Source organism: Cryptomeria japonica, chromosome 5, assembly GCF_030272615.1.
Source record: "Cryptomeria japonica chromosome 5, Sugi_1.0, whole genome shotgun sequence".
In the NCBI taxonomy this organism is placed as follows: domain Eukaryota; kingdom Viridiplantae; phylum Streptophyta; class Pinopsida; order Cupressales; family Cupressaceae; genus Cryptomeria; species Cryptomeria japonica.
The window spans coordinates 863,504,749-863,648,927 of record NC_081409.1 but is presented as its reverse complement, the minus strand read 5'-3'; the positions used below and the strand labels follow the sequence as shown (position 1 = coordinate 863,648,927).

General features: G+C 37.1%; 2 protein-coding genes across 6 annotated transcripts; one reads left to right on the top strand and one right to left on the bottom strand.

Moving 5' to 3' along the window:
• Nucleotides 1-51,431: 51,431 nt before the first annotated feature.
• LOC131036385 (uncharacterized) lies at nucleotides 51,432-54,274 on the bottom strand. 2 transcript variants are annotated; one of them, XM_057968259.2, is made up of 3 exons: nucleotides 53,985-54,274; nucleotides 53,806-53,900; nucleotides 51,432-52,172 (listed from the first exon to the last, which is right to left on the bottom strand). In XM_057968259.2, exons 2-3 carry the CDS (start codon nucleotides 53,895-53,897, stop codon nucleotides 51,737-51,739), a joined length of 528 nt encoding a protein of 175 aa, XP_057824242.1. In that variant the 5' UTR covers nucleotides 53,898-53,900; nucleotides 53,985-54,274; the 3' UTR covers nucleotides 51,432-51,736. The 2 variants fall into 2 exon arrangements, with proteins under 2 accessions (XP_057824242.1, XP_057824241.1); XM_057968258.2 differs by having other exon boundaries at nucleotides 53,806-53,891; nucleotides 53,985-54,272.
• Nucleotides 54,275-56,228: 1,954 nt separating this feature from the next.
• On the top strand, nucleotides 56,229-140,902 carry LOC131036384 (uncharacterized). Of its 4 annotated transcripts, none has more exons than XM_059221809.1 (6): nucleotides 56,229-56,633; nucleotides 56,822-56,983; nucleotides 81,331-81,561; nucleotides 139,443-139,640; nucleotides 139,974-140,068; nucleotides 140,261-140,902. In XM_059221809.1, exons 1-6 carry the CDS (start codon nucleotides 56,573-56,575, stop codon nucleotides 140,369-140,371), a joined length of 858 nt encoding a protein of 285 aa, XP_059077792.1. In that variant the 5' UTR covers nucleotides 56,229-56,572; the 3' UTR covers nucleotides 140,372-140,902. The 4 variants fall into 4 exon arrangements, with proteins under 4 accessions (XP_059077792.1, XP_059077791.1, XP_057824239.2 ...); XM_059221808.1 differs by having other exon boundaries at nucleotides 56,230-56,633; nucleotides 140,265-140,902; XM_057968256.2 differs by having other exon boundaries at nucleotides 56,234-56,633; nucleotides 81,331-81,501; nucleotides 140,265-140,902.
• The last annotated feature ends 3,277 nt before the right edge of the window (nucleotides 140,903-144,179 follow it).

Here is a 144,179-nt window from a genome sequence, read left to right as displayed (position 1 = left end):
AATGTAGTCACATAAATCTGTCCACTTAATTAAATGAATACTTAGTATTTATTTGATTATTTAACCATCAATTAATGAATCAATTAAATTAATATTTAATTAATTCATCTTAACCCTCTTCTCCTATTAATTAAATAAATTATTCAATTTATTTGATTTAATTCACTTAACCAAATTCAGACTATTAATTAAATAAATAAATCATATTTGTTTAATTAAATCTTCTCTCACATTTAAATAAATTAATATTTATTTAAATCCCCCAAAATCCCACCTCTCACATTTAAATAAATTAACATTTATTTAAATCACCTTTATCCTCTACCCACTTGTATTTTCCTACAAAAGCAAGTTGCACAATTATTTTAAATAAATAATTTATTTAAATCACCTTTATCCTCCACCCACTTGTATTTTCCTACAAAAGCAAGTTGCACAACTATTTTAAATAAATTATTTATTTAAAATCCTATTTATCCTCACCCACTTGAAACCTTTAATGGTTTCCCTTAAAGTATTCAAACTTGATGGCTTTAAAGTCTTCAAACTTGATGGCTTCCTTCTATAGTCTTCTTAAGACTTTAATGGTTTTCCTTAAAGTCTTCAAGCCTTTAATGGTTTCCCTCAAAGTCTTCAAGCATTTTAATGCTTTATCTTCATTTTTCTCATTTAAATAAATTAATATTTATTTGAATATTTATCCAAATGCAAATTACACCATTTAATTGAAATAAATGATTTTATTTTAATTGAAAATACCAAAATTTCTCCCACTTGCATTTTCCTACAAAATCCACTTGCATGCCTAAACCCTTTCTAGAATTTTCTAATCACTTCTAAATAACCTAACCTTTTCTCTAAACTTTGTCACATTCCTAAGCAAAAGGGAAGTCACTTCTCAAACCCTCAAAGTCTTTGATAACTATTAAAGGCTTTCAACCTTCAACCACTAAATGGTTCAAAGTCTTTGATAACCATTGAAAGCTTTCAACCTTCAACCACTTAATCCCCAAAGTCTCCAATAACCATTAATGGTTACCTCAAACCCTCCCACATGGTTAAAACATTTGTTTTGACTCAACCTCTACCCAACCCAAAGGTCTCATCAGGCCATTAATGCTTTGACCATGATTATCTCTTAAACATTTGCACAAAGGTTTATCCTTGGATTAACTCTTAATCCAGTGGGTAATTTTAATTTGGACTTGACCCTTAGCCTCTAGATAACCATGAGGTCTTCTCAGGCCTTTAATGCCTCCAACCTCTTCTCTCAACCCAATCCTATGTTGACACTTGTCACCATTTTATTGGTGCCAATTGTGCACATGGATCCCCAACTTTCAAACTTGGCCCTTGATTAAACCATTCAATCTTAACCCTTCATTTTCTCATTTCTTCTATAAATAGAACCCTTCTCCTCAAGCAAAAGAGAGAAGCATTAGAGTATTGTTGTTATACTGACATTAGCATAGAGCTTTCTCATAGCATCACTATCTACACTTGCATAGCATTTGCTTATCATATTCAACCATCTTGAATCTCCATATGACATCCATGGATAGTGCTAAAAGTTGAAAGCTACACTCATTTGGGACTTGGAGAGGAGAGGAACAAGGGAGGAGCAACTATGAGCATCTTGATTAGCTATTTTATTCTATGTTTATATGCTTTCTATTTCATGCTTAATATCTTTCTTGATATGCCTGTTTAGGATAATCTTTTGTTGCTAACACTAACATTTGTTTCTTGTGCTCTTGTGTGTGTTGCCATCAAACAGATTTTCTAATCCTTTTTGCAGAGCATCACTAATAAACATGTGTTAAATTTGCAAATAAAAATCTTTCTTTTTTATTGTTCTTCTATGAGAGTCAAAAATGGTCTCGGTTTGGAGAGCATAACTTTTTATTGAACCGTTGGATCTTAACCAATTTGTGATATGTTTTGTAGAATCAAGTTGTCTACAGAATCACATAAGGGATTTTCCTAAATATTTTGGATTTGAAAGTTATGATTGACAGAGTGCAGGACTGTTATTTTACTCATTCTTCTATGACAGTAAAAAATGGTCTCGGTTTGAAGAGCATATCATTTTTGTTAACCGTTGGATCTCAACCAATTTTTGATATGTTGTTGAAAAAAACGTTTTCTACAGGTTCACTGAATGGATTTGCCTAAATATGTTGGGTTTGAAAGTTATGATTGACAGAGTGCAGGACTGTCATTTTACTCATTTTTCTGTGATAGTAAAAAATGGTCTCGGTTTGGAGGGCATAACTTTTTATTGAACCGTTGGATCTAACCCAGCGTTTAATATGTTTTGTAAAACTAAGTTTTCCACATTTCCACCGAAGAGATTTTCCAAATTATATCTGGTTCAAAAGTTATAAACGACAGAGTGCAGTACTATCAAAAATTGTCATAACTAGGATAGTCATAAAATGGAAATTCTTGTTAGATTAGTTTAATTTACAGTTTACATGATATAATTTTCTTTTGATGATTTTTTTTATGTTATTTTGGCAACTAATTTTGGGTTTTTAATGTTTGCAGGACGCTTGCCAAAGAATCTATCAATCAAACATATGCTTGCCAAAGAATCAAGAAGAAAATGACTACTGACATATTGGTTTTGCAGGTTGCCTAAGGAGAATCGACTAAACATTGTGTATTCATTTAGCAATTTCTTAGACACTTAAATTGCTATCTGGTTAAAGAAAAAATTTGTCTTTCATGTTTTCAGAAAAATCTAAGAGGTAGGAGAGTATGCTCTTGTGTTTTATAGACAATCAGAAATCTAGACCCTCGAAGCTTTTTTCTAAGTTTTGAGATTTGTGTACCTTTAGCGGGCCTGTCACAATGGGAAAAAGTAATCACCCTGTAAGAATGACCCAAGTGAGTACAGCTGCACCTGAGCATTCCAACTCACTATAATAAATAGGCCTCTGGTGATTAAAGTCTCAGAGGATGGGATTATTTGAGTTTTCTCTTTGAGATCTCTCATATCGAGCATTTTGTAGGGCCTCGCGGTCTCAATCACGTTTACGTGACTACAACTTGTTTTGGTACCTTGTTGGGCTATAGGCCTCAATCATGCTTGCGTGACTTCAAGGGGTAATTTCAAACAGAATTCCTGACTAAGAACTATAAGATAGAAGCTACTTGATTCACCTTCGAAAGGTTGATAATCTTTGTGCAAGAGAGATAGTAACTCTCCCAAGACACTTGCCATATCGTGCCCCCATTAGCGTTTGGAGTCGGCTAATACGGCGTTGAGAATCCATTGCCTGAGACTCAACGACTGTATTCTGATTAGCTATTAGGTGTGTACCTAAGTCAGCAAGCAAATGTTTTCTTCTCTAAGCCAACTTCCATAGGGTTACCGTGTTGTGACTGAATTACTATATATCTTGCGTGTTTTCTATGTTTTCATCCCTAAAACTAAAACTGGAATACCAAAACTGGAGAAAACAACAAATAAAATCAGTGATAAACTCAGTCCATTGAAATATTAATCCTTATCAAAAAATGTTAGTCGTCAGTCATTGAAACTGTCTGTCAGAATCTCGTCTCTGTCCAATCCTCTGTCATACGAATTCCTGATCTTATCATTCAAAATTGTCTAAAACAGTCTACAGCGAGCCTAAAATTGGTTATCATCTTCTTGATCATAAACAACCTTGATAGTGTACCCCTGTCGTTGCGTTGCACGATTTTGTCGATCATCTTTAAGCTAGTTCAAACAACATATTATCAAACCTAAGTTAACTTAGATAACGTCTTACACAGGATCGATCATTCCTGAAACCAGACCAGTTCTTAAGTTACTTCCCTCAATCACCACGTTAAATGAAACTACTAGCTACAATTTGATTTTGACTTCTGCAACACATCTCGCTCTCAGTCCTGTCCGTTAAAAATGCCTGTTCAAACCAAAAGCTCTTCTAATTTTTTTGACAAAAGTAAGAATCTCATGGATACCTTAGCTCCAATTCCTATGGCTGCCTATGCTCAAATGCTTCAAGATATAAAGAAAGAAATATATGACATGGAAATCCAACAAAATAAATCAATGACTCCATTTGAAAAACAAATGTATGATATCAAGTGTGAGAAACTTCAAGGAATGCTAAAACAATTATATGATTTGACAATTAGATACCAATGAATAATTGACGATCAAAAGCCAAATCTCAAACAAGATCACAAGACACCTTCACCAAGACAAAAAGACATCTATTCCCTAGATAGACAGTTTACACCTTTGGGGCAATCTATTGAGTCCGCTTTGGAAGAGCTTATTAAGAACAATCTTATCATATTGCCTAAAAAGACCACATGGGGATGGGAATTTATGAGTAAGTATTGTGCATATCATAGAAAAAATGAACATAAGACTTCACATTGCATAGAATTAAAACATAAGATTCAAGATCTCATTGATAATGGTGTCATTGAAATTGAAGATCCTAATGACTCACCTAAAGAAAAAGAAGGAACTACTTCTAAGCATAATCTAAATCATGAAACTATGTCTAGCAAGACTCCATATGTAGCCTCCATCCCTTCCATGATGCCTTCATCGCCTAAAACTTCTCAGCAACAATCCATACCATCTCCTTCAAACAATGAAACTTCTCATGTTGACCTTCAAGGGCTATCTCCTAAGGAAATCCAAGTTAATGCCAATATTGATACAAGTTCCTCTAAAGATTTAAAAATCCCAGATCCTATGCCATCATACACTTCAATTCCAAACGTACCCACTCCAGAAGGCCATTTCCAAAATGCTTCCCCATCATGTCAAAATATGGAGACCTTCCAAGAATCCCCTATGCCTATGAAAAAGCCTATCCCTTCCTTAGAAGTGACTCCATGTCAAGAGGATAATCTAGAAAATAAAAAAATAAGTCCTACCATAAATCAAGATCAAGACAGCAAAACTCCTCAATCCCACCTAATGATTGAAAAATATCCTATTCTCCTAGAATCCCATGATGATCCCCTTATACCTTTCCATTTCTTCCAAGATGATCCCCTTCCATCTCAAGAACATAGCATCCTTCCTAAGCAAGAGCATGATGCCTCTTCCACCTTTTCAAATGGTCATATTCAAAATGAAGAGTCAAACACCCTTCCTACTCTATCCAATGGTCCTCTTCCATGTCAAGATCAAAGTATCCCTTCATCTCCTTGTCATAATCTTCCATGTTTAGCTCAAGGATCCATCATGCCCATAAAGCCCTCTCACGATCCTATTATTCCTTGCAAGACACCTCCACCTCAAAATGAACTTGCCTCTAGCATCAAAAGTAAGAAGAAACCCTTTGTTAAAAAGATCTTTCAAAGCATGCATTATCAAAGAAAAGGGTTAGAAATTCATGAACAAGGTATATTAGAACCCCCTGCTATTAAAGAAAACGTTAAAGGTCATGGCCTCAGGGAAATTTCTCAAGATGTTGGTATCTCTCATAAATCCTACATTTCTCCGTCATCACTTCCATCTATTCTAGGTCCCTATATCCCTCCATCCCTTATGCAGGATCAACAAAGGCACACATCTTTGAGTACCTTCCATCCATCTAAAAGACCTCCATATCATTCCTATCTATCCACGCATCTCCCTCCAAGCAATTTGGATGCCAAGCATAAAAGTCATAAGTCAAGCAATCCACATGCATTCAAGGATCAACATGTCCCATCTAATCAACATGTCAGAACAAAGCTAAATATGATCCAAAAAGGAAAAGAAAAATACAAAACGCCACAAAGGCCAACAAAGAAAGAAGAAAAGTCAAAAGTTATATGGGTTCCTAAGGCACTTGTACAAGCAATGCGCTCCAAGGAACTACAAAAGAATCAAAAATCAAAAGCCATGTGGATCCCTAAGCGGCTACTTGAAGCACAATAGTCTAAAGAAAAATCAAAATTGGCATCCAAAATTGTTGTTCCTCCATCCAAACCTTCCGAGTCTATTCCTCCATCACCTCCTTCATCCATTTTGGGTTCTTATGCCCCGAAATCTGTAACCTTTCCTCCGTCCAAATCTCAAAATATGAGATTCACTTCTCCTCCATATGTCCACCATTCCTCAAGGCATGTGCTAATGTTGATCTTTCCAGCATTTCCATCTATCGATACACAATTCTTCCAACATCCCATCCATTATCCAACACCTCTTTTTCACCCTTCCATCCCTCTTATCCAATCCTTTGCATAAGTCCTTTCCCTAGTTTCATTTCATTATCCTGCCAACATCTTTGAGCATACCTTCATAGCCATGGTCTATTGCAACTCATATTCTAAGGGTACCATCCAAAGCAGTGAGACGTTGGGGTCCTTCTTCCATCCCCTATCATGCCTCCATTATCTTCCAAAAGAAAAAAAAATGATGAAAAAAGGTGAAAAAAAAAAGTAAAGAGAAATAAATTCGTCTTTGTGTGAAAACCACTTCTTGTGGCGCCTTGGGCAAGTACCATGATGAAAACCTGGTAAACAGGTGTCATGCGTAATCCATTATCCTTTTGCACTTTACACTGGGGGAAAGTTCCATCAATGTACATCCATCTATTATCCATCTTCCTCCATTATCTTTCATCCTCCATTATCCCTCATTCACTCTATCTACATTCATATCCCTTTTCCACCTTTGATCTTGACAAGGTTAAGGATCTTTGCAGGCTTAATGTGACCAATCTATTACACTTGATCCAGACCCTTTAGCTCCTATCCATTGCTCACTTACATCCTTCATTACTCCCTTGTGATCTTGCTTATCATATCTGCCTCCTATCCAAACCTATCACTTGATCTTGATCAACATTATGGAAAAAATGCAAAAACATGCTTTCCACAAACCTCTTGACATGGCCACTTCTTTGGACCATATAGCTTCGTTACGTTATATCCTTGCTTCGCAGTGCTATATCCTTGCTTTACATTGCTATATCTGGACCCTGTGCTTGGATTAACATTGTGAGATAGTCCTTGAAAGCGTCCACCACCATTCGCTTATCCATTCATGTACTCAAAATCCCTTTTGCCTTGCTAGACACCAGGGGAAAACATAAAAAAAAAAAAAAAAACATAAAATGTCCTGAAAACAAAATCCTAAAAATCAGAAAAAGACCTGAAGAAAAAGAAAAAAAAGGAAAAAAGAGAGAAAATGCTTTGGTGAAAGCTTGGTAAACAGACACCTTGGTAAAAAAAAAAAAAGAATCTTTGCCAAGCAGGTGAAAACCTGGCAAACAAGCGCCTCTTGTACTCAAGCGCTCCATCTATCAATGACAAGATAATTAATATTGCACATGAAAAGAAATGAACTCTACTCTGCCTGCTATAATTGTAAAATGCTCAATGATGACAATTAAGCTTTTCAAAGTCCAGTGACTAGGTTTAGGTTGCATCTCATTTTGCATCTCATCTTGCATTTCATTCTGCATTTTGTGAATTTGGAGTGATTTCGATATAGTAACAATGCTTCCTCTTTGTCTGCTGAATGAGAGTTGGAGCGTCATCATTTCTTCGCTAAGTGGTCTCTTTTCATCATTTCTTTGATCGAGTACTTGTGTTTTGAGATGTTTAGTTGCATACATAAGCATATTATATAGATTCATACATTCACTATCATTCATTTGCATTCATCTTATTGCATAGAAAAACGAATTTTTTTTTTGCATTACTCATTCACATTCATTTATTTGCATATGAAAAGAAAGAAAAATAGACACCAATACTCATTCACATACATTCATGCTGAAAAGAAATGCATACATATAGAATAAAGCATATAGAACAACATCTCATAATCCATCAACACAAGTACGATGAAATCAAATCACGAGCTTGTAAATCGGTTGTCCTGAGTCCATTTTCGGGATCAAAATCGAAAATCAAGATCATTTTTCTAGTCAATTTCAAAATTTGGACCACTTAGCGCTCTTTTTATCAAAAGTTCATTCTCTCTTCTAATTGCGCTCAATTTCTCGTGAATCTATGCTGAATCTCAATTTAAATTCCTACAAATCAACTTTGCGCTCAATTTCTCACTAAAATTTCAAAAATTCCTCTGAATCAATTTATGCTCAAATCATTTTCATCACTCAAAATTGCCTATCATCATGTACCCTCTCTATCTTTTGATTTCGCTCCCGAGGGGGCATACTCATGACCTTATGATCTCACATCTTCAAATGTCGATGAAAATTTTCAAATCTTCATCGAAAGTCGAGCAAAAATATTTTCAACTAAAGAAAATCAATCAAATAAGACCTCATCGCTAGGGGCATCTCAACTTCATCGCTTTATATCAAGTTGAGATTTTTCGATCATCTAAACCAAATCAATCTCTAGGGACATATCAGTTTCATCGCTTCATATCAAGCTGATATTTATCTTTTATCTGAATCAATCTCTTTACGTTAATCAGTTCCATCGGTTTTCATCAAGCTGATTTTTCGTTTAAAATCAATCAAGGCTTTAAAGAGTATCTTCGATCATGCCAAATTTAAACAGGTGTTATGTTTTATTTGTTTCTTGATCAAGCTGAACAATTTATCTTCATCGTATCTTGATCAATCAAGTTCAGGATCGTTTTTTATCATCACTCACTGTATCTAAGTTCAATCAAGTTCTAGATCAGTAAGATCTGCTTCTTGATCAATCAAGTTCAAGTTCGATATCTTTTGTTTTCTATCGTTCCCAAGTTCAATCAAGTTCCGGAACGGTATCACGTTAATCAGACTTTATTCAGCTTTGTCGCTTCAAATCAAACTAAACACCTCGCTTTTTTATGTAGTTCGTGATCAATCAAGTTCAGAACTGACATCTCCTAGGCATCAAATTTTCTTTGAACCAACGCGCTGCTCGCACATTAATTCAAAGAGGGGCAAATGTAATACCCTAAAAATGGTCATCTAAACCATGGGCCCCTAATCTTGACAACGTCACCAAGGTCCTAACCAAAGGCAATTAAATCAATCTTGAGCACACAATTAATTCCTAAAATCATTAAATGTCACATGGCAAAATCAATCACCCAAGATTAATTAAATATTTATTTAATTAATTAAATCATTCCAAGTAAATCATTTTAAATAATTATCTTATTTATTTTAATTAAATATCCTAGCATATTTAATTAAATAAATCAAATTGCCATAAATCTTCAAAAAAGGAAACAAATCAAGAAAGAGGAATTAATTCAATTAAATAAATCAATTGAGCACAAATCTTCAAAAATGGAAATAAATCAAAAAAAGGAATTGATTGACCAAAAAATGAATTAATTGAGAAAAGAAATCAATTGGGAACAATCTTGAAAAAACAAATTAAAAATTGATAAATAATCTCAAAGAAAGCAATTAAAACAATTAAATATTAAAATTGAATGAAATAGAGAATAAATCAGTTTTTTCTTGATTTTATCTTAATTTTAGTTCAATTTCCTTTAAAATTGAGAAAAGCATCCAATCACATCAATTCACCTGGATTGTGCTTCCTCTTGGAAAATCTTGAGCGCTCATCATCAGTTGATCTTAGCCGTTGGTTTCTTTCTGAATTTTCTATATATTCAAGCTCATCTCTCATTCAAAGAAAGGCTGAAGAATATATTGTTATTATACTATTTGCTCTAGACTCATTGATGTATTGCATATTAATTGTTTCATATTGATTAACTCATTTAGCTTAATATTGCTTAAATCTTGTTAGATCAATATTGCATCCATCTAGCATTCATCATGCTCATATAGATTAAAATCCTTCGTCTTGATGTTGTCTAGTAACTGGTATTGCTAATAATCTGAGAGCAATCTTATACTCGCATCTTTTAGAAGGCAATGGGTCGATTTGTTATGGTTTATTATTCATTGATTATATCTGATTAACCATGCATGTAATGACTTGATTGAAGTGCTGTGCTTATAGATACAGGTCCACTTTTCACACACCACACACTTCCTACTAAGATTAGGGAACACCTGCCAGAATTTAGTGGGAAAATATCATAATCAACATGTCAGCATTTGCAGGAGTTCTCTGAATTAATGGGAGATTTTGAGATAAATCAGGAAGATGTCTTCATGAAGCTGTTTGTTCAATCTTTGAAGGAAAATGCCAGAGATTGGTTTTCTTATCTACCAACATGTTCTATCTTGTCATGGGATGAACTAAAGGTAGCATTCATGGAACAATTTGGCGAAAGAATTAGTCCAATCTCAGTCATGAAAAGATTCATGGTTATTCAGAAGGAAGAAGATGAGCTAGTTCCTACTTTTAATCTCAAGTTTGCTACAATATTGGATGATATTCCTAGCAGTTATAGACCAAATGATGCAGTATGTTTAGTTGTTTACTTGGTTGCATTTGATGAGCAAGAGAGTTATCTGCTGAGAGACAAGGAACCTAAAACATTGCATCAGGCTTATAGGATAGCAATGAGTATTGAGAATAACTTGAAGTATGGAATCCCTAAGGGTTATCTATCTGCAAGGGTATGCTATCCAAAGATGTTAAAATTTAAAGAGAGGCATGAGCTAGAAGATAAAGATCAGTGTTTGAGCATCTACATCCCTGATGATCACATTAACTCTGTTATTGATTATGATTTAAGCAGAAACATGAGTGAAGAGAACTTGTCACAGACAGTGGTTATTCCTCATATTAATGAAGAAAAGGTTAGTGAGAAATTGTGTGACATAATTGACATAGAGATGGAGATGATGTCAGTCACTCCACCAAATGACAACAGCAATGGTTGTTCTAGGAAGGAGATCCCACAAGAGATTCATTTGAAGTCTTGTATTTCAGATAGATCGAAGAGTGAGTATGAAGAATTGGAAAGTTTTTGGTCTAAAGCGCGAGATTTTGATGATATGAATTCAATTTCTCAGGAATTAGTTATATATGGTAACAAAAATTCAAATGATGAGATGCCATCATTTCTTGATGATAACGTATGTGAGAGACAATTGTGTGGTGTATTCAAATGATGAGAGTAGGTAGCAACTTGTATCTATGCCACAAAGATCCATCTAGAATAATGTGCATGAAAGGTTGATTGAGATGTGTGTCCTTGGAAATAATGGTTTGAATAGTTACAAACCAATTGTTCCATTACAAATAGTTGTGTATGAAAGGACTCAAAAATCAATAAATAGTGAGGAGAAGCAATTACACCAGTTTAGGGATCAACCATATAGTGAATTGGCTTTGTGCGAGGAGTCTGCTTCATGTAAAGAATGGGGGATTGAAGAAGATGAAACAGGTTATGCGGAAACCTGTTGTCTTGATGATTTTGCGGATTTCTCTAAAATTGATCTAGAAACATTTGTGATTAGCGAATGTGAAGGTGATTTTCTTTATGATGTTACAAATGTTGACATCGAATATGAGAGTGTGGAGCTCATTGATATTGACCAAGGCTACGAAATAGATAAAGAAGATTGTTGCTTTGTTGTTCCACATGACATTTTGAAACCATAATTGGAATGTTTTATTGTACATGAGGATAATTTTATTGAAAAGATGAATGATGATGTTTCTTCATCATACAGTGATCTGAATGTACACAATGTTGATCAAGAACCACTGGTTACGACAATGGGAAACAGAAGTGAATTAGAATGGTTTTCAAGTATCGACTATTCAAACATAGATGTTTGTAAAACAGTTGTGATGTTGGATGGACCAGCATATGAGAGATTTTTCTTTGATATTTTTAATGAATTTTTAATATGTTGACAAGAATGCTTTAATGATGAACATGTTATAGAGGTGCAAACATATGAGGAAACCAATTTTCATTCAATGACAGTTGCATAACAGAGTATGAAGCATTTCACTTCCCTTTTCAAGTTGATGGGGCTGTCATGAAAATTGTTGAATGTCATTATCAACATATCTCAGTTTTAGACATTGAGCATGGGTTTTATTTATTTCAAGAAATGCCTGATGACGAGGTTTAGATTAATGGAGAGTGCTCTGAGATAAAGGTTTTCTATAACATGTTGAAGAATGAACAGTTATGTAGAAGTGATGTCTCTAGATTGTTCAAGATGCAATGTGATCATAACTACATTTTCAACAGAGGAAAACAATGGTTGATATTGACAGATGGCATTGGGCCATCACAAGTATTTTGACCTACAGGCCACAAGCAACTTGGGGTAGAGTAATTTTTTTCTGACTCTATGCCAAATGGAATAATTAATAATTCCCTCTTGAATTGCCTATTCATGGACAATTTTTGAGGCTCTACTTTTCTTAAAGTAGTTGTTATCCATGAGCATTAGTTAGGTTTCTTTGGTAGTCTAGTTTCCTTTTCTGTTGAAGTTACCCTGTCCAGGTAATTTCTTTTTGGTCTTCTCTGCAATTGGTCTGCTTCACCAAATATTCTGGTTTCTCGCCTCATTCCTGTGAAATGGACGTCCCCAACTAGAGCCATTGATAGCCTTGAAAATTGATTGCATAGGAACTTCCAATCTTGAGCTTGAAATTTTAGTCATTCTGGTTTCATTATGTCCTCTGTCAAGGTTTAATGTCTAGGGTGTAGGGTTTCTCAAGTTTTTCTAAGCTTTGTGAAGAAAAACCCTAACCTTGTTATATCTCGTCGTTGTTACTTTTTACCACCGAGGTTGAGGGTAGTTTGTCATTGGTGGGGCTATTTTATATCCTAAGTGCTAAATCAAGTTCGACCGATTTTAAAAAATGATTTTCCTAAAGCCACATGAAAAATTTCTTCATAGTCGGTCTCATTTAATATTTGTGCATACGCCTTAAATTTTCCTAAGTCTAAAACCCTTAAATATTTTGGTTCGTTGATAAAAGAAAAATGGATCTAATGGTCTGCGCGTCCCTGTGGTTGAAAGTGCAGTGAAGATAAAGACCGTAGCATCATGAGATTATGCCACGTGCCTTCAATGGAAGAGGGGCGAGCTAGTGGTGTAACTTTCTGAAACCTTGTGTTACCGGTTCTCAGGTAGTAAAGACCGGTTTATTGATGGTCCCATCAATTGGCACATGTTCAAGATGAACGGTGATGTTATGTTCGAGGTGAAAAGGTGCGAGACTTTTAATTCTGAAAAGGTTAACGTGCATTGTGTTGAAGCGATAAAGTGCAAACATATCTGATGGCCCCCATATCCCTGTGATAGAAATTGCAAGAAGGTTATGGACCGTGGCATCACGAGATGACGCCATGTGTCCTGGGCTAACCAAGAAGACTGATGGTGGGGTCACTGATAGAGTTAGGTTGAGAGATGATATGGCGTTGATTTGTCACGATTTTATGGGTCCACAAATACAGAATGAAGGTCAATTGCCACTTCGATCAACAATGATGGTTTGATTTGCCAGGTTGGGTAAGATCTACGACTAAGTTTCAAATTTGAAATTAGAAGGGATCATTAAAGACATTGGTCGTAGCTCACACAGGAAAGATAGGATGAATAGGATACAGACTTGTCGACTTAAGATAGAAGACGATAAGTTTGAAGTTTGGAATGTCGACTCACCCCTAAGGAAGCTTGTGGGATTAGGACTTTGTTGGTTAAAGGATTGATTAGAAAAGTAAGGATGATATCTCAAAGATGTGAAAGGATTGGGATTGCTTCAGGGTTAGATATCATGGAACACGGGTTCTCGGATGGATTCAGACATTGCCTGTTGACAGGGATCCTGAAGCAGAAGATTGTACACTCAGTAAGGAATAAGATCAGAACAAAATCATTCATGCAAGATGAACATATGCGGGTGGCAATGGAGTGATGGCCTAGAGATGATAGTGACCTGAGTTATAAGCATGATTATTGGAATCCATAGCTGGCAAGATGAGCAAAAAATATCAGGATGATGATTCTTCACATGGATTAGCATCGCCACTTTGAGTTGAATACTGATTATAAATTTACTAAGATGGTGATAGAATGGGTAGAAATGGATACAAACTTCTTCAAGTTTATGAGAATGATTTTTCATCACTAAAAGGATGATGTTTGAACAAAATTATGCATGGAGTCGTTGCATGTTTTTTGACACTGGATGGATGTGTTTTCTCTGGTATGAGGTTGCTCATTGTCAGAGGGGTTGTGAAAGTTCAGAGGATTGTCAGAGGGGGCGTGAAAGCCTTTTCTTATCAGGAAATTACACCCATGACAAATCCTCTGTTCTTACTCTGCAAATTGTTGGCAGAGTATTTCAAGAGGAAGCTCGTGGGGAATTGAAAGAAGGATTTGTTTGAGTAAGGAGTGAAAGCCAGTTGTCTCTGTAACGACATGGAAGCTACAATGCCTTCTCAACATATTATATTTACCCCCAAGCTCCTCTTTCCACTTCCTCTGATCTGAGGCATAAAGGTTTGAGATTTTCCTCTAATTCGTGGGAAATTTTATTTCTTGTTGGGATTTGTTTTCCTTTTTAAGAAGGGAAACACTATGTAGAACAGACTAAAAATATCAGGGTACATCCGGAAGTGTCAGGGTGATATCAATACGGCTCAAATGATTTTGTTTCTACTGATAATCAGTTGAAGATTTTGGTTCCACCTCATCACGGGCACCAGCATGTGGATAAGGAATATTTTGTAACAGAATTGTGTATAGCCTCCTAGGCTTGGTTTTGGTCACATGTGTCTTTAGGTTTGAAGCTTGTCGCTCCCTTGTTTTCTATAAAAGGGAAATCAAGGCCATAAACTAGGGTTCCGAAATTTATAAGAAGGGTCTCTGTAAAGTAGGTCCAGTTTGCAAGGTTAGGTTCCATATAGTTTTAGGGAGTCATAGAAAAACAGGAGGAACTGTAATGTCATTCTGTAGAGCAGAAGTAATGAAATAGTTACTAGTTTCGTTTTCAAGGAGGTTATTCTATACATGAAATTGTTTTCTGTTATTTGATAAAAGATAGCTTATGAGATTAATACTGATATATTCTCAAATCTTTACTCTCCCGTGTACAATTTTCTTTTATTTTGAGTTAATGGGATCAAGGGTTTCGTTTACTTATTGCATTGTTATGATGTATGTAGTTCTCCATTATATGCTTTAATCCAAGGGGTTAATTAAAAATGCTTGAATGAAATTACAGAGAGATAAGACTCGTACTAGGATTTGATAAGTAGTTCGGGTAAGGGATTGTAGATGGAATGATATTGTAAGGCATTATTGTTTAAGACTAAATTAGCTATTAGATGTATTTTTATTAGATTTCAGTAACGTTTCAGAGACTCTGTAGCCCCAATGAATAATGCACTAGCATTTGCTAGCAGATGTCATTAGGTTTTTAGTTTCTTGTCTATTTTCTTTGTGACTTCTCAAACAATCTTTTAAATATCATAACATCATTGTTAAGTTTTCATGTATTTTCTGAGTTATTCCGCCCATCTCATGCTCTAGCCTAAGGTCGAGGATCACTGAAGGATTTTCCATCCTTGAGCATTCTCCCTTTCTATCGAGTCCTCTTTATGAGATAATCTGCTTTGTTTTCAGTGAATTCCTAAGTGTGGTGCACAGATCAGAAGATTCACTGAAGGGATTACCCTCTCGGGTTTTGCAGAGCCTGAAGTGTAGAAGGATCTTGTATCCTTGTTGCAGTTGGTCCAAGCCTGAAGGATATTGATAGTTGGAAGTGGCTTTCCATAGGTTTATTCGGAGGAATCGGCTTGGTCTCTACCCTATGGCAGTTTAAACCAGTTTATTTTGGGAACCAACATTGCCGAGGGCAACCTTTACCTTTGTACTTGTTGAATTTCGGCATTTCAAAACTAGGGGGTATGGGGCCATTGGGATGGAGGGATCATAAGGAAAAGGACAAATTTCCTCAAAGGTATATGATTTCTTGTGAATCCCATCTCTTAAGTTCTTAATAAGATCCTCCATGTCCTTAATTTCCCTCAAAAGGTTAGCCTATTGATTTTAAACATTAGGGATGTGTTGGTCTAAGTTAAATCCTAGGATATGTGTGCACACAACCAATATATCAACACAAATATACTGATACGAAGAGATGGGGACTTGGGGAGTGATCAGAGGATACAAGGTGACAATTGCACCAATGGATGGCAAGCTAGCATTGATGTAGTCTATAAAATTATGGAGGGGTGTGGATGATCTAGGTGATTGAGATAAAGGAGTTTTGGAAGTGCTAGTAGGAGTGGAGGTGTTCAGTTATGGATTGAGAATGGGGTTTTGAAGAGGCCAATCAATGAAGTCGCCTTCTATTGAAGTGTCAAGGATGGACCAGTAAAAGTCAGGAGGTAGTCAGACCCTCTATCTAATAATATCAATTAGAAATACAAATCTAGGGAAAATCGATCCCTATTAGGATAAAAAATCCTAACAAAAATTTCTTTAAACCTTGCACAAAAGCCTCTAGGGAAAATCGATCTGTGTCTGGAGTGAAAATCCAGACTAAATTACATCACTTAGCTCAAAAAGTCACCTTGGGGGAAAGTCGACCCCTATCTAGACAATTATCCAGACCTAAAATCATTAAAATCATCACTTGTGGAAATTCGCCTAAGGTCTAGAATCAATATCCACATTAAAATCCATGAAATCTTGTCAAAAAAGTCCTGGTGAAAAATCGATAGGCAGTAGGAATCATCATTTTAGTCCTCACTAAATTCATTCGCAGTCCTGGTGGAAAATAGTGGGTTGTCAGGAAGAATTCCCACACTTTGTCAAATTTTGAGCATCCTGGAGGAAAATCGTCCCATGTTTGTTAGGATAATCGGTGAACAACTGAGGGGGGGGGGGGGGGGAATCAGTTGTTAACAGATTATAACATTTAATCCACTTAATAACCTTTAACTGGATTAAGTACCGGTAAAGCAGAAACAAATATTGGTAAGCAATTAAACTTAACAATGAAACAGATAATCAACACAATGCAATCATGCCACATAACACCATGATTTGTACGCGGAAAACCCAGAAAGGGAAAAACCATGGTGGGAAGCCTAGCCACAGTCAGATGATACTTCTGTAGAAAGTATGTGATACAATGAGGGTCCTGCACATGCAGGAAGGCACACTACCTAGAGCGTACTACTCATTACAAAAGAGTCTCACTGACTACAAAGAGGCAACAACCATCTCAAGATAAATGGACAACAATCCATAATGAACTGCCAGAGATAGCATCTACCATGCCTGATTACAGTCCCGGTTAAGCTCAATATTGGAGGACTTTGACCTCTTCCTTAATCCCAATTTGATCACCTATGATCGACCTAATCCTCTGCTTGAATGATATTACAATATTTGTACATTACATTTCATATTGTTTATCTACAATGAGATCTTACATCATTTTATAGTAACCCTAAGGCCTAAACCAATTAGGTCAGCCACCTAAAAGATATTACAATAAGATCATTACATAAATCCATATTACAATGATATGCCAGGTCGGCTTAAGACCAAAACAACAATAACAAATCCATAAATCATCCCGAAAGATCCCGGTAACGTGTAGAGTACATGTTAACATGATACCGGTCCATAACCCAGATAGGCACCAGACCTATTCCGGGTCCACCACACCAAAGCAATGTCTTCAAGTAGTTGAACCATGATCAAAGAACATCTTCAACATCTTGAAAACCATTTAGAAGCCGTACCAACACCACTTATGCATCCTATCAAGATTCCTTAGTGACAGCTCTGTCGGTAAAACCTTAAACCAATGTCGATAAGGGTTTACAAGAATGTATGATAGCATCTGATTACCAAGTCAATACCTACTGACCAAAATATGTCACAAGAACATGTAACACATAAAATCAAACATACTCCATTGATCCAAACATGCTGGAAGTGTCCAACGGATAGTCTCTTCTGCTGGTAACACTAGATCTTCTACTGGTAACCAAAACCTGTTTGTCGGTAACAATCCATAACAACTAGTGTTGACATCAATGAAAAAACATCAATGCAACACATAATCAATTCATCCATAATGCTAACAATCTCCCCCTTTGGCATTGATGGCAACACTAGATGTGAAAAACATCTAAGTACCAAGAAATGCCAAACAAGTCTCCCCCTGTAGAAGGCTACCAACAATCTCCCGAATATTAGTAACTCTCCTCGTCTGAATGATATCTCTGTAAAGTTTTGAATATATCTCTCCCCCTAATGTATAAAAATCCTTTTTATTTTTCACATCAATATATCTCCCCCTTTGACATCAATGCTATAAACCTGACAAAAATAACAAAGCAATAATGTAATCCTCAGAATCTCAAAGCTGACTACTCCTCCTAAGTAGTAGCACCACTCATTAGTGTCGGAATGAATAATATTTCTGATAATGCATGTCAGACTGATGACAAACTGCATCAATCAAGTCTCTATCCGAGGGGCAGAAACCCCTAGCCTGTCTATCAATTACTCAAATGATTCTTTAGATAGTGGTTTAGTGAATATATCTGCAATCTGTTCTTTAGTGTTCACATAAACCAATTTGACTTCCTTTCTTTCTACCTTGTCCTTCACAAAGTTATACTTTATTGATATATGCTTAGTCTTAGAGTGAAATACCTGATTTTTAGACATGTCAATAGCTATAGAGTTATCATAGTAGATAACTACCGGTTCACTACAATTTACATTGATATCCTTCAACATTTGCTTCATCCACAAGACTTGAGTGCAATTAGTTGCTACTGCAACATACTCAGCTTCTGCAGTAGATAAAGAAATGCATGATTATTTTTTGTTGATCCATGAAACCAGTTTCTTTCCAAGAAAGAAAGCTCCGCCAAAAGTGCTCTTCCTGTCATCAGTATCTCCTACCCAATCCGAGTCAATATATGCACATAAAGTGAAATCATCATTTTTAGAATACCATAAGCCATATTATGTTGTTCCTTGCAAATACCAGAATATCGTTTTTACTGCACATTCATGATTTTCTTTAGGATTACTTTGATATCTTGAAACAATACTTACTACATTCATAATATCTAGTCTAGTTTGAGTTAGATATAACAAACCACCAATCATAGACTTATACCTTGTAGGATTTACCGGTGTAGAAGTATCCTTGATAGATAATTTATCACTTGTCACCATATGAGTACTTATCGGTTTGGAATTATCCATACCAAACTTCTTCAACAATTCCCTTAGATACTTAGTTTGACAAATAAAAATGCCTTTGTCAGTTTGAGCAATTTGCAAACCTAAGAAAAATTTCATCTCACCATTCATGGACATTTCAAATTCATTCTTCATATTGTTAGCAAATTCCATGCACAATTTATCTTCTCCTCCAAAAATGATATCATCAACAAATACTTCACTAATCAGAATATCATCATTAGTAATTTTGTAATGCAAATTACTGTCAGCATTGCCTTTAGTAAAACCAAGCTTCAAAAGATATTTATCCAACCTTGCATACCAAGCTCTAGGAGCTTGTTTCAAACCATATAAAGCTTTCTTCAATCTACAAACCATATCTTTATCATCTATCAGTGAAAATCCATCAGGTTGTTCAATGTATGCTTCTTCCTCAAGTTCACCATTCAAAAATGCACATTTAACATTCATTTGATAAACCTTATAGTTCTTATAAGTCGCATATGCAAGAAATAGTCTAGCAGCTTAAATTCTAGCTACAGGTGCAAATGTCTCACCATAATCAATTCCTTCCATTTGAGAATATCCTTTACAAACCAATCTAGCCTTGTTTCTTACAACTTGACCATCCTCATTCAGTTTATTCCTAAAAACTCATTTAGTTCCAATAACATTCTTATTTTTAGGTTGGGGAACTAAAGTCCAAGTTTCATTCTTTAACCAATGTTTATCCTTACAAGCTTCAATAACAGTTGCCGGTTCAACTTGAGAAATAAGACACACCTCTTCATTTGTCAGTCTTCTTCTAGTCATAACTCCCTTGTTCCTATCTCCAATGATTTGATCTTCAGAATGATTTAATCTTACATACCTTGGTGTATTCTGAACTTCAGGTTCACTGCTCTGATCATCAGTCACAGTTGAGTTTTCTGATTGTGTTGGTGTAACTGTCTCAGTTTCCTGTACCGGTTGAGGTATTGATGGTTCAGTTATGATCATTTCCACTGTCGGTTCCCTATCATATGATATAGAATAATTTCTGTACTGCTCATCCACTTTCACATTATCACTCTCCTCAATTTTCTATAATATTTTGTTATAGCATCCATATGCTTTTCTTTGAATTGAATAACCAAGAAATATCCCTCCATCACATCTAGGATCAAACTTACCAATTGAATCATCTCTTTTGATATAGCATTTACTTCCAAAAATTCTGAAATACTTAACAATAGTTGTATGTCCAAACCATAATTCATAAGGGGTTATACCGATTTGACCTTTGATGTGAACTATGTTGAATGTGTAGACTGTTGTACTCACTGCTTCTCTCCAGTTGATATGAGACAATTTGGCTTCCATCATCATAGATCTTGCTGCATCCAAAATGGTTTTGTTCTTTCTTTTCACTACTCCATTCTGTTGAGGAGTCTTAGGTGCAAATAATTGTCTCCTGATTCCATTTGTCTCACAATAACTGTTAAATTCATTAGAAGTGAACTCATCGCCTTGATTTGATCTTAGACACTTGATTTTCAATCTAGTTTCTGTTTCAACCTTTGCTTAAAAGATCTTAAATTTCTCAAAAGCTTTAGACTTCTCCCCAAGAAAAGTCACCCACATCATCCTAGAATAGTCATCAATAATTAGCATGAAGTACCTATCACCTTGAAAGGTTCTAGTCCTTGCTGGACCACATAAGTCAGTGTGAATCAAATCAAGTACATCATTAGATTTATCATTTATCCTCTTAAAAGAACTTCTAACTTTCTTTCCCAAATGACATTCCTTACATACCAGATTATGAGGCTTCATAATCTTAGGTATATCTCTAACAGCCTTAGTTGAAGTGATCTTAACAATACAATCAAAATTAGCATGACACAACCTCTTATGCCATAACCAACTCTCATCAATATGAGCAATCAAACATGTCTTATTACCAATGTTCAAGTGAAAGATATTACCTCCAGTCTAAGTACTGGTTGCAATCTCCAAACCAGTCTTGTTAATGATTTTGCATTTTCTATCTTTAAACTGAAGTTGGAAACCCTTGTCCACCAATTGACCAACACTCAAAAGATTATGCTTTAAACCTTCTATATAATAGACATTATCAATGTTATGCTTGCCATCCAAAGAAATAATACCTCTACATTTGATCATACATGCTTTGTCATCTCCAAATCTGACTTGACTGCCATTGTATTCTTGCAGGGACAAAAACTTCCCTTTATCTCCAGTCATATGATGTGAGCATCCACTATCAATTACCCATTCATCCTTATCTTCAACTTTTGCTGCTAGGGCCTTTTCTTTATTTTTGATAGCCGGTTCAGGTTCATCTTCCTTTAAAGCATAGAACACCCATTCCTTTCCATTGTCGGATCCACTAGCAGAGTCTTATGGCGGTTCATCCCCAGAGTCATCAGTTACTCCTTCCTCATCTGCTATGTAGCATTGTTTACTTTTCTTGAATCTATATCTATTTTGGTTAGGCTTAAATGATTTCTTAACTTTTTCCTCAAACCTTGCATTCCTTTCAGAACATCTAGATTCAAAATGACCAATCTTATTACATGCAAAACATTTAAAAGGTGTTTTTCCTTCATACTTACTTCCCGTCGGACCTTTAGGTACTCTTCTAGCAAATAAGCCTTCAAGTTGCTCAAATTCTTCATCTTGTTTTCTCATGTCTTCCAATTCTTTTTCATATAGGACTTTCCAATCACTTTTGCCGATAGATGATGATGATGATGATGCATGAAAAGAAGGTTCAAACTTTACAGCTCCAGAAGATCCAAATTCTTCAAGCTCAAAGGCAGATAATTTTCCAATCAGAATGTCTCTGTTAATTCAAGTGTTTGCCATTGTTCTCAACTCATTAATTGTAGTTGCCTTCATCTTGTAAGCCAGTGGAAGGGCTCTCAAGACTTTGGAAACTATTTCATCTTCACTCAGAAATCCTCCACAACATTGAATTCCCATAACAATCTCATTTACTCTTTCCATAAACACAAAAATTCTGTCATTATCTTCCATTTTCAAGTTTTCATATCTTACTCGGTAACCATCAAGTTTAGCAATTTTGATAGTAGGATCACCTCATTCTGAGTTTGCAATTTGTCCCACATAACCTTTGTCGATGATTTATCAATCAATCCCATGATCTATTGATCAGTAAGTGCACATAAGAGTTCTCTAGCTCTGCAATCATTCTCAGTATTCTTATCCAAGTCTGCAGGAGCAGGATTGCCAGATGTTGGATCATAAGGTGTGTATCCTTTCTCAGTGATCTCCCAAATATCCTTGCTAAGACATATAAGATGAGTCTCCATTCGAATCTTCCATATCCCATAATTTGTTCCATCAAGCTTAGGGATTTCTCTTCTGAAAATAGTTTTCGGTGGATTAGAAGTGTTAGCTGTCAGAGGATCTACCTCAAGCGGTTAAGCTTTTGCAAAAGAGGACTAAAATTCTGATACCAATTATTAGGATAACCGGTGAACAATTGAGAGGGGGGGGGTGAATCAGTTATTAACAAATTATAACATTTAATCCACTTAATAACCTTTAACCAGATTAAGTATTGATAAAGCAAAAACAAATGTCGGTAAGCAATTAAACTTAATAATGAAACAGATAATCAACACAATGCAATCATACCACATAACACCATGATTTGCACGTGGAAAACCCGGAAAGGGAAAAACCATGGTGGGAAGTGTAGCGTCGTAAAATTGCGACACTTGCAATTTCGACTGCATTTGGGTCTTCACGATGGCGGCGCAACGTTGAACCTGAATGGAGACCCCGAAACCTATTTACGACATCAAAAACTGCATCTTTCTGCACCTTGGCCTGATCCTCCTTGCACCCTGCTGTCCCGGGAGGTGGGACCATGGCACCCAGCACCCTAGTCCTTCAGGACCATGGCGCCTAGCGCCCTGGTCCCTGGCCCTATTTTGGGCCCGGTCTCTTGTTGGGCATCGAGTCTTCAAGTTTGCAATTTGGAAAATAATGCTCCTAGGTCGGCCTAAGGTCGGAAAAATCAGTCTCCTAACCCTAATTGACAAGTATATAAACTACATTTCCCCTCCCAGAAAGGGAGAGAGAAAAAAAAGGGAGGAAAAAACATATGTGTGCAAGAGACGGAAGCGATAGACAAACATTCAAGCATTCAAGCATTCCTTCAAGCAATTGAGCATTCTAGGTCTCCATTCAAGGCTAGGTGTTGCATTCAAGACAAGGATTCAACCATTGAAGAGGAGATCACCTACAACATACAACATACAACATCATTACACCTTTGCATGTAAGAATACAAACATTCTTACAACAAGGTATCAATACTTGATTACATCACAAACACTTACATTTACAACATTCTCATTTCTTGGTTAATTCCAAAACTGGGGTTTGACCCGAAGGCAAACCCCTAATCCCTAACCCCCCAATCATCCTCTCTTTTCTGTGTGTAGGTTGCAGGTACGCGGTTGTAATTGAAGATCTAGAATCCTTGTGCAGAGACGAACAGATCCCCCTTCGTTTCGCGGATTTTTCGGAGGACCGTGTGCACTTCGGGCGCCATCATCCCGTCAACTTTCGCTAAAACTTGCAGGACACCATCGTCTTGACATTTTACTGCTAATTTCAGGTCCGCAGCTTCATCCCGTGTCTCTATCTCCGTCTACAAGCGAATCTTTCCTACTTTTACATACACTCCTAGTTCAATCCTTCTATCTACATTCTTTACAAAAGAGGGTATCCTTGCTGTCTCAACCCTTGAAACTCATTTAGAATTCAATCTTGCATTGTGTGGGATTGGATCTTGTGAGTTTCAACCCCTCTTTTGAATGTAAAGTCTCTCCTAAGTGAAAACCGTCAATCCTAGTGACCTCCTTTCTCTCTCCTTGGAGTGAGGGAACATTTAGGGTTCGATTTTCCGCTTTACATTTTGGTGAACCCGACATGAAACATCCTAATTCTGATTATTCATGGTTAGACCTGAAATTGACTTCCTTAATTACATTTCCATGTTTGATCTTTTGCAAATTTTAGAGGTTAATTGCATAAAAACCCTAAATTTTCTTTTTAGTAATTGAGCTTGTGAAATGTTTAATTGTTAATGCTTGTTTCAGATCTACCCTTCTATTGCAAATTGTCAATTCATATTTGTGCTTTAATTCTGAAAATTAAGTGGTTAAGTGTCGAAACCCTAATTTTTAAAACCCTCTTGATTCAACATTTGACCAATGATTTCACTGATCAAAACACCTCCAAATCGGTTGTAACTTTGGATTCCGCAACAAAATCATAATATCTCTCATCCCTGGAAATTTTGAAAAAAGTTGCGAGGACCGTGTGCACCCCTAGCGCCATTGTCCCTGACATATTTTACGAAATTTCGGGAGCTAGATCTTACTGTATTTTTCTGCTAGAATCCAGAATCTTGGCTGATTTCATCAATTCTAACACTTTCAAAATTAAAGTCAAAGCTGGTCTAGTGATTGCTTGGATTAAGGCTTTTAATCATTCAAAAATTGTTGAAATTGAAATTCGTGTCAAAATTGTGTTTCTTACTGTCCTAAATCTGAAAAGTGTATTGGCATTCATTCGAAATTTCAGTGCTTTATTCAAATTTTTGCACTTTGTGACTTTTGAAATTAAGTGTTTAATTGCAACAACTTTGATTTCCGCTTTCAAAATTGAATTTTGCGTGAAATTGAGTCAACTGTTAAATTTCAAAGCTTGCATTGCTTTTAGTATTCCCTCTAAAATCATAAAATTCAAAATTTCAGTTTCTCTCTCTTTTTCAAAATTCAAATTTTGCATTTTTCAACAATCTTGGTAGGGTTCAATTTTGAGATTGCAATTTTAATTTGGCCTATCTACAGATTGTAAAATCACTCAATTTTTTCAGATTAGCTTTAAAATCATCATAACTTTCATCCCTGAAAATTTTGAAAAAAGTTGCGAGGACCGTGTGCACTCCATTCGCCACGGTCCCCGACATTTTTTTCGAAATTTCGGGAGATTGTCATGATTGCATTTAACAGCTTAAATCTAGGAGATTGGCTGATTTAATTGAAATTTGCTACCTCTAAATTCGAAAATAAATTCAAAATTCAAGATTTCAATTTTCAAGATAACAATTAAAATTAAGTGCTACCCCCTTGGCCCTAATTTTCAATTGTGCCTACCTTTCTTGGAAGTTGTGTTTCCCTCTTCTTTCACAAAGTTCAAATTGGATAATCATTATCTCATTGTTCAATTTTGCCAACTTTATTTTTTTCAAAATTCAAAATTTTCTTTCTCCCTCTAGTGCATGAGTTTTACAACAATAAGCCCTGCTTACACTATTCCCATTAGACGAAGCCTTAGAATTAAGTCTTTCCAAGGTTTAATTACCGAGGAGATGGAACCTAATTTGAATGGCCTTTTTAACGAGGACATGGGTAATTCCTCTAATCCTCTTAATGATGAAGAAGCTCTCCATGAGGTTTCTGTAGAACAACTTTCGAAATTAGATAATCAATTTGATGATTTTCAACAATGGATGTCTCAAGAATACCCCGATAGTCAAGCTCTTTCATTAATTGAGGGTCTAAAACGTATGGTTCAAAGCGATAAGAATGGAATTGATATTTTGCGTAGTATTGCACACATCGTGGATTCGAATGTGATGCCTATGAAGAGTTGTACCGAAACTTTAGGTTATACACAACCTCCTACTCACATCAATCATTCTATTCCTTTAACAACTTCTATTGCTAGTATACCTACTTTTACATCAAACATAATGACTACTTCAATACAAAACATTCCACCTATGATCACCAGTCATGGGGGCAATCCTTCTTCTTCAATCAACCCTCTTCCTTCATTCAATCCGACTTCTTCATTCATTCCTTCAATGAGTGTCCCTATTACATCTCCACAAATGAACATGATGCAAGGGGGCAAGTCATTTAACCATTCCATTCCTCTTTGTAGTGTTCCTTCTTTCCAATCATCTCCTATGACTAACTATTATAGTGTCTCGCCACCTTACTCTCAATCAATACCTTCTTTCAATAACATAATACCTCCATTACAATCTAACATGTCTAATATGAACTCTTCAACTGAAGCGACCATTAACAATCTTGCTCAAACTGTCTCTTCTTTACAACAACAAATTGCCTCTATGAATCAATCTAAGTTTAGTGCGCCCACATTTGATGTTGCGAGCCCACTTTCTCTTGACATTGTTCGAGCTATCCCCCCTAAGCATGTTGAGATCCCGCAGTTGGAGCTTTATAATGGTAAAGGTGATCCTCTAACACATGTTAAGACCTTTCAAACAATATGTACCGATTTTGCTCATGACCAAAGGTTGCTTGCAAAACTGTTTACTAGAACATTAAGAGATAAGGCTCTACAATGGTATTGCTCGTTGCCTTCCTATTCTATTACTTCTTTCCAACAACTCGCAAATGCTTTTATTCAACAATTTCAAAACAATATAAGTCCTAAAGTTACTTTGATTGATTTAATGCATTGTAAACAAGGTGTTAAAGAGAAAGTGACTGATTTCATTGGTAGATATAAGCATTTGTGTGCTCAAATTTCTTTTCCAGTACCTGACAATGATATTCAAAGAATCTTTATTTCTAATTTACAAAAAGATATTAGAGAAAAACTTTTGTTTTCTGAGTTTACTTCTTTCCAACAGTTGTGCGCAACTCTTCACAATTATCAACTGACTGTGAGTCAAATGGAACAAGCAAATCCTATGGCTCCGAGTGATAAGGGTGATAGTAGTCAACAACCATTTGGGAAGTTTAAACCGAACAGAGAGTTCATTAAGTTCAATGAAAACATCACCAACAACAATGTGAATGCAGCATCAGGTGTGCCTCCTATTTCTAAGTTTTTCAAGAAAGAAAGAGAGTTTACTCCTTTGAATGAATCATTGCATAGTATTATGAATAAGTTATTGGAACAAAATGTGCTTACTCTCCCTCCTATAAAGTAAATAGATCCTGCAAAGGTGAATTCACCCTATTTTGATAACAAATCTTTTTGTCAATTTCATCGTCAACCTGGGCATGATACTGAAAAATGTTTTGCTTTAAAGGGTAAAATTCAGGATTTGATTGATAATAATACTATCTCTGTTTCAGGTGTGAATGATAAAGGCAACACATCTGTAGCTCTTCCTAACCAAAATCTTAAGATTTTTACTGATCCATTACCTTCTCATACCTCTAATGTGATTGAGACTAATGATTCCTCTTTCTCACCTGATGGTCTTGTGTCTATGACTCCGAATGTGATTAACTTTGTAGAGCAACAGAAAATCCTTAAAGAGCCTTCCATCACATTTGATTCCAGTGAAACTATTAGGGCACCTAATGGTCCTTTATATATAGTTGCAAAAGTCAAGAATACACATTGCCGTGGAGTGCTTATTGATCCTTCTTGCATGGTTAATGTCATTACTGAAGAATTTCTTTTTACTTTGCAATTGAATCAAGTGATCTATGACAAAACAAATGTGGTTGTGAAACTATTTGATGCATTTTCTTCTCCTGCAATTGGTTCTATTACATTACCTATTGAGGTCCATAACAAATCCCTTGATGTGAACTTTGCTATTATTCCATCATCCGAACAATTTCGTGTGAAGCTAGGCTATCCTTGGTTATCTTCCATGAAAGCTATTGCTTCTCCTATTCACAAGTGTTTGAAATTTTCCCATAATGGTGAAGTTGTTACTATCAATCATAGTCTCTTTAAACCAGCTGAAAGAACTTCTAGCGTTCCTATTGATTATTTTTGGCCTAAACAATTTCAATCTCTTCTACCGCGAAGTGATCAACTTTTCAAATCTTATCAAAAGTGGAAAAAAGATATGATCCTATCTCTAAGTGAACCTAGAACACCCAAACTTGATATTCCTATCATTCTTGAGAAGGAAGTTCTTCCTTTGAAAGATAAAACTAATGTCTTTCTTCAAGAATATTCTCAACCCATCCCTATGGATGTGACTACGTCTATGTCTAATAAACTTTCTAAAAGTAGACCTATACCTCCTCGTCATGATGGACTTGGTCTCCTTCCTAAACCAGATATTCCTCCTTTATATGGAGCAGTTCCTCCTCCTTCCTCTTATAGAGAGAAGAGACCTTCCTCTCCTCCTATTGTCCAACCTAAGAGACCACAACCCAAACACCCAAGTGATAAGGATGAGAACATTCCTCCTCCTCAATCTTCTCAACTTCCTACTAAGACTAGACGAAATCGTTCTGCGCGAGAATGCCGACGAAAGCGTCGTCTTAGAGCTTGTGCAGCTGCCTCTCAAACTTTGCAATCCCCCAAAACACCTTCAGCTAGTATTATTCCATTTTCTCCTCAGCCGAAAATTGAGCCAAAATCTCCTAAACATAAGATGCATGATGGTTTTGATCCTGTGCGAGTTAAAGATCCTATTTTTATAAATCTTGATGATGATATAGATGAAAATGTTATTCATGATGAAAATGTTACTCCTCTTGCTTCTGATAGTGAATATGAATACGTTGATATTGATAACCATTTATCTAACGAATTTTCCAAAGCACTTATCCTAGCTCCTAGACAAGAACAACGTGGCTTGGAACATGAACATAGCCCTTGTTTGGATCTTGTGATAGCTCCATCTGTTGTGTTGGATGTTCCTCCTCTAGCGTGTTTCCTGCCTTCCCAAAATATTGATCAGCAAGATCGGGGGGTGGATGATGTGCTAGACTAGTTTCATTAGCATAGCAGACTCTCTCCTCCTCTCTTGATCTCTTTTGTTACTTCTTCTATGTGTTATTCTCATTCTTCTATTTGTTGTCCTTAGTGTTGTCTACTTGAGGACGATGCAAAGCATTGAGATCTCTTTTGGTCTCTCTCATGTTGACTCAAAAGACACATGTGTTCCCTTCTTCTAGGTGACTTTCCTTGATTGGGGAATGAAGAACAATTATGCATACATACATATGATATACATGAATTATCATACAACATACTGACCCTAAGGAAAGTGAAGTCACCTCGTGCTTTGTGCTTTGTGTCTATTATCCTTGGGCTTATCTCACACTTGGGGGCTAAATCCTTATGATAACATGCTCCTTTCCCTTCTCATTTCTTATGTGTATCACTACCTTAAAGCAATCACCCCTGATGAGGCGTGTGCGATCGCTTTAACGTAGGGGGCATACACTCCGTCCATATCTCTTCAAGATTCCTAAAAATTTCTTGGCGAACTTAGCTTTGCCTTAAAAAATTTTGGTATTTTTTGCATGACTCATAGTGAGGGAACCTTACTACTGACAGTCATGGTTCTCCCTCGTGATCTTCCATTTTACTTTGTCAATCGAAGTCGTAAGATCCTTAGTCCACTGGGGGCTTGGTGTATCTTGCTTCCTTGACGTGGTGAAAAGTCTTTCAATGTTATTTCCATGTACTTTACCAGAAGTATGGGCATACGCTTATACTCCCACTAAAGTGGGGGCTAAATGTAGCATTGTAAAATTGCGACACTTGCAATTTCGACTGCATTTGGGTCTTCACGATGGCGGCGCAATGTTGAACCTGAATGGAGACCCCGAAACCTATTTACAACATCAAAAACTGCATCTTTCTGCACCTTGGCCTGATCCTCCTTGCACCCTGCTGTCCCGGGAGGTGGGACCATGGCGCCCAACGCCCTGGTCCTTCAGGACCATGGTACCTAGCGCCCTGGTCCCTAAGGACCATGGCGCCTAGCGCCCTGGTCCCTGGCCCTATTTTGGGCCCGGTCTCTTGTTGGGCATCGGGTCTTCAAGTTTGCAATTTGGAAAATAATGCTCCTAGGTCGGCCTAAGGTCGGAAAAATTAGTCTCCTAACCCTAATTGACAAGTATATAAACTACATTTCCCCTCCCAGAAAGGGAGAGAGAAAAAAAAGGGAGGAAAAAACATATGTGTGCAAGAGGCGGAAGCGATAGACAAACATTCAAGCATTCAAGCATTCCTTCAAGCAATTGAGCATTCTAGGTCTCCATTCAAGGCTAGGTGTTGCATTCAAGACAAGGATTCAACCATTGAAGAGGAGATCACCTACAACATACAACATACAACATCATTACACCTTCGCATGTAAGAATACAAACATTCTTACAACAAGGTATCAATACTTGATTACATTACAAACACTTACATTTACAACATTCTCATTTCTTGGTTAAAAACCCCTAATCCCTAACCCCCCAATCGTTCTCTCTTTTTTTTTGTGTAGGTTGCAGGTACACGAATGTAATTGAAGATCTGGAATCCTTGTGCAGAGACGAACAGATCCCCCTTCGTTTCGCGGATTTTTCGGAGGACCGTGTGCACTCCGGGCGCCATCGTACCATCAACTTTCGCTCAAACTTGTAGGACAACATCGTCTCAACATTTTACTGCTAATTTCAGGTCTGCAGCTTCATCCCGTGTCCCTATCTCCGTCTACAAGTGAATCTTTCCTACTTTTACATACACTCCTAGTTCAATCCTTCTATCTACATTCTTTACAAAAGAGGGTATCCTTGTTGTCTAAACCCTTGAAACTCATTTAGAATTCAATCTTGCATTGTGTGGGATTGGATCTTGTGAGTTTCAACCCCTCTTTTGAATGTAAAGTCTCTCCTAAGTGAAAACCGTCAATCCTAGTGACCTCCTTTCTCTCTCCTTGGAGTGGGGGAACACCTAGGGTTCGATTTTCCGCTTTACAGGAAGCCTAGCCACAGTCAGATGATACTTCTGCAGAAAGTATGTGATACAATGAGGGGCATGCACATGCAGGAAGGCACACTGCCTAAAGCGTACTGCTCATTACAAAAGAGTCTCACTGACTACAGAGAGGCAACAACCATCTCAAGGTAAATGGACAACAATCAAGAATAATGAACTGCCAGAGATAACATCTACCATGCCTGATTACAGTCCTAGTTAAGCTCAATACTAGAGGCCTTTGACCTCTTCCTTAATCACAATTCGATCACCGATGATTGACCTAATCCTCTGCCTGAATGATATTACAATATTTGCACATTACATTTCATACCGTTTATCTACACTGAGATCTTAAATCATTTTATACCAACCGTAAGGCCTATACCAATTAGGTCAGCCACCTAAAAGATATTACAATAAGATCATTACATAAATCCATATTACAATGATATGTCATGTAGTCTTAAGACCAAAATAATAATAACAAATCCATAAATCATCCCGAAACATCCCGGTAATGTGTAGAGTACACGTTAACATGATACCGATCCATAACCTAGATAGGCATCGGACCTATTCTAGGTCCACCACGCCAAAGCAATATCTTCAAGTAGTTGAAGCACGATCAAAGAACATCTTCAACATCGTGAAAGCCATTTAGAAGCCGCACCAATACCACTTATGCATCCTGTCAAGATTCCTCAGTGAAAGCTCTGCCAATAAAACCTTAAACCAATGTCGGTAAGGGTTTACAAGAATGTATGATAGCATCTAATTACCAAGTCAATACCAGCTGACCAAAACATGTCCCAAGAGCATGTAACATATAAAATCAAACATACTCCATTGATCCAAACATGCCGAAAGTGTCCAACAAATAGTCTCTTCTGCCGGTAACACTAGATCTTCTACCGGTAACCAAAACCTATCTGTCGGTAACCATCCATAACAACTAGTGTTGACATCTGATGCTCTGCAAAAAGGATTAGAAAATCTGTTTGATGGCAACACACACAAGAGCACAAGAAACAAACATTAGTGTTAGCAACAAAAGATTATCCTAAACAGGCATATCAAGAAAGATATTAAGCATGAAATAGAAAGCATATAAACATAGAATAAAATAGCTAATCAAGATGCTCATAGTTGCTCCTCCCTTGTTCCTCTCCTCTCCAAGTCCCAAATGAGTGTAGCTCTCAGCTTTTAGCACTAGCCATGGATGCCATATGGAGATTCAAGATAGTTGAATATGATAAGCAAATGCTATGCAAGTGTAGATAGTGATGCTATGAGAAAGCTCTATGCTAATGCCAGTATAACAACAATACTCTAATGCTTCCTTCTTTTTTGCTTGAGGAGAAAGGTTCTATTTATAGAAGAAATGGGGAAATGAAGGGTTAAGATTGAATGGTTTAATCAAGGGCCAAGTTTGAAAGTTGGGGATCCATGTGCACAATTGGCACCAATAAAATGGTGACAAGTGTCAACATAGGATTGGGTTGAGAGAAGAGGTTGGAGGCATTAAAGGCCTGAGAAGACCTCATGGTTATCTAGAGGCTAAGGGTCAAGTCCAAATTAAGATTACCCACTGGATTAAGAGTTAATCCAAGGATACACCTTTGTGCAAATGTTTAAGAGATAATCATGGTCAAAGCATTAATGGCCTGATGAGACCTTTGGGTTGGGTAGAGGTTGAGTCAAAACAAATGTTTTAACCATGTGGGAGGGTTTGAGGTAACCATTAATGGTTATTGGAGACTTTGGGGATTAAGTGGTTGAAGGTTGAAAGCTTTCAATGGTTATCAAAGACTTTGAGCCATTTAGTGGTTGAAGGTTGAAAGCCTTTAATGGTTATCAAAGACTTTGAGGGTTTGAGAAGTGACTTCCCTTTTGCTTAGGAATGTGACAAAGTTTAGAGAAGGGGTTAGGTTATTTAGAAGTGATTAGAAAATTCTAGAAGGGGTTTAGGCATGCAAGTGGATTTTGTAGGAAAATGCAAGTGGGAGAAATTTTGGTATTTTCAATTAAAATAAAATCATTTATTTCAATTAAATGGTGTAATTTGCATTTGGATAAATATTCAAATAAATATTAATTTATTTAAATGAGAAAAATGAAGATAAAGCATTAAAATGCTTGAAGACTTTGAGGGAAACCATTAAAGGCTTGAAGACTTTAAGGAAAACCATTAAAGTCTTAAGAAGACTATAGAAGGAAGCCATCAAGTTTGAAGACTTTAAAGCCATCAAGTTTGAATACTTTAAGGGAAACCATTAAAGGTTTCAAGTGGGTGAGGATAAATAGGATTTTAAATAAATAATTTATTTAAAATAGTTGTGCAACTTGCTTTTGTAGGAAAATACAAGTGGGTGGAGGATAAAGGTGATTTAAATAAATTATTTATTTAAAATAATTGTGCAACTTGTTTTTGTAGGAAAATACAAGTGGGTGGAGGATAAAGGTGATTTAAATAAATGATTTATTTATTTAAATGTGAGAGGTGGGATTTTGGGGGATTTAAATAAATATTAATTTATTTAAATGTGAGAGGTGGGATTTTGGGGGATTTAAATAAATATTAATTTATTTAAATGTGAGAGAAGATTTAATTAAACAAATATGATTTATTTATTTAATTAATGGTATGAATTTGGTTAAGTGAATTAAATCAAATAAATTGAATAATTTATTTAATTAATAGGAGAAGAGGGTTAAGATGAATTAATTAAATATTAATTTAATTAATTATTAATTGATGGTTAAATAATCAAATAAATACTAAGTATTCATTTAATTAAGTGGACAGATTTATGTGACTACAACATCAATGACAAAATATCAATGCAACACATAATCAATTCATCCATAATTCCAACAATGTTTGGATAATGAGTGGGGAAAAAATTGTTGGAATCCAATAACACTGAGAGAGGGGGGGGGTGAATCAGTGTTCTGTCGGTAACATATGATTTTAACCTTTTATAACATACACATATAAACCGGTAAATGAAGAAACATATAACTTGGATTAAATAAACTAGCCACATGAATGATCACCATCATGCACAAAATTTATACATGGGAAACCTCAAAGAGGAAAAACCACGGTGGGATTTGTGACCCACAATATCAATTCACTGGCCATATGAAAGATATTACATAGTATGGGGGCCTGCACATGCAGAAAGGCACACTGCCTAGAGCGTATTGCTCAACACAAAAGAGTCTCACTGACTACAAGCTTCTACTGAGATAAAACAGTAATGATGAACTCACAAAATGCATCTGCAATGCCAAAAAGAGTTCTGGTTATGGCTCTGTTCTGTACCAGTTCATAAACCCTGAACACTTCTACCAGTATCTCCTTTCCTCCAAGAATGCTTTACAAACCATCTACAAATAATTGCATGATATAACATTCACATACAAAATGATCTACATACATATCCTTCGCATTACACAGTTCTACTGCCTTGTCATAGACTCTCCTATCCCATATCCTATAGCATAATGACCTAATAAACTGGCTTGTATACCCTTTACAAACAATATGCCTTATGTAGGATTACAATACATTACAAAAGAAATACAATGTCATCTCAATACAATAATTACAAAATGATTGAATAAAACTTCCTTCGGATCCTAGACTGATGTTCGCTTCACTAAAGTGTTGTATGTCGGTGCCGGTTGTAACCCTGAATACTCCAATATCGGTATTTATCGATGAATGCCTCCTAATGCTGGTGTATGTCTTCTATAGAATCTTGTTGCCATCAATGACAACATATGAATCCAATGAGTGTCAATTGCCAACAATCTCCTCCTTTGGCATTGATGGCAACACTCATGTGAAAAATGGATTCCTTGTCGGTTCAACAGAAATATGAAACATGCTCCCTCTAAGTTGGTTGACTATAATTGCAATATTCTCTGCCTGATATCCTCCCCATATTTTTCACATATATACTCCCCCTTTTGCATCAATGCCAAAGACCAATGAAAAAATTAAAAGAATTTGGTTAAGAATTCATGCAAAAGAATGAATAAATACAGATTACTTTACTGGAGCTTGACCAATTTCAAGATTTCCAGATAAGCTTTCTCTAGCATCTGTATATAGGTATCCCAGCCGGTTTTGAAAGTTTCAGATATGGATACAAGTCCACTCAGTAAATGTGCAAGTGTTTCTTTCTCAGTGACTTCTGTCGGTGTGGACTTTGCAAGCATATCCATATATTCCCTCTCATGTACACCAAGTGAATCCAATCTTGGACTCACCAAACCTCTGAGACTCCTTGTTGTTCGAATGATCCCGTCTCTTTCTTTTTCAAAAGCAAAAATTTGGTTCTCCAAAGACAAAATTTGTCCATCAATAGATGTAGTGAGTGAAGTTAGTCCATCAAAAGAATTGGCAACATTAGCAATCTTTTCATGTAACTCCTTTAACCTGTTATCTACATTTGCTGTAAGAATTTCTATATTACAAAAGACCCTGTAGATGTTAGTACACTGTTTCAAAGAATTTTCAATAAGTATAAGTTTTTCTTCAACCTTCCTCTTCTCTATTTCAATAATCTGGTAAAAAACGGCTTTCTTAGCCAAAGTAAATCTCTTAAGTGTCTGCCGGTCGGAAATCTACTGCAATGATTGAAAGTTTCTAGATATGTGCTTTGTTAATGCCTTAAGCTTGCCGGAAGGGCTTGCTTCATTTTCAATCATACAATCAGGAATCAATATGTGCAAAACTGTGACTGACTGATCTATTATTCCTTTATTTGCAGATCCCTCCTTTATTAGCTTTTTAGTAGCCACCATCATAAGCTCTGTGGGACTCATCTCAGTGATTGATTTCTTCTCAACTTGAGAAGTGTCAATTTCCAAAAGTTTTGTCGGGGAATCAACATCAACTACCGGTACGATACTAGGATTCTTATCAGTCCCCTTTTCCTTATCCTCTTTTGGTGTATCCCTCATCTCATCCTCTTTTGCACCGGTGGCTTCGCCACTTGGTGTAGTATCAGTTACTGTCGGTGGAGTAATATCCACAATATTGTCAGTACCCTGTACATTATCCACATTGCCTTGCTCGAACTATACAAATGTTGTCTCTACCGGTATAGACTGTACACTCATCAATTTTGGGTCTACCTATCGATGGTATCTATACACTCTTATTTACTGCCGATATATCCAAAATTCGTTCTGAACTTCCCAAAATTCCTTTCCCTTTAGATTTGGCCAAAATGTTGGAAGTTGTTGCCTTAACAAATTCTTCTTGAGAAGTAAGGAAATCTGGATTCTTTTGGAAGAATTTAGACCAACCATCTCTGGTCTCATTTATTATCTCATTTACCTTGCCCATCATTAGACTTATTTGTCGGGGTTTGCTACTAAAAACAGTTATGTTTGCAACATCTATACACCATTTCATTTCCTCATTATTTATAGAGCCACACATATTCAAAAGATCAACTTCCTTAATTTCCCTATCCTTCTTGACTACATCTAATCTTCTTGCATCTAACTTATTATATAGTGATAAAGGGATTTCCTTCAAAATCTCTACTAAAGCCTTATTATAGATATCTATATGTAAGAAAATTGCTTCTTCAATTTCATTTTGCTCATTATCATCTAAATTTTCATAGAAATTTGATACATTCTTCAAAATACCATCTTTTGTTACCTCATCTATCAATTCAGCACAAGTCATTGTAACATTACCAGATTCAGTTGCTTCATCATTCTTTTTCTTCTTGTAGGGGGTTGCAGGAGTGGGTGAAACTGGTTTCCTTTTCTGAGTAGGTTTCCTTACCAGAGGTGTGGGTGCAGTAGGCTTTGTCACTTTTCTTACAAGCTTCCTCCTTGGCTCCACCTTCTTCTCCTCTACTGGAGGCTTGTTAGCTTTCTTCCTCTGTACCCTTTTGAATGCTAGAGGTTGATTATCCTCTAGATCAAAGTCAGAAGTGATAGGAGAAATGAAAGATTCAGGCCTCTCTTCCTCAAGAGCACTAGCCACTACCGTTTCATCTGCTAGTTTAGATCCAGAACCTAGTTTTATACCTATCCTGTGAATTACATTTTGAACAAATGCTGACATTTTTCTATTTTCTTTTCTCTCCTTTTCATGTTGAAGCCAATTTTGACTTCAAGATCCTTCCCCTCCGTAGTGCCAAAATGTTTCCCCTCCGTAGTGCCAAAATGTTTAGTCTTGTCATCTAATGGAGCTTCAAGCAACATTTTTACATAAAGTTCCAAAATGTTGTCATCAACTTCATATCCTAGTTCAGTGACCCATATGGTTCTAGGTTCCACTGCCTCCATGAGGGTTTCATCAATTTTTACCATAAAGAAGACATTAGTGGAGTATTTATCCACAATATGCTTAGAGATCCTCTCCCTTTGTCTCATGTTTTCTTGAAAAGTTTTAAAGTAGCCCCAAAGCTTCTCATCCCTGCCGGTACCAAAACCGGTGATTGCATCTTTGATTTGCATACCTACCGGTATGTCATGAGCCCAACACTTCTTCCCCAAACACGGTAGCTCATTCATGAAGTACAACATTAGGCAAACAATAAGATTGCCAAACCTAAATGTTCCTTTCTTGACACCCTTGATTTTTCCAAGATTCAACATTAATTCACTTCTTACCCTTTCACATAAATAATATTTTCCATCATTCCTTAATATTTGGTGTGCAACATGGATACATGAACTGGCAACAAAGTTCAATCGACTAGATTGAGTTACCTTGTAGCTGATGATCATGCTGGAAAATTTCACATCTGTATCTTTGATGGTGTCGATCCTCATTGATCTTCTATCATGGGTTGCATCGGTGAGCTTTTCAACCTTAATGTTGGAGATTTTCTTCCTAGGTTCCTTTCTGACTTTGGGTAAGCCGGTGACTGCCTTAATTTCTTCCTTGGTGATCATGTAGGGTCGGTCCATCCAGATGAATTCATTGTGGACCCTTCTCAGAACACATCTGATCACTTCATCCTTGAATTCTGGTATGTATAGGATTTCGATTAACCCTAGGTCTTCGATGACTTGATATTCCATCTTGATTATTCCGAAGCTGCCCAATATCACAGATTGATACATGCCTTTGATCTCCTCAGTGCCTAGATCCTCCAAGGTGTAGTGAATATAGGCCCTGACATCTTCTACATACAATACGCCATCGGGAACCCTTGAGAATGCGCCTGCAGTGTCTTCCTTTTTTCCTATATGGGGAACTTCCTTAAAAATGGATCTCAGCCTATCCTTAACCTCAACAACCATGGGATTCACAATGAAAGTAGGAGAAGATGATGATTTGAATGCCATTTCAAAGAAATACCTGAAAATGATAGTCGGTTTGAAGATTTAATTCTCAGATAACTGTTGGAAATCCTTTAGAATGCCTTTTCTCACTCTTGATCACCTTTGCTTCGCTCTGGTTTGATTGAGTGCTGGGTCCATTTTCCCTCTTTATTAGTGAGTAAACCTTAATCCTTCATTGTCATAAATGCTTAGCGATGTACCCTACCAGATGTTAGTTGTTTTATGCCGGGTAAACCTTCATCAATGATCAATACAACTTTCCAGATCTATTTCGAGGAATATGCAATATTTGCAATGAATTTTCCAGCCCCTAAGGTGTATGCCCTAGTTACTGGTTGAATTTCCTATCGGTGCAAGAATCCTCTGTTCTACCGGTGGAGTTAATAGTGCAGTTACCGATGTAGTTGCATCTCCACTTGGTTCTTTAGACTTTCTAACCAATCTCTTGGTGTGATCTTGTTGTATTTCATCTACCTTCTGCTTTCCTTTCTCATTTGTTTTATCATTGCTAACCGATTTAGTCTTGCTTCTGCAGTACTTAGCAATATGACCTATTTTGTTGCATGCATAACATGTAACATTGTTCTTTTGACTTGCTTTAACATATCCGGTGTCATTCCTTGACCTATGTTGATTAGCCAAATGTCCAAAATTTCCACATGCATGACATTTAACATTCATTCTGCAATCTTCTGACTTATGACCATATTTCTTGCAATTTGTGCATTGACCGGGAATAGAATTGTAGTTTTGATTTGCTCTATTTCTACATTGTTTATCCATATGCCCAAATTTATTACAAATAAAAAATCTACCATTGAATTTATAAGCATTAGATTGCCTTACTGGTTTCCTTTGTTTTGATGACTTGTGCATACCGGTTGTCTGATCTCCATTTGCAGTACCAGAGCTTTCACCTTGTACAAATCCAAGTCCTCTAGAATCTTCATTTTGCCTTTATCTTCTCAATAAGTCATCCAACTATGCAACACTAATCCTAATTTTTTCTTTATGCTCACTTGCACTAGTCAAATCATTCCTCAGAGTTATTATTTGTCTTTCAAGCTCTTGTTCATTATTCCGGGATTGTACCAGATTAGTTTTCAACATATCATTTTCATGAGCCAATTTGTCACATTCTTCAAAGATATAGCAAGATTTTTTCCCTTCTTCTTTATGTCCTCGATATCTTTTGACATCCTCATAGTCAGGTCTTGCATTTCATTCTTCACGAGCATGTTTGCTTGACCCAGTTTGCAAAAGTTCCTTCCTCCTAGCTTGAGTTGATGATAACCTTTCTTGCAGGACAAGAATGAATTCATTAGCAGAATTCAATTCATCTTGCAGTTTTAAGTTCTTCATCCTTTCAACATCATAATCCTCAAGTGTCATCTCAAGTTGCTTTTCCATAGCCATGTTTAATGATTCCAGTTTCAGGATCTTCCTCAAGGTGTTAAACTTCTTTCGAGGCACCAGGCTCTGATACCAATTGTTGGAATCCAAGAGCACTGAGAGGGGGGGGGGTGATCAGTATTCTATCGGTAACATATGATTTTACCCGTTTATAACATACACATATAAACCGGTAAATGAAGAACCATATAACTTGAAGTAAATAAACCAGCCACATAAATGAACACCATAACACACATAATTTATACGTGGAAAACCTCAAAGAGGAAAAACCACGGTGGGATTTGTGACCCACAATATCAATTCACTAGCCATATGAAAGATATTACATAGTATGGGGGCCTGCACATGCAGAAAGACACACTGCCTAGAGCACACTGCTCAACACAAAAGAGTCTCACTGACTACAAGCTTCTGCTGAGATAAAACATTAATGATGAACTCACAAAATGCATCTGCAATGCCAAAGAGAGATCTGGTTATAGCTCTGTTCTGTACCAGTTCATAAACCTTGAACACTTCTACTGGTATCTCCTTTCCTCCAAGAATGCTTTACAAACCATCTACAAATCATTGCATGATATAACATTCAATTACAAAATGATCTACATACATATCCTTCACATTACACAGTTCTACTACCTTGTCATACACTCTCCTATCCCATATAATATATCACAATGACCTAATAAATTGGCTTATATACCCGTTACAAACAATATGCCTTATGTCGGCTTACAATACATTACAAAATATATACAATGTTGGCTCAATACAATAATTACAAAATGATTGAATAAAACTTATTTTAGATCCTAGACTGATGTCGGCTTCACTGAAGTGCTAGATGCTGGTGCTGGTGTCGATTGTAACCCTGAATACTCCAATGCCGGTATCTGCTAGTGAATGCCTCCTAATGCCATTGTATGTCTTCTATAGAATCTTGTTGCCATCAATGACAACATATGAATCCAAAGAGTGTCAATTGCCAAAAAAAATTAGGTTCATCTGAAATCCAGTGGAAATTCACCACTAGTCAGGATTTTGAGTGGGGGAAAATCATGGGTCATCAGAAACGTGGGGGAAAAGCACCTCCTGTTTGGAATTTTGACATTTCGATGCTTATAACATGGATTTTCATCAGGAATTTAACAATTTAACCACTCAAAATTATCTGGACACTTATAATTTTCAATAAAATGCATCGAGACTTAGGCACATTCACCAAAATTTGAGCGAAACAAAAGGAAACCTATCGGGATAAAGTGCAAAATCAACTTGAATAACTTCCTAGGAGCGAGAAAACAACTCCTAAAGATCCTGAAACACCTTAGCACTTAAAAATCAATGACGAGGATGATAAAAAACACATTAATGCTCAAAAAGGTCTACACTTAGACAAAAATAGGATCATTTAAAATCACAACATCTATACACTTGATCCTATAAGTTCAAAAACTCTAAACGACAATTAGGCATGATAAAAAACTCTAAGACTCAGGCACGAGAACTCAAAATTGCCCATTATGCTGCCAAAACACTAAACTAACTAATGTAGAAAGCGAGAAAGAGGGGGTCCCTGTTTACAATGGGGTGATGTGTGAAAAGGTCCCAACACAAAGTATGTCTCCCTATTGAGTTGCATTATGTTGATAGTCGTGTGGTCTTTGAGGTCACGTATGTTTAGCAATACCAATAAGGCTACAATGTTTTCATCATCCTTGACTTTGTTGTTCTCAAAAAAGAGAAACCCAAGTTCACCTGCAAACTATCTATTAAATAGCCAATCTCAATCAATGAAATGCTTCGGGGCTTGGACAACATAACATAGGATCCTAATGATCCTCCTACAATTTGGGTTCTGCTAGACCTAGGGGGGGACACCCTTTTGATGCATAAAATATAACCTGTTACAGACACATGGCATCAATAAAAGTAGATGAATCTCATAGGGCTCAACAACAAGGAGGTTACTGCAGATGGGCTAGATCTACATTGACATCTCAACTAGATTGGAGCATGAGATAGATGGAACATCTAAAACTACAAACATAAAAGCAAATGGATACTTGATATTTTAAAATCTCTGAGAATCCCCAGAATCTGCAAGACCAGTGCCTTATCCAAGGGCATGGAGTCATACATCAAACTGTAAATGAAAACTTCTATTGCAAATCCATTTTATTGAGAAAGATTTCCCTGTATTAATGCCTGACATTAATACATTCTAAACTCCAACAGAGGATCATACATATCCAAACATTATCCTCAATCCAAAATGATTGTTCATAGAATTTAAACTCTTCCTTGAAGAGTACCTAAGAACACCCATTACACTCCCACTTTGAGAGGACAAACCCCAAACTCCCTTGAAGACCAGATTCATTGAAAATAAGAGAAGGCCTAGAGACAATCCAATAAACTGTATATAGGCCTTACATATATGTGACTTGCAACATTAAACATCTACAACAAGAAGATACTCTATTACTTGAAAAGGGACATTGTATTACAAATTTGGAAAAAACTCAGAATTGGAAACCAAGATTCAGGAGCCTCGCTCACCAAAAAGCCGGAACCCCTACAAAATGAGAAGACCCTCGAATAAGAAGGAAGGGAGGACAAAATCATATTTCATTCTTTGACAATGGTAACTACCCTATCTTACAACATTAATTGTTTCACACAACTTGGCCTGCAGAAAATCCAATCTTTCTGACTGAAAATAAATTTTGAGATCTGAGGTAACTGCTCCAAAAGTATTTGCCATGGGTTACACTTGACTGCAGAAATGAATTCCTTAGATCGAGAGATTTCCAACGATATATAATATGTCTCTATTAGGGCAAAAGAATAATCCCTTAGTCATCAATCCCTCTGTAGGTCGGTCATTTAAATTTTTGCCTTTTCACCACAGTTTGAAACTATATTTTAAACCTTTGAATTTTTCGTGCAGACATCTTCCATGCATCTCTGCCACGTGGCACCCCCTAATTGGCTCTAGGGTCCTTATCCTGCCACCTTAGCACCGTCTGGACTCACCGCCAGAATGAAGCTCTTTGTTTCTTCCTTGTCGCTGATCTGCGATGGATATTCATCGTACATCTTTGGACTGCGGATCAACGACCACCGTCGATCTCCCTCAGACTTGCTTGTTCTTTACCTCACCTGAGCGACTCCCTCTATCAATTTGTCCATCCATGCCATGTGTCAACATTTGGTTTGCCCACGGATCCACCTAACCGCCACATGGGCTTGAGTACACCTTGGTTCTTCTTCTTGCGCTCCGCCATGTGGCACATCCTGATTCGCCTTTGGATCCATCTAACAACCACCTCAACTACCACCTCGCCAGTCACCATGTCGCATGGGATAACCATCGATCATCTTCATCTCGCAGTATAGAGACAACCGTTAGATCGGACCAAACCTGCTCAGTCCTTAACACGTGGGCCACTTTCCATTTTTTCACGTGCTTAGTCACCAAGTCGTGATGATAACTTGGCGGACATCTTTTCATCTCAGTATAGCGACCATCATCAAATCTTTTGCATCATCATCTGATCTTCCCTTATCTACCCAACCGTTAACCATGGTTGATCTGCTTCCTTCTGTCGCGTGTCACCACGTGGCACTCCCTGATTCGTTTATGAGATCCGTCTGGGCATCACCTGTCTGCCAGACCTGCCATGCGTCAGCCTCTAGCTTGCCACCTGACCCACCTGGACCGCCAAGTCATCTTTGGTTCTGTTGAAATATCATTCTTTCAGCCAAACTTCCTCTTCGGCTAGCGATTTTCTTGTCTCATTGAAACCGCAATTTCATCGATGTCGTTATTTTATCGACCGGACCAGTTGATATTTCTCCGATGTGCCTTTGTCGATGGAAACGAGCGTTCAGTGAAACCATTTAGAGGTTCATCGCGGCCAAGGTCTGCTCGACATTCATTTGCCACCTGTTCTGTTGCGTGACCGCCACTTCACCATCGTCAGACCCACCACTTGGACCTGGGCCCGCCACCTCACCAGCCACTGAACTGCCACCACATCAGTCGCCAAGTCACGATGATATCTGGTGAGAAACTAACCGTCGCGACATAGAGACGACCGTTGGATCATCTTGATCACCGTTGGTCCTCTTTGATTTGATCGACCTTTAGCCTCTCTGAGCGGCTCTCTCTTATGCCACGGTGTCACCATGTGTCTGCCACTGGGACCTAGGCTCGCCACCTCACCAGCAACTAAACTACCACCTCATCGGTCGCCAAGTCGCGGCTTTTAACAGTCGATCACTTTCACATGGCGATATAGTGATGGTTGTTCGATCTTCTGCAGCCTGCTCACCCATTAATTTCTCCTGTTACTGCAAAATTAGGCCGCTCTGAGATGCATGCACACGCGGGGGGCCCACCAATGCTAAGCTACCACTTTATCAAAAACTCGTAAGCTTTGACACTAAGGATATAGGGGAGCCTGGCTATTAAATACTGAAATGCACCTCTCCGCGGCCAATGTGGGATAAATGGTCTACGCCTTGAAAGTTCATTTCTTTTGTAAACCCAGTTTGGCGCCCAAGTAGAAATGTCTTACATAGGCCGGTTGCATCTGCATTGAGGTTTTTTGCTTCCCATGTGCAACGCAAGGGATTTGGCGATAGACTTGCCAAAAGAATTTGCCTGCATGTTTTAATTTTTCACACCCTCACATTACAAAGCCGCGACTCACGCAAGAGAAACGGTGGAACCTTGAACCTTGAACCAAAAAGGTTCAAGGGTTCAAGTTCAAAATGAATTACAATAATGCGCTTGCCTTACCATAAAACAAAGCCGCAAAGAGAAATCCCTAAAGCAAGGCATCATTGGGTCACCAAATTTAGCATGATTTTTATAGTCCCAACAGACTTTTTAAATTCAAAATTTCTTCTATGAACTTGAAGATTAGCTTTCTTTACCTTATCATCTCAATAATTGTTTTGAAGTTTGTGTTAGCCAAGGTTTGTTGTTGTGCCAAAAGATTGACTTGTTAATGCCAAATACAAACACCAGAGATAAACAAACCACAAGCGGTGGTTAAGCCATGTCCTGAATCCCTGAGGGTGACACTGAACAACCAAGGGGATGAAGGGCTCATATCTTCCAACAATCCCCCTAGCAGGACCGAGGGATTCTAACCCATGACTTGAGCTCTGATACCATTTGTTAGCCAAGGTTTTCCATTGCACTGAATGATCAACTTGTTAATGCCCAATACAAATACCAAAGATAAACAAACCACAAGAGGCAGTTAATCTATGTCACGAATCCCCAAGCATGACATTGAACAAGCAAGTAGACAAAGGGATCACACCTTCCAACAATCTGTCCCACATTTATTTCACTAACATACAGTGCATCACTATTACAAATTTTGATTTCAATAATCCACACAAAATTGCATTCCTAGCTTTAGCATTATTTTCACTTGTCTTCTTTACTAATGGATCCATTGGAGGACATAGTGGAGCTACATATCCACTTACCATTGGTTGCCAAATATCAAAACCAAGAACCATCAAGTAGGTGTGCATCCTTATGATCCAGAAAGTGTAGTTTGTTCCTTCAAATAATGGATCCTTGTTGGAGGACAATCCTTCTTGGTAGGTGTGCTCTTAAGATCTTCCTTCTAGCAATTAAGCTATAGTTCAAAGGAACCATCTCTATTACCAATAGATGAGGACAAGCTTATCCTAAGAGGGCAAAGGTGAATATGTATAGAAAATCTTTTTAACCTTTTCAAATCAACAACCACAATAATATCAATTGCATAATATTAAGTAAGAACACAAAATTTACATGGAAATTCTTTCGAGAAAAAACAATGATAAAAACATTTGCTTAAATAAATACTTCTTTTACAAATTTCATAGGCACCAACTCACTAGAGACACCAATTCTTGTTACAACATATTTAGTTAGTAGTTGTTTTTTAACAACTAGTTATGTTTTTTTGCTTAAGTTCACTTAGGAGTGCTTATTTTAGTTGTGCACCTAGTTTATCTTTTTGTAGCGTTCTAAATTGTACACCCTTAATTGGCTGGTACAAATCCACACTTAGGTTAGCACTCACCTTAGTGTGTTTGCATGTCGCATTTTAAATTCCCTTTAAGCATTTAATTAATTCTAAAGTCCTCTTTTATCACTCTACACATCATAAAATTGGGTCATTTACCCTAAGTGTGCCCCATTTTATTTTATTCTTTCAATTAATTAATTCATCAAAAGCCCTAATTATGTCCCATTTCGACCTTCAAAGCCTGATTTCACATACCTAAACACCTTGAATAGTTGCATCCTTCTATAATTGACTTTAGAAACATGATACCTTGATTCCCTAAAAATTTGGGAAAAAGTTGGTTGGACCGGGGTGATGCCTCTTGGTCCCTACTTTTTCTCCCCAAATTTTGGGAGCATGTTTTGGCGGTATTTTTATGTTTAAATTCGAAGGATTGCAAAATTATATTGATTTTAGGTTGGCCTATGATCAAAAACAAAGTTAGGCTTTCTTACATACAGTCTTCTCTTTCCTCATTTGAAGGATCTATCTACAAGCAATTAAGGGAGCCTCTTATGAAGTGAAAGTGTAGGTTTATGTGAAGTCTTCAATGAACAAATAAAGCATCTATCGAGCTTACCTTATCCATTTTCATCATCAATTGAAGCTTTGAAGATATTGAAGAATGATAGGAGATCATCAATTGTTGATTGAATTGTACCTCTCTCTTAGGGTTTGGTATGGTTTCATGTTATTTTCATATCTTTGTATGAGTTTAAGGACACTCATTTTCATATTTACAATCATGCTTTAGATCTATTATTGTATTTATGGTTTGAAGCATTTACATTTACATTCATTTAGGGTTTACTCTCCAAACATAGGGTAGAACTCTAGATTTACTTTCTTGTTCATTTAGGATCTTGCACACACATTTTCCGTATATTATTGACTATTTGTTGAGGCGAAAATCACCAAAACAAAGGGTTTGACTAAGGAAAAACCCCATATAGCGACCTAGACACCATTTTTCAAGTTGTAGGCGCAGGTACAAAAATCTAACACACACACGATCTTCGGAACCGAAAGGACACACAAGTGCAGACTCAAGATCAAAGGCGGATCTTAGTTTTCAGAGACTAGGGTGTGGCACCCTGGTCTAGGACCAAGGCGTGGTGCCTTGGTCCTTTGTGTTTCTTTGCTTCCTGTGGTAGTTCAACAGTGCAAACTCCCAGACAACAATTTCCAAAAGTATAGGTCTATGCAATATTAGGGACCAAGGTGTGCGCCCTGATCCTGCTTAGTTAGCCTCAAATTTTTGGGACATGTGCACATTTGAATTCCCCTTCCTACTCTTTGTATTCAGTGTCTCCGTTTTATATTTGCAATTTTTCAGAATTTTAATTTACATCTACATTTTTGGTCATCTTTGTAACCTAGTTGATCATTTTATTGCAATTTACACATGTCCTCTTTATAGTAGTAAAGGAATAGAATCCCTAAAGATATTCCTTGACTCTCTCTCTCTCTTGCAAGAAGAAGTCAAAGTAAATCATCTCCTTAGGATCTTTCATATTTCAATGTGTGCATGATAGTGGAATCAGGTCTTAGTTTACTTGATTCCATTTTTCATCCATCACACTTTATGCATCTAGTTTAGTTAGAGTTGAGATTTATTTAGCTCCCCATTCTTACACTTTAGTTATCCTAAATTTAGCTCTATGCTTTCTTTATAAGTACCTCATTGTACGATTGTAACTCATCTTGTAATATTGTATTCTTTTCTTTTGAGTAATATAACATTCATTTGTGCAACTCTCTCTTGTTGAAGCTATTCTTGTTTGTCGTTTGATCTTAAAAGAGCTTGTGTTGCAATTTTCTAAAATTCTCACTTATATTTGTAGGCACCAATCCATTGGAGACACCAATCCCCACAACTAAGCACTTACTTAGTAAGAGACACCTATCACTTTCATGGAGAGGCACCAACCTCTTAAACAACAAAAAACTTGGTCTTCTTGAAGAATAAATCTCCTTGAAATCTACTTTAAATGTTTGCTCAAAATTAGTTATAATCCCTCTCTTAAATCCAATATAATTGCTTCACAAAATTTACCTTTAAACCTTCTAAATTTCCTTCACACACACACACACACACACACACACACACACACACACATCTTCTCCACATTCCACAAACTCTTTATATATCTTCATCAAGATAAGCAACCTTTTGGAAGGATATATTTGTTGACAAATCATTATTTTTTAATACACCCTTTAATAACGAACTTGGGTGGTCACATAAGAGGTCAGCCCCTTTGTAATTTATTTATTTTGAAATCCTTTTTAACACCAACTTGGGTGCCAATATGGGGTTGGCCCAATTAACTAAAGAAGATTTAATTTAATTTCAAATTGCATGCCAAAAACAAGGGTAGACCCAAATAGGATTTTCAATATTAATATTTATTTATTTATCATGGAAGTGTGACAATAGAAGGGTCAGCCAATATAGAATAAAGGGCTTTATGTAGTGACATAAAGCTCAATATCTGTTATATGACTATAATTGTCGTCATCAAAACAAAAGTTATATGACTATTATAACGGTAGTGAGCAATAAATTCTAACACTTGCAGCTTTAAATTAAAACAAAAGTATTAAATTTTGAAAACACTCAAAAGAATAAATGTTGACCTTAATCCTCATGTAAAATTATTGCTTCTGCTAGTAACAGTACAAAACCATGCACTACAGATATCTTGTTTGATTATCAGCTAGTTTGCCCAAGACAAAACAGTTGCTTCTGCTAGTAACAGCACAGAACCACGCATATCTCTAGATCTTGAATTGTCAGCGACTTCATCTAAGTGCATTCCATCCTATATAAATACCCTTAGCATATACCTAGTCTATAAAACGAGGGTATACCCAAATAGGATTTTCAATATTAATATTATTTTATTTATCAAGGAGGGGTGCCAATAGAAGGGTCAACCAATATAGAATAAAGGGCTTTATGTAGTCACATTGTTGCCAATTATAGGATAAATTCTACCCTTGACTAGTTTGACGCAGTGGCCTTAGGCCTTCATACTTTCAATTCCCATTAACTATTCCTTGGCATCAACAAACTGATTTCTTCTTTGACATCAAAGGTGACATTTTAAACATGATCTCTCACACACATGAAAGATCATATGGCATAATGAGATTTGACATCACATGGGGTAGTGTGAATAGCTAGAATTTCATATAATAAAATTAAAGTTCAATATTTTGTTGTATGATTATATGAATAAAAGAGCTAGAATGTGACATGGTATTTGTATGCATGTAAAATTCATCTTAATAACAATTTATCAATTAGAAATCAAAAGGAAATCACGAATCCCTATGGGCTTTATGCAGTCACATCGTTGCCAATTATAGGATAAATTCTACTCTTGGACTAGTTTGAAGCAGTGGCCTTACTTTCAATTCCCATTAACTATTCCTTGGCATCAACAAACTGATTTCTTCTTTGACAACAAAGGTGACATTTTAAACATGATCTCTTGCACGTGTGAAAGATCATATGGAAATAATGAGATTTGACATCACATGGGGCAATGTGAATAGCTAGAATTTCGTATAATAAAATGAAAGTTGAATATTTTGTTGTATGATTATATGGATAAAAGAGCTAGAATGTGACATGAAATTAATTTTATTTAATATTGTCTTAATCATTAGTTAGGTTAAATGATTAAAATTAAGGTGCTAAATTAGAGAATTAAATAAATGTGATAATTCATTTAATTTTTTTGAATGTGTAAAATAAACTAATTTTTTATTTATGTAAGTTTAAATTAAAGAATGATTAATTAATTATATTAAAAGATTAATTTTTTTGATTAATATCAAAATATTATGAAACTAATGCATTAAATAATTTAAAAAAATATATTGAGAGGATAATAATTGAAAAAAATAATTAAATGATTAGAAATAAAAATACAAATTTAATAAATTTTTTTTATTTAATGGAAGATTTTATATCATCCACAAATCATTTTGCTATCCATTCAAGGCATGATTTGAGCCTCACTCGTAATGATGTTGAGACTTTGCAACCAACAAGGCTTGATCTTTGGTGAATTCATACAAAACCATCCACCTTCACCAGCAAACAAAGTTTCAATCATGTATACAACACTTTAAAAATGTATACACATAATATGTATGCATGTGTATATGCACTTACATGACACACCTCATACAACAAATAAGGCTGAAATATTTTTGTACATACCTTCCACTCATAATCAGCATGATTTTTCATGTATGTTCTATAAATTTAGTGTAATCCACTTATAAAGTTATGTAAGAAAGCATTTTTTGTTTTACTTTATTTGGCTAACACTTTTTTCCTACACAAGTAAAGTTTTCTTGAGACATTTCTTTGCAACTCACATTGATATCCTTGTTGAAAATAGAATAAAACTTTACAAAAAAAATATGCTAATAATTTTATGCAACCAAATAAATAGATAGCAATAAATCATAGATGGAAATAGATTACAAAATAAATGCAAGCTATAACTTAAGAATTACAAGGAGAAACCCTTATGGGAAAAACCTCCATGTCCAAACAGATCCAAGACTTGTATTAATTCTTCAAATGAGTTACATCACTGCAACTTCTTTCTTTGAATTACTACAACACTACATTGCTTCAACATAGTGCGAGCTAAAATGTTTTTCCTTCAACTTGATCCCTAAATATATAGGCACAAGAGAAACCACAAATCACAAATAGTTTCTAAAACCATTCAGGGTCACAAAAAATAGAAAACTTCCTCTTTCAACTTTTGATTTTATCATCATTTTGAAAGATCTTTTTTATCTTATCCAAACTTTCATTTTCTTTCCCCTTTTTCATGTTTTTTTCTATTTTGACAACTAAAAAACACATCTTACAACTTATCATAATTGCATTTATCAACTTCCATGACAACTAAAAGATAATTACAAATTGCCAATTAATAATTATAAATAAATATTATAAAAGCAAGATTGAGCATTTTCTCAATAATACTAAACTCTAATGTATATTCTCACTATTCAAAACTTAAAAACTCACAACATTCAGAGTAGAGATTTGTCGATGTATACCTTATTGACATGATTGCATTATCATTATTTTTCAACTCAATGAATTATATGAAGTCAAAATGATAAAAGGCATTTTTGTTTGCTTAAACGAACTACATACAAATGTTACCAAAGCACAGAAACCGAAGACAAATACACCCAAATCTCAAAAGTTTCATACACAGAGCTGCTTCAGTCTACCTACAGTCTACCTACAGTCAATTATTAATACCATTCAACGCCTCAAAGCTCAATATCTGTTATATGACTATAATTGTCGTCATCAAAACAAAAGTTATATGACTATCATAACGGTAGTGGGCAATAAATTCTAACACTTGCAGCTTTAAATTAAAACAAAAGTATTAAATTTTGAAAACCCTCAAAAGAATAAATGTTGACCTTAATCCTCATGTAAAATTATTGCTTCTGCTAGTAACAGCACAGAACCATGCACGTCTAGTTTGATTATCAGCTAGTTTACCCAAGTCAAAACTGTTGCTTCTGCTAGTAACAGCACAGAACCACGCATATCTCTAGATCTTGAATTGTCAGCTACTTCATCTAAGTGCATTCCATCCTCTATAAATACCCTTAGCATATACCTAGTCTATAAAACAGATTAAAAACTCAATATTTTCATTTCCCATAAATATGCACAATAACAATTTCCATCGAGCTCAATTGCTTCTAGACCCACAAGTAATTGCATTTGAATACTAAATTCACTTTCCATGTACCATGTGTATTAATTAATTGCAAAGATTAAGACATACCAATTGTACTTAATATACTCAAGAAAACCTCACTACTCAGTAAGCATCCATGTACACCTGCCCACCCATAAAAGAAATTTGCATAGATCAACATGAGAAAATGTCTTTAATCTACTCGATAAAACTTCTTTGTAGACTACGTATCTATGTACACATGCCCACCTAAAGAAAACTTCCGTTTATGATAGACGAATTATTCAACAGTTCAGAGCAATTCCGAACGAAGGCCTCCTTGTGTAAGATGCTTCTGCATGATGCTTGCGGCATTCAATTTACGCCTTATCAAAAATTTCTCTTTTGCAACATCAAGGTTAGCATCGGCACCAATGGCTCCAAACAGAGCACGGTAGCAACCACATAAAATACTTTGCTTCTTAGGATTGATTTTGGGTGCCACTTTAATCAAATCATGGAGTTGTAAATCAAAAGCATCTTTTGACAGAACTGTGCAATTGGAGAGCTCGGATATCTTGGAATGTAAATCTCCACTTCCAATGGCAGAATTGTTTAACACGTAATGAAGAGAAATAGCAGCTTGAATGATATTGTACCCAAGAACATTCAAAGCCCCATTATTGTCAAATGAATATGAAGCGTGGGTTATTGCGAGTATCAGTAAAGTCTGATCCTTAAATTGATACCTATGAATACAAGTACAAAGCATATTAAAAGATAAAAAATCCTCACACCTGATACTATTTGTCACAAACAACTAAGTACAGTAATGAAAACTTAAATCAGATTGAGAAAGAACTAGACTAAATACATAGAAAATGAGTCTGAATGTAAAGGCAAAGGCTTCTTCGAGATTGTATCCAAATTAAATACAGAGACAACCCATATCAAACACAGGAAACACTGAAATGACAGTGCCTTCAACAGGTCAACCACATGCAAATTTTGATTCTTAAATCAAGAACTTTAGAGCAAGACAGACAAATGAAACACCAAAAGTGATTTTTTTGCTTTTGTTAATAGACAACCGTATAGGCTGAATAAGAAGTAAATACCAAGGTTCGTTCTTAGTATGGTGAATATAACAAATATCGGAGTGTTATATTTAGCTATAAATAGTAAATACTAAATACTAAATTCTGTAAGTCTAGAGATTGTCTCTGTCTACTAGCAATTCCAGAAATAGCAGATTATTCATATTTTGCACATACCTTTTATTTTCACAGGATCTTCTTTTGGAAAAATCAAATAATTTTAAAAAAAAAATCATGTACAAACTTTCTCAGTTTTGAAAATCAAGGGGCTTCCGATTTTAATTATGTGCCTTGATGACAGTTCACACTGAAAAAAGAAGCCCCAAAATAAGATAAAGGAAACATGGGTGTAATTGAAACTAAAACGTGGATGGTTTTTATCTACCAGGGTTTACAAAATCATAAACATGGCTGGAGATGAAAGTACAAAGACTAGCAAAGTTCAGACCTGCCTAGAATATATAAGATGCGTTTTACCATTTTTCTGTGCATTTTTACGAAAAACAAACTGCTTGCACATAATTGTCATCTTAAAATTTTTTGTGTACCATATTACAGTTGAAATTTTTCAAAATCCACTGCAGAAATAATAAAGCTACAAATTTTGAAAAAAATAAATCAATTGTTAAAATGAAACCTTGGGAAATCAGTTTCTTGTAAAACCCAAGTTCATATTCCGAGTTTGGGTTCAGGGTTCAGGTACAGCAGTCTAGATGTTAATATTTTTATCTGCTTGGGCTTAGCGGGTCCTGATAAATGGCATATCCAGCGTGACAATAGTTAACATAAAATTTTGCTCCCTTCTATCAAATTTCGTTATCCATTGAAAATTATTTGGCATGGCTATGACCAACTTCAACATTGGACGAGCCTTAGGATAAGCTTTGACCACGCTCTCAAGATTTATAAATTTGGGTTATGCTGGGTTGTGATCACGTACCCAGATTGACTTTATTGTATTTGGGGGATTTCAACTTGGATCACTCTCTCATGTAACCTGATTGACTTTACTGTAATTCAGGGAATTTCAACTAGGGTCACTCTCTCGCCATTTGCTGGATGATTATTATAGTATTATATAACGCAGTCCCTTCAAAGCTTGCTTTTGAGGTAATGAATGACAGTATTTAATTTCAGAGTGGAATGGCAGTAGAAGACCCCTTTTGTGACTTTATCATTGAAAAAGGAAGAAGACGCAGTTTTACCAAAACACGTTGAACAACACAGCATTCTTGGAAAAAAAATCATGGGCTTTCTTGATATAAGAAAAAAAAGAAACCCCTACCTGATTTTAGTCTGCAATGCCTTGATAGCAGCATCATCTGATGCCTCCATTGCAGAGTGTGTCTTCTGATCAACACCAGAGTATGCCTGCATTTACTAGCCCAATTGCTGTAAATAAGTAGGAGTAAATTTCGCTAATACTAACGAAACTAAATTCCAGAAACAAGAAAAACATGGCACCTGTGAAATGATGAGCAACGCAGAAAATGTCAGTAACTGAGCTGCGAATGCCATCTTGTTCTGCTGCTGCAAGAATGTCCCTATTCAAAAGCTACCCACCCTCGCTTGTCTAAACCCTTTGATTTCAATGACCCTTGCCGTCTGCAACAGGATTAAAGCGAATGGAATACCAGCATAGAATACAGAACAAAAGTCCCTAGTTGTTTGATACCCTTCGCAGAAATTATAGCTTCTATGATTCGAAGCTGGAAAGTAACATATGTTAAGAGTGTAAGGGAGGTAACCCCATGGAATATAATAGAATATGTAAAAGCAGTGTAAAAATTTATATTTAGTTTAGTCATGTGTTAATAGTTTGGTTAAGTTATAAAGTATGGTTAGTTAGTCTTTAAGGTTTATAATATAGTTAGTTAGCGTGTTAGTCTTAGAGTTAAGTTATAATATTTGTTAGCGTTTTAGTTTCATAGTTGGTGATGCTTTCACAATCTTAAATAAATGGTTAAAACAAATTAGTTTAATTGTAATAACAAATACAATAAGCCATCTTATATTCAATATTGATTTTCTAGTAAATCATTATATGATGAAGCTTACTTTAACATTGAAATTAATTTTATTAAAGTTTATGGAAGTGATTATTTGAATTAATTTAATTATAGTAAGAAACACAATAAACCATCCAATATTTGATCTTGATTTTCTAATAAACTTTTAAAAGATGAAAATTACTTTTGGATTGAAATTAATTTTATATAATTTGATTCATCCTTTGTATACCTATCTCATCATTAATTAAATAAAGTCAAATATTTAATTAAGTTATTGATCATCTTCCTAACATTAATTAAATAAATTTGAATAATTTAATTAATTAATCAATTAATCATTTTAACCATTTCAATTATATTACAAACCTTAAATGAGTAAATTTAATATTTATATATTTGAATTTGCCTTTGATATCCCAATCTTCTAAAATTAAATAAATATAAACTATTTATTTAATTCTAAAATTCCCCCTAAAACTATTAGTTGGTTAAAATTAATTAGTTAATCAACAAATCTACTTGCACATTCTTAATCCATCCTCAAATCAAGTCAAATTTGTATATGTCATGCATGCACTTGCCACATGCTTCACATAATTCTAAAAATAACCTTTGGATTATTTGGTTCCAAAATTATAGCTCCACTTCTTAGAATGAATCTCACAAACAAGGTTAAGGTTATCATCATGCAAGTGAAATGCGCTTATCAATAGATTGTGGAAGGTTGAAGGTCAACTATAGAAGAGTGAGTTTTATCTCTTTCTCTTTGAGCTTGGCTTAGACTTAGGAGGGTGAGCTCAGGGGTATAGCTTAATACTTGTTAAAATCAAATAAAATATAGAATAAAGAATACTAAGAACCAAACCCAATCTGTTGACTTGGACTAAGAGCTTGTCGCCGAGCTAAGAATAACTAGGTGTCTCAAAACCTTTATATAGATGATAAAAATTTGCAAGAATAACCCTCATGAAATAGATTCATTTCATAGATCTCTTGATGGTAAATCCTTGGTTATATAATAAGACTATAGGTGCACAACTTGACTGTTTCATTCCTACAATACTAGTAAATGTTTATGAGTGCCTACCCCTTAGGCAATAGAATCACAATCTTTTAAAGGAAAGACGAAGTAGAAACATAAAGGAAAAGTAAGTTGTATATTTTCATACACTAAAGATTGTGAAACTAAAATGATTGAACATACTTATTTATTTAAAATAGATCTACATATATTCATGTGTTTTATGAAAGAGATTATTATAATACTTACAATAGTTTCAAAATGCTACCACATTCTTCACATACACTAAATATTGTGAAACTAAAATGATTGAACATATTTATTTATTTAAAATAGGTCTAGATACATATATTCATGTGTTTTATGAAAGAGATTATTATAATACTTACAATAGTTTCAAAATGCTACCACATTCATGACATCCAGTTACACTCATGTCATGAAAACATAATAATGGAATATATATATATAGAAGTTAAAAGTAGAAAGAAAAGGAAAACCGAAAGTAAAGAAGACAACGACAGGAACCTTAAAAACGACAAGAACCTAAAAAACGAAATAAAGATGACAATGACAGGAACCTAAAAAACGACAAGAACCTAAAAAACGAAATAAAGAAGACAACGACTAGAACCTTAATGACTATGTTAAGAATAAAATGGTATTTAGGGCATTGTCAAAAGACTTCAATACATCAGTCAATTTTTTTCCACATTTTTTCCTTTTGATAGGGTCACTTTCAATGGAATCACGTTCGCTTTACCACTACAACAGTCCATCTTTAAGGCGATGCTTCTTACCCAGAATTGATTTTAAATCATGCTAGCTTTCATTATTTTGTAAGAGTAAACTTGATCTCCACTCTTCCCATTGTTGCCATCATCTTGGCCTCATCATTTCATGTTATTACTGTTCACATTTTATGCTTCTGAAGAAGTCCCCTGAGACCTGCAAGAAACCCTCAATTTGTTTTCTAAAGGGCATATATAATTTCGTTGTTGCTGTTCTTCCTCCTACATATGGCTTACTACACAATGTTATTAGCTTTGATATTCATGTCAAGCTTCATCAAAGCTACAGGTGCGTCAACTTTTTTTGCATTCAGTGATACATTTATTCAAAATTTCAGATATATCTGCCATGCCACTTACTCAAATGTTCTATATGTGTAGTTACGAGTAGGTTATAACTGTGAAAAAATAGTATTGTATCCCAAAAACTGTGTTGTATGTATATGAATGAGTTGATATTCTCCTTTCTTTTTACAGAATCTTCTCTGGTACTGGAAGATGGATACACAGTGGATACTGTACTCGATGGCCATAAGCTCGATATCTATCCATATGCAATTATGCCTCGGGAGAATGATATCATTCTGTTAGACTCTTTAAACAGCAGTTTCTTGAGAATGAGTCTGCCTCTCTCGCCACGTAAACAAATTTCTGTCCTCAGTTTTTCTAAAGTTTATGGAGCTGAGACTCGCTTATGTTCAAGATTTATTGCCATAATCTAGCGATTCTTCTAATACTTTATATTTCAATGCATTTTGTAAATTTCTTTGGGCAAATCTTGGGTGAGGTTATATGTCGCCATTGATGCGGTTGGGAAAGCTTGGCGTACATCCTTATTGTATAAAACCTTGGTAACCCACAAGCTGCCTACATATCTACTAAGGCTACGTTCTACTTATTATGCCTTTCACAACATGCCCTTCTAGTTTTGTTTAGCTTTTGGATTTCTTGCCTCAGTGTCAGCATTTCTCTATTGTCTAAACATTTGTAAAATGCGCTGGATTTTAATTATCTTTAGTTATGAATCTTATCAGCGTTCATCATGCCTTAGTGGGAGCAACCAATGTTGCGTTAAGATCCCCTGAAAGATTCTCAAATTTTCTTTTTCGAAGAATACAGTCGATTTGCAGGTTTTACACCCACTAGACATAATCCTGCTTTTGCTTAAATGTCCCGATTTATGCATTTTCCCTGCAAACCCTCAAAAGACTAAAGCAAGGTGAAAAATATTTTTTTGTGGATATTCTACTTTATACCAGATAGGATTTATATCCTTTGTAATATCTCGTCACCCATAACTTACCCGCGAATGAGAAAGGTAACAAAATGTATTGAAGATGGTAGTTTGTGGAAATACAATTCCTGAATCCTAACCGGACCGGATATAAGTTACTCCTGCACTTCTATATTCGGATCCAATAATGTTTCCTGCAAGTTGAGCCATAACAAAGGAAGTAAATTGTGGAATTTTTCGTGTGGAGATGGATGTTAGATATATACATTTTAAACACCAAATATCCATTTCCATATCCAGTTCAAAACTCCGCAAAAAGTCACAAAAAGGTGTTCAAAAGGCTCCCCGTCCGAACATTAATGGCGTGCACCTATTATCCTGCAGAATTAATAACTGCACGAATTGTCTTTAATTTAAGAGTATAAACCAAATTTTGCTGATTAATTCAATACATTGAAGTTATTGACAAAGTAAATTGCGAGCCGTTTGCAACCTCAATGATCAACAGAGCCTAGAACCAGTTAATTTTTCAACCATTTCTGCAATAAGGAAGCACTGTGAAGTGAGGATGGGTCAGTGAGGAAGAAGGTATTTGAAGAAGCAGTTTGCAAAAGAGTTTCAAGGTGTTGTAATTTCAATTCAAATTTGCTAAGTGAAAAATATTTGTGCCCTTAATTTGATGTTATTTGAAGAAACCAAAATCAATTATTTATCAGATTGGATTTTAGTTGGAATCATCGTGCAAGTTTGATCTTCTTCATGAATTGAGTAGAAAACAGTTTGAAAGAAAAAAAGCTTAACTGTTTGACAAAAATCTAAGATTATGTTAAATCATGGACTTAGGGCTAAGTGATTATGAAAAAACTAGTTTTAAGGCAAAAGTATGATTCAATAAAGGAAAGATCATTTGAAGACCTAGGTAGAATGCCTTAGACGATGCCCTAGTAAATGTGCAGACCTCTAAGTTGGACGTGGGCTTTTGGAGGCCTATATAAGTCAGTTTTGGAGCTCATTTGCTTTATGCTTGGATTGATATTTTGAGAACAGATTTGGTTGGTTGAACTTGTTCATTCTATGGCTTTGTGAGGACAAAACCCTTGCAAGTAACATCCTCTATGTTAGTGAAAGATCTAATCCGGAAGATTTCACTTAGGAATCATAGCTGGGTTTTTATTATTGAAGATTTCAATTTGTACTCTCCATTTATATAGCACTAAAAATCAGAAAATTATTGTGAGGCAAGGTTGGAAGCATTAAAGATCTAATTTGCAGATTATACCTCTTATTTTGCTGGCTGTACCTCCACATAGCTGACTGTACAGTTCCTGTGGCTGGCTGTACAAGCTGGTGAAAGGCAATTGAGTTTCCTAGAGGTGATGTCTGGATTTCTAGGAGTTTTCTTGAAGCTTTTAGGGCACCTAGGGCCTGGCAATCTAGTGATATTCAGTTTGCATCATTTGGAGCTCATTTTGGGAGTTGGCGTTTAGGGTTTATGAGGCTAGTTTGATGTGTTTTATGCTATTCATCATTATTTGTAATCAACAAATGGGTATCTTTGATATTTTATCGTAACGAGATTCTACGTACTTTCAGCTTATTGCTGGTTGTGGGTTCTTTGAAATATTGTATTTGGAGAATTATTTCAGTTGTTTCATTGTAGATATATTGTGAAACACAATTTCTGCATCTCCAGCTACTTCTCTAAACAATTTTATTTAAAAACAAACAAGGGTGTATATTACAGTTCTAGAGATCTAGAACCTCTTAAACCCAAGAAAACAAAGAAAACTACTTGGGAACAAGAAGTTCAAGTAGTGTATAAAAGGAAAAGAGTAGAACCATCAATGAAGAAGTGCCTCTAAAGAGAAAGAAAATGGTTTAGGAACCAATGGCATTGTTGGTTCCTCAACTTGTGTTCGAGTAACTTCTAGAGATATATCCAAGCTTATGTTCAAAGATACTGTAAGTTAGGCCAAAAAATAGGAGACGTGCTTCAAATTTTTTCTGCTTTACACTTCAGGCTTTGCGATTTCTAGGTTGGTTGTCGTTGATGGTGTTTTTACGCACTATGCAACACAAAATAAAATAATAAGTATTCTATCCTCTCTTGAACAAAGACTCCCCAAATGCTATAAGCTATGTGAACAAATGGGACGACTTCAAGGTTCTCGATATCAGGTCTTGACGTGCTCTTGGATAGACTCAGTTGTTTGATGTGATATTGCTGGAATCACAAGGTGGACTTACGTTGAATGCTTAAGTGCTTTGAATATCGCTAGAACGTGGAAATTTCACTTGATTTGAAAAAACTAGCAAAAGGATAAAGGGTTGAGAAAGCTAATCTAATCCTACGAATGTAAGAACATTGGACGATCTTTGGCGAAATTCAACTAAGTCTTGCTTTGACATGCAATGAACATCTCCACAAGGTTAGTGCGATCTTCTAAGAATAGCTTTATGATTTTCAAATTACCACTAAAGCATAGATACCATCAAGTTGATGCATATCAATGAAGGAGTGATAATTGAAGTTAAGCTTGGCTAAGATGGATCTAGTTGAGCACGCAAGACACTTTTCAATTGGCACGGTGACATTAGTAGTATGGATATAAGAATTTCACTATTGATCATACACAAAATTATTCCATTCATCTAAACAACATGAAAATTAAATGAGAAGTAGAGATCATGCAAATTGTTGAATCAACATATGAATTTCACCATGCCTTCAATGAAGTTTACATGCTTCGTACAACAATGTCTTGGTAACAATCTTTGCCTTCTCTTCCTACTCTACTCTAACTATTTGCTAGTGATATACTAACTATTCTCTGTACCTGATCTATTGTCTATTAACCTTTACAAATGAAGAGGTGGAGCCTGTTGTGAGGTATTCACACATCGGCCCATTGCAAATGGGGATCCCCACTTTTTGCTTTCTAGGGTTAGCTCTTTTAGTTTTGTTGTTGGTTGTTTCAGTGTCTTAGCCTTTGCATTGAAGGGATTGAGTTTCTCAAACGTCATTAAGCCAGGTGGATCTCCTTCAGTTGAGTGATTAGGGGTTATTTAGATCATTCCTAGGGTTTTTGTGTACTATCTGGTCACGTTTCAAGTTGCTAAATCAAGCCTTCGTTGAATGCATAGTGTCCTAGGTCCCGTTCCTTACATCAAGGTCTGAGCGAACTCGCATTAGAAGTCTAGAATGTCATCCTGATCCTAAAATGTCTTGAAATTTGACTGTCTGGAAATTTGAAGGATCCTCCAAAAACTAGATTTTGCATTATAACTCCTGGAGGCCCGAAACCACTCTCAAATATCCTGACAATATATATGGAATATAACTTAAAGTAATACTTAAATGTTATATTCCATATATGAATCTTGACGGAGAGACTAACTTGTCGAATAACTTCAGGTTCAAGTGGAAGTGAGCGAACTTCGGATTCAAGTGGAAGTGAGCGAACTTCATGTTGGAGGAGAGGTGAGCGAACTTCATGTTGAAGGAGAGGTGAGCGAACTTCGTGTTGAGCAAAAGGTGAGTGAACTTCATATTGAGCAAGAAGGAGCGAACTTCATGTTGAGCCAGAGATAAGTGAACTTCACCTTGGAGGAGATAGGAGTGAACTTCATGTTTCACCACTTTAGAGCGAAGTTTCTTCTTCACAAGTTTACATTTTGAAATGAAATTCCCAACTTCATGAATTGAAGAAAGTGAGCAAAATTCCCAACTTCATGAATTGAAGGAGGTGAGCGAAATGCTACTTCATGAGTTGAAGGAGGTGAGCGAAGTAGATAACTTCATGCATTGGGGAAAGAGAGCGAACTTCATGATCTCACCAAGAGGAGCAAAGTAGAGTGATTTTACAACTTCAACTTCAAGGAGATAGGAGCGAACTTCAGGTTCAAACAACTTGGAGCGAAATTCATACTTCATCAAAAGAGATGAGCGAAGTTTCTTACTTCATGAATTAGTGTTTTGAAGCGAAGTTGACGGCTTCATGAACTGATGTTTATGAGCGAAGTTGATAACTTCAGTAGCTGCAAGCTTCAAGCGAAATCCTCCACTTCACGAATTGCTTAGGAGGAGCGAAATTGTTACTTCACGAGTTTAGGTTTTGAAGCGAACTTCATGAATTAAAGTGAAAGAGTGAACTTCATCCTAGAAGGTTTTAGAGTGAAATCATTGCTTCATGAGTTCTGCTTCTCAAGCGAACCTCACAAGTTGATGGATAAGAGTGAGATTCAACATCATCATGACTTGAGCCTTTGGAGCGAAGTTATACTTCATGCATTGAGATATTGAAGCAAAATTCATACTTAATGAAGAAGTCAAGCGAAGTCAACAACTTCATGAGTTGAGAGATAGGAACAAAGTTTGAACCTCATGAATTACCTCCTTGAAGCGAAGTGTGCAACTTCATGTTTAAGGGATAGAGAGCGAACGTCATGTCTAGAGTGTTTTGGGGGGAAATTCACATTTAAGGCAACTTTTTGAGTTGATGTATTGGAATGAACTTCATGTTCTAAGCTTCAAAGGTGAATTTCAAGTGTAAAAGTTATGGAGTGAATTCTACTTCGTGTGTTCCTAATTGAAGGCGAATTTCCAAGATTGATTACAAGACCACTACATTGAAAGAGATTTGATGGTTGGAAAGAATCATTTTTGAGTTGAAAGGATGAAAGGTGAGAATTCAAAGATCACTTTATGAGAAGCAAGGCAAACTTCATGAGCACAAGCTTGGGAGTAGACTACAAGAACTCCTCTTCGCGAGCAAAAAGGCAACTTCAAGTGTTGATTCATGATGACGAATTCTCTTTATATGCTCTTACCAAGCCTAAGTATATTTGATATTTGCTTGTTTGTTTTGCAGGAAATGAAGAAGGAAATAAGGAGATCAAACAAGAAGCATTCACTTGCGCGAAGACATGATCTACAACATCAACAACATGAAAGAAAGTCACAAGATAAGGAATTCCAAAGGAGAGATGCGAAGATGGCATCAAAAGTTCATTCTAAGAACTTCAAGAGCAGATAGTTTCAGAAGAGTTAATCAAAGTTTAAAGATCATCGTCATCATCACTGAAGCTAGATAATGTTGAGTATCAAGACATATTCCTTCATGGTGAATCAACTCAAGTATACAAAGTGCAAGAGTGAAGTGGCATCCCAAATGGCGTTCCAATCACCATTCCTCCAGTCAATGAAGTCCACATCAATGCATCCAAGTTCAATGAATCAAGCTCACCAGTGATGGCACAAGCTTCGAGGCACCTACCCCTGATTTCTATTGGTCCACACTTACTGAATGAAATTTTCTGATTGGCTATGGAGAAGTTTGTTGTAACAAACCCTAATCAGGGTTTCATTGTAAAATCCTGGCCATTGATGGAGAATCTATCTTGGTCATTCATTGTAAATGAGCTCTCTATAAAAGCTCAATCTCTCATTTGTAAAGGCTAATAGTTGATAGTTAATAGTTAATAGTAGTGAATAGAGTAGTGAAAAGTGAATAGAATAGCAAGTAGAATAGCAATTAGAGTAGATTAAGAGAAGGAAGAATTGTTGGTATGACTTGTAAATGAGATACTCTTTTCATTGAAGTTATGGTGAAATTTGTTATTTCAACAAGCCTCATGGTTCTACTTCTCAATTTATTTTCATGCTGATTAGATTGAATGGAAGAAGTTGTTGAATGTATTCATGTGGAATCTGCCTAATCGATACCACTAGCCTCTTGCTGCTTGTAAGTGCGCCTTGTGTGGTCAACTAGAATAATACGAGCTTAACTCCGAATCGTCCTACACTCATTGCTTATGCATTAACTTGAATGGTGATCAATGTTTGATAGTATTGATTCGAACATCCTTGAAACGTCCTTAGAATATTGCACTAAGCTTGTGTCAAATTGTTCAGTTTGATGGTGAGACCTCGCTCAGTAGGATTCCACTGATTCATTCATCTATATTCTTGCATTCTAGCGCTTAGAATATACTCTCTCAACCCTTTCTCTTTTGCTCTTTTTTTCTTCCAATTGAGTAGATAGGACTTAAGTTCCAACAAATCAAGCATTCAGGCTTTTGAATGTAAGTCCCCTTGTGATTCCAGCATAATCTCATCAAACCAACTAGGCTTATCCACACGTAGAGATCCTACATACGGAACCTTGGAGTCTTTCTTGGATGAACCTTAAGCAAATCTTCAACATCCAAAAGATTTTGTTCAAGAGAGGATAAGATACTTTGGTATTTTATTTTGTGTTCGCATGTGCATAAAAACACATCAACTGAGCCTTATATAGTGTTCTCATTACAATTGAGTGGCTCAAGTTGATCCACAATCAATTGCCAAGATTGAAAGATAGAAACCCTAATTAGGGTTTGTTACACCCATTGCAAAGCATTTAATGCGTGACCAATGATAAAATTACATTTGATGGGACACATGTCCTTCCTTGAAAACTCGACCAATGAATGACAAGGGTAGGCGCATCGAACTTTGTGCCCTCATGTGGTAGTTAGCCTCTTTGATGGATGATTCAGGTACACTGAATTTGGATGCCTTAGCTTGATTAGATGTCATTGGATAAGTGATGACTAGGTGCTACCTCAGCTTGTTCATCCTTGTAACTCATCACAAGTTGTAGATGAATAAGGCATATCTCTTGATACTCAACATTTCCAATCTTGATCATTGAATGAGATGAAGGTAGGAGATATTCCCAAATTGCATCATCCTCTACTTTGATTAAATCTTCTGAAACTATCTCCTGTCTTGATCATTTCTGTCTTGGAGCTTCTGTCTGGCTATACTGGCAATGTTTCTTGGATTTCTGAAGGAAATTCAAGATTGTGAAAAATTTCTTCCTTTAGTGCTTGATGTTGATTGCCACACTTTGCCTTGATGTTGCTTAATTTCCATTATTCCTCATGTTGACTCCCTGTATCAGACCTGAAAAGATAACGAAAACACCTAAATCATGATTGTGGATTGATTATAAGCATATTAATTTTCCCTTATTTCTGATTTCATTTCAGCAGTCTGGAAATATTTTCCTTTTGAAACTCTGGAAATGAACAACAAAGGTTTGGAAATGTTTTTTGACTTAAAATCTGATTAAACTGCGAACAGATCTGGTCAAATCAGAATGCCTTAGCTGGGAAATTATTTTCAATCAAGTCTGATTTTTAATGATTTAGCTCAGGTCTGCACCAGATTAGCTCCACCTGAAGAAATTTGTCACGTGAAAACACTTTAAATTTTGCCCCAGATTGACCTGCTGTGTGATGCTTTATTTTATTATTTTGGGTTTTCAATGGTGAAATTTTAATTGAAATGCCTCCTTGATGAGCTGGCATTTTTTGCTCTTGCTGGCGCTAATGTTTAAATGTTTCTTCCTTGCCTAACTGAAATCTCACCTCCTTAAGTCGCACATTTGATATAGCAAAGGAAGCCTCATAACCTTATGTTGCACATTTCATATGTCAAAGGAAGTAGCATTATCCTTAAGTCGCACATTTCACCTAGCAAAGGAAATAAACCAATCCTTGTGTTCCTCACATAGCAAAGGAAATGATTCATCCCTTATGTCACACTTTTTGATGGTCAAAGGAAATTGTTTGATGCTTATGTCGCACTTTTAGCCCAGCAAAGCAAGTCGCCAAGTGCTTATGTTGCACTTTTTGATGGTCAACTCAATTCCTTAATTTGCTGATTGAACTAGGCAAAGGAAATATAAGCCCGCTGACTTGGGTGACCATAGGAAATAAAATTCCTCAAGTCGCATATTTGACATGGTAATGGAAGTGATTTGGCTTAGATCGCGTCTTAGAAGCATCAAAGAAAATGACCCTCAACCTGTGTTTTGATTGGTCAAAGAAAATGCTGATGCCGGTGCATTTGAATAGTGCCTTAAAAACTTTTTAAATCTCCACCATAAGGTTTGTGGGGTCCAAGCAATGACACGGTAGTGAAGGGGAGCCAAAGCTAGTGAGTTGGAAGGGTGTGGTGAAGAAGAGGGAGTGATAAGGAGAAGCTGTTGGGGTAAGGTGGAAGGGATGTGGGGGTTTGATGAGTGATCCTGTGGGATAGGAGTTAGGAAAAAGGAAGTTTGGGCAAGTGATGAAGAAGGTGTCGGGTAATAGGGAGGTATAAGGGATAGGCCCAGGGGATTAAAGGGGTGTCATGGGAAAGGAAGGTGGGTAGTGGATGGGTAGGCTAGGATGGGATTGGAGTTGTGAAGGGTGGAAAGCAAGGTGGGTTAGGGTAGGATTGGGGAAGTGGAAGGTAAGCTAAGGGACGAAGAAGGAGTGAGATGGAAAGATGGAAGGGTGAAAGGGAGATGGCAATGGTAGGGACTAGAAATGGGAGTGATCTAGCTTGAACACCCATTGGTAGCGTTGGGAGAAGTGGAAGTGATTATTCCTTAGGTCGCACATTTCCAATGTCAAAGAAAGTAACTCAATCCATGGTTGAGCAAAGGAGGTGGTGTCAATGCATTGGTTAGGCAAAGGAAGTGTTGATTTCCTTCCTAACTTGTCATCAATTGGTCTTGCAATCTCCTCGTTAAAATTAGAACCAGAAAGCTAAACAACTAAGATATCTGAAACTAGAAAACTTAAGAGAACAAGATACACAAATATTTATCGTGGGAAAACCCTCCACTTGAGGGTGAAAAACCCAGCCAAACAAAAATCAGATTTTATTGAATGCTCAAATTTGAGTACATAATTCTCATGCTTAACAAGCAATCATCTAACAATGATTGATAACACTTAAAACTTTGAAAACTGAAGACTTCGTAAAACTGCTCACAAATAAGATTGCTGAAGATGATATGAAACCAAATCTTTAGACACAGATGATCATCACTAAATATAAATAGTTATAATCCTTTTATTGAGACTTCATGCAATTCCCAGATTATGATCCGTAATCATCAATAGAATACAACAGAATGGCTCAAGACGATGCAAGGTCACGACAGTATATATCATCCCACGAAAATCTCCCACTTCATGACAGATGATCACCAAATACATAAATATATTGAATGCCGTCAACTTTTCACACCCATGACACAAGGCTAACACTTGAATAGAAGAAACATGGCCTGACAGAACTCATAGCAGAGGTAGACAGAATTACAACACTGACACCAAGCGCTAAAAGATAGACGACAGTTACAACACTGACACCAAGCGCTAAAAGATAGACGACAGTTACAACACCGACACCAAGCGCTAAAATTGAGCTACTCAACAGATGCAATACAGGTAGGAGAGACATGGCTGCCAGCACACAAGGGACTCTCACGAAGCTGCTAGCCATACATACATGAGCGGTGGTAGTTATCAGAAAGAACGATAACCTTTCAACATACTTTGCAGTGATGAAATAAATCGCAATGAACGTAGAGCTCAAAATCGTTGACCAAAATAAACACTAACACCCCCTCTTAGCAAAGGAGATATCATTTACTTATCTACAAGTCATGGAGTCTTTCAACATGCCAAACAAAATGGCTACACTCATAAGTGGAAATAGCAAAAATTAATCACGGATTCTCTCAACGTGATAGCATCATGGATTCTCTCAACATGATGTTCACCATGGCTACTCCCATGAGTGAAATAAACATGAGCTCTCATCATGGAGTCACTCAACGTGACGTTGTCATGGAGTCTCTCAACATGCCATTCACTATGGCTACTCCCATAAATGAAAGAGCAAAAAGGGCTTTCACCTCAAATTTCTCCGTCACAGAGAAAAATGCATCACAAGGGCTTTCACCTCAAATTTCTCCATCACAGAGAAAAATGCATTACAACATAAAATGAGAATCACTGAAGGTGAGACTCTCTCAGCAAAAGCATCATTCTCCACAATGCCAAGCTTATCTCTAAAATATGAAAACTTCACTCTAGGAAGTGGCTTGGTGAGAATGTCAGCTGTTTGCCCATTTGTGCAAATGTACTTTAGCTCAACTGAATAATGATACTAGATCTCCACATGCTTGGATCTATCATGAAAAACATGATTAATTGAAGGCTTTACACAATTTTAGTTGTCACAAAGAATCACAGTTGGTTTCAAAGGTTGCCCAAACAGTCCTGCAAGAAGTTTTCGAAGCCACATTGCTTCTTGTGCTGCTGTACAAGCTGCAACATATTCAACTTCTTTTGAACTTTGAGCCACACATGATTGCTTCCTGCTGCACCGGGAAATCATGGCTGAACCTAAGCTGAAACAACAACCAAAAGTGCTCTTCCTGTCAGGCACACACCCTGCCCAATTTGAATAAGAAAAACCTTGCAACTTCAGACCTTCACATGAAGTATATTTCAGACCATATCCCACTATACCACACACATATCTCAATATATGCTTAGCTGCAACAAGATGAATATGTCTAGGCTCACACATGAACTGACTGAGAGCATTAATAGCATAACATATATTAGGTCTTGTATTGACTAAATACATCAAAGATCCAATCAATTGCCTATACATAGTAGGATCTACTAAATCTAAACTAGCTGCATCCTCATGTAACTTTTTCAGATTTGCTTCCATAGGAGTTATTTTAGACTCCCTCTGAATGCAGATTCTTCCTCTGCGAAGAAATGCTAGCAATCTTCCTTCCTTGAATGCAATCTCTGATTCATCCTAGAAGCATTTCAGAGAGGGATAATGATAGACTCATACAACTGAGATATCCAAATGCCAAGGTAGGCCACTTGGCATTTTGTGCACTAGGTCGGCCCTAGAATGGATCCAACCTAGCTACACAACAACACATTGTAACCAACAAAAATTCCCTCCTTGCCTGAAGATTCTAGCTTAGACCTCTTATCTTTAGGCACATGAATGTAAACTGGACATCCAAAAATTCTGAGATGACTAACTTTTAGTTTAATACCTGAGAATGCTTCTTCAGGAGTTATATTGCCTAGAATTTGATGTGGACTACGATTCTGAATATACACAACTGTGCTGCAAGCTTCTGCCCAAAGAAATATTTGAAGACTTTGATCGTGGATCATGGCTTTCGCTGCCTCAACAATAGACCTGTTCTTTCCTTCAACAATTCCATTTTGTTGAGGATTATAAGGGACACAAAAATCCCTCTTAATCCTAGCTTCAATACAAAATTTTTGAAACAAACAAGAAGTATATTCACCCCCATTGTCAGATCTTAAAACTTTGATCCTCTTATCAAACAAATTCTCTACTAGAGCTTTGAACTCTTTAAATTTAGACAACACTTCATCAAATTCTTTAGATTTCAAAAAGTAAATCCATGACTTACGAGAGAAGTCATCAATGAAAGTAACATAGTGTTGATCCTCAAATCAACAGATTTGAAAATTCTATGAGTATGCCTTGCTCAATGATCAAATCTTCCAATTGATTTGGCCAACTAATAGAGTGAACCTCTCGAGGTTGCTAACTCCCTCACTTCAGGCTCTGCAGAACCTAGGCAGGTTTACCTACTCACCAATTGATCTTCTTGGCACTTTTTATAGCAGATAATATGTTGTATCTTCTACTCGTGGTGTTTTTCTCAAAGGGCATATATCTTACTATATTACTAATTTTAGTTATATGACTTCTCCCGCTCTCTTGATTACCTTCTTTAACTGATTGGCTTTTGTTTCTATCTAATTCCTACTGTACTCCAGATCTGATTCTCTAACTATTCTTACTCCTAAGTTTTACTTATATCTCCTATTGTAACTTGAAATAAAATGAGATTGATTATTTGTTTTGGAATTAATGTTTTAGATGACCAGTGCCTTATTTCTTTTGGGCAATAGAGTCATTCACTTGCAAACCCTATGTATAACTCTAAAAGACAATTTTTAAATCCTCCCTTGGATGGATCTGTCAACTACCCAACCTCCAATGCTATATAATTGTATAATATTTTTCACAGTAGGTCTAATTGAATTTAACTTTCCTTACAAAAGACCAATTAGACAAGACACAACAAGCAAAAAAATTCTCAGATGTATCTTGATGCTCAAACTATGTAACGACATACAATTTCTTCACATGGTGATTTAGAGTAGTAATTATCAACCATAGATAGTTATAACAGAGAACTGATTTGAAAATGAAAGAGTCCACAACACAATTTGAAAATAGAAGAACTGGTTCTTGTATTGTTTGAAAGTATGTATTACAATAGTGATAACACCCTTACGGTATCATATACTGCAAAATCTGATCTTATATCTCCTCAAATCTCTCCCTTTTCTCCTTCTCCCCCAATGATTTCTAATGTTTTACATATATGTATTACATATTAGAGTTACGTCTCTTTAATTCATCCGTCATGTCTTCTAGTTTGGTGCCTTTCTGCTTCGTCGCTATTGGAAACTGTCTTTCTTTTATGTCATTTCGACATAGGTTATACTGATAAGTAACCACCAACTTGATTTTGATCTTCGGGTTACCTATGCAGAACACATCTTGGATGATGCCTATCGGTGTTACTTTCATTATCGACATATCTAAAAACTGTCTTCCCGATTTCACAAGTCATCCCGGTGAAGATTTTCACCTTTGATTTTGCCTTTCGCTGTAAGTTATTTCGATAGAGGTATTCAGTCGAGAGTGTGCTGTCGGAGTAGCTATTCCAATGTCATTACATATACTCGCTTTTGGAATAGGTTGTACTATCGGATTATAGATAATACATTATTTTGATTTCATTAGTTATACCGATAGGGATTCCTTCTCCATTTTCCTTTTATTGCCATAGGTTTCCTCGATATTGATTTCTCAGTCATAAGTTCATAATTGAGATAGATCTCTCGACATTTTTCTATCTATTTATCATCGAGATAGTTTTAATGATCGGAACCCTGACAATGTGCTATTTCGACTTCATTGGTTATTTCGATGGACCTGCATAATGCATCCTCTTGTATTGGCATCATGTATTCCGAAATGTGTGTGTCGAGATAGCTTACTCTATCTGCATTACATAATACTACTCCGCCTTTGGTGGTTATTCCGATGGGCAATCAAGATTTCATGTTCGACATTGCTATCCTAATGTCCATGTTTAGCATTGATCTATTGGATTGGGTTAGCTATCCCGATATCGGTATCTAACATTGATTTATTAGATCGAAAAAGCTATTCCGATATATACATGAAATGTTGATTGGTGAAGGTTATTTTACTGATCTATTCACATAGGATTTAAGGCATAATGGAGATAATATGTGGGATTTTATACTAGGTAAAAGAAGATTTCTGTAGCTTCAACCTTTCACCATTTTAAATACAAGAGCTTGGTGATGACTGACATATCAGGGGTACTAAGTTTTATTATGAAATTTTGGGTTTACAACACATAGTACCAAAAACCACTTAAAGAAGCAACTGACATAGGACCACACAAGTCAAAATGAATCAGCTCTAGAATTTCTTTTGCTCTACTTTCACTAGAGTGAAAAGGACTTTTAATGTTCTTACCTAGAGCACATCCTTTGTAGACAGCATCATGATCTTGATTGAGCTTAGGAAGACCAATGACCTCCATGGAGGAAAGAGTTCTGAAATTTAGATGAGCAAATCTTTTATGCCACAGCTCATTAGAAGACACAGAATCATGTGCTAAGGCTTGAATAGGGCGAGCCGAAAATTTATATAGGCTATCATGACGAACACCAATTTCACGAGCTATCTTGATGCTAGTGTTCTTCTTCCATGCAAGAACTTTGCCTTCAGCAAATGCAACTTGATATCCTTTATCTTCCAATGCTGAAATAGAAATCAGATTTCTCTTGATTCTAGGAACAAATAGCACATCACTTAGATGAAAAGGAATTCCTGAATCTGAAAGGATGTGGTTCCAGCTCCTTTTACAAAATAACAAGCATCGTCACCAAAGATAACATGCAAATGAGAATCTTTTTCAATCAGATTAGATAGATGTTCACGATATCCAGTAATATGGCGAGAAGCTCCACTGTCAATCAGCCAAGTATTACTATCAGAGGGGACATTACTTGAAAGAGCAGAAATAAATAAGAAACCCTTTGAATTTCACTTGATTGTCTATGAGGAGAAGCATTTTCAACATTTGCGCAGCAACTTGATGCTTGGGCCTCAAAGGAAATTCTCTAGCAAAGTGACCAAATTTGTCACATCTGAAACACTAAACCCTTGAGAGATCCTTCCACTTCTTAGGTTCAGGAGCTGAATCAAAATTCCTATCTCTGTTCCTTTTGAAATTTCCTTTCCTTCCCTTTCTTTTAGAAGTATGAGCAGCAAGAACATGCTCTTCTTCATGGTTAGATTTTCTCCCAATACCTCTTGCTCTCAATCTGCATTCCTCTTGAATACAGTCAGCTCTCAATCGATCAAACTTGGGTAGTTCATTTCTTCCACTAATGCCTTGAATGAAAGATCCCCAAAAGTGAGGAAGGCCATTCATGGCCAGCATAACTAGGTCTTTATCCTCAATAGAATCTCTAATAGCATTGAGCTGATCCTTCTATTCTGTAATCTTCATAAATAAGGAAACAACGGATTCACCTCTAGCCATTTTAATATGAAGGGGTTGACGTCTCAAGGCTAGAGCTCTACTAGTGTTGTTGAATTCATACAAGCTTTGGAGGCACCCGAACATCTCTTTGGCTGAACCCAACTTGGATATAACAGGTACCGGATGATCCTTCACAAAATCAATAAGTATCTTTCTTGCCATGAAGTTATTCTTTCTCCATTGAACTTTCTTAGAGTCATCTGACGGTTCATCTACAACCGACTTCACAAAGTTGAGAAGATTATTCTCTTCAAGCACAATAAGGACTTTGAATTTCCATGAGGTATAATAGCTGCACCATCCAACCTGTCTTCAACTTTAAGTCCATTCACCATTGTTGAAAACTTCAAATAAACTAGCTAAGCTTAAGCAAAGAATATTTCAAAGCTAAGCGATCTGGTTTTGGATTTTTTCTTTAGACCCACTCTGATGCCATGTCAAAATTAAAACTAGAAAGTTAAACAACTCAAATATTTGAAACTAGAAAACTTAAGAGAACAAGATACACAAATATTTATCTTGGGAAAACCCTCCACCTGAGGGTGAAAAACCCAACCACACAAAATCAGATTTTATTGAATGCTCAAATTTGAGTACAAAATTCTCACACTTAACAAGCAATCATCTAACAATGATTAATAACACTTAAAACTTAGAAAACTGAGGACTTCTTAAAACTGCCCACAAATAAGATTGCTGAAGATGATATGAAACCAAATCTTTACACAGATGATCATCACTGAATATAAATAATTATAGCCCTTTTACTGAGACTTCATGCAATTCCTAGAAAACAATCCGTAATCATCAATAGAATACAACAAAATGGCTCAAGACGATGCAAGGTCAAGACAATATATATCGTCCCACGAAAATCTCCCACTTCACGGCTAATGATCACCAAATACATAAATATATTGAATGCCTTCAACTTTTCACACCCACGGCACAAGGCTAACACTTGAATAGAAGAAACACGACTCAACATAACTCATAGTGGAGGTAGATGGAAGGCCAAGTGCTAAAAGATAGATGGAAGCACTAAAACTGAGCTACTCAATGGATGCAATACAGGTAGGAGAGACACGACTGCTAGCACACAAGAGACTCTCACGAAGCCACTAGCTATACATACATGAGCGGTGGCAGTTATCAGAAAGAACGATAACCTTTCAACATACTTTGCAGTGATGAAATAAATCACAATGAACGTAGAGCTCAAAATAGCTGAGCAAAATAGACGAACTGAGAGGATGTGACAAGATGAAGAATCATCAACAAAAGGATTTTCACAATCATCACAGGAAATTTGGTCTCCTGAAGCTACAACATTAACACTTCTTAGCAATGCACCTAGTATAACCATGATCTTATTTCAAACAATACAATGTAAAAATCTTAGTTCATTGTTTGGAGGTGTCAATGGCAATCACTCAATCCTTAAGTTGCACTTGTAGCATAGCAAAGTCTTAAGTCACACTTTCAGGGGGTCAATGACTATGCCTAGAAGCTTATGTCACACTTTTGGGGGCTCAATGACTGCCCTCCGAAATTCTAACTTAGATTATTTACCCTTTGAAAGCAACTTGCCTTAGCTAAATTTCAACATTTCATATTAGAGCGAGCAAAGATGTGAATCATTCATTTCCTAAGCCTTGAGAACTAACTAACCTCACTTCGTCCATAGAGAGAGCCCTGAATTGATTACCTCTTAACCAATTAAAATACTACACGTCTTCCAAACAAAATGCTAATAGCTAAAAGACTCCACAACTAACCTAGAAAGCAGAAAAAAGTGGGGGTCCCCATTTGCAATGGGGTGATGTGTGAAAATATCACAATAGTTCCCCTTTTATGACATCAAATGAAAATATGCAATAAGACTGCAAAATGTTGTGTAACAAATAAAATCCCACACATCTTGACAAGGATTTGTGAATCGTCTCATGAAATCATGCTAATTCCTTGTAATCAATTAGATTCTAGTACGAGAAGATACATAATTATAAATAAGTTAAGATTGGGTTAAGATTAATCTTTTAAAAACAATAAGAGGTTGAGGGAATGCTTGAAATCAAACAAGTGCCTACTTAGGGCTACAAAGTCAAAGCCATACAATTTCGATTCACAACATCTAAACATATTTATGATGATCAATTGAACATTATCACTTTATAATAATGTGACTTGTGTTGCAGTGGATTTGGTCATCCCCTTTTTAAATTTCATTTACCCATTAAATGAAAAGGTTTAAGTCCTTATGAGTTTTTGACAACCTTACCTTAACTCCTAAGTTTGCATTGAGTCTTATTAAATCATTTAGAATTCTTTTAGCTTTGTTAGTCTTTGGAAGTAATTTTGAAACCATTGTCGAGCTTTGACTGGGTTTTCACAACCCTTTTGATACTCGACAAAGTCTTTAGAACCCGCTTATAGTCCTTTAACATGTCTTTTCTTTTAAAAAAAGTGCTTAAGTTTCCTTCAAGTCTCAGGTCAAAACTTGGTTTTGAGAACCACGTCGGGAGCTAACAAGGTTCTCGAAACCTCGTTTTCTTTCAAAAAGTTCCTTTCTCAAAGAAGAAAGTTGCAAAAAGTTTGAACTATTCCTTTGTTGTCATCTTGGAAACATGTTTTTAAAACCATTGTCAGACCCCAACAATGTTCTCACAACTTGCTTGGAGTCCAACACATAACTCAAAACTCTCTAATAGAGCTCTTGCCGTTCGAAAGGAAAGAAGATTGAAGACTTGACCAAAGGGAAAAGTGACTTTCAAAACTCTCTTCGAAGTCCAACAAGGTATCCACAACCTTGTTGGAGTCCGACATCCAACTCACAACCACACTTTCTTTCATGAAGTTCTCAAGGCAATTCAAGAGAAGAAAGGAAGAAAAGTGAAGCAAAGAAAGCATGAGGTTTCAAAACCTTTGTTGGGCCTCGACATGGTTTTGACAACCTATCAAAAAGACGCTCCTGCTTATTTCAAATGTTGCTTTGAACATTGGTGCTAAAAGAGCCAACCTACTTAGCATTGAATGTTGTCAAAGTTGAAGGGAAATTAATGCTAAGGCATTAAAAAGAAAAAAACAATTCAAACGAGTCATTATGCAAGCAATTCACATTGAAATATTGTGGAGGGTTCAAAAGAAAAGAGCAGAATTGCGAAACAAGAGGTATTGGTTATGAAAAAGAAGAAACACAAAAAGGTACCGTACGACAACAAATTGGTAAGTTCACAGTTCTCCTAGCTCTATAGTTGCAATCTCCACTTAAAAAGAGTATTATTCAAACAAAATCAATGGAGAAAATGTGTTTTCTTGATGTGATGCTGCTTGTTTTTTCCCCAAAATCAAAGGATTCTAGGTTTAGCTAAAATCTAGTTAAGATGAAGTATAAATATCTAGGATATGTACACTTGTTTTGTCTAACAAGCACAATGCCAAAAATAGGAGACACTTGACTAGGGAACGCTAATTTGAATGAATTTTGAGAATGGGTGAATAGAGAAAATAGAACTCCCATGACATAAAGAATGGTTGAGAGTGGGTTGTTGCAAGTAGTCGATATCCCTATAGCTGTACAATGGATAGACCTAGTCTTGGAATGTATCAATCACTATGATACAACTAGGGAGATTATAACAAACAATAATAATTTGCTCATTACTCTTACTAAAGCAACTATCAATGGTTATTTTCATCTGCTAGAGAGGGAGTTTTATGTAGACTTTGATTTTACATCATCACACCATCATTTTAGTAAAAAGAAAGGATATCATAGGAATTTAATTGCTAGGGAGTGGCTTGCTGTTCCAAAGAAGGGCAAATCCTAGTTGCCCAGGTGAGTACATAGGTCACACTTTATTGAAGAGATTTCATTAATTATTGTGTTACTACATAGGTTGAGTGGCAATGTGAATGCTCATAATTTTGAGGAATGGATATTTTTCTTGTCTAGATCATTATTGTTGGTGAACAATACCTAGATTGGGCAACACCTATCAATGCCGGGTTGCATAACATGATTTCCAGCTTTCCTTTGAACAAATTTTTCTACATGTCCTCATATCTCTTCTATGCCCTAGCTCGTACTAGGTAGTGGCCAAGACTTCACCTTGTGGGGATATATGATTATAATATTCAGATTTATGACTACTATGATCAATTGTAGATAAAGAAAATCTATAAAAAGTTTAGGGGGTCGAATGATGCATTCACTGTGAGGTTAGTCAAAGAGCTGCAAGGAGACTTAGGTCAAAGGATTTGTACAAAGAGAGCTGCATCATCCATGAATAAGATGAAAAACTTATCTAGAGTAATAAGGAATAGATTGGTGGGCCAATTGAACAAGGTATGAAAATAATTGAAAACTTTAACTCTTGGAATGATGTCAAGAGCTTGAATGATAGGATTGATAAATTGATAAGTGATTGTAAGGAAAAGCAAGAACATAACAAACAAGACCTTCCCGAGTTGTGAACTATGGAGAAAATTCAAGATCAAGTGCTGATAAAAGAGAATTGGAACCTCAAACAATCCTGCATATAAGAAGGTGGATTCATTCAGAAGAACACTTGAAGGAATGCCTAGAAGAAATAATGAAGCAAGGAAGCAAGTAATAGATATAAAGTTTGAAGATATACATTATTTGAAGACATACCAGGTTTATCTTTCCATCCAGAGGATTGTTGATTTTGTAACTAGGTGAGAAAATAAATAGGATTCGGATTGCCTTAAGGCATCATCCAAATCCTTATAGGGCAGGGTCCTATCTATTGTATCTAATGTGTAAATCAAATAGGGCTGGCCCCCTTATATATCCTCCACGCCAAACATAAAGAAACTCATGTTTCATTATAGGGCCGACCCTATATTGAAATGTACTAAGTTAAAGCCTCACTCCAAACGTGTGGACCTATCCACATCGTTGTTATATGCAAAATGATTTTAGCGCCCAAGGATAAATGGGCCGACCTAAAGATAAGTAAGAAGATGAACCTCTTATATATTTCAACTACTTGCAAGGTTAAAAGAAACAAATACATAGCGAATACATTCGCCCTCAGCAGTGATCAGCGATGCCATCTACAGTCAGCGAATATATCCTAAGGACAGCGAATGCACTTCTATGCATAGCGAACTCATTCCAAGGTTAGCGAACCTTGTTCTAGGGTCAGCGAACCTGAATTAAGGTGCAGCGAATCACCTTACAGAGACAGTGAACTTCCTTGTGGCAGCAAACAAGTGTATCATAGATAAGTTCTTTCATGTTGTGTATGCCCTAGTTTGAAGACACAATACCACTGTGCATAGCCTGCTGGTTCTAAATGCTTCAAGTGTTGAAGCCGAATCGTACTGTCTGATTATTGCCTAATCAGATCTAAGGATCTGTTGTCGCTGGGTTTTTCCTCCTAGAGGGAGGTTTCCCAGGGTACTTGTGTCTTTGTGTTCATTTTGCTTATCTCTATTTATCTGCAAACAACTAATTAGGAGCTAATTCTGATTTCTGGGTTCTTATATTAATCTAAAAGGCTAATTTTAACAAGGATGACCCAGGAAGTGTGAGTGGCATACAAGATAGTTTCAAGAAGAACATCGTTGCCAATTTGGATCAACAATGGGCAATTTTAATCTGAATGCTATGAAAAAGATCTCCATTTTTCCTTTTAGTGGAAATTTGATCAACAAGTGGGCAATTTAGATCAACAAGTGGGCAATTTTCCATTTCTTCATTTTTCATTCAACACTTGATCTCCACGAGTGGAAATTCGACCCCTAGAAGGAAACTAGGAAGTTTAGATTTCCATCTTGTCAAAGGGTGGAAATTCATGGTGGACAAGGAAATTCCACTCTTCCTTTTCACTTCTACTTGCAAATTTTCCTTAGGAGTGGAAAATTGACCATGACAAGGAAATTTTGTTTTTTTGCACTGTGCTGAAGCAAACCTTATCACTTAACACTTGATTTTGGCCATCCTAAAAAGGGTGGGAAAATGACCCCTATGAGGAAATATTGGTTTCACTTACCTTGACATCTTTCCTAACAACTTTGCAACATGACAACATTTGACAATTTTTTTACAGCCTCTAGCAATTTGTCCTCAAACTCAATCCTAACACTCTACTATGGATTCCGGACTCAAACCCACCCCAATGACAAGACACATCCCTCTCATAAACAAAGGTTAAAGACCACGAGCACTGCCAAGTTAGGACAACTAAACAAAACGACTACCCTAAAAGCGAAAAGTGGGGGTTCCCATTTGTAATGGGGTGATGTGTGAAAACGTCACAACAACACTAAAGATCAGATGGTATGAAGTGCTTAACCATATATTAGATCATAGGACACTAACCTAGGGTTTGAACAAATGAATCTTGTCATCATTCAAATCTAACCCCCGCTTCAGATTTCAGCACATAAGTGACTAAGTCCCTTTGTGTAAACAACTTCACAATGGACAACTGAGGTATCCACATGTCAAGATCTGACTATCAAAGACTTGGGAAAAATTAAATTTTGTTCTAGATGTTTCATTTCCTTTCAAGATAGATGAGTTCGCATCAACACTACTTTGTTGTGGTGATGGGGATTTCACTCTTGGTCATATTCCTACAGCTGTCTCGCATGCTCTCCATCAGGAGTTTTCCTTAACCCCTTGAATGGCAATTGCCTTATTGATATCACAGTTGTTTGGGTTACGGAGGAGATGATTTTTATGGTGTTGGATTTTATGTTACAGCAGATTATGAAATCCTACATCCCATATTTGATTTGTCTTTATAAATTTGTAATTCTCATGCTAACATCCCAACTACCCAGCTCACATCTTATTCTGAAGTTCATCTTTCTAAACTTATATATTGGTAATTTCTATTTCCCTTTGTCATTGGTTGTGGGTTCAATTCATAGCCACCTGATAAGAAGTCTCATTGCAGCCCCATGGAGGGGGCTTTCCGAAATTGTCTCAGAAGGTGGTGCTGCATAAAAGCATTAGCCTTCTGCAGAGAAATTGTTCAATGTATAGTCTGATTGCCAAGGCTGTGTATAAGTGGGGGCACTTATAATCAAGATAATCCAGGTTCAATTCAATGATGTGATTTCTATCTGTTGTAATGCAATTCTTGTATGGCGTGGTGTCTATAGTTAAGGGCTCTGCTGTTCAGAATAAGATTTTTTGTATAAATTATTTTTCGTGGGGATATCAATAGCTGAACCATGATCCATCTATTGCAGAGAAAAATTCTATATTGCTGTCATTTTGCACTAAAAAGGTAGATAACTTTAGTCCCTTCTCCAGCAATTGCTGGAAATCTCTCCTAAACAGGAATTGTTCCTTTTTTGTTGGGTACATTCCTTTTGTACATCTGGAATTCATAACCTTTCATGGACCACCGGCAGCTTAAAAGTTTGAGTGGTATAGCCATCCATAGAATCTGTGTTTTGGTTGTATGATAAAGTTACGGGTCACATTGCCTTCTTGATTTAATTTCTGGTGCTATTTGTGGCTTCACCATTACTGAGAGATATACACAGCTATGGTAAGATCACATCATTTCTTTTCTTCTGTCTGTTGTTGGTTGACCAGCAACAAATTTCTTATTTAATGGAAAGGAAAAAATATATTATTATGTCAATTTCAGGCCACCATCCAATTTGGTGACTGGCATTACCCTCCCAATTTGGTGACAGATGACAATTTAAACCTAGGCCAAATTGAGACATTGAAAACCCAAACAATGTTTTATACTACTAACAGGAAAAGGATTTGTATGGTGAACATTCACACAACTTGCGCTAAAATTAAATCCCAGGAAACTCAAATCTATCTGGAAGTTATTCAAATATATTGAATACCAATCCAAAAAGAGGATACATGGAGCTTCATATCAGTTACTGATGAAATTGTTTGTGCTGGTTGAAGCTGTTCTCTGTCTCATTCATAGCCTGTCTTCAAACTCTTCATCCTTGGGTATGTGTTTCTCTGAATTCCAGGACCTGCCTCTCAAGTTTTGATATCTAGAGAGAGAGCCGGACCTTTCTTATCATCAAGCCTATCCATTCAGTGAGAAACACTACTCATCTGACAGACCTTTCTATCCAAAATTCTCTGCAGAATCTCTTGAGCTCTCTAATGAGTCCTATATCAACTTTCCCCTTTACCAGCAACTTCTCCAAATTCTTCTGTTTGGTAAATTACCGAATTCACATAGTAAATTTAATATATCAATTTGAATTTAAAGTTTCACTTAGGTTTTCCAGTCTCCTTACGCTAGCCTTAGTATTGAAAGATCTTGATGAAGTAAGTCTTTGTTGTATAAGGATGTCAGAATTCAGTTAGATGCTTCCACATTAGCATTTTCAATTAATCCTTCTCAGCTTCTCCATGGAAACATAAAGAGAGCTTAATGGCCTTATAGCTTCCTGAACAAGGACACTTTTTAAAAATCTCACACTTTGAGCGATAATGCTTTGAATGATATGAATAAAATGAGCTTCACGAGGATTAATGCTCGCTTCTGCTATGCCCCATAAAAATCTTCAGTTTGTCTAAACTCCAGTTGATATCTTAATTAGTCACATGGTATAACTCCACATTATTTATTTGTGGCACGCTTTAAACTGTGTTTCAAACTGCTAACAGAATGTTTTGATTTTGTTTATAACTTCATAACCCTTTTTGATTATATGCTTTTGTGAATGGACTTGCCATTATTTATGATTAATGCAGTCTCTGGAGTCCACAATACTAATAACCATCTTTTATTATCTTCTCTAGCTAAATACAGTCCTTTTAAAATTGCATGTGTGTCAGCTAAGTTTTTGTCTCAAGCATTATTTAATTTTGATGTGCTGTCACTTTTGGCTTTCTCTGGTTTTCCTTTTTCTGCTCTATATGAAAAATATTTTGAGAAATAATCTTAATAATTGGTTGATCTATGGGGAAAATATAGTGTCTTGAAAAACAGATAAGGTGGATTTGGTTACAGTATGAAGATTAATGAGCTCACGGAGTCATATGTGTGTGTCTTCTAGCTAAAGGTGTTTAAACCTAACATGTGTGGGTCATACTCTTGAACCCTAATCTCAAAATCCCAAGTGAAATGTCCTTTAAGGCATAAATTTCTAATTTTGAGTTTGCTTCTTCTAACTAGTGTTGGCATTTAACTTTTGTGATTCTGTTTCAACAGATAATGTGGTCGAACTATTCTCTGGCTCTGGAAATGGAATGTCAGGACTTGCAGATGGGGACCTAACAAAAGCTAAGTTTAAACATCCAAAGTCATTCACATCTGATGCTAAGGGAAATATTTATGTGGCTGATCATGCAAACTTTGTGATTCGTAAAATCAGCAAATCAGGTACCATATCATGCTATTATTCTATTCCTTATTATGTGAAATTAGAAATCAGCAAATCAGGTACCATAGCATGTAATTTTTATATTCCTTATTGTGTGAAATTAGATTTTATAATCCTCCCCAATGAATATAGATTGAATTGTGTTAGGCATGAAATCAGGGCTCTGTATTTGGGGAGGGAAAGAATATGGGGTATTACTATAAAGGGTGTAATAGTGAGTTGTCATTTAAATTGTAACTTTTTTACTAGAAATGGAATGCACTGTCAGGTTCCTAAACCTACTTCTTGAGAAGCAGGTGTCGCTTAGGCTGTTTCTGTCCTGCGACAAACAGATTCCCACGATATGCAGAGACTATTATAAGTGAAACCAATTCAGTGAATTACACACTGATCATTTAATCTTTTACCGATGATAATTGCCTTTTGATCTGACAACCTGAGTTCTCCATCGAGATGAACTTATGTTCAACCAGTTTCCTATTGAGCTGTTTCAACAGTTTTTGGTTTGTATATCTTATGTTTTATATTCTGTCTAAAGAATGTTACTATCTGATGAAACTGAACGTTTCTGGAAGCCAAGGCTGTTTTCCTCTGGGAAGATTGTTTGTTGGTGTCATCTTTCTACATTTAGTTGTGTCTATCAATCTTATGCTCTCAGATCATTGATATGTACTTCTATTCCTCAGTCTCCCACTGGGGTGTTTCTCAGATTCTCTGATAATTCATTAATATTATATATTGAGATTGAAGGAAAAAATTTAAAGTATGTGGCAACCAAGCTTGTACGAAGATATTATTTGTTTATCTTCTCAGCATGGAATCTGAATATGTTATCAATGTTGACTTATAATATACTTTCATTATGATGATAGGTAAAATTCAATTGCCTACAATAGTCTATGGCTAGTATGCTGTTAGTCCTTGGGTTGCCTTATATGTAAGTAAAGTGGATCGATGGCTGTCTTCTATGTTCATTTAACTTGGAGATGGATGCTTTTCAGTAGGCCAGAAGAGGTCCGAAGCATGTTTTGAAAAAGATAATTTAAAAAAAAATATGGTTATACTGCAGTACTCTATAACATTATTCATTATTCATATACTGAAAAAGTGGAAGATTCATTTTTTCTCTTGAGAATGCCCCACCCTGGTGTTTAGCTTTTTTAGTAAGAAGACAAGTTGAATTCCTGGCTGGGACTTTACATCTTAAATTAGGATAGGCTAAGTTGTTAACATATCCACATTCAGAGTAATTGAAGGGCCATTTCTCAGTGGAATTTTTATGTTGATGAATAATATATATGTGCATGAATGTTTGTAGATGAATAACGCTCAGTCACAGACATATACATATACTAGCATACCTTAAATACACCAATCTAAAAGATGTTGAAAGATATTTGTATTGAGGTACCTATATTTAATTTGTTATACAGGTTAGATAGGTTCCTTGAGATTGATATCTTTTATCATAAATATACATTTTTTTTAGCTTAATATACTTGGGTTAGGCTCCCAGGGGCTGCAAAAAAAAGAGATGCCTAACTGCAGATTTAGAGTTCACTAGATCCATTCGCAATTTGGGCAGATTATTCTGCCAAAAAATCTCATCAGAAGAAGCAAACTACCGATTATTTCTGAGATGCCCCTGCCTAATTTTATTTAAGTGCCAAGTAAAATAAATCATTAACTGCAAAGTGAAATGTTGGGTGGTAGCAGGTAAGAGTGAAGCCCTCCAAAGTAAGTAAATATGATGCTTAAATTTAAAAGGAAAGATACCTTTGGTTTCATTGGGGAGTGGTTAAGCTATAACAAACTGAAATTAAATTGAAGTTTAATTTTTCAAAAGTCGGGGCATTATGAAGAGTTTTGTCTATGGAGAAAAGAAGGTATATAAGAGAACTCAAAAGGGAGAAGGAAGCATCATTCAATACATTTTATATATCTAATTATTACTCCTTGTGGAGAGTGGTCTGTGGTTCAGCAACCTGGGGACACAAGTACTTAAGGTCTGAAATTAGAGGACAAAACCCCCCTAATTTCCATTGCTAAGTTTGTGGATGAGAAACCCCAATTCAGGTAGATTTGGAGACATTTGGAAGAAATTTCAGCAAGGATAAATTACTGCAGATTTGGGGTAATGAATAACAGATATAAAAGAAAATCTAAATATTATATCTAAATTAAAATAAACTGTTAAACCTGCAGTCTTTTAAGTTGATATCGCATTTATAATTAGTTGTGCTGCTATAATTGTGTCTTAGATTTTATTATTTAAAGAAAAATAAGAAAAATAAAAAAGAGACTACAATTTCTAATATTGACCCCAGCTGACTAAAGAAATATCCTTAGTCTATTAATACGTTAGAGAAAATTTTCTTTAAATTGGAGGATTTAAGGGTCATCTGATGCCTATTCTGAGAAGAATTCTTCTTCCTTATAAGATTGGCTCAATCCAATCATCCTTTGAAGCATCCGAAGATTTGTATTTAGAGATTTTTGAAGGCATCATCTCTCCTCAAAGAGTCTCGATCACCTAACTTGAGATTGTCATCATGCTTGGTGAAGCTATAGTATTCAAGGCATTTTTACCATGCTCAAAACAAAGTGAAGCCTTATCTAGAGCAAGATCTAAAGTAGCATGAACTTTTGGTACCAATAGATGGGAGGAAGGAACTTTAAGAAGAAAGTCCTTTGTCCCCCTTGAAATTGAAAAAGGGGAGACAAAAGCATGATAAACCAATCAATTTGGAACAATCAAATGATAGTGAGGTTTTGCATAGCCCATCAAGAAGGTTTAAGAGGAACCTTGAAACCTTGAAAATTAGAGTGAGTACCTAGAGTTTTGGATTATTTTTGGCTATATTGAGAGGCAATATATCTATGGGCACATTTTCTACACCTAAAATTTGATTTTCTCATAATCTACAGATTATCTCCAAATATTGTCCCTAGGCTTAAGATTAATTTCTTTAGGAAACTTCTTTGAAAGATCCATCTCCACACACAGTCAATTAAAGGTGGTATAAGTTTTGTTATTTGTCTGTTTTGCAACACGTACAAACTTTCCTAGGGAATTTTCAACGGCTGTTAAGCCAGAAGGCAGCCAATTTTGCAGCAGTTGATATGGTAATCTTACTGAAATATGGGAAGTAGAAAAAGACCTCCACGGCTTGATACTCAATAGGTTCTCTTATTTTCCACAGACCCGAATGCAAAATATATTTGATATTTTTGATAAATTCAAACTCAATGATAAAATAGCCTCTAGTACATGGATAAATATATATTTAATCCTCCAAGGATTTCTTGTAGGACAAAGAAAGCCACCTGTGTGGATTGGACTAATTTGGGCCAAAAATTGAAGAATTTATAGGCAAAGAGTGTGATCCAACAGAAAACCTCTCTTTTGGCTACATCTAAATCCATTTTAATTTTTCAAGTATAAATGTCTTGCTTAAAATTAATAACCCAGCCTTTAGCTAGACTCGTGGAATTCACATTATGATGCTTCTTGTTATGCCTTGCAAAAAGGGACTGACTTGCAATGGTGGAGACCTTGGTGGCCAATTCATTGTTGCAAGAGCAATCAAAAGTCTCGCTGATCTCCCTTAAACTCTAGTGGTTTGCTTTCTTGGTCATATGAGAAGGGTTGTAGGAAGAAAACACAATCCCTCTAGATAGCTTTTGATGCCTAGGGACAAAAGTGGAAGTTGAAGAAAGACATAAAAGAGAGGGAGAAACCTTATGAGATCATTGCTAATGCCAAGGCAAGCATCGTCCAATAGGTCCATGTCATTCCCCTTGTCATGGTTATGTAGGCCTCCCAATCTCTTGCCAACCATGCAAGCGAAGAGTTAGGAAATTTCTTTTCAAGAGTGGGTGTCAATGATTTTTTTAATTTTTCCAAAATGGTAGAGGAAGGGCATCAAGAAGAAGATAAATGCTTTCGTGTGTTAGCTAGTGCAAACATTGTGAAGCAAGGCATACAAATTGTTTTTTTTTTGATAGGTGAATGCTTTTTGACTAGAGCTATGAACCAGTGAGGTAACATTTTTGATTGACTTCATCCTTAGTTGTTGGGATTAACCCCAGACCAGTTGTTGGGATTAACCTCAAGAAGAGCATAATGATCCACCAGAGCGTATGAATCCCACTGATATACCTAGTGACATTTTTGTTAGCAAAACGATGCCACTTTGGGTAAGAAACACCATTCAAGAAGCTGAAAGATTTGCAGCTCCTAGTGGTACCTACCGAGAAACCAAGAGATTTCAAGTATTCTCCAACTACGTTGCATTGATGTGCAATCTCATTGAGTCTGAGCCATGCAATGTTGAAGAAGCCTTGAACCATCATACCTGGAAGCTTGCTATGGATGAAGAGTATCGGTCAATCATCAAGAATGATGTTTGGGACATTGTGCCTAAAACCAAAGGTAAATCTGTTGTTTCCTCTAAATGGTTATTCAAAATTAAACAAAATGCTGATGGTAGTATTGTAAAATATAAGGCTAGATTTGTAGCTTGTGGTTTTTCTCAAAAGGAAGGCATAGACTATGAAGAAACATTTGCTCATGTTGCTAGATATACGTCTATTAGAACTATAATAGCTATTGCTGCAGCTAGAGGTTGGAAGCTACATCAAATGGATGTTAAGACTACCTTCCTTAATGGTGTCATTGAGGAAGAAGTCTATATTGAACAACTTGAGGGTTATGAGATTCAGGATAGAGAAACTCATGTGTGCAGATTGAAGAAAGCTCTATATGGCATCAAACAGGCCCCTCGTGCTTGGTATGAAAGAATTGATAAGTACTTGTTAAGTTTAGGATTTTGTAAAAATGATGCTGACTCTAACATCTACTTTAAGATATCTAATGATGAAATGCTAATTCTAGTTCTATATGTGGATGATTTATTTCTTACTGGTAAAGATGAACTTATCATTAGATGTAAGAAAGAATTAGCTTCAAAATTTGAAATGAAGGACTTAGGTCTAATGCATTATTTTCTAGGTCTAGAAGTATGGCAAAGATCTAACGAAAATTTTCTAAGTCAAGGAAAGTATACTATTGATATTTTGAAAAGATTTAGAATGATGGATTGTAAACCTATGTCTACTCCTATGGAATCTAACTTAAAGAAGTTAAGTGTTTCTGCAGCTAACTCTGATTTTGAAGATCCATCAGAGTACAGGCAGTTGATTGGATCATTAATGTATCTAGTTAACACTAGACCAAACATATGCTATGCAGTGAATGCTCTCAGCCAGTTCATGAACATGGCCAAACATGTTCATCTTGTTGCAGCCAAACACATCCTAAGATACTTGCAAGACACAGTTGGTTATGGGCTGAAGTATCCACTTAACACTTCAATATCATTGGAAGGTGTTGTGCGTTGCACATGCCCCCTGTCGCCGACAGGGTCCCCCTTTCCGTGGTTTGAGTTTTTTGATCGTCATCCCGAGAATCGAATCAGAGTTTCTCGTGTCTCCTCGAGCGAGTTTGTGATCAGTCCGTAAGCTGATCAACGTTGGAGTAATGAACCAATGAGCCCTTTTGACTGATCTGGCTTTCGGGCGTAAATACCGAGAGTTTGTTCCAAAATTTCAAAACTTAACGCAATACGAGCATCTTTTCGGACTTCAGGTCCGAACTTGGCGAAAGTCAAGATCAACAAAGTTAAGTTTTAAAACGTTGTGCACTCCCCCCTTTTTGGATGTAAGCATCCGAAGGTGAAAATTCAAAAAAATTTGAAAGCATAAGGTGGCAATCGCATTCCGGACCCTAGGTCCGAAATTTCCAAAAAATTAAAGTTTCAAAACATAACACTGCCCAACAACGTTTTCGGACCTTAGGTCCGAATTTTAGTGAAGGTTAAGTTTAAAACACAGTGCAATAGTATACTTCGGACCCCCGCGTCCGAATATCGACCAGAGACAAAGTTAAAGTTTTTTTTTAGCAACGTCAAAAAACCACGTTTCGGACCCCCGCGTCCGAATATCGACCAGAGGCGAAGTTGAAGTTTTAAAAAAGAAAAAAAAAAAAACGCACATCACCGCATTTCGGACCCTAAGCTCCGAAAAGGGCAAAGAAAAGTTAAAGCATTGCGCGAACATCGCATTTCGGACCCTAAGCTCCGAAAAAGGGAAAGTAAAGTTTTAAAAGTTTTTAAGCATTGTGCGAACATCGCATTTCGGACCCTAAGCTCCGAAAAAGGCAAAGAGAAGTTTTAAAGCATTGTGCGAACACCGCATTTCGGACCCTAAGCTCCGAAAAAGGGAAAGTAAAGTTTTAAAAGTTTTTAAGCATTGTGCGAACATCGCATTTCGGACCCTAAGCTCCGAAAAAGGCAAAGAGAAGTTTTAAAGCATTGTGCGAACATCGCATTTCGGACCCTAAGCTCCGAAAAAGGCAAAGAGAAGTTTTAAAGCATTGTGCGAACATCGCATTTCGGACCCTAAGCTCCGAAAAAGGCAAAGTGAAGTTTTAAAAGTTAAAGCATTGTGCGAACATCGCATTTCGGACCTGTTGTGACGTTTTCACACATCGCCCCATTGCAAATGGGGACCCATGTTTTTTCTGCTCGTTTTGTTCGTTTTCGCTTTGCTTTTTCTAGGGTTTTGTTAGTTTGTTAGTTGTCTGGATTTAGGGTCAAGCCTTAGGGTTCTAATTACCGTCTTTTCGGACCAAAATCCAGTCGTTTTGAGGGCTTTTGAGTTTCCTTTTCTAGAATGCAAATTTTGAATGAAATAAATTCGCCAAAATGGTCTAATTTTCAATTGGAATGTTCATGCAAAGCTTAAACTTGTCTAAATGATGACCGTCAATGTGAATTTTTGTCTGATTGAATATTTTGACCAAATTTTGACTTTTTTGAAGTTTGATCCTGGGCATTGGAATTGATTTGTTTTCGCCTCGTGAAGTGTTAAAATGTGAAAAATCTTGTTATTTTGGCCTGTAGAAGAAAATCGCTCCTGTCCCTCAGTGAAGGAGAGGAGCTCAATCTCAAATATCTCATCATTCTTGCAGAGTCCAGACAAATTTTACGTTTGAAGTGATGGAGAACGGCGAGATCTTTCCATTGAATATAAATTGAAGATTTTCATGAGCACAGAAATGCCTCCAGGAGGAAAATCGCTCCTGTCCCTCAGTGAAGGACCGGAGCTACAATTCAAATTTCGTCTTGTCCTTGCAAGATTTTGAAAGTTTAATGATTTGAGGACGTCCGAAGGAAGATACTTTGCCAAATGAATATAATTTGATATGCAAAAACGAAGGAGAATGACCTATATTGACCATATCGCTCCTGTCCCTCTCCAAGGGACCAGGGCGAGGTACCTTGTAGCTCTCGTCCCTCTCCCAGGGACCAGAGCGATTTCCTTCATTATGCAAAATCCAGACAAAGGTCAAGGCAAGTTTACGTTCAAAAACAAGGAAAAACATGAGATAAATGCGTTGAATATAAATTGAAGATTTTTGGGACGTCCATAACAGTGCTAATTGCCTAAATCGCTCCTGTCCCTCAGTGAAGGACCGGAGCTACAAATCCAATTTTGCTTTGTCCTTGCAAGATTTTAACATCTTGACAATGTGAAAAGGTCCAAAGAGGTACATTTTATCAAATGAATATAACTTGAAGTGCTGTCGGGGAGATCACATGGATAACCAAGTCCGGCTTGAGTGAGGTCCTGATCCTGAAATTTGGCTAAGTCTGGAATGTCCTGATCCTGAAATTTGACTAAGTCTGGAAACTGAAAAACCTCCAAAAACTAGATTTTGCAATATAACTCCTGGAGGTCTGAAACCACTCTCAAACATCCTGAAAGTATATATGGAATATAACTTAAAATTGTCCTCGTCGAGAGTGCGAAAAGTCAAATTTCGCTCGTGTCCTTCTCCAAGGGTCCACAGCGAAATGCGCTCGTGTCCCTCTCCAAGGGACCAAGGTGAATCGCTCGTGTCCCCCACCAAGGGACCAGAGCGAAAATGCTTAGTTGAGCCATTCCTGACCTTGTTCGGACGAATCGAGACATCAAAGGCATGGTGAAGGACGAAATGAGCATGATAGAGCATCTAGACTTGATCAAAAACAATGAAATGATGAAGTTTTTGCCTAGAGGGTCAATTTCGCTCCTGTCCCTCACTGAAGGACCAGAGCGAAGTTCTTCATAAGGTACGATCTGGGCAAAGATCAAGCAAATTTTATGTTCGAAGGCAAGAAAGGAGGTCAATCGAACCCGTTGAAGACAAATTGAAGATTATCAAACGTCAACAAAGGACCAAAATGCTGAAGTTCGCTCCTGTCCCTCAGGAAGGGACCAGAGCGATTTTTGTTGTAGATGATTTTCTCGCCAAATTTCAACCGATCTCAAGGCATGAATGAATGAAAGGAGGCATTGCGAATCCGTTGAATATAATTTTCGAAGGTGATGAAGTGAAATGAGGTCCACAAGAGCAAAATCGCTCCTGTCCCTCAGTCAGGGACCAGGGCGATGAGGTACGTATCTTCCCACTTTTTCATTTTTGGGCGCTAAACAAACATTTTTTAAATTTATTTAAATGCTAAAAAAAAAAAATCGATATTTAATTAAAAGCATTTAAATAGCGCATGGTATGTATTTATTAATTATTTTTTGCCTTTGTAAAAAATCGAAATTTATTAATTAAAAATAAAGGCATTTAATAATTAATTATTAATTTAATAAAAATCAAAAGGGAGCGCTTGGGTTTATTTTGTCAAGGTCGGCCTTTATTATTTATTAAAAAAATCGTTTAATTTGCCTTATTAATTATCAAGTCGGCCTAAGGTCAATATGAAGGTGAGCGCCTATAAAGGAAGGTGTTTATTTCATTTTCACATCATCATTTATCATCTCTCATATGCAATTTGGAGAAGGCAAAGGAGAAATGCGATTTGGAGTATACAAAGGAAGGCGCCAAGATCAGTCAAGGGGAGGAGCGAATTTCAAAGGGAGAAGTGCGAAGTTGTGTTCAAGGAGGTGCGAATTTATATCCAAAGGAAGGCGTTAGTACTATCCAAGGAAGTGCGAATTGTCCAAGGCATTGGAGATCACGTCAATGACATATCAAAGATGGCGAAATTGCTAACTTGAAGAAAAGATCACGTCCAAGGCTTGAAGGGTGGCGAAGTTGATAAGAGGAACGTTCTTTTGAAGATCACATCAAGACTATCGAATTTCAAATTTTGCCTAGGCAAATTCCTTTATTTTGCATTTTAGAGTTAGCTCTCAAGTAAGGTATGGCAAGATCTCTTGTTTTAATTTCGAATTTTGATTGTCATTGCCTTAATTTTGAATTTTGGAATTTTGTTTTTCCTTAGCTCAGTCTTTTTTAGGAAATGATTAATAAAGGACTTATCATTAAGTTTCCTAAAATTTGCTCTCTAATTTATGTTATGTATTGCAAAATCTTGTTACTAATTTTGAAATGTTGTGTAGGCATCAAATGGAGGTCTCTTCAAGGAAAATCAAGCCGGATCAAGGACGGTCTTCGCCAGGACGATCAAGCCAAGACATGGGCGACCTCTTTCAATCCAGCGTTCCAAGGCGAGGTACATCGTCATCCTGCACATCAAGGACAAAAGGAGTTAGAACAAGAGTTAATTAAAGATAGCCTCTCAACGACATCAAATTGAATATCTAGCAAGCTTCAAGTGTCAGATGAGGTGGCGTCCTAGTCATCATTTCTCCAATCAGTGAAGTCCATCTCAGCATGTCCAGATTCAATGTACTTAACTCATGGAAGGTGGCACAAACTCCGATGTACCTACCCCGGCTATCCATTGGTCGATTTTTCTAAAAGGGACATGTGTCCAAGCAATACAATTTTATCATTGGTCAAGCATTAAATGTTATGTAATGGTTGTAACAAACCCTAATTAGGGTTTTCATTGTAAAATCTTGGCCATTGATCTTGAATTGATCTAAGCCATCAAATTGTATTGTGGGCACTATATAAGCCCAGGCATTTCATTTTGTAAAGGTGGAATTTTAGAGGATTAGAGAGAGTTGTAAATAGTTGAAAGTAGTTAGAGAGTAGAATAGGAGGACAAGGCAAGAAATTGTTGCCATTGATTGTAAACAAACTCCATTTTCATTGAAGTAATGGTGAAATATGTCGTTTTCTTGCAATTTGCATGGTTTCTTGTTGAAGTCTTCAATCTTAGATGGTAGATAATTAGATGAATGGAGGAAGTGTGATTGATTGATGGTGGAATTCGTACATCCATACTACTAGCAGTTTGTTGATTGCAAACTTGCCTTGCGTAGTCAACTGGAATCATTCAGCCTAAGCTCAATTCCAATTTGTTGCCTCTTCATTGATATGCATCAACTTGGATGGTATCTATGCCTGCGGTGATGATTTGAACATCATAAAGCTCCCTTAGAAGATCGCACTAGTCTTGTGTAGATGTTCCATTGATGTCAAAACAAGATCTAGTTAGAGTTTCACCAAAAATCAAGTCATTGCTCCTACATTCTTCGTATTAAGATTAGATCCTCTCTTCGCCCTTATCCTTTTTCCATTTTTTTTAATCTAAGTTAGTAAGAGCCTGTGTCCAGCAAAGCAGATCGGAAGTTCAATGTAAGTCCCCTTGTGATTCCAGCAAATCACATCATACCACTGGAGCTTGTCCACACGTGGAGACCCCACTAAAAGAACCTTGGAGTCTACCTAACTGATCCTTTACGCGAATCTTCAGCAGTTAGAGACTATTTTCTCAAGAGAGGATAAGATGCCTAATGGTATTTTATTCTGTGTATGATTGTGTACAAAACACACGTCAACAGGACCCTAAGCTCCGAAAGGGCAAAGTGAAAGTTTAAAAACCAAACAGGGCGCGATTATCGTTTTCGGACCCTAAGCCTCGAGCGCCGGCGAAAGTCGAGGAAATTAACACTGTGCGATCGCATTTCGGACTTTAGGTCCGAACCAAAACGAGGGCAAAGCCGAGTTTAAAATCCAACGCATCTCCTCTTCGGGCTAAAGATCCGAACTTTGGCACGCGAAGGCACAGTTTGTAACACAAGGCCAGGGCAAGCAGAAAACGCAGAAAACGAAGTCCTAAAAGAAAGCGAAGTTTTAGCGTAGAAGGCACAGTTTTGACAGCGCAAACCACACCCCTTACCCCAGGTCCGAAGTCCGCGAAGGCTAAATCAAGAAGCCTCCAATTTGTCAAAATTCAAAGAATGCGATTCAAAATTTGAAAGAACTCTTAAATCCGAAAACAAGGAGGTAAGACACCGCATCATCCTCCCATCAACCATTTAAAATTCAGGTTGTTAGGCACAGAACCATGTGAAATTGATAAATCCTCTTTCATCCTCCAAACCGCGAAAATTTAAACAGGAAGGATAACCGTTGGGATTCAAATTTTGCAGGATCATCCGCTCGCCCCGCGCACCAAGGTCGGGCAATCACCTATCATTCGCTCCAATCAGGTAAGTACGCCTTATCGCGTACGGTCATTTAAAATGTATGAATCAAATAGGCAAAATACGCAAAATTTGAAATGCTTAGAGTCTGCATCTCCGTCATTCGAACATCCAAAATTTAGGATTCATACCCGAGGTTCGACCGGAAACTGCATCTCTTTTCAAAATTCTCATGTTTTGCCTTTGTTAAAACTAATCCAAAAAATTCGAGAGTAAGAATGCTTAGTCATAAATCTTCAGGAATATGATGCTGTAGAAGTTAATCAGATTGTTAGCCCAGAGTGATATTTAAACTAATCTCGGTCTGTTGAAACACTTCTGTTATTATCTAACCCGCATCGTCATTCTCGTGTCACCTTGTAATCCGTGTCTGGCTGTGCAGGATAAATGCCTAAATCAGCGGCAGAATCATCAAAAACACCCGCTGCAGCAGAAACCTCACGAGCATCCAAATCAGACATCCCACGGAAAGTTGAAAGAATGAAGTATCAGTATCAGAGGGGAGGGTTAAGAGAGTCAAAGGTCCAGAGTATCTGGGACAACATTGGTGACACCGACCTTGGCCACATTGATATTCAGGATTTCAGGGATCGGGTCTTCTCACCCAATGCATATGGCAGGCCTAGGCAAATGCTGGAAAGTGGCATCGCCCAAGCAGCAGGTTTTCCTCCAGCAATCCAGAACTATGAGTTAGTAGTGGAAGCTGCTCGGCATTACGAGCCAAAGTCCAGATTAGTGCTTCTGGAAGATATCACTATTGCCGACTTCTCCCCTGAGGCTATCGGCGATGCATTTGATATCCCCTTTCCAAATAATCCCATAGCTACAACAATGGACAAGGCACAGGGGGCGTATGATATGAACCCAGCTCGATGCAGGGCACTAATTAACGAAGAATGGTTCAAAGAAAAAAGGCCTTCAAGCACCAGGATTGTGAAAAAGACCCCCAGAAGTGACTTTCATAATGAACATGGTGATATGGTCACCTTACTTAGCCGAGTCATGGGACTCCCTAAGTCCAACTACTTTGAAGAATGGATGTTCTATTTTACAGAACAGGTCTTTGCCGGAAAGTCTAAGTTTGACTGGGCTCAGATCATAAGTGATAACATCCACGCTCAGCTGATTGATCTTGAGACAAAGAAGTATTTCACCATGACCTCCTATTTGGTCTATATGTTCGCAAAGAACCAGCCACTGCCAGGATTAATAATGAAAGGTGAGATCGGGAATGGGCCTGGTCAGGTAAAGGTTTATGATTGCTACCCGCAGCTGCACTACCAGGATATAGCTCAAAGGGAAAAGAGCAGCCCGGCTTACGCGGTTGGACAGTACGAACGTGTCAACGACGCCTTCACAATGCGCCTAGTCAGGCTAATGCAGGGAGGGTTACACATAAGGCTCTCGGAGCAAGCTACCATTTTAGTGCAGAGGTATGGGGCCTGGTTTATTCAGTTCCCAAGATTCTCCTACATCCGAATTGCTGGCTTCGAAGGTGCCCCCCTTCGACTTCCGCGGTACCCAACCGATAAAGTAGTCCTCATGGAAGTGGCAAGGCAATCACGCCCTGCCGGCATATTATTACGAGAAAGCAAGCAGGCTGGATTCGCATTTCCAATGATCATAGGCAACCATGATGTCCAATTGAGAACTCCCACCCTAGCAGAAGAGTCCCTTGCAGAGCTAGCCTCTTATGGCCTACAGGAACATTTCCCAAGAAAATGTTTCGATCATGACAATTTGGCAAAGAGAGCTTACGGTAGGCGCTACAGAGCAAAGGAGTCAATTGAAGATTACTGGAAAAATTGCTCCGATGACTACGAAGTCAGGCGACGGGAATATTCTAGATTGAGTGTGCAGCAAATGCGACTCTTTGAGTACCGTCGGGTCCCGGATCAGCTCACAGACTCGGGGAATTGTCTCCAAGTCCGGGAATTCGAAGTAGTGAGGCATCTCTTGCCAGGCGTTGATTGGTCTCAAGACCCAATCACGGATTTCGAAGCAGTCATGGCAGCCCCGGCAAGATACACAGATCAATGGTTACAACACCAGATCGAGAGGCTAGTCCATGAAGGGGTCCAGTTTACTTACCATCTGATGGGCAATTTCGACTCTCAGTCTTCCGAAGATGAAAGGACATCAGCTGAAAAACCAGAGAAAAGGAAGAAAACTAAGGCTTGCAGAGGGACTCGGACGTCCAAGAGAACAAGGAGGGAGAAGATTCCCATAAGAAGGCCAGAGACCACTTCATCTTCAGACCCCAGTTCGCCCGATGGTGCCATAGATTTGGATTGCATACCTGCTCCGCCTTCCCAGAGCGACATAGAGGCATTCCAAGCCAATGATCCTCCTGCTCCAGATATGCCGGACACCGAGCAAAAGGGCCCCAATCCGACTAAGCCGGGTGCCCAGATAGAGGAAGGAGAAATCCCATCCACCCAGGGGATCGAAGTGCATGAACCTACCCAGCAGAGCCGCCATGAATTACTACTCCTCCATGCAGCCAAGGACGACTCAACTGTCGAAGGGGAACAAAGAACAGACGAGATCCATGAGCTCGAGGGAACCAAGGAGCCACCATCACAGGAAGATATCAGACAATTATTCAGTGAGATAGGGGAGAACTCAGATGCAAACAAAGAGCTTCCTCCTTCTTCCACCCCTCCGATGGCGGGACAGCTGTTAATTTGTGATCAGCCAGTTGAAAGTATGGGAGCACAAGGTGCTAACTTAACCCTATCCTCAACCCAGACAGTGCCTCAAGAGTGGCTGATCGCCAGAGCTCAGCGTAGGGCCGCCACCAAGGCGCCCATCGACCTTGAAGACATCTTCTCACGAATGGATCAAACAAAAGCAAAAGGGAACAAGAAACCGAGAACGTACTCTAAGATAACCAAGGATGGGCAAAGGAACCGCACTCTTCATATTGCTACCCCGCCCGTAAACAAGCTAGCAGATCAAATAACCCTGGCAGATTATAGCATTACGACTGTCCCCATCGGACGAGCTACAAAAGAGCAAGAAAAGGAGGAATTTAAGGAGTCGGTGCAAAACATACTCAGACAGCTCGAGGAAATCACGGCTGAAAAGGACATGTATCGGGCCCGTGCTGAACAAGCCGAGGGATACATCGATAAGCTCCTACGGCCACTACACAACCCCTCTGAATCCCATATTCCCCCAATGGCATTGGCGCAGAGGACCACAACTGAATTTGAAGGAATCCGGGATACCGCAAAGGCCGTTAAGGAATGGGTGCAAGACATCAAGAAAAAGGGAGAACAGATCCTCAAAGAAGTAAAGGAAATGGCTCTCCATCGAGAGCTCACTCTCGTCAGGTTGTTAGAAGTAAAGAGAGAATCCCTCCACATGCATGAAGTAGCGGCCTCTACCCTTCCCCTCCTAAGAGCTCTTTTCTGGACACATACACAAATTCCCACACTGCCTGACATCTTGAGTCCCCATAGCATCAGTGTTCTCAAGGAATGGTATTGGACCGTCACCATGAAGAACGATGCCCAGGAAATTATTGACAAAGAAAATGACGCGTGTGAGGCGATTCTGGGGAACATGCAAGAACTAGGCAAGACCATCCTCCGATCAATGGTTTCGGGGTGGATAAATGACCTGTCCGACAGTGTAATCCGGCCGGATTGGGAGGGAAGATTGGGAGCAGATAAGGCTTCTTATTCCATTGAAGACTTAAGTTTTGCTGGTCAGTTCCATTCAGACATATTATGCTTCGAGCGTAATCGCTCCAGCTGGAAGGACGGTTTAAGGCACGTGGACCAGTATCTCGAAGGCATGCAATACAAAATTCGCCACCCTCCCATGCCACCTTTTAATCCCCTCTTCCAATTATGCATCAAGTTTCAGAAATATGTCCGCGAGGAACGAGCAGCAGGTCGTGATTTATGGCGAGAATACCTGCATGGCGAAGACCAGTTTCTGCAAAAGGAATGTGAAACCAGAATAGAGAAAGCAGTTTCTCAAAAATGCTTTTTTCCCTCCAAGTCTTAAAAAGTGCACTTTTGTCCCAAAAGGGTGACAGTTGACTTTTGGTCAACATATTGTAAAGTTTTTTGTGCACCTCCCCTTTTTGGATTATTTCAAAGTTGTAATTATCCTTTGGTAGTTATTGCTCCTTTTGAGTAGTTGTAGATATTTATCTCCCTATTTATGAGTGTGGGTCCCTCTTTTTGTAAGGATGAATCTGGGCCACTTGTTTAGATTAGATCTTGGCCATTCATCCATTTTTGGAAACCTATTTAAGGGGACTGGTTTTCCCTCATTTAGGAGGAAGTTCTTGAATTGTTGCGAAAGCTCTGAAGAAATTTTGCAGGAATTAATACAATGGATTGAAATTACCTTCAAATTTCCTTGTGAGTGCATGGTCTCCTTCTTCATTTAAATTAGAAAGCTTTTAATTATGTCTGTTCATTTTACACAGCAGTTCTTACCAAGCATCTGATAGAATCTCCACAGTCCATACCATTAGAGGATAGCTGATTGCTTTTTTTCCTTTCTGCATGGTTAATCTGGGCTATTTTATGATTCAGTTCGATTATCAAAAGTACACGTATCATGAATATAGAAGTTCTAATATTGTATTTGGTAATATGAAAATCTGGTTTCTCCTTTGAAGATTGCACTAAGTTTATGCAAACATTGTGTCTGAATGACTGATGATGCTTAACCTGGTTTCCTGGAGGTGTCTGTCTGCTTGGGTAAATCTGTTGTCCTAGTTAATATTTACTGTTCTCTCTCGCTACCCTTCCTTTCTTTCCTCCCAATTTTATCCTTTTTTTTAGAAATCCAGTCTTGCTAAATCAGCTTCAAATAAATCAACATCACCTGAAAGAAAACCAAAAGAGGTCCCTGGGAATTCGCATATGAAATTACTAATCAAACGTAAGCCCCCTTGTGTTTCCAGCATAAACACATAAAGCCACTGAGAGATCCCGCAGTCAAGACCTGACAAAAGAAACCTTGAGGTAGTCTCCTTTGATCAAACTTAGAAAACAGCATTAGAGTCTTCCTTATCTCAAGAGAGAGTAGGATAATCAGTCGGCTATTCTATTCTGCGTTGGCCGTATGGAGTTTGCAGCAATGCGATTTCAGACACGTCAACAGAAGGTTATTTAGATGCAGATTGGGTTGGAAGTGTCAAAGACAGGAAAAACACTGCTGGCATTTGTTTCAGCTTAGGATCCACAATGATCTCTTGGGCTTGTAGAAAACAATCCTCAGTTGCACTAAGTACTGCTGAAGGTGAGTATATTGCAGCAAGTGTTGCTTCTAGAGAAGCAGTGTGGCTTCGTAAGCTTCTTGCTGGACTGTTTGGACAACCTTGGGAACCTACAGTTATTCATTGTGATAATCAGAGTTGTATCAAAATGTCCGTCAATCTAGTGTTTCGTGACAGGTCAAAACATGTGGAAACTCATTATCACTTCATTTGAGATATGGTGCAAAGAGGCGCCATTCAGTTGAAGTATGTCAGCACTGATGAGCAGGTTGCAGATATTCTTACCAAGCCTCTGTCCAAAGTGAAGTTTGTGTACTTCAGAGACAAACTCAGTGTTTTGGAAAATGAAACCCTGGTTGAGAGGGAGTCTCAATCTCAGTGATACATTGTGTTGTATCAAACCACCCTCTGCGGGCAATGTAAGGTGGTATTGTAATCTTCTCAGGGAGAAGAGTATTTGTTACCATCCTCTGCGGGCAATGTAAGGTGGTATTGTAATCTTCTCAGGGAGAAGAGTATTTGTTACCATCCTCTGCGGGCAATGTAAGATGGTAGAAAATATCCTCTCCACCCTCTGCGGGCAATGTAAGGTGGATCCAGTCTATGCTTGTGTGCAAGCTGGAAGATTATATTATGTAGTTCCATTATATGCTTGTGTGCAAGATGGAAGACTACAATATTCTGATTATGTAATCCATTCTTTGCTTGTGTGCAAGATGGAAGATTATGATATTCTGATTATGTTTTCTCCTCCCTAATTAAGAGGGAGTGTTGATTGTAATTAGGTAGGAGGGGCGGATTCCAATTGCCTTAGGCAACATTGGAATCCGCCTAAAGGGCTGGCCTCTTTTTAACGTGTAGGGCTGGGCCCTCTCTCACACGCCACTCCCTAAACAAAGCTGAACCTATTCCTCACGCTACCCTAAGGGAAACGTGTTCCCTCTAAATAGGGTCAACCCTATATTCAAAAGACAATTCGCACAAAAGAAAAAGGATAAAAATAATTAATGTCAAGCCGACCTAAATAGGTCCCTCGCCTCATATAAATAAAGGACAACTTGAGTTCATTTATATACACAATCATCTACTCTCTCATATGCGAATCTGATATGAAGGACAGCGAACTTAGTCTTTTATCTGCTGGGCATAAAGCGATCCATCTCTGCTGTTAAGGGAGTGCTCTTCATCAAGCGATCTGCCAATTGAAGGACCTACTGTTCTGAAGTTGATTACAATCATCAGCTGGAGACATACATTTCATTTCAAGATAAAATCCTTGGTTGCTGATTGATACAACAAAAGGCAGATCCGAAACTGGTTAAGGGGCAGATCTGAAACCACTTGAAGATTCCATTAGCCCTATGGGTGAAGTGAGATAAGTATTGTAATCAGATTATTACTCATAATCCATAATCCATAATCAGATCTGAGGATCTTTTCTGGCTGGGTTTTTCCTCCTAAGAGGTTTTCCTAGGGTACTTGTGTGTTTTGTGTTCATTCTATTCATTTCTCTACTTTTGCTTAATTCTGGAAATTCCTAAACACTAACAACAATTAATATTAATCTGGAAATTAAGATAAATTTCTATTTTCTGAGTATTGCATTAATCTAAAAGACTAAAAATCAACACTAACATCATGTCCTTATCACTCCTCCCCACCGGTAATGAGCTCCTACTCCACACGCTAACAACATTCTTCGTACCATTGGTCATTGACAACACCTTCTCAAGAGCATCTTGCATGAGAATTGAACCCTGAATGTCATATCAACACAGCTTGCAACTTTACCGTTGCACTGTGGGGTCAACCCCAAGGCATACAAATTGTTAATATATAATTATTGTAAAATTGTTAAATATAGTTATAAAATGTATAAATTAATTAATATAATATATTAATGGTTAAAATTTGCATATCCATGCCATTTCCCCTTTAATTTTGTTCCTATTTTAAGGAGAGTGCCTTGATACATTGACAAACTGACAAATATTATATAATTTTGTTCAGAGTTGGGTCCCTTGCCCAATGTCATCTATTTATTCATTACACACTCCTCCCTTACCCCATCCATATGTTCACATATCCCAATACATTCTCCCTATCTATACATTTATTACACACACACACACACACACACACACATATATATTTCCATGTACTTGTCCTCCACCTTGATCTAGCCCCTTCTTTGTCTTATGTCAAGTCTGTTGTTGTGGGGTCAACCTTGGACCTGCATATTTGACCCTTTCAAATTCAAAATTTTAAATTCAAATTTCAATTGATTAAACACAAAGTCATGCAATTTATTGCTTTGTCCTTGTATTTAAAGGCATTCAATGTATTCATTTTACATGTCCAAGTATCTCCATATCTTTTGAGCACTATAGTATTTCGATTGTGCAATAAAAGGAATTTAGCTCTAAATGGGCATATGCATCACTGTAGAGTGTTGACTTTGATCATTTCTTCAAGTTTTTTTGGGGTTGATCTAGGAGATCATGTCCCCTTGTGACACTAACAACAATCCTCCAAAGGTTTTCTTAAATAATATCTGTCTTGGATATCAAAGGTCTTATAATTGACAATACAACAATATATGTGGTGGCTAGTAGATTGCTTCAGGAGAGGCATTGATCATTCTTTTGGACCCCTTGTGCAGCACATTTCCTTGATCTTCTTTTAGAGGATAGGAAAAATTGATTGGGTGAGACTAGTTGTAGAAGATGCAAGAAACGCAACAAAATTTATTTATAATCACCTTTTGGTTCTTAGTTTGATCAAAAAACACACCAAAGGGAAAGAGCTGATGTGATTTCCCTTTGGTATGATCGGGTGTTACAAAGTTTGTAATGATCTTATTAACGTTGCAATGCATTATTGTTTTCATAGTTCGTAGACTCAAATTGTAAAATACTTTGTAAGCTCAAAAATTTTGACTCGACAAAAACTCAACAACTTAAAAATATTAAAATTTCTTAGAAAACAATTTTTTCTTTTTGTAGAATTCAATTGCAAAATGTATCAAATGTGAGTCAAAAAATGCATCATCCTATTGAACTAATAACAAATGTCTTTCAATTAGTGAAACTCATCTCTTCAATAAGCCTATCCTCGAACTTTTGTTTCAAAATGTGGGCGTGTCAATTTTTTTCTTGGAATATAACTTAAGTTGTGGACCATTGTTCACTTGACATTGTAATATTTTAGGATATTTATATAAATGTTCAGAAATAAAGAATGACAAATGTTCATAACCTTATTTATTAGTTATCTATTTCTTTTTTAAAAATTTATTTAAGTTTTTAACTAAGGAAAAATATTTTTAAATTAAAATAATTAATAAAGAATAAAGTTTAAACTACCTATCAATATAGTGCTACTACATTACTAGCAATTTGTCAATTTAAGGATCTACAATATATAAACATGAATAATGAATATTCAAAAGTTATGAATATTTCCTTTCCATATGGGTGGCGTCTAACAAACCGATGATCCTTTAAACAATCTATGCCCTAAATCATTTGAAATTTGTCCATTTTCTTCAAACATTTTAATTGTGTCGCAATTTTCCCTATGTTTTTACTTGTGTTTTTGCCTTTTCCGGTCTGCATCATGATTTCATGCAAGCCAGCAAGTTAATCAATGAGTTACATGGCAAGTTATTACAGGTTTCATGTTGCATTTTTGTTTGCAGTTGACGACAAGTTAATTCACAAGTTGTTCGTGTGGTTTTGAAACTCGCGAGTACTCTACAACTCGTCAAGTTCTCATCAGGTTTTCCATCCATGATTGGTTTGTTGACTTCTTTGAAACAAATGTTTGTGAGTCAAGCATGGCTAGACTCATCATATTTGAAGAAGTGGAATGAGAGAGAATTGCAAGGATAGTTTTTGATAATCTCTTTGCATAGAGAGCTATGGAGATCTTCAGGGTAACCTCAAACTTCAATTTAAAACTCAAATTGAAGCTTTTGCTCCTAAACTTTTAAAATTATTTACTTTCATTGTAAATTTATATTTTAAATTTGTTTGTATTTGTAAGTGTCAGAGCCTTGGCTAGAGTTCTATGCTTTGCAGATGGGAATCAAAATCCAATGGGGTAAATTTTTGAGGCCATGGATAGGGCCAAAGAGTCCATTTGAAACTATTACAAGGGGGACACTTAAATTTATCTCATTTGGGAGATCATTGATTGGTGGTCAAACAATCAACTCCACCAAGCTATTTATGCAAATGGGTACTCCCTCACCCTCATTATTTTCATTCGGATATCTTCGCAAATCCTAATGGAAAGGTTATGGAGGGCCTTACAACATGCATTGAGAGGATGGCACCCAAGATTGAGGAGAGAGAAGAGAACTCATTGTTCAAGAATTGCAAAATTACAAGAGTGGTAGGTGGAATGTCTTTTCTTTAGCACTAGCTATTTGAAGAACCACTCAATCACTAGGTAACAATAATTGGAGTCTTTACATGCATCTTACAAGTGACAAGTTTCAATTTTACAACTATTGATAAAATATGGTTTTCTTATTAACTTTTGTACAAAGTTTTGCAAAATTTCTTGCTGGGGGGATGCAAGGATGGGTTTTGAGGAACATGGGCTTAAATCTGGGGACGGTAGGGGAGTGGTGCTGATATAAAAATAGAGGTGAATTGAAATCTTCAAGGCAAAATCTGCAATCTAACATCTCTGTGAGTGCCCCATGAAAGGCCAACTAGTTTTCACAAAGTTAAAGGTTGCAATTAATATGTAATGGCATGTGCCATATAGCAAGTGACCCGACGACGTCCCTAACAGAGATGGCGGAAGTGGTGGTGTTGTGGGGGTACATTTCCCCCATGTCCCCAAGTCTCAAAAATGTCACCTTATAGGGGACGAGGTTTTTTTTTGGGGGACTCATCCCTGTGGAAAAACTTAGTGGGGAGATTGGGGTGAAAATACCTCAAATATTCAAAGATTAACCCTCTATGTTTTGTGTCAACTTTGTAATTCTTCTTGTTTGAGGCCATCCACATGAAGAAAAACCTAATAAATTAACTCAAAAAATCCTCATTGACCTTTTCTTGTACAATTCAAACTTCAGCTTTGTAGAAGAAGGTCGGAGGACAAATTAGAGGTCATTGATCTTTATAGCAGTTGGACAAGGTGGGATGAGGAGACCCCATTGTTTATAGCAAACAAGATTCTTGATTTTGAGAGGTAGATAATGGAGGGATATGGCTGCAGCAAAAGGAGCTATTGGATTGTCACTGGATGACATTAATGAGGAAGAAGATTTATTGCCATCAACCAACAAGATGGAGGTTGAGCTAAAGCCATGAACACAACCTTCTATTTGAGTGAGAAGCTGCAATAGAGTGCAGGGATTAGAACCTTTCCCCAAGTTCTTACTAGATTAGGGAAGCAGAAGATGTAAAATGTTGTAATATTCAATTTATGAACTATGATGATCTTCAAAGGCAATCATCATAAATTCATAATCATTGTGACATTTTCACACATCGCCCTATTGCAAATGGGGACCCCCACTTTTTTGCTTGTAGGTTAGTTCTTTTGCTCAGTTTGCTAAACTTGGCAGTAGTTTCTTTAGTTATTAACCTTTTGCTTGTGAGAAGAAGATGCAGTGCCTTGATTGTTAGGATGTGATCAACACAGCATGTCCATGTCTTGGACTAAGATGAGCAAACAACCTTTAGCTTCTTTTTGTCAAAAATGCTTAAGTTTTGGACAGGAGTCAAGAACTTCATCGAGCAGGGATTCACAATGCAACCCATAGGTTTAGTCACGAGATAGGTTTTATGAATGACGAGTAACTCTCAAGCAAGTGGAAACATCTCAAGGGCTGAATGAAAAAGAGAGAATTCAATCAAAACGTGATGATGAAGAATGAATATCAAAAAAAATTTACAAGTGTGGATGAAAGCAAAAGTGCTCATTTTGCTTGACCTCAAGGAATCCTTGACCTAACTTGGAAATCTTGAAGACCTAGGTCAAGAGGAAGTTGCACTATCAAGATGTATGAAAGTTGATGAGCGAATTTTTCCATGACTTAAATAATCAAGTGCAAAGGATTCGAGACTTGAGAAGAGTGCATGAAGGCAAAGTTATCCTTAAGATCTCATTTTCCTTGACTCCAAGAAATCTGTGACCTTGGAGTGGAAGATCAACGGTGCTCAAATTTCTTAACCTCAAAGAATCCATGATTTTAGCATGATAATCAGGGTTGGGCAAAGGGCATGAATTCGAGACTTAGTTGCTTAGGACGATTCTAACAAGGAGAGATTACTTTCAATCAAATTTACAACAACTCCTTTACTTGGTGAAATTTATAAGTTGATCAAGAGGTGAATGTTATCTTTGGGCGCTTAGATTCCATGAGGTGGAGAAATCCACAACTTAACTTCTCATTTTCCTTGACCTCAAGGAATCTATGATGCGAGTTCTCAAATTCCTTGACCCCAAGGAATCCACGACTTTAGGGTCTTGAAGGCTAGTTGCCCATGAGTTGCCCAAATCCATGATGATCAACCTTCCAAGCGTTAGGCGAAAGACATAATTTGATGAAGCTTTGAATGATTTCAACAAGGGAGATCATCTCTAACCAAACTTGCAAAAACTGCCTTCTACTTGGTGAAAACAATGATTTAAGGAAGAAGTGATCTTGAAGAAATTAAGCAAAGTCATCCTTGAGTGTTCAAATTGCTTGACCTCAAGGAATCCACAATGTCACTTCTCAATTTCCTTGACCCAAAGGAATCCATGATTTGGGAGTCTTGAAAGATATGTGAGATGAAGATTGCCTTGATTGAATTTATCCGTGGATCTTCATAGTTTGCAAGCAAAATGATTTTAAATATGAAAACAATGGAACGCTTCAATGAAGCAAAATTGAGAAAGAGGAAAGTTGTAATGGACACCCTAGAATGCCCAAAAACTAAACCAACTACTGATAGGAATTTAGTCAAACAGTTTGCATCCAACTCCTTATTTCTCCCTTTAATGTTTAAACCTCTTATGGCTTCGGAAATGAAATGTTTGTTTGTTTTTAAGTCTTTGCATAGGTTTAAAATCACATAACATGAACTAGAAGGAAATTACAATAATATGCAACATGAAGATTGAACTACTGCTGATATGATATTATTTCCAGAATTAATAAAGTCAAATACATAGCAGACTTTTCAACTCTCTAAATACTCCAGCATTTTTGACATAATGTTCCAACAATGACTTCCCATCTTGCTGCTACAGTAACATGAATAGTGCCATGCTACAGTAATGTGAATAGTGCCTCGCTACATTAGCGTGAATAGTGTTGCGCTACAGTGGTGCTACAGTATTAATTAGTCTTCAATCAGTCCAATATCTCCATAAAATCATCCCTTCAGAATGGCATAAGCATTGGTCAAGAAGTGAAGAAGGTATGAGCAAACACCAAATCTGCCTGTAGCTGGAGATGCACCCAATCTGCCTGTTAATGAAGTTGATAGCAATGGATTCCAAAGGCCAAACCCCAAGGGAATGATGTCTAGAATGTCACAAGAGAGGATAGACGTCCTCTAATGCCAAAAACGGATCTGCAACTCACACATCAATTTCTTCTCATATTCAACATGCTGAATGAAGCCACAAAAGCTTCCTTTTATTCTTTCTCCAAGGGTCGACCCAACTCACATGAGCAATGTGGGATAAAAGATGTGCAATATAAAACATATTAAAATATTCACTTATGTCTCCCTTGGGTGCCCCTTTGATTTGCACACATCCCCATAAAATAAATATTAAAGTAACACTTTAATATTTTACAATTAAATTAAATGTTACTTTAATAACACTTCAGGCATTAAAATATATTAGCAATCAGACTCTGAATAGCGCGACTAGTAGCTCGTCGGAAAGCTCTCGCCGAAGAGTATCGAATCCAATCACCAAAACTAGCCTCCGTTGTGTCTTGCTGACTTACTAAAAATAGTAAGTATGCATGAAACTAAGTAAATCAACTCCGTTTTGGCCCAAACTAGAATGACTAGGCCAAAACACTCTAGGATCCCCTTAAACCCTTCGTTAGCCCTCGGGACCATGTAGAGATAGGCTTACGCACATACACTTGGTCAACTGCTAAAGTGGGGACATTACAGTCCGCCCCCCTTGAAATTGCTTGTCCTCAAGCAATCTCAATCCAGCTTGCTGTATCACCTACTCATTCTCCCATGTAGCTTCTTCCTCCGGCAGGTCTCTCCATCTGACCAAATACTCCTTCACTATCCTGTTTCTGAGTTTCCTCTCTCTGGTGTCCAGAATAGCCTCAGGTACTAACACGAGCTTCCCCTCCTCATCCAAAGGGGGTAAATTTGCAGAAGGTACTACACTCTGACCAATGGCTTTCTTAAGCCTAGACACATGAAATACATTGTGTACCTGACTGCCCTCTAGAAGCTCAAGCTCATAGGCGACTTCGCCCACTCTGCGAATCACCCTGTAGGGACCATAAAATCTAGGCTTCAGCTTCTCTGCTCCGCTCCTCTTGAGCGATGACTGCCTATATGGCTGTAGCCTCAAATACACCATGTCCCCCACCTCGAAACTGCGCTCTACCCTATGTTGGTCAGCATACAACTTCTGCTGATTTTGAGCCTGCTCTATATTCTCCTTGAGCGCTCTCAGGATATCCTGACTATCTTGCAACAGATCCTTGGCTTTGGGCACTTTGTTGTCCCCCAAAGCCAAATCCATGAAGCTTGGTGCTTCATACCCATACAATGCCATAAATGGAGTCATCCTGATGGTCATGTGATATGTGGTATTGTAACAATACTCCCCCATGTGTAACCACCTGACCCAAGCTCTTTGCTGTGCAGTCACATAGTTCCGTAAATAACCTTCCACCCATTTATTTACTATCTCCGTTTGCGCATCTGTTTGAGGATGGTAGCTCGTACTAGGTGTAAGATCTGTACCGCACAGCCTGAACAACTCCTGCCAAAAGGCGCTCATGAACTTGCTATCCTTGTCACTAACAATAAATCTCGGTAGCCCATGCAACCTAAAAATTTCTCTGAAGAACAAATCTGCCACTTGAGCTGCTGTGTAAGAAGAAGGAATAGCAAAGAAGTGAGCAAACTTCGTCAATCTGTCTACCACCACATAAATGCAATCTCTTCCCTGCACTCGTGGTAAACCAGTGATGAAGTCCATAGAAATGCTTTCCCATTTCCTATCCGGAATGGGCAAGGGCTGTAGTAAACCTGCAGAAAACGTGTGCTCTCCCTTATTCTGTTGACAAACTGCACACTCCTTGACATACCTTTGAACATCATCCTTGAGCCCCCTCCATGAGAACCGCTCTCGGATCTGCCTGTAGGTCTTGAAGACCCCTGGATGCCCAGCTGTAGCCGCATCATGAAATAACCTCAGTATCGCCTCTCTTAGTTGTGATGACGGAATCAAATAAACCTTGTCCTGAAATTTGATCAATCCATCTATCACCTCATAGCGATCATCCTGTATAGTACCTGAAATCAAACCAGAAGCCCAAGTATCTCCGACATACTCTGCTATAATCTTATCCCTCCAATCTCCTGTAATCTCTGCAAGAGCACAAATGTGAGGTCTTCTGGATAAGGCATCAGCTACTACATTCTTCTTCCCTTTGACAAACTCAATGTCAAAGTCATAAGCCTGCAATTTAGTGACCCACTTCTGCTACCTGTCATTCAAGTCTCGCTAGCTCATGAAATACTTTATGCTGTTGTGATCCGTCTTGATCACAAACTTCCCTCCAACCAAGTAGGAGCGGAATTTGGCCAAGGCATGCATGATGGCCAACATCTCACGATCATAAATAGAATAGCTCCTCTTCACACCTCGAAGCTTCCTACTCTCAAAAGCGATGGGGTGCTTCTCCTGCATCAATACTGCTCCAATCCCATCACCCGATGCATCACAATGAAGCTCAAAAGGCTTCGTGAAGTCTGGTAGAGCTAGGATTGGACATGAAGACATCACCTGCTTGAAATGCTCAAAACACCTCTATGTTGCCCCTGTCCACATGAAGGCCCCCTTCTTAGTAAGATCTGTCAAAGGAGCAGCTGTCTGAGAAAACCCCTTAACAAACCTCCTATAAAAACCACATAAGCCAAAGAACCCCTTAAGCTGAGTAAGGTTCATAGGCGTGGGCCAATCAACAATAGCTCTAATCTTTTTAGGATCCATCCGAACTCCCTTTGCACTGATAATATGACCAAGGTACAAAAGCTCTGTCATCCCGAACTCACACTTAGACTCCTTGGCATACAGTGACTCTCTCTCCAAGATAGATAGCACCTACTCAAGATGCTGCAAATGCTCCTCCCATGTCCTGCTAAAGACCAAAATATCGTCAAAGAAAATCAAAACGAATCTCCTCAAATGCCCCCTAAACACCTGGTTCATGCAACTCTGAAAAGTAGTAGGAGCATTGGTTAGCCCAAATGGCATAACCAGAAACTCGAAATGACTATAGTGACACCGAAAAGCTGTCTTCTCAATGCCCTCTGCCCTCATACTGATCTGATTATACCCTGATCTCAAATCTATCTTTGTGAAGAAGCAATCCCCATGTAGCTCATCTATCAGCTCATCTATCCTCGGAATGGGGTACCTGTTCTTAATGGTTTTCTTGTTCAAGGCCTTGTAGTCAATGCACATGCGCATTGTTCCATCCTTCTTCTTAACCAAAACAATTGCTGAAGCAAAAGGGCTTTTGCTTGGCCTAATGTACCCCATCTCCAACAACTCCTTGATGGCTTTCTCTATCTCATCCTTGTGTTTTTTTGGATGACGATAGGGTGTGATCATAATGGGCTTAGCCCCCTTTTCTAACTCAATGACGTGCTCTATCCCCCTATCTGGAGGAACACCATGTGGAATACTGCCAAATACCTTGGCATGTCTATCAAGGATGTCCTGCATATCAGGTGGATGACTCTTAACCTATGGCTCTGGTGATGCTGGCATAATCAAGCACTCCGCTGCCCACTCAACATCATCATGTTTGAACAACCTCTCCATCCTCCTCCATGATGCCACTTCTCATTTTCCTTGACCTGAGGTGACAAGACAACATTGTTTGATGCTTGGGTAGCACTAATACAGCCTCACACAAGACGGCTTGTTAGGCAAATGAAAGGGGTGTGACTCATTTATGGAGGTATATAAAGAAAAGGTAAACTCAGACCTAAGAAACACAGAAATCAGAACAAACATAAAAAAAATCAGACCTTAAGAATTCACATCAGACACAAAATTAGAACAGAGAAGAAAGTTTTTCCAAGTGTGAATTGTATTTTTGATGGAGAACTCTTAACCCTTATTTATATACAAAAATGCAAAGGGGAATCCATCATTTTGAAGGCCGACCTGAATTCAGATGTGTGGAAATAGGTCTTGACCCACCTAGGGTGAAAGCAACAAAATCCTTCAAACATGTGAGTGAAATTGTGAGAATTTGATGAAAATAGCCAAGATCAAGAGCACATTGAATGGCACAAAAGAGAGACAAATAGATTGATAAGAATAAACTGTATTCTAACCAATATGAAAATACTGATCAACTAGATCATCAAGAATTACCTACAATGTAGATGAGCTTGCTTATAAAGGCAAGGCTAAGAGACAAGAGACCACACAATGATGACATGTGGCTCAATGAGATGCAAGGGTAGGTAGGGGGAGGGAGGAGAAATAGTAAAATATTCCACTTGAGGTGTATCACCCACCAAAGGAGGAATGTAACAACAAGATCACACCATAAAAGGTGGAAATTCTCCTACATACACACTCCCAATGTATGCACATCTCCCTAAGTGTCTCATATGCAAACTACGATGTTATGCATGTACCTAAGTAAACTTAAGTAAAGTGTAATTATATCCAACATGAATAAATAATTACACCAACAGAAATGTTATGAAAACTGAAAAGGCCGACCTAGGTGAAGGAAATAATTTGTAACTTGATACAAAAGAAAATTCATTATTAAGCTTACCTTCTTATCAAAGGGGAGTAATTGTTACATGAGCCCATACAAATGCATGATCAAAAGCATCATTCCCTTATCAAGTGAATTCAGATTGCACTTCAAATTAATTCAAAGGCAGAGCTGACCAACTAATGCGAATTACATCAGGTTTACAGCGAATTGATAGCAGAACCAGGGCAATTCAAGTGCAAATTTGAGCGGATGTGAATTTTGGCAGTTTAAGGAGCAAATTACAGAGAAGTGGATGCGAATATTCAACACTTCAAAACCAATCAGAACTGCTTCAACTGCAACAAGTACAAGCTAATGGCATATCAAAGTGAAATCAGACATAAAGAGGGATAAATCAGATCTGAGATAGAGGGTAGAAGTGCGAGCCTCATCAAGGAATAAGCAGACTTTGCAGTAAATCAAGGAATTAATACCCTGATTTGGGGCTATTTTATCAGCAAACTCCATTATTTCAAGACCCGCAGCCAGCATCATAGGGGGGTTTTAAGTCAATTTCCAGAATTTCCATGTGCACTTCCAGATTGGGGAGGGTTTTAGAAGCACAATTCTTGTGGAATATTGTTTATTTCTGGTGTTTTGTTAAAATTTTTGTTCTTTTTCAGGTTTGAGGCCAAAAATAATGAGCATGAAATGAGGACTTAACCACATGGAGCAATCAAGATGTTCAAGTGGATCCGAGATTACAAAGCAAAGAGGGAAAGTTGTCATTTTTCAAATGGAAGATTTCAAGTAGGATGGTGAGGAAGTCAAGACTCCAAGGCGTAAAGGAGATACTCTACATGCACAGACACCACATACATATGGAGATACTTCCCACATCAAGGCGAGCTATCCAATCAAATCATGAACAAAGGGAGGATCCAACATAAATATCTTGGTCTAAATCAAAGTCATGAAGGAAGGCTTCATCACATGAGAGAAGATCAAGGAACACTTCAGCAAGGCAGAGAAGATTGATCACCAATGCAAGGAGAAGGTCAAGTACATCAAGCATAGACATCACAAGGTCTACATTAAAGGAAGAATTCCCAATTACGAAGAAGGATAAATGAAAGTTATCAAATCAGATAAGATGATGCAATTCAGGAATATCTCCCACTACCATCACATCTGTCATGAGGCTTGGATTTTGCTTAAGTGTTGTATGCATTTGTGGTTCTCATTGCCTCCAAGTTAGATTAGAATTTGCTTTCAAGTATTTTAGATTGAATGAAGGAATTTGTTGAATGCATTTGTATGGAATCGATTTAATCCATACCACTAGCTTCTTCCTGATTGTAAGCTAGCCTTACGTGGTCAGCTAGAATTTTATGTGAACTTAATTTCAATTGTTATACGTCCATTGTTATGCATTGCTTTGATGGTATCAACGTTTGATGGTAATCATTTGAAAATCTATGAAATATACCTTAGATGATTACACTATCTTGTGTCAAATTGTTCATTTTGATGGCGAGAACTTGCCTAGTAGGATTCCATTGAATCATAATCATTCACTCTTTTCTTGCATTCTAGGCTTTAGAATAGAATTCCTAAACCCTATTTCTTTTGTCCTTTTTTTAGAAATACTAGTTAATTTAGATCAAGAGCTGAAAGTACAAAATCTTCAGTCATTGACATCGCCTATACCACATTCATGATAAGATAAGATTGATTCGAACAATTGTGTAAGTCCCCAAGTGAAAACAACAATATCACATCGAGCCATTAAGTTACCCACATGACAAGAATTGATCCTAGAAACCTTGGAGTCTTCTTAGTTGATCAGATATTTAGCATCTGAGGTGATTTTGTTCAAGAGAGGGTAAATTAGTTTGCTATTTTATTCTGTGTTCGTATGTGCATAAAACACACATCAATACTATCAAATGACTAGAAAATATATATGAAAAGGAAGTAGAATCTCAGATTGGATCAAGTCACTCAATCTCGGATTACCCAAGTGTGTGCAACTGAATTCATTATGGCTCATAAGATCATCAAGATCCCTATAATCGGCTATGACAAGCTAAAGGTATCTATACTTCAAAAGCATCTTCGACATCGCCTCGCTACTAGTCAAGCGTCCATAGCTCCGACGAGGTTGTCTCTATTCCTGTGAATATTGCTCTACTGCCAGTCGGGCGTCCATAGCCCTGATTGAGTTATCTGCATATTCCCAAAGCCAATATTTTGATATTTCTTTTCATTTTTAAATCTTTTCATTTCTTTTGATATTGCATTCTTGTTTTCGTCAATTCCTTTGGCTTGTAAGCAATGAAGCTTACTAAGGGTTTGGAAATTTCAGTGGCACTGAAGCAAGACGTAAGATTTTCACCGGCCATAACTTCTCCCAAGAAATCTAAATGACTTAGAGCATTATTAGGCGTGCAAATTATGACAATCTCAAGATTCCTATGTCAAGATACAACATTAATGGAATACAACCAGACTTGTGCAAAGGAAAACATCATCACCCCACTCGCAAAAGGAGACTCCAAACATTTAGGCCACTCCAAAATCGAAAACCCAAGCAAAGCCAGTTGAGCGGACAAGCTCAGTGTCATGTCCCCTCCTTGATCGTTATATATATCCTAAATAAGGCAAGTATTACTATTAATTAATATAATTATTAATGATTAACAATGAATGATTATTTGAAATTTATTTATTTATTAAATAATTATTTAATTAATATATATTAATATTTATTCTTGAAATGTTCAAATAAAGATAAATTAATATTATATTGTAAACATAATTTATATATTATAAACATTTGTTAAGAAATTAGAAACAATGGAGGGGTGACAAAGAAAAATAAACAAATAAGTATTATGACAATCCTCAAACAATAGTGACTATTTAAGTGAAGGCTATGAACGTAATGATTGAGAAATGTGCAAAATGAGCAAGCAAGAAACACAATTAGTAAATTACAGTGGCAAGCAATCAATATGTTGACCGGTTCATAATGATGGACATATTATCATTGTTATCAAAAGGATTTTCTTGTTAATGCATTAGTAGCTTCTGCAAGATAAGAGTCTCATAACTCTCTACTCTATTATTAGTTTACTCATTCATGCTTTATGTTTATCAGACTATAACATTGATCATAATATGATATTGATAGTGGATAATGATGGATTAGATTGACGATCTACTTAACTATGTTAAGCGTCAATCTAAAGGGCTATCGGGCTACTAACCCGATAGCATATTAATGTCGATTTATATATGAATCGGCATTAATATGCTATCGGGGTATTAACCCAATAGCATATAATGGTAACCGTAATTGTTATTGTTTACTTTATATTGATCCATTATTATATGCTTTGATACCGATTCATTATCGGGTATGTTTTATCTGAAACAATTAACAAATACCGATTCATGATTGGATGTGTTTATAAGCGCTGTTATCATTAAACAGTGATACCGATTCACACTCAGATACAGTCTGATAAAATATATATATATATATATATATAATCAGACCCTTATGATATACTTGGAGTAATATACATATACAGCAAGCTACGTGATGAAAAATGTAATTTACAACAAGCTAGGGTGAACCAGCAACTCGCCATCCATTGTATTCATGTATTCATATATAGAACAAATATATACTAAATCACCGAATTTATATCAGAATTTCTATGCGGTCAAAATAATAGACGGTATTAAAAGACTATCGTGAATCGTGGTCATTAATAAGAATTTCTACTGGCAGATTAAAATATTAATTTAATAATTAATTACAAACTATTAATCGTGGTCATACAAACATGATTTGTCAAACCAATAAAAAAGGCAAATACGACTTTGTGAAAAGTCGTGATCCTTCACAAAAGATGCGATATATATATTTAAGTGTGTGGAGTATGAGGAAGAAAAGGAAATGGAAGAAGAAAAGAAAAAAATTTAGAGGAGAATAGAATGGTTATTACAGGCAGTAACATCTGCCTTCTTGGTGGTATGCATGGAGATGTGCTTAATACGTATGCTTGATATATGAAGCTTGATAATGATATTATGCAGAATTTAATAATAATATTTATGTAGACTGCAATACGTATGACAGTCATTTAATTTCCTTATCGTGGCAAACCAGATCTGACACATGTCAGGTCTGTCTGCTCTTACAGCCAGAATTATATTAACTAATGTTTTTAGGCAGTGGTGGTGTTAATAATTTATATAGTAAGTTATATATATATATTCAAATCAGAATAAGGAATAATATAAGTATTTAGGCAGTGGTGGTGTTAATAATTTATATAGTAAGTTATATATATATTCAAATCAGATCTGACACATGTCAGGTCTGTCTGCTCTTACAGCCAGAATTATAATAACTAATGTTTTTAGGCAGTGGTGGTGTTAATAATTTATATAGTAAGTTATATATATATATTCAAATCAGAATAAGGGCTTGACTGACGTCAACAGTTCCTGCATCTTCTTCATCGGCGGTGCAACTACCTCCTACAAGGACGCCCCCTCTGCCCCCTTCTTCTTCTATACCTTGATTCTGTTTAATGTATGAACATCATCTCTATTTTGTATTAAGTCGTCCGGAGATGACTTCTTTTCTTGGGGGGGATGATGTTGTCGGGAATAATCATTATGTTATGTTGTCGTCGGTAATTATGGGTTACGACAGTCAATTAGTCTTCTCGAAGGGCAGTTGGACGCGATGGTTGGTCGCGCCCCTTCGGGTATTATATATTGCATACCTTTCCTTCTTAGTAGGATCATTATGGTCATATCTAGATGTAATGTTATGAGCACTTGATGTACATGGACTGTTGAATTAATACAGAAACTGGTTCTTTAATATATTTCCATTATGTTCTGTGCATTTACTTTCTGCGTTTAATCGTTTTCCCGTATGTGGCAAACAACCCTAATTAGGGTTTTATCTTGTAATCTTTGCCATTGATTGGGATTTGATCCTAGCCATTCATTTGTAAAGGGAAGTCTATATAAGGCTTGCTCTCATCATTTGTAAAGGTTAAGATACATTAGATAACAAGTAGCTAGAGGTAGAGTAGGAGGAGAAGGCAGGAATTGTTGCCAAGGCATGTAAATGAACATATTTTTTCATTGAATTTATGGTGAATAATTGTGTTTCTTCTACATATTGTATGGTTTCTTGTTGTATCCTCAAATTTAGATAAAGTTCATTGATTATGATGGACAAGTGTGATGATATTTGATGAATCCTTCAATTCATACCATTTACACCTTGTTGATTGCAAGTTGTAGTGCATGTTTAGTTTGAACCTAATTATTGTGGCTAAGTTTGATTGTGAAGACTTCATTTGGATCGCGCCAGTATTGGGTGTTTGAATGGATTATTTACAATATGAAGATCTTTCACTACCCTAGGAGATCACACTCTTTCTATGGCATTTGAGCTATCTTTGGTTAAGTAGAAAGTAGTTTAATGAGGGATTTGTCTATCAAAGCATCATTCATTATTGTCATTGTCCTTAGGAATTAGGAGTTAGCGTAGATTCTCTAATCCCTTTACCCGTTTTTCCTTTTTTCATTTGAGTTCAAGTTAGGAGAAAAGCGTCACATGATTGATACATCCAATGTTCATGTTCCAGTTGTAGTTCATAAATGTAAGTCCCCTTGAATTACCAGCAATCACATCAACACATTGAGTCTATCCACATGTAAAGTCAAGACCTGACTATAGGAACCTTGGAGTCACCTTGTTTGATCATGAAACTTAGCATTTGAGGAGATTTTGTTCAAGAGATGATAAAGTACTCAGTACTTTATTCTATGTTGTAAGGTTTCATAAACAACACATCAACTCTAACTGTTGTATTAGGATTCCAAATGATAATGTAATTTTGTACTCAATTTGTATTCAAATGAATCAAATTTAATGGAACACTTTTTTACTCATTGGATGCATTTAGTCATTGAATATTGTTAAAAAGGTGTTTTCAAAGAACTTTAAGCAATTTTTAAAGCTCCCGAGTTTTCACTGAGTTGCAAATTTTAGGTCTGCCAAGTTTTTGCCATGTTAGAGTCCATCATCAAGAAGGGTAACATATTCCACAACTGCAATAGGTGAAGAAGGGGAAGCTATGGGAGATGTATTGATGGAATGTTGTGCAAAAATTTGTGTAATGTGTGATGTTACTCTTTGCAATAGACTAGCTAGATACACAAAATACAAAAAGAAAATGTTGAAATGTAAACATAGTGAATGATATTGTATTGGATTGGCATAATTACTTATAAAAAATCACTGGTCTCTTTGAGGGGCAATCTCTTTTGAACAGTGCACAATACAATATAATTCATGGATGGTCATACAATGACCTATGCATCATATTTGTATTACTTCTAGTCAAACTAAGTACTATTTCCAAAGTATGTAGGATTATTCATAATAGCTTAACTTTAAGGGACTACTTACAAAGCATATGTGTCCAAGGCTTTTATAAGGAAATATTTAGGATGAAGTGCTCTTAACATCCCTTCCCCCTTGACAAGATTTCTCCTAAAAGCTGAAGTGAAGGAAAGTATTGTTGAATTTGGTGAAGATCTTCCCAAGTAGTATCTTCAAGTTACATGCCATGCCACCAGACTAGGAACTTAGCGAGTGCGTGGTAGCCAAGTCGACATGAGCATGTATCCAAGATTGCATCCAACTAGAGAATGATGGATCCTTCGACATTGAGCTTTGGAAGAACATTTTGAGCAGTGACATGTTGGCCAAGAACTTTCTTTAAACAAGAGACATGGAAGATAGGATGAACATGAGAAGAAGGTGGGAGTTCTAGCTTGTAAGCCATTTGATCAATCCTTGGAGAACTTTTGTAAGGGCCATACAACTTGGGGGCAAGCATCTAGTGACCTTTCATCTAAAAGGAGGATTGCTTATAAGGCTACAACTAGAGGGAAACCATATTGCTAGGCTGGAAATTGTATTCAAAACAATGTTGATTGGCCTGTTGCTTCATGTTGTTATGAGCCATTTAGAGATTTTCATGAAGGATCTAAAGAATATTGCCTCATGTGCTAAGAGTAGTGCCCATTATATTGATCGGAGAATTTATTTGGAATGTACGATAGAAGAGACGATGGTTTTTGTCCATTAATTACTTCATATGGTGTCGTTTTTGTGGTTGTGTGATACAAAGTGTGTGTACTACCATTTGGCCAGCAGTAACTACTTGACCCAATGGTGTTGTTGCTTAGAGGCAAAACATTAGAGGTATGCTTCCAAAAATTTGTTAACTATTTGAGTTTAATAGTTTATTAATTTGTTTTGGGTGATATCTAGAGCTCATCTTCAATGTTGTGGCAGTGAATAATTCTTTCTAGAAATGGTTTGTAAATGCTGTGTCATAATCTAAGAGTAGAAGAAGGAATGCCATGGAGACAACAATATTGGTCAAGAAGGGTTTGGGCTATGGTATAAGAGATGTAGGAGTGGGCCAAGGCAAAAAGTGGGCATATTTGGAGGGGTGATCCACCACCACCTATACGATCAGTTTGTTGTTAGATTTCGGAAGGAAGAAGGAATTTCATGGAGATAGAAAATTTGGTCAAGAAGGTTTGTGCCATGGCAGATGAGGTGTAGGAGTGGTCCAAGGCACAAAACAAGGCATACTTAGAGGGACCATCCACCACGACGAATACGATTGATTTACAGATAGACTTGGAGTAAGAATATCTATCCAAATTTGAGTAAGAATGGGCAATGGTTGGAGTAAGCTTAGAGTTGCCACTGTTTCACCCTTATGATGTTGGTAAGTATCATATTCAGCAACAAACCACTTGCTGCCCTCATTAAGTCCATTTCAAAAGAAATCTCGATGAATTGGATTGTGCTTTTAAAAATATGAATGACGAGTCAAGGGAGAAGTGCAGAACACAAAAGTATTACTGAGAGGGGTTGAATCAGTAGTACAAAAAAATAAATTTTTTTCAGTAACTTAAAACTTTAATCGAACTTTAATCAGAAAATTGATAGTCTTGAAAGATGCAAGAACTGAAACTGAAAAGATGCAACAGCAAGAGCACAATGCACAAAATTTTACGTGGAAACCCAATGTGGGAAAACCACGGTGAGAAATGCTGCTAGGATCTACTGTCATAATCCGGCCTCACAATTAAATCTGATTACAAAGTATCAAGGGCACCAACCCTTTCAATAAGAACACCGACTCTTACAACATGGGCACCAACTCAACCGCTATTAAGGCACCAACCTTAAAGAAGAAACAAGCAAGTTTTTCTGATTTACAATCTGGAATCTAACGGTCCTCTGAGAAATATATTAAAATGAATGCTACTGACTGAGCAATATCATCCTTTGAATACTTTGGTCTGATTTACACACTTCAATAATATCATTTCATATACTCTGTCAAAAGCATCACCATTAAAAATTCTGTTAACAAACACAGATAAATTATTCCAGAATATTATCGATACGTCACAGTCTGCAATTGTCTGATATTGTCTTAGAAACAAGACATATTGATTGCTGTAGCATCAGACCTTTTCAACATTAAAATCAAATATTCAGTAGACACTTGAAATTCAAATTTTGATGGAACAACTGACTTCCAAAACTGTTTTATACCTTATATGGTTTCAGTATTCTAAACTTGATCAGATTACCTTCAACAAATCGTGCACTTCATTCGCTGTCCAGAATCAATTCTACGATCTTACTTATAATGCCCTTTTTTCTATAACTCCTCACGTATATTACAGAATTTATAAGGAAAGTAACGTGAATAATATATGTTCCAACTTTTTAAGAAACTTCAAAACCTCCACACCAAATACCGACACCAACATATTATATATATGTCGTTTCTATCGATAGAAAGCCTTTCCATATAACTGGTTATAGGGAGTTATAATTGTCATGTCAGTTGTGAACCAACAGCCAGTTAAGCAACCTAATACAAACTGATTGTTTACTATTGATACTCAGTATTCATTATAAAAACCGATTTCACTCAAACTTCTGCACTTGAAATCAGAAATCAAATCTTTTGAACTTGGCAAATCAGAAGTTAATAATAGCATATGACATAGCAACGTGTCACACTATCGTCTGAACTTGTCTTTTGAAGAAGCCCAGTGAAATCTTCTGAGTTTGAAAAGGCCTGATAAAGAATATCCTGCAGGGAAGAAAAAACAAAGACCACATGCAGGGTAGTGGACATTCCTGAAATACCCAAGAGTAGAAAGCAGTCTGTAACGCCATTATTATAAGGTATAATCGTGTCCATAAACCATGTCATGTTGAAAAGAAATAAATTCTGTGTCATTTGACATTAATGCCAAACAGATTTATTAACAATCTCCCCCTTTGGCATTGATGGTAATCTTCCAATCGTCAAAACACATCTGCAACAAAGCAGAACACAACACACCAAAACACCTGAAACATTTGGTAACATATCACCAAACCTGATCGGAATATCAGTAAATGCAACATCTAAATCTGAAACATCATCAACATCTGAATCTACATCTGAAGCAAACATCTGCACTCTTCTCCCCCTTTGACATCAATGACAAAGGGATGGGGTATAAAAGACAAACAAGAATGTGCTCCCCCTAAGCATATGCTAATCCGTAGCCAAATTCAATGTGGCAAAGGCACAACACCAAGCTGTGCATGAAGAAGTTCAAAAGTGGTTGTAGGAAGAGGCTTCCTAAATATATCAGCCAACTGCTGTTTAGTATTAACATACTCAAGACAAACCTCATGATCAGCAACCTGTTCTTTCAGAAAAAGATATTTGATATAGATGTGCTTAGTGCGAAAATGAAGAACAGGATTTTTGGAAATTTTGATAGCACTAGAGTTATCACAAAATATTGAAACTGAACAATCAAATACCACCTTCAAATCTGTGAGAGTCTGTTTCATCCACAAAACTTGCGTGCAACAAGAGGCAGCAACGACATATTCAACCTCTATTGTAGACAAAATATTGAAACTGAACAATCAAATACCACCTTCAAATCTGTGAGAGTCTGTTTCATCCACAAAACTTGCGTGCAACAAGAGGCAGCAACAACATATTCAACCTCTACTGTAGACAAAGTGATAGAGTCCTGTTTCTTGCTCAAGCATGCAATCGGATTGTTTCCCAAGAGAAATGCACCCCCACTGGTGCTTTGTCTATCATCTACACAACCTGCCCAGTCGGCATCTGTATATTCTGTCAAAGTAAAATCATTAGATCTAGGATACCATAACCATAATCATAGTGCCTTTAAGATACCTGAATATCCTTTTAACTGCATTAAGATGTGAAACCTTAGGACCAACTTGAAAACGAGCAACCATACAAACAAATTGCATAATATCAGGTCTCAATGTTGTGAGATACAATAGATTGCCTATCATTGACCTGTATTCTGTTTGATCTGTGGTTGGTGAATCATCATTCTTACTTAGTTTGCAACCTGTAATCATTGGTGTGCTAACTGGATTGCAGTCCTCCATCTGAAACTTTTTAAGCATTTTCTTGGTATATTTAGTCTGTGACAAAAATATTCCTGTGTCCAACTGTGACACTTGCAATCCAAGAAAATATGATAATTCCCCTATCATAGACATTTCAAACGTTGTTTGCATTTGATTAGCAAATCCTTAACACGCATTTCGAGAAATCATCGGATTTGAACATCTTTATTTGACTAAAGTAGAATGGAAGAAAACCAGGGGAAGGGGGTATGTCCACTCTCTAGCGAGGTCATAGACACATGAGACTCAGGCAATAGATAAGTAGAGACAACGCCCACTCTTCTCTTATGAACCCTTCAGACATGGTGAACAGATTGAAGCATAACCTTTCATTCTTCCAACATGTGACAAAAGGGAAATAATTCAGGCACTGTGATCTTCAAATGTAAGGATCAAATATATATATCAGTGTTCTTATATATTACAGTTGAATCGGGTATTTAGACAATTTGCAAATCTTAGTATATCTATATGACCAAGATTGAGGAAAGCATAAAAGGGGATATGACATGGCTTGAGAGGTGTTAAGAAATTGAGAACGGAGTTACAATATAGGAGCACATATCTCAAGTATACAAATTACAAGAAGCTATCAAGATAAGTTCTATTCTTTGAACTATTCCTCAAATTTTAAGTTAAATAACATAATGAAAAGTCTTCAGTTTGGGTAAATTTTATATTACAGTTCTCACCTTAAGCTAGAATTGTTGTTTTAGGATTAAATTAAGGAAATTCCCAAAAGGGGACATTACAGTGGTATCAAAGCAATGATCCTACCATCCAACAGGGAAAAAGATGAATGAATAAATCATTCTAGTCTGTAATCTAACAATTTAGTATTTGCGTGTATAATTCGTGCATACATATATCCACGTGTATGCTTCGTGTTTTCAAGTGTATGCTTCGTGTCTTCATGCATTCAAGTGTATACTTCGTGTATGCTCTGTGTTTAACCTATAGTATAAGAATAGAAAAGAGATGTGAATTTTGTCCATCTTATTGGAAAGGGTATGAGGTGTAATGGAGGAGGTGCCGAGGGACTCGTAAGAGGTCATAAGGACTTTGAGTCAAGGAACCTAGTACATCCTCTATCCCACACTCACAAGATGTTGTTTGTATGTAGTACAAGAAAGTACAAGGAGGGAGAACAGTGAAAGGGTCCTCCTCTAAATAGACCACCTAATGTTAGTTGACTAATGGTCCAATGAGGCCAAGGGGGTGTAAGACGGAGTCCACTGCTCTTGGACTTAGAGGGGAAGGACATTTAGGACACCCTATTGTATCTTTCCAAACTCTATCATAATTGATTATTAACAAGGGGACAAGGATGGAAGTGATGAAGGGGAACGATGATAGGATACCTCACTAGGTAGCCCACCTCATGGTAGTTTGACCGATGGTCCCATGAGGCTAAGAGGGCTCTGGCTTTCACTCCACTCTTGGGCCTAGGGTAGAGGGTCTCTTGGACACCTCATCATTCCTCTTACTCCCACTTTCTTATGGTTGAGTTCCTATAAGGAGTTGGACAAGACTATGGCTAAGTCAATGTTCCTAACTCCAAGTATAAAGAATCTATGCCTAATCATCTCTCTTAGAAGTTTTTATTGCAAGATCTCAATTAGTTGTGTATCCTATATTATTATTTCAATGGTTTCCTAACCTATTGTAGGATCACATTTGTCAAGAGTGAGGTTAGCCATGGCATCCACTTCAAGTGGAAGGTAGACAATGAACACTCCCAAAAAAAAAGTGTTCAAAGAGGCAACTTCAAGGGGACCATTCTACAAACTTAATAGGAATCATAGTTTGAGAATGCTTGTGGGCAAGCATTTTCAAAGAGGGGGAGATTGTGATGTCCCTATCCAAATGCTAAATCTCTAGAACCAAATAACTAAGAAAAAGATCCTTGTATTATCTTTATAATCAAGTTGATGTAATTGGAACCAAATAGTTTGATAACAATGTATTAAGAATGATCAAGATTATTATCACATTGATCACCATAACCCATAAGGGATCTGTTGTGACCATTTCACACATCGCCCCATAGCAAATGGGGACCCCCTCTTTTTGCTTGTTTTTCGCTTGTTTTCGCTTTTTGTTTTTAGGGTTTTGTTAGTCGGTTAGTTGTCTGGATTTAGGGCTAAGCCTTAGGGTTTTAAATTTTGCCTTTTCAAGCCAAAATCCAGTCGTTTTGAGAGAGCTTTTGAGCTTCTTTTCTAGAATGCAAATTTTGAATGCAATGATTTCGCCAAAATGGTCTAATTTTCAATTGGAATGTTCATGCAGGGCTTAAATTTGTCTAAATGTTGATCGTCAATGAAAATTTTTGTCTGATTGAATATTTTGACCAAATTTTGACTTTTTTGAATTTTGGTCCTGGGCATTGGAATTGATTTGTTTTCGCCTCGTGAAGTGTTAAAATGTGAAAAATCTTATTATTTTGGCCTGTAGGAGCAAAATCGCTCCTGTCCCTCAGTGAAGGACGGGAGCTCATTTCCAAATATCTCATCATCCTTGCAGAGTCCAGACAAAGTTTACGTTTGAAGTGATGGAGAACGACGAGATCTTTCCATTGAATATAAATTGAAGATTTTCATGAGCACAGAAAGGCCTCCAGGAAGAAAATCGCTCCTGTCCCTCGGTGAAGGACCGGAGCTACAATTCAAATTTCGTTTTGTCCTTGCAAGATTTTAATGACTTAGCAATTTGAGGACGTCCGAAGCAAGATACTTTGCCAAATGAATATAATTTGAGATGCAAAAAACGAAGGAAAATGACCTATATTGACTAAATCGCTCCTGTCCCTCTCCAAGGGACCAGGGCGAGGTACCTTGTAGCTCTCGTCCCTCTCCCAGGGACCAGAGCGATTTCCTTCATTTTGCAAAATCCAGACAAGGGTCAAGGTAAGTTTACGTTCAAAAACGAAGGAGAACATGAGATGAATGCATTGAATATAAATTGAAGATTTTTGGGACGTCCATAACTGTATTAAATGCCTAGTTCGCTCCTGTCCCTCAGGAAGGGACCAGAGCGATTTTTGATATAATTGCCTTTTTTGCAAAATTATAAACAATGTCAAGGCATGGGCGGATAGAGTGAAGAAGGACGACTCCGTTGAATATAAACTTGGAACCTGGCAAAGTGAGATGAAGGCCACAAAGGGAGGATCGCTCCTGTCCCTCTCCAAGGGACCAGGGCGATAAAATGGTGATGATACGTCCCTCCAAAGTTCAAGGTCGTCCCTCCAAGGTTCAAGGCCGATCCAAGTCAAGACGAAGGGTGGCGAAGACATTTCAAGGCATTTCCATCAAGCGCAACGTTGCAAAGGTCATCACATGGAAGGATTTGCGCTCTAAGACCCAGATCGCTCCTGTCCTTTGGGAAGGGACCAGAGCGATATCTACATAATGGCGTAAATTTCAAAAGGCAAACAAGTTTCAAGTTACCAAGAGGGTCGAAAGGACATCATTCCACGCAATGAAGATAATTGCAAGTTGGTAAAAACAAGAACAAGCACATAATAATGAACTTCGCTCCTGTCCCTCAGGAAGGGACCAGAGCGATATTAGATGTATTGATCATTTCATGCAAAATTCACGTAAGGACAATATATTGCAATGTTCTGGAGGGTCCATGGTATGACAACAAGGTGATAAACAAGAGTTTTGAACGTCCAAGCATCGCCAAATGGTGTAAAGGCCCCACATCGCTCCTGTCCTTTGGACAAGGACCAGGGCGATCCTATCAAAGGCGCTCATATTCCTCCAAAATCGAAACAAGGCGAGGTTAAGCGAGACAAGGGACGGCGTTTGGAAAACATTACAATGAAAGATCGAAGGTCAAAATGCATAGTGAACGTGGAAAAATCAACATCGCTCCTGTCCTTTGGACAAGGACCAAGGCGATACTATCAAAACACTCACGTTCCTTCAAAGATCAAGGCGAAATGAGGTTAGGAAATCCGAAGGACATCGTTGGGAAGACGTTGCAAAGGGGATCGAAGTTTAAAAGTCGCCAAGATCAAGGATAAATAATGGATCGCTCCTATCCCTCTCCAAGGGACAAGGGCGATGGTCCCTTTAATACATCTAAACACATAATAAAAGCAAAGGGAAATAAGCGCAAAGGACACGAGCATGGATGTTGTTCGCCTTACAATGATATTTCGAAGGTCAAAGATACAAGGTGAACGTGAAGACATGGAAATCGCTCCTGTCCCTCTCCAAGGGACAAGGGCGATGTTAGACAAAGCGCATGATATTCTTTGAAAATCAAGGACGCACAGGGTTTTAAATGACATTCAAAAGATGATGCAAGGAAAGGATCGTACCAAAATGGAGAATTTCAAGCAAAAACATGGAGATCGCTCCTGTCCCTCTCCAAGGGACCAGGGCGATAATGATCATGAGATGCATTTGCTCGCACAAGAAAGGCATTCAAATTCGAAAGGACCACCAGATGATCAATTTGGGACGTGGAAATGAAGGAGTTGAACGTTGAAAATGCAAGAATCTAGACCAAAATCATGGATCGCTCCTGTCCCTCTCCAAGGGACCAGAGCGATGAGGTACCTCCCTTTGTTTTCCAGTTTTGGCGCCAAATTAAAACAATTCGAATTTGCTTTAAACGCTAAATCAATTTAAAAATTAAAAATCCACTTTTATTTGGCATTTAATGTGGCGTTAAACACTTATTAATTATTTTTGCCTTTATTTAAAATCGAAATTCTCAATTAAAAAAAAAAACGCAAGGCATTAAATAATTAATTAATTAATTAATAAAAAATCGATTTGAGCGCTCATATGTGGAGGTCGGCCTTGTCATTTCATTGCAAATCATTTAAAAAATGGTTTTATTTTTTATTAAGTCGGCCTAAGGGGTAAAGGATGCAAGCGCTATATAAGGGGGGTAAAAGTTATCATTTCTACATCATTATTTTACCTTCTCTACATGCGAATTAAGGGAGGCGAATATAGTGCGAAGTGTGTTCAAGGGTGGTGCGAGTTTCATTCATCCAAGGGTGGCGCGCTTAGACATTCCCAAGGTGGTGCGATTGCAAACCAAAGGTGGCGTAGACATTCCCAAGGTGGTGCGAGCTTGAGGATACACCAAAAGCGAATTTGAAGATCCATCCAAGACCACGCTTAAGGGGAATTTGCTAAAGACTTGGAGATTTGTTAGTGCGAACTTGAAGATCCATTTGAGACCACGTCCAAGGTGATAATTGAAGATCACATTCTCTCAAGACGAAGGGTGGCGAAGTCAAATTTGAGGAGATCAAATTGAAGATTATCTTTATACCTCAAATTGTGCCTAGGCAAATTTTGTTTTTGCATTCTAGAGTTAGCTCTCTATCGAGGTATGGCGATTTAATTGTTATTGTTTTATTCATTCATCGTCATATTTCAAATTTTGAAATTTTGATTCTTTAGTTTCTCTTGGCTCAATCGTTGTATTTTAGGAAATGATAACTCTAGAGACTTATCATGAGGTTTCCTAAAATTTATCTCTCTTATTTACGTTATTTATTGCAAAAATCTATTTCTTATAATGAAATGTTGTGTAGGTATGGCGACCCCAAAGGCGGGAGCATCCACCAGTCGCTCGGCTCTCATGAAAGAAGATCAGAAGACTGAAGAAGTGGAGACCAAGATCGTGTCCAAGTGGAGCAACATTGGAGATACAAACTTGGGGAACTTTAGCACGAAGAAGTTCCGAGAGGTCCCTTACATCGGCAAGCCATCACCTGTCGCCCGGAGAATAATAGAGAGTGGCATCATTAAGGCGGCCGGTTTTCCTCCAGCCATTCAGTGCCATGAGTTGATGATCGAGTGTGCCCGTCATTACAATCCACAGTCCAGGACAATTGTGTCCAATGAGGGAAACACTTTGGCGTACCTTTCAGAGGAGGCCATAAGTGAAGCCTTCCATCTTCCAGAGCACAGGGACATGATATACAAGAGCATTGAAGGAGCCAGATCAGTGTACGATGATGATCCAGATGCTTGCCTAAGCATAATCAACAAGAACTGGCTACTTAAGAGTCGTCCCCGTCTGAGCAAAGTACCGAACACACCGCACAGGATTGATTTCCAAGAGGAGCACAGAGATTTGATCACCATGCTCAACAGAGTTACAGGAGCACCTCATGCCTTCTATTTTGAGAAATGGATGTTTTATTTCATCCAGGTGATTGTTCAAGGAAAGGGTACAATACATTGGGCTAGAATAATTAGCCATTGCTTGGACATACAGTTGAGAAGACTCAGGGCTACTAAGTCCTTCCACATGAGTTCATACGTCATCTATGCCTTAATCAGGAGCGTTGAGTACGCAGGACTACCTCACAGAGGAGTGATTGGAAGAGGGCCTGGCGAGGTCAGAGTTTGTGAATCCTATACCTACTTGCATCATCCACCAGGAAAGAACTATAAGTTAATCAATGATACTTTCACGATGAACATCACAAGGACGTTGCAAGGCGGGATTCATAACAGATTATCTCAGGATGCCCAGGAGTTAATCAAGAGGTACGGTGCTTGGTTCATTCAGTTTCCCAAGTTCACTTACATTAGAGTGTATGGATGTCCTTTACCTCCATACATGTTGCCGAGATACCCGACAGACAGAATTGTGTTACTTGAAGTAACAAGGCAGTTGGCAGCATATGTGAAGGCATTCAGACACAGACATCAGAATGGAGTTCAGGTACCTATTATTTTGGGTAATTCTGTTGAGGTATGTCCCAATGTCTCAGCCATGGATGACGCAGAGAGGGAGTTAGCCTTGTATCCTTTTTCATCTTTTGCTTGGAGGAATAGTTTTGATCCTCATGGACATTTAGAGGAGACGGTCGGTAGAAGATTTAGACATGAGTACCAGATTGAAGATTTTATGATGAATCTCCTAGATGATCTCGAAGTGAAACGAAAGATACATTCTAGATTGCCTTTGGATTTCATCAGGAAATGTAAGATTTACAGAGTAGCCGACCAAGCTCAGGACAACGGCAGGCACATCCAATCTTCATATGATAGAGAAAGCAAAACAATAAGTTTGAATTGGAATGAGCCCGAGGCCGTGGATTTAGATGATTTGATGGCACCAGTCTTGTCTTGTACTCGCAGATGGGTAGACGTTCAACATCAGAAGTTGAGAGAACAGGGCATAGCTATGTCTTTTACTTTGGAAGAAAAGCCAGCCGAAGGTGGAGCCAGTGTTAGTGAAGGCAATCCTAATCCTAGGAATTCAGGAGAAGGTAACCTTCGATGTGCCAGTGAGGGCAATCTCCATTCGAGAGGATCGAAGAGAAAAGAAAGATCAGAAAAGAAAGAGCCTTCCAAGAGAAAGCAAAGTGCCGGCAAAGATCAAACACCAGGTACTTCTTCCAGACCAGAGGATAGAGCAGTTCGAGTGGAAGAGTCCATGGAATCGATGGTACAGAATGATAGACAGGAGGAAGAACAGGCACAGCATGTTTCATCCGATGGATCTCTCCAAGACTATGATTTAGATAATGATAACGAAGTAACATCTCCTCCCAGACAAGAAGAAATAGTACATAAAGAGATTCAAGTTCAAGAGACAAGATCAAATATCCCAGATTGGTTGAAGGAAAGATTGACTAAGGTGATCGTAATTGAGGACGAGGACAGTGCAATTGATTTAGAGAGCCTCGTGGGACGTTCACATATGACAACAGAGAAAAAGAAGGCTACAAAGATGTCCAAGATGATTCGAGATGAGACTAGATCTAGAAAACTGCAGATAGCTACACCGGCAGCAGACAAATATGAGGGTGAGATCCTAGCAGAAGACTATCATATACAGACTATTGAGTTAGGACCATCCACAGCAGAGCAGACTTTAGATGATGCCACCGACACATTTGGGGCATTGAAGGACAAGCTTAGAGAAGAAGTGGAAAAGAATAGAAAGCTTGAGAGAGAGGTCGGTGCATGGAGGACATATTTCAGTCACATCAATGAACCTTTGGGACGTCAGGATCCAGTTAGATCACCATTGCAGGCATTGCCCCTTCAATCAATCAATGAAGCAGAAAGATTCAGGAACCTGGTCCAGCGTACATGTGGTTGGATGGATAGATCTCACACAGTGGCCATTGAGTTTGTTACAAGGATGTCGAAGATCACCCATCAGGCTATCCAAGTTCTTGAGATAATCCACAGATTGATGGCAACGGTAGCTGCATTTGCCCATACCAAGGACGTTGTCATCCCTGTCTTGAAAGTTATAAGACACACATCCAGGAGAATTTTAGCACAAGAGAAGATCTTGGAAGGTGATTCTCACAGTTTGTTTCAGTGGTCAACCTTACTCCATATAAAGAGTGTTCTCTTTGAGGACATCAGTGTTAGATGTGGTCAAGTTGAGGAGGTGATCAATCCGATCCAGGACAGAGTATTTGAGGTACTTCGTACCATTCTTGGCAGAAGGATCGAGGTCGAGACAGATGTGGATTTACAAGAATTTGAAGATAGAATCAAGATCATCTTTCGCAAGGACGCAGATGTTACAGATGAGCAGTATGATCAGATGTATGCCACCATGCTCCTGATTGATAGAACAAAGGAACTTGAACCTACTTGGGACGCAGCTCTTCTAGATGCATTTGATCAGGTCATCCACTTAGAAGAGAGTATCAAGAATCTTCCCGAGATTCCAAGCACAGAAATCGAAGGAATCGTGACAAAATTCATTGCATATGCTAAGAAAGAGAATTGGAAAGGGAATAAGATTCTAGATGAAAGGTTGTTACAGATGACATGACATCTTATTTCTCATTGGTTGATACCTCCTAGATTTTTGTGCCAAATTTAATATTTGGCTATGTATTTAATGTTGTTCAGTAAAAAGGAGGTCATTTGTAACAAACCCTAATTAGGGTTTAGGTGTCATGATCTTGTCCATTGATTTGCTTTCAATCTGGACCTTTCATTGTAACTGGGGATGCTATTTATACCCCCATTTTTTCATTTCAGTGGTAATAATAGTTAATAGAAAAATAGAGAATAGAGTTAAGAGTGAAATAGAGAGATTAGAGTTGTAAGCAATTTTATTTTGTAGTAAGATTGAGTCTTGAAGAGAGAAATTCAAGCAATTGTTGTATATGATGACTTGGAAATCAATAAAATATTGAAGTTATGGTGTTTTGTTGCAAATCTCTTAAGTTATCTTCATGGTTGTTGGATGTACTTGAATCACGCTCAATCAAGGTAGTTTGTTAATTTGAAAGACTAAGTGTGAGATTTGATATTTGGTAGGATTCGCAATCCAAACCACTAGCTTCTTGCTGATTGTAGGAACGCCTTGCGTGGTCGACTGGAAAACATTTTGAGTCCTTAACCTTCAAGCATTTTCGCATCCAGGATATGTACCTTTGTAGTAGTGTCCTTGGTCTTTGATGCATTGAACCATTATTACCTTAGAAGATCGCACTAATTTCAATTGAGTTGTTACCTTATGGCAAAATTGAAGTTGGTTGAGTCTTGCCAAATCTCATTCATGCTAAGTCATTCATAGGGTTAGGCTAGATTAGACTTCCTTAAACCCTGTCCTTTTTCCATTTTTTGAAAGTTCCTTTTAGTTTAGTAAAATCTTCGAACTTTTGAATCCGTAAGACGCCTTGGAGGAAACAGCAAATCACATCATACCACTAAAAGCTTGTCCACACGTGGAGAACCCACTAAAAGAACCTTGGAGTCCATCTAACTGATCCTTTTTGCAGATCTTCAGCAGTTAGAGACTATTTTCTCAAGAGAGGATAAGATGCCTGTCGGTATTTTATTCTGTGTATGATTGTGTATGAAATACACGTCAACAGGATCCCATTAGAACTCCTATATGCATTGATCATCTATGAAGACAACTTCTCATCAATAGCACCAATAATCATCATGGATCCGATGGTGCAACAGTATTATCAAGTAACTAGGAATAATACAGACTGTCATGAAGTTCATACTGCTGGTCAAAGGAGGAATCTATGAGGTACTAAGCAATTCCCTATCAATGTACCATAAGAGCCACCAATCACAACCATTTAATCACTTTGCAATGACGGATAACATTAAACATGAAGTAAGAGACCAGCAAATGGATAACTATATTAATCATCAAGTAATCCGATCACATAAACCTAAGGAAACAATACAGAAGAGATTTGATTAAGTAATAAAGTGGTTGCATTAATAACAGTGATTGATATATAACCAAAACGTGTGATTCCTCTTAGTTAGAATACAGTGACTAATGGTAATTAAGGGATACGATTTGGTTATAAAAGTAATGTTCTCCCAAAAGATGCGATCAAGGGATACTACCATCCCAAATCAAAGATACAACCGATCAGTCTTATAAGCTATTTAATGAGGATCACATACACATTTCCAAAAATCATCGGATTTGAACATGTTTATTTGACTAAAGCAGAATGGAAGGAAACCAGGGCAAGGGGGTACATCCACTCCCTAGCGAGGTCATAGACACATGAGATCCAGGCACTAAATAAGAAGAGACAACTTCCACCCTTCTCTCATTAACATAAGGATTGCGATTAGACGTAGTGAATAGGTTGAAGCATAACCTTTCATTCTTCCAACATGTGACAAAAGGAAAACAATTTAGGCATTGTGATCTTATGAGTTAAGGATCATATATATATATATATATATATATATATATATCTGTGTGTGTGTGTGTGTGTTCTTATATGTTACAGTTGAATCAGGTGTTCAGACAATCTACCAATCTTAGTATAACTATATGACCAAGATTGAGGAACGCACAAAAGGGGATATTACATGGCTTGAGAGGTGTTAAGAAACTGGGAACAAAGTTACAATATAGGAGCACATATCTCAAGTATACAAATTAGAAGAATCTATCAAGATAAGTTCTATTCTTTGAAGTATTCCTCAAATTTAAAGTTAAATAGCATAATGAAAAGTCTTCAATTTGGGTAAATTTTATATTATAGTTCTCACCTTAAGATGGAATTGTTGTTTCAAGATTAAATTAAGGAAATTCCCAAAAGGAGACATTACACTATTGTTATAGCATTTATAGGCTTTACTGTTAGTAGAATATTCCACAAGCAATCCTTTATCACATCGAGAATCAAAGCTACCCAATCCATCATCATCTCTTTTAATAAAGCATTTATTGCCAAAGACTTTAAAATACTTTATTGAAGCAAACTTATCATACCACAATTCATAGGGAGTTCTCTTGCTATTTGGTCTTAGTTGAACTCTATTGAGAATGCAAACTACTATATGCACCGCTTCCACCCAAAACCTGTCAGAAATTTTTGCTTCATTAAGCAAAGTTCGTGCCATTTCCTTGATTGTTCTATTTCATCTTTCCACCACACCATTTTGTTGTGGTGTGTTGGCTGCAGAATATTGCCTCTTTATGCCATGTTCTTCACAATAAGCCACAAATTCGTTTGAAAGGAATTTTCCACCCTTGTCAGATTTGAGATATTTAATTTGAAAGTCACTTTCTTTTTCTACCATTGCACTAAGATCTTAAACCTATCAAATGCTTCTAACTTTTCCTTTAAGAATGTTACCCATGTCATGCGAGAAAAATCATCTACAAACAACATAAAGAACCTTTCATTTTTCAAACCTTTTGTTCTTGTTGGACCACAAAGATCGGTATGAATTAATTCAAGAGATTGCAAACTTGAATATTCTTTAGGCTTAAAACTGATTCTAGTCTGCTTACCTTGTTGACATTCTTTGCAAATAATATTCTTAGGTTTCACAATCTTGGGCATATGTCTCACAGAATTCAAAGAAATGATTTTTACAAGATTATCAAAGTTAACATGACCAAGTCTTCTATGCCAAATCCCAAACATGATTGATTGTTATTCTATCTCTGTTTTGCTAACATTTCACTTAACATTTCTGAACTTTTTCCAAACTTAGCTTGTTTTTCTGAAACCATATTTAACTTCTCAATTTCATTTTTTAAAGAAACTAGTTCACTTTCTAGTTTTGAACAATATTCAGATTTTAAGAGAAGTTCAAATTTTACCATTTCTGCTTGCTTTCTACCTTCTTTAAGTTCAACTTTCAGATTTGTGATATTCTGATTTTTGGCTTCAATGTCTTTTAATTGTTGTGATCTTTCCTTCTTCAACCTACCAATCTCATCTAGAGCACAAACAGGCTCTTCTTCCAAATCCACTTCACCTTCAGTATCATTGTTAGAACCTACATCATTTTGACCTATAGCACATGGTCCTATTGCTATAAACAAAGTTTCACAAGCATTAGAATCAAAATTACTAGCATTAGAATTAGTACTTTCTCCCTTGATGTAAAGACTTTTCTTTTTCATTTGAAACTTTCTTTTATAAGCAAATTGATGTTTTTGTTTCTTTTTGAAGCCATCTTCCTTATCACTATTAGCATAAGGACATTTGGCAGCAAAATGTCCAATTTTCCCACAATTAAAATATTTAAGAGGAAGCTTTCCTTTGAATTTACCAGCTTTCTTAAATTTCTTTACCAAATTAGCAAGTTGTTCCTCAAGGTCCTTCTCTAATTCTATGCTTTCATCTTTTACATTTTAGCTGCTTTAAAGGCAGCTTCCCTCTTTGATTCATCATCACCTGTCATTATAATTTCATAGGCTGTTAGAATCCGTGAAAATCATCTAAAGAAAGTTTTCTAAGATCTCTTGCCTCTTCTATAGCAGAAATTTTTGCATTATATTTAGAAGGTAGAGACCGTAAAACCTTTTGTACAATAACTGAATCTTTTATTGTTTCACCTAGTCCCTTGATAGCATTTACTCTCTCATCAACCTTGAGAAGATAGTCAGCAATATGTTCCTCTTCCATCATCTTTAACTCTTCAAACTTGGCCTTGTATGTCTGCAACTTTGCCTGTTTCACCTTATCATCTCCTTCATAGATGCTTTTCAACTTGTTCTATAACTCCTTAGCTGTTTTACAATGCATAACCTTCACAAACTCAATTTTAACCAACCCACAAAGAATAGCATTCTTTGCCCTAACATTGTTTTCATGCTCTCTTTTTTCTGTAGGGTCTGTTATAACATGAGTTGGCATAGTATAACCATCTGCTACGGACATCCAGACATCAAATCCTAGAGAAGATAAGTAACTCTCCATTCTTATGCTCCAAAAAGCATAATTGGTGCCATCAAACTATGGTGCTTTATTAGAAGATGAACCTTCCTGACAAGCCATATGTTCGAAAAACCAGAATCTACTTGGACTGATTAAGTCTTTACACGAAGCACTGACTTTTATACCAATTATAGAACACAAAAATACTACTGAGAGGGGGGGCTGAATTAGTAGTACAAAAACTTTAATCCAGCGTTCCATGGAAATGCATTCCCTGCCCCCCCTCCAGGCCCAAGTCCCCCCATCCTCGAAACCCATCCCTGAAACTTTTTCCCTTTGTCCCCCCGTCCCTAAGCCCATCCCTGCGTCCCCCTGTCCCCAACGGCCGTGGAACATTGCTTTAACCCTTTTCAGCAACTTAAAACTTTAATCAAACTTTAATCTGAAAATTGAAAGTCTTGAAAGATGCAACAACTGAAACTGAAAAGATGCAACAGCAAGAGCACAATGGACAAAATTTTACGTGGGAACTCAATGTGGGAAAACCACGGTGAGAAATACTGCTAGGATCTACTGTCCTAATCTGGCCTCACAATTAAATCTGATTACTAAGTATCAAGGGCATCAACCCTTTCAATAAGAGCACCAACTCTTACAACATGAGCACCAACTCAACCTCTATTAAGGTACCAACCTTAAAGAAGATACAAGCAATTTTTTCTGATTTACAATCTGGAATCTAACAGTCCTCTGAGAAATATATTAAAACAAATGCTACTGAATGAGCAATATCATCCTTTGAATGCTTTGGTCTGATTTACACACTTAAATATTATCATTTCATATATTTTGTCAAAAGCATCACCATTAAAAATTCTGTTAACAAACACAGATAAATTATTCCAGAATATTATCGATGCTTCACAGTCTGCAATTGTCTTAGAAACAAGACATATTGATTGCTGTAGCATCAGACCTTTTCAACATTAAAATCAAATGTTCGGTAGACACTTGAAAATCAAATTTTGATGGAACAACTGACTTCCAAAAATGTTTTATACCTCATATGCTTCCAGTATTCTAAACTTGATCAGATTGCCTTCAACAAATCATGCACTTCATTTGCTGTCCAGAATCAATTCTACGATCTTTCTTATAATGCCCATTCTATTAAACTCGTCACGTATATTACAGAATTTATAAGGAAAGTAACATGAATAATATATGTTCCAACTTTTTAAACTTCCAAAAACTTCCACACCAAATACCGACACCAACATATTATATATATGTCTTTTCTATCAATAGAAAACCTTTCCTTAGAACTGGTTATGGGGAGTTATAACTGTCATGTCAGTTGTGAACCGACAGCCAGTTAAGAAACCTAATACAAACTGATTGTTTACTATTGATACTAGTATTTATTATAAAAACTGATTTCACTCAAACTTCTACACTTGAAATCAGAAATCAAATCTTTTGAACTTGGCAAATCAGAAGTTAATAATAGCATATGACATAGCAACATGTCACACTATCGTCTGAACTTATCTTTTGAAGAAGCCCGATGAAATCTTCTGAGTTTGAAAAGGCCCGATAAAGAATATCCTGCAGGGATGAAAAAAACAAAGACCACATGCAGGGCAGTGGACATTCCTGAAATACCCAAGAGTAGAAAGCAGTCTGTAACGTCATTATTATAAGGTATAATTGTGTCCATAAACCATGTCATGTTGAAAAGAAATAAATTCTCTAACATTTGACATCAATGCCAAACAGATTTATTAACAAGAAGCGTGCATTTCGAGAAGAATTTAAGTTGAGTTGGACTGTAAAAGTAGGGGTCGTTTATACCATAAATATTGGCAAGTATCACATTCAGCAACGAACCACTTGATACCCTCCTTAAGCCCGTGCCAAAATATTTTGTGATGAATCAGCTCATGTTTTCAAAAACCTTGAATTACTAGCCAAGAGAGAAGCGTGCAGTTCGAGAAGAATTTATGAGACAAAGCAAAATTGGGAAGACAGACTAGGGTCCTTATATATAGTAAATGTTTTCCTTCCCAAGAGTGGTTGGGTGGAGGAGGATCTCTACAAATTTGGTGGATGAGCTGTTGTCTGGGTGGGTCACTTTTTGTCATTCTTGTTGATCTTGCATCTTGTCAAAGAGCGGCATGGAAACTGCACATAGGAAACATGAGTCCATGGATAGGCAAGAGAGGGCATTTTCTATGACATTCCCCTTGCCCTTCTTATAAGGAATCTCAGTCATACCCCATGACATTGGTGACCCATTTTTGTTGAGCCAAAAAGGACACGTATTGATCGAAGCAATATTTGAGATTGTGATGATTTGTTTTGATACAAAAATGTTGCCCAACCAAATATGGTTACCACTTGCTAATAACATGTAAGACGACCATTTTAGTTTTCATAGGTGAAGGATACCAAGTTGTGCCTTGATAATGCCTTGTTGGTGAAGGCAATGGGTGACCATCATTTGTGGCAACAACACCAGCGCCATTGCTTCAATCATCACTTTCAATGGCAACTGGTTTGGAAAAAATTGGTAATGCTAAAATAGGTGTTATACATATAGTCTGTTTGAGTACTTCAAAGCAATGTTTTGTTGTGGTTGTTTATGAGAATGTATCCTTTTTTAGCAAGGTATTCATTGGAGCAGCTATTTTTCCATAGTTTGACAAATTTTGGATAGTAGCTAGTGAGCCCCAAAAATCCATGGAGGGTTTTGGGTGTCTTGGGTTGTGGCCAAGTTTGCATGACATGAATTTTGTTAGGGTCAACTTGAACATTGTTGGGGAGACAATATGTCCAAAGTACTCAATTTCCTTTTGACCATAGGAGTGCTTGGAGCACTTGGCACATAATTGATTATTTGTAATAAGTTGTAATGCTAGGTTAAGGTGCTGTAAATGTTTTACTCAAGTTTTTATATGGATCAAAATGTCATTGAAGAAGACCAAGACAATTTATGACGGGATTGAATAGTTTGTTCATAAATTCTTGGAAGGTGGATGGGGCATTCATGGACTTGAATGGCATGACCAAAAATTCATAGTGATCATCAAGAGTGTAGAAGGTTGTCTTCGGGATATCTGCTTCATTGATATGAATTTTGTTATAATGAGAGAGTAGATTTAATTTGGGGATAAATTGGGCGCCATGAAGCTCATCGAGTAACTCATCCATCATGGGGATAGGAAATTTTTCCTTGATAGTGAATTTGTTCAACTCTTAGAAATATAGAGTCATTAAGACTCATCTTGGTTGTGTATGAGAAGAATAGGTGAAGACTATGAGCTAGTGGTTAGATGAATGACATTGGATTGAAGGAGTTCCTATTCTAGCTTCTCAATTTCTATTTTGTGGAGGAATGGATACTTGTGTGGGCAAATGTTAGGAGGAACGCTCCTTGGAAGGAGTTGAACATGATGATTTTTTTGGTAGGATTTGCAAACACTATGGCATGCTTATCCAAAATTTGTTGCAATTTTAAAGAGAATACTGAAACTGCCGCTCCAACATCCTAGAACACCATTTTATCTCCAAGGTTAGGGGGTGTCTTCGGAAAGGTAAAATCAAGGTTCATCTACAAATTATGGAGGGTTAAAGGCCAATGAACAAGAATGGATAAGCTCTCCTACACTTCGGGCTTAGCTTAAACACGAGGGTGTTCCTAGAGGTATCCTAAATAGGATTGAGGGTGCTGAAAGATGGAACAATATAAGAACTCACAGCTATATCCAATGTAGGTTTAACCCTAAAGGATGTCACTAGGTAAAGGTTAACCAGCTGCACAAATGAAATTTTATATATCTAATAGTGACATGTTTTCGAGAAATACAAGATGAGAGTAAGCACACAAGATTTGCGAAGTGATTTACCTAATAAGGTTCACAAAAGAAAGTTCCTTGGTTAAACTACTTAACTGTGAATTGTGAATGGTGAAACTAAATCTAAACTACTAATGGAGGATTTGTTCATTTGAAGGAGTGTAATTAATCAAAATTTTGAAGACTGGTGCCTATCCATTGGGCAACAGAGTTAGTCCAAAGAAAAAGCAAACTGAAACCACAAGGGGCAATGAGCATCACATTTACACATACCATAGATGTGATATTAACAACAAAACATGCTTAATAATCCATTACAAACCTGCATAAATCCACGTGCAATACAAAAGAGGCCATTACAAGGCTTGCAATGCATTAGAATGCATTGCATTTGTCAAATCCATTATTATACTCATGCCAGCAAAGTGGCAAAGAATAAATATTATTTGTGACTAAGAGATTCCTTTAAACATACACATTGTTACGGAGACATTTTATTACAAATATCATTTACAATAACCACCTCTCAATTTCATAGATATTTCATATTGTTGGTGCAAAAATAAATTAGATTGGTGTGGTTTGAAAACCTCACGTGACGTGCCATTTGCAAGTGTTTGGAAACCATAGAGACCCAACCTTCGAATGAAGAATGAATAGGTATAGCAGTGAGTAATCCATGCCCTTGTTGCTTGCAGGGATCGGCTTTGAATTTGGATGTTCAAATTAACCTGTGACATTAATGATGGCCCATATGAAAGTTCCACAATAGCTGTTGAAGAATGCATTTGGAATCACACCTTGGATCTGAATAGTTGTTTCTAGATGGCAAAAACTCCTTTTGGGAAGTTGTATCAAATCTGGTCATAAATGGTGTTCTATGTCAAACAGGGAGGCAGGTGGGTTTGATTGGTGCAAGAAGTGGGAGTTTGAGGATTGGGGATCGAGGATGCCTCGTAACTCTTATCACATGTTGGGGAGTCAGGGATTGGGGATGACAAAGAACTTATCCTACTGAGGCATGCAAATTGGGGAAGTCTGAAGTTTGAACAAGTGATCCCGATGAGACAAAATGTTTCAGTGTGTCAGGGATTGAGCTTTGGGTATATCTCATAATAGGTACTGGGGAAAGGGGAAGGCTGAAACCCCAATAAAGACAAGGGAAAGAGCAAGAAACGGGTGAAAGGTATGTTGGGATGGGGAAGTTTGATATTTTGACAGGGACCAAGAAATAATTGGGTGGAAAGGCATACTAGGGGCTACTTCAAAAGTCCAACAACTTTCAACAACTTACACACACTTAGTAGTTTTAAACTTTTAACACAAAACCTCCACACTCTTTCTTGGATTTTTACAGCTTCCAAAATAGGAGGGGATCCACTTGGAATTTCTCAAATCGATAATTAATATTGGGTTAAATAGGGAAAGGGTGACAAAGGGAAAGAGACTCGAACAATATTTGGCACTATAGGATTGGGTTCCAACAGCAGCTCTGGTTGGACACCTTAAAGTTTTTACTTTTTCCTGACCTATGTTGTTCCAGTATCCAATGCCTGGATTTGTGGAATTTCAAGTACTCAGTTTTTCAATTTTTTTGATGAAACAGAGAAATTTTATTTGATCCTAGCTATTCCTTATGATTATAGCTTTTTCTTTTTCTGATCTCTTGTCAATCCAGGTGTTAGTACAATTGCTGGAGGCAAAGCAGTCAGATCTGGTCATTCCGATGGACCAAGTCAAGAGGCAACGTTTTCTTCCGACTTCGATGTCACTTTTGTCCCCAGCATATGTGCTTTGTTAGTCTCTGACAGGGGAAACAAGATGATTCGTCAAATTAAATTGCCACCCAGTGAATGCATTCAGAATTCTGGATCAGGTTTGTACTCACTTTTTTGTGCAGTTTTAAACCAATAAACTGTTTCATCTGTGTTTGTGCATTTTAGCTCTGTAAAGACATGAAAAAGAATAGAAATTCTACAAGTAGATGAAAAAGAGGGTGATTTATGGTTGATTATTAATTTATCAGAATTTTCATCCACATGTTAGTGCCACTTATTCTAAATAATATAGTCAGGTTACCCGGTGTGAACTTCTGATAGAAGTGGAGACAAAGAAGATTGATGAATAGTGCATAAGGGGAATGCGAATCTTCTTGTAGCCTATGTTGAAACTGTTGAATTATCCAACTTTACTTGTTTCTTTGATACAGGAACACATTGGATGATACCAGTCACAGCATCTTTGGTTTCGTTTCTCCTTGGTCTCATTGTCATGTTCTTTCTACAGCCCTATATTATGGCTCGAGTAAGTGGGTATATAAAAAAGAAAGCAAAATAAAATACTTGCATGGACCCAACAAAATCATTGTTTTTACAAGGATTCAAAAAACCTAACATTTGTCATCTTGTATATCAGATGTTCTATTTATTATATCAATATTGTCCAAGAAATCACTTCTATGATGGGATTACTTAATATCGTTTCTACTTGATGTAGACAGGCAGGTTCGGTCTTTCAGTACCAAAACCAGATGCAGACCTCATCCCTAATGAGCATGGCGAAACAAGTGCCGATATGCTGCTGTATCATTCTAAGCGCAATTGTTAGTACGTGTTATCTCATGTATAGTGCTATTTTTGTGGGAAGGAGGACTCAGCATTTCAAACCACAACAAACTTATCAGAAATCAGTTTGTCTGTTAGATAATGATATTTCACCTGAGAAACTTCCAAGTGAAATGAAACCGGTCAGCAATCTGCCAGAAGATCTGATTAACTTGGACTCTAACCTGGAATCTTCTATTGTTGGAATCCTTGATTCTTCAGAGCAGAAAATAGTTGTAGAGAAGTCAATTTTGAAACCCACATCCAAAAACCTAGAAGAGCATATGCATGCAAATATTTCAGCTTTTCAGTCAGGCGAATCAATGATAGCAAGACGTAATACAAGGATGGCTGGTGAAAGGACAGTTCAAGGCAGATTTTGAAGTTTTAGTGAATTTAGGTTGATTTTAAATAACGATTTATAAATGAAGCATAAGATCTTATATTTATGATTCTTATACTGTTGAGTGTATAACTAAACTAAGTGATGCATATTCTCTTTTAAGTATTTACATAAATGTCGCTAATTTAGATACCCATGTCCAAATTACACCTGATTACTGCTCTCTAATAGCTGTACTTATGTGTATGATTAGTGTTCTTCAAGATGTCTTGTTACAGGGTTGCAAGTCTCATTGATACAGATACAATATTTAAGCATTTTATGGATACTGAAAGCAGAGGTAAGATTATTACATTTAATCAAATGGTTAGATCCAAAATGTTCACGGGGGTATTTATCGGATGGCTTTTTATACCTATTCGATTCAGGCACAATACAAGAAGATATAATTTACATTCACGTCCAATGTGCAGGGAAGATACACAAACACATTGTAATTATTTGTGATTTCATTTAAAAGAGGAAAAGGTCTTTGATGCAAATCGCCAGAGTTTGAAACTTCAAAACAGTAGTGGGAACTGAGAGGCGAGACTATTGCTAGCGAGAAACAAAATTACTACACTTGTACTATATTTGAAATTATACATGTTACAAATATGAAATTAATCGCGAGTCAATGAGAATTTTCAAAACAAGAAACTAAAAATGAGATGAATTTAAATTTAATGTTGGTGTAAATCTTCTCTCCAGTTCACATAAATGGGTTTTTTGTTATTTTTCAAGTGTTGTTTATATATGTAATGGTGAATTTGCATGCTCATGCCAATTGTAATTTATTGTTAGGGGGCCATTTTTGATAAAATGATTTAACATAATCATAGCCTATTCTTATTTACCCTTAATATTTTTACACTTGTGATCATACTTTATTCTTATTTACTCTTATTTCCAGAATCATCCTATTATTGATCTAGAATCCATGTATGTGTTCTTGCTCTCAAGATTTGTATTTCCCTGTTCTGACCTAATCCTATAGTACTTGGGTTTGATCTCAAGGGGTTTAGATTGATATCATATCCAAAATTTTGAAGTTCAAATGTTTTGACTCTTTCTCTTTCCTACTAGTTGTTGGGAGTTGACTTGGTACACATTTATCTGACTAATTGCAATGTCCTTGTATTTAAAGTCATTCCTTTGCTCAATTAAACACACGAAGGAACCTTCAATTATCAAAGAGCAATTATTTTAAGAACACTTGAAGATTAAAAAGAGTTAATTGCATTCAAGTTTTCCTTTGTTGTGTTATATTTTTGTGTTGACATTTACCGATCGCTTAAGTTATGACTTAAGCCCTTTACTACATTGTGTTGATCGGCCCTATGTGTTAGCTTTGTAGTCACCTAGCTTTTGCCTTTGTGACATTTCTCGTGCATGTTCCCCCGATCGATGGCTTAGAATCATACGTACTTGTGCGATTAGATGAAGATGCACACCCAAGCTAAGTTTGCAACCCTGCTCCACTTGTGTGGCATAATGACCCCACCAAGAATGAGTCATTGCAAGCGGACTAGTTGCCTTTTGCCATGTATTCAAAGCTTTACATGACATATTGATCGGCCCCACCTGTCCATGATGTCGCTAGGATAATGTCACCAAGATAAAGCATGTCTACATCAAATGAAATCTATGGCTTTGATTGATTGTGCAACTAAGCGAAGTTGCTCATTAAGGTTAAGTCTGCAACTTTGAAGTCTTTTAATGTGGTGGGTTTTAACACGAGAATAAAGCAAATGACGTGTCATCTCCTCATTAGTTTCTGCTTGAAAGAGGAAAATAGTTGTTGCCGTTGTAACGTTCAAATATGAAAAATAACTACTACTTTGTTGCTTCACTTTGAACTTGGTAAGCACTCGTGATAATTTCTTATGCTTTGTTTTTTCTCTGCAATTCAAATACTTGATCATTAGGGTTTTACTCGAGGTTTTGTAAGTTGAAAGCTATACTCACTTTTAGTCCTTGTTATGTGTGTTGTGTTTTAAATTTCATCCCCTCTCAGAACTAGTGTATATGGTCAAAAAACTTTAGTGGCTACTCTCTGCAAAATTGAAATTTGAAACCCTTGCTAGTGTCTATTCTTTCTTATCTATTTAAATCATAGAAGTGAAGAGTGGTTGAATCCTCTAGCTAGAGTAAGGAAATTTTAAAAGAATCATTTCTCAACTTGCAAGATCAAGCAACACTTAAAAGAGGGCCAAACTTGGTGTTAGATCAGATGAGTTTCTCATTGATTACACAATTGTATGCAGGGATCCCATAATTGAGCCTTGGGATTTCAGTCCTTGGAGGAGATGCTACAACAAAAAGAAAGAGAGTGTTCTAGTATGTAATATCTGAAGCTTAAATCTTGGAAGGTTGGTGGTTCCAAATGTCTTTATGAACATTAAGTTAGTCACTTTAGTTGCTCATAATTATATGCTAGATGTGAGGGAGATTGTAGCCAAGGAGGGAGGAAGATTGACTTCCATAACGAGCAAGTAATTGAAGACGTTTTTATGTTGAATGAAAATGCAGGATGGACTGTGAATGAAGAGTTGGGAAAGGAATACAAGACACATGAAGGGCTATATAGAAGCAAAATTCCAACTTTTGTGCCAACACCCTTGTCAAGGGATGAAAGAACCCTAACTCCAAGGGACCAAGCACTATACAATGTTGACTCGTTTGCTAGATACTTCAAGGACACATACCATGCCTTGTGTCAAGTCTTCGGAGTTGATGCTCAATGCTTTATCCCAAATTGGATGTTGGTCCTATGTATGGACATTCAAAGTAGGGACCTAAATGGGCCCTTTGATTATTCAAGCTTGTTAGCAGAGAGATTACATAAGGCACTATGTGATTTAGAGAAAGAACCCTCTCTAAATTCTAGGTAATATTCAATTCTCATGCACATCTATTGTATAAGGGTCTTAATGTTAGGCATCCAGACTTGGAAGTATTACCAATAGTTAAGGGTGAGGCCATCCTTGTCCAAGAATGGACATATCTATGGGCTATGCATTCAAGGAAATCCGATTACCTTGTGTTTGAGAATCAGTTTGTTAGAAAGATAATGAGTATCCTCCAAGAGAGGGTACCATGGGGTCTGAGTAAAGAGGCAAAGGAATTCTTCAGACCTAAAGACCTTTTGCCAAAGTTGGGGATTAATCACAATTGAATAGCATGGTTCTATTTCGAGGATCATACTATTATTAGAATTTTTGGCCCTATGACCCCAAGTCTTCTCCCTATAACAATACTTGATAAGGTTGCTTTCTTGGAGATAATGCGTCAATTATTAGAAGCAGAGAAGTCCCTTGTTGGGGGAGTCCACAAAAGAAGATCACTCCTTCCTTCTCAAGTGAAGGTAGGAATGTATCATTTACTAATAGGAGAGCCTATGATATCCTAGACAGTATGTTGAATAAGT

Coding starts and splice junctions, on each gene's coding strand:
- LOC131036385 (XM_057968258.2), bottom strand. CDS start 54,038: ATGGCATTCGCAGCTCAGTTACTGACATTTTCTGCGTTGCTCATCATT. Junction 53,892..53,984: donor CGTTGCTCATCATTTCACAG/GTGCCATGTTTT, acceptor TAGTAAATGCAG/GCATACTCTGGTGTTGATCA. Junction 52,173..53,805: donor GCATTGCAGACTAAAATCAG/GTAGGGGTTTCT, acceptor TTGTATTCATAG/GTATCAATTTAAGGATCAGA.
- LOC131036384 (XM_059221808.1), top strand. CDS start 56,573: ATGGCTTACTACACAATGTTATTAGCTTTGATATTCATGTCAAGCTTC. Junction 56,634..56,821: donor AAGCTTCATCAAAGCTACAG/GTGCGTCAACTT, acceptor TTCTTTTTACAG/AATCTTCTCTGGTACTGGAA. Junction 56,984..81,330: donor GAGTCTGCCTCTCTCGCCAC/GTAAACAAATTT, acceptor CTGTTTCAACAG/ATAATGTGGTCGAACTATTC.